We start from the raw sequence: 141,046 nt of genomic DNA, 5'->3' as shown, positions 1-141,046 counted from the left end.
CTACGTGCAAGACAAACTCCCACTCGTAGCCTAGGACCACCGAGCAGACCCCATCCCCTTTCTCCTCCCTCTCCCCCAGGTCCCGAACCTGACAATGTTTTCTGGCCACTTCTCAAGGCTTTTTTCCTTCCTACTTCCTGCCTGGCTTCTAAGGCTGCTTGCTTTTTCCCTTGCTGTGCTTCTCCCAAACTCATCACCTTCACAGCCCCAACTTCTCTCATTGGAATTTTCTGTCCATATTACACCTTCTCTCCTCTTTGCAAAGCGAGATTGGGATGCTGTTCTTGCCCCCAGAACCCGCAGTCCCAGCCCTCTGGTGCCCCTCACTCCAAGCGCCTGGCACTCAGACCCATACTCAACCATGCTAAGGCTTCTCTGACTCCACACAGACTCCTTTAAGCTGTATCCTGAAACGTGAACTCGAAGGCGGTCTGCTGGCGAGTGGCTTTTATGATTTCCTTTCCTCTGTGGTCTGTCGTTCTCCCAGGTTTCTGTATTTGAAGGTTTGCTGGAACTGGGCTTGCAAACCCTGGCCATCAGCTGGGGGGATAGAAAGAGCACCCTGAGCATGAGGACCAGGGACTGCTGTCCTAGCTGTGAGGTTCTGGAACAAGTCAGTCCACCTGTGCAGACTTCCCAACAGTCAGCAAGATAGGGGTGCCCCTCCAGGGCCCCCCACTGTTGGCAATGGACAGTCTGCCTTCTGCAGGGAAGGAAGGGTGGCCAGCTTGGACTTTGCCTTATGCCCAGAGGAGAAGCAAGCCTTCCCCTTGGCTTCCGGCCCCCTGCCTCCACCTGGAACCTTGGGGAAGGAAGCCCCACATCCACGCCCTCCCTTGTGGGTCTCAGGAGAACTCGATGCTTCAGATGGCCTTTGGGGTAGGAGTGTTAGTTCGAAAAGACATCGAGAGGACAGGAAGGCAGGAGAACACATTCGTATCACCATCTTCCCAGGATCCAGTGCTGTCCTTTGGATTCTTCAGGACAAACCATCTAACCTCCCTTCTTCACCACCCAGCTGCCTTTCCCAGACTACACAGCGGGACTGGCCTTCTCTTTATTCTTTGGGACAGGGGAAGCCCAGGTATCTGTTCATACATGGTCTGCTCCCATCCCCCCCGCCCGCCCCCGCCAGTCCTTGCCGTGAACAGGAAATAAAGACGAATTACATACATTCCTAACACCCTCTCTCCTCCCCAAATATTTTAAGGTAGAACCTCACAGACTATGTGAGGTGTTTTGGGCTTTTTTTTTCTTTTTTTCATTTATTTGTTCTCAGGGTGAGGGCTTTCTTTCCATGCCTACTACATTTTTTTCCCTACTTCCTTCTTTTTTTTTTTTTTTTAACTTATAAAAGTAATTTGCACCTGCCCCAAACCATTTGCAGTTTATAGTAATGTTTGAGGCAGACATGAGCCATGGTGTTGGGAGGCTTCTGGAAGTTGCACAGCCTTTCTTCTGGAGAACTGGGGTTTGTGGGCTCCTATCACCCATTCCCCAGCCATGTTGCGGCAGCAAAGCCCAAGGACGGGCATCGAAATAAGACCAGTGGTTCCCCTGAGTTGATGCTCAGCTTGTTCCTACATTGTGGGGAGTCTGCAATTCTCAGATTGACCCCGATGAGGCTGCATCTCCCTGAGCCCCAGCCCAGCCAGGGGCTCTAGATGGCTGGTGTAAGATCCAGATGGAATTGCCCTTCGCCCCATCTTACCATGGGGGGCCCTGGACAAGTGCAGAGAGAGACCCGGGTTCTGGGGTTCTGTGAAGCTGAGCACACCCTCCAGGGTGAACTCTATGAGCTTTAAACACATCCTCCCTACACTGGGACTCTCCCAGCACATCTAACCACCCTCACCTTGCACACGGGAGGAAGGAGCCAGGAATTTTTAACCAGTTACCTTTCACTGGGCGACCCGTCACTTGCTAGCTCTTTACCATCCCTGTAAATTTCACCTTTATGCCTGCATATGGGTACACTTGTTTGATTGTTTTGGTAGGATTGTAAAATTTTGATACAAAGTACCAAAATGTTCTTAAACATGTATTTTTTGAGTTATAAAAGCAGGCCCTCTCAGAGCTTTGCAGTGAGAAGGTAAGTTCCTAGAGCCTTTGTCAGGACAACTGGGCTGGATTGCCTCCAATTTAAGTGGGCTGCCCTTTGATCTTATCCCATTGGAAGAACTGCACGTGTGCATACAGATATGCACATAAGGTGACATAATTCATAAGAGCAAAAGTCGGGAAACAATCTACATGCTTACAAAGAAGGGAACAATTAAACAAAGTATAGTATATCCTATGGGCATGTTCTGCACCTGTTACAAGGAGAGCATAAAGCTGTGTGTACAGACATGCAAAGATCTTAAAGGTAAAGCACACACATATAACATTTCATTTACATATAAAAAGCCACACATTTTAAATCTACATATAAGTTTTACATTCGCCAAAAAAGATGACAAGGAGACATCCCTCTCTCGGGAGAGGCGTTTTGTCAGATCCCCTCGGGGAGGGTCATTTCCTACCCACAACATAGCATAATGGTCGAGAGCTTGGCCTTTAGGCCCCCCGTACCCACTGCATGACCTCGTGCAAATCACTTACCCTCTTTGTGTGCCAGAGCACTGATGTGAGGCCTGGATGTGAGTTATGCACATAGAAGGAAAATAGTACTTGGCCTCGAATGCATGCTCTGTGTCATTGTCACTGTGCCCTTTGCGGATTTAAGGAAGCTGTGCCCTCTATTTGGAAAGAAATGCACATACGAATGTCCACACAAGGCCTTCACAGACCCCCTGAAGCCTGTCCTTAACCCTGGGTTGAGAACTCTCCCTGGAAAAACCACTGTATATTCAAGCTGGACATGACCTTGAAATACTTCACTTCACGGGAGAACAGGAGTTTCCAAGGCCAGGAGATCTGATAGAGGCACAGGCAGGCTTTAACTCTGGACTCTCCCACCTGTCCGTCTGGTCCTCACCCCCACCTGGCCCCGACACAGACCTGGACCGTCCCCTAACACCATGGGAAGCCTCAAGCGATAGGAGAGGGTCAGGTGCCGGGATGCACAGCCTGCAGGCTATGGGCCCGGGTCCCAACCCAACAGTGGGGGCCCTTCCGTCCTATGCCGAACAGCGTGTTGGGTGCCATAGTCCCCGCAGACCACCAGCCGTCCTGCAGACCCAGGGCATCAGGGCGCCGGGCCCTGCACCCGAGTTCTCACCCACTCCCCCGTCTCCCGGAGGACGGAGGACAGAGGCCGAGTTGGAAGGAGTCCCCTCCTGCTGTCACTTCAGCCCTCCCCTCCTCCACAAAGCCAGCCTCAGGACTGGGCCAGAGAGCTGCAGCTGTATCCTTGAAACAGTAAGGACGTGCCTGGCCAGACGTGACTGGGCTCAGCAGCCTTGTTCTTAGTGTCTGTAAAGACCCCAAAAAGTCCTTGCTTAAAATAACCTTCCCCACGGCTCTGCCGGAGAATCTTCCCTGTTCTCATTTTTCTTCGGAGAACAACCGGGAAGGCCGGTGAAAATGCAGGTGTAATCCAGGGCCGCTCGCTAACTGGCAGCCCCTCCCCGTCAAGCAGGAACAGCTTATCCGAAGGTAATGGAACATGGATCAGATTCATAAGGAGTAGAAAATGTCAGGCCAGAGAGACGCAAGCTAGGGCCCTGTCACTTTCGCAACTCTTATCTGTTGCAAAGCACGATTTTAAATGAGGTCTTTGAGGGGCGCCTGGGTGGCTCAGTGGGCTAAGCCTCTGCCTTCGGGTCATGTCATGATCTCAGGGTCCTGGGATCAAGCCCCGCATTGGGCTTTTTGCTCAGCAGGGAGCCCTCTTCCCCGCCCCCCCCCTTCCTACTTGAGATCTCTCTCTCTGTGTCAAATAAATAAATAAAATCTTAAAATTAAAAAAAATAAAATAAATGAGGTCCTTGAAGGTAAACCCCCCACCCTGGGGGACAGGCTTCCAATTCCCTAGAGACTCGTGCATCACAAAACGTCTAGCGCTCCTGGGCATAGGAAGGTTCTCAGAGGGAGGCTTCTGTCGGTTTGCAGAGGACCTGTCTCAGAGAAGTTCCAGTTCCCAGCTCCGTGTCAGTGGGATCTGAGGTGGGCAGGGGTCTTAGGAACCAGAGCCTGTGGGTCAGCAACTCTGTCTGGCAAGCACTGTCCTGCCTTCACCCCGGCTGCGCTGCCCTGGGGGACCTGCTCACTCACACACCTCCTCCTTCTGCATCTGGGGACCTCCCATGCTCAACTTCTGTCTCTTATCATATTTATTGCACTTCTTATCACTTTTCCTTACCCTCGTTGATAACTCATTAGAGCAGATCATGTAGGTGAAAGCACTTTGTAAACTAAATTTGATTTTGAGCTCCGCACGATCACAACCAGGACTCGGGACTCGGGACTTCTCCATCAGTCCCAGAGGAACCTGGAAGAAAGGAGTCAGGGGAGGGAATTGCAGAAAGAAGATGGGGAGATGAAGGATACTCTACACCTTCCTAGTCATCCCCCATGGTCCTGGTGAAGAGATCAGAGAGGGCAGAGTAAGGGGCAACACAGCCTGTGTCCACGACTAACACAGCCTCCAGACTTCCCGGGGTTTGGCCTGGCCACGCGCAGACCTCATTGCAGGTGGTGACCACATTTCACCAATGAACAAAAGAAGGAAGGAAGAAGGAAGGAAGGTAGGTCTTCAAGCAGCGGCATCCTCTGGGGATAACAGGCTGGAATATTTGCTGTCAGGCCTGGCTTCACAATGTCACATGGGAAGGTCCTTATACTTCTGTTGCCCACCTTCCAGCCATCTCTGCTTAGTGGTATGGCCTTTGGTCTGTGCCCTCATGAGGGTTTCTCGTTTCCCATTCAGTCCCTGGCCACATCGTAACCACACGTGACCTGCTTCACAGTGCACAGCGAGTGGAGCTGAGCTCCTGGAATCCTATGCAATAAGCGGGACTCCAGAACCCACCGTTTGAGACTCCAAGCCCTCACTGCCTGTTGCTCCAGCCCCAACAGCCCCATGCTGCTTGATCATGTACTCGGTCATCCGTTGTTGTTGTTTTTTAAGATTTTATTTATTTATTTGGCAGAGAGAGGGAACCCAAGCAGGGGGAGTGGGAGAGGGAGAAGCAGGCTTCCTGCTGAGCAGGGAGCCCAATGCAGGACTTGATCGCAGAATGCTGGGGTCATGACCCGAGCTGAAGGCAGACGCTTAATGACTGAGCCTCCCAGGCGCTCCGCGTCATCTGTTTTTTAACTGACCACGTGGGAGAAAAGAAGAAGAAGTAGAAACGAAGACCACATTGGCCATACTCTTCCTCCCTATTAAAATGAAAACCAGGGGGCGCCTGGGTGGCTCAGTGGGTTAAGCCTCTGCCTTCAGCTCAGGTCATGATCCCAGGGTCCTGGGATCAAGCCCCGCATCGGGCTCTCTGCTCAGCGGGGAGCCTGCTTCCTCCTCTCTCTCCACCTGCCTCTCTGCCTGCTTGTGATCTCTCTGACAAATAAATAAATAAAACCTTTTAAAAAAACAAATAAATAAAATAAAAACCAGGGATATTGACACGCAACGTTAATCACGTGTTATGTGGATATTTACAATTTATATCTTATGCACCTGATATATGGCACAATTTCAACCAGATACAAACGTACCAGCTTCAAGAGCACTCGCCTGCTGTGAGGTCACGCCGACATAACTCTCCCATCATAGATGTGGGGCCCTGTGCTCACCACCCAGCCTCTCAGCCTATTTCCATGTCTATAAGACAGCATGGCAGCCTCACGTGAGGCCGTCTGTGAAGAACCACAACAGAAGGCAAAACGCTCCACAGTATAACATTCATAATATATTTCATCTCCCTCTTCCCCCCTCGCACAAAATCATCTCCTATGTGCACATTAAAACATCCTATCTTTTTACCAACTTCACACTCCCCTGGCTATGAAGTGCTGGGGTGACTAGCATGTCATGGGTGAAGCACCATGAGCTCTTGGAGGGTAGTGGCAGTCCCTAGGGAACCTAAGGAAGAAAGACCATCACACAAAACCAAAGAGCAAGTGAGGCATTCTACAAAACACAGGCCTATCATCTTAAAAAAATGTCAGGGTCACGAGAGACCAAAACCAAAAACAAACAAACAAAAGGTTGAGGAAATATCCTAGATTGACAGAGACCCAAGAGACATGACAAGGGAATACAGTGGGTGATTTGAGACTGGATCCCATGGTGGGGGTAGGGGGTAGGGGGCAGGGGGAAGTTGCTACAAATTGCATTGAGAAAATTTGAAAAGCATTTGTATATTAGATAATAATTGTTAAATTTCCTAATTTTGGCCACTCGCTGGTGATTATGTAAGTGTGTTTATTCTTGGGAAAGACTCATGAAAATACGAAGTAATTAGAAGTAAAAGGGCATTATGTTTGCAACTTACTTTCCGATAGTTCGGAAAGGAGATGATAGTAAGGTAGAGAGATGATGATGATAGATAGAGAGATGATAGATAGATGATAGAGAGATGTGTGATATGCTATAGCAAATGTAACGAAATTAACATTTGGTCAGTCTTGGTGAAGCATAGGGGAGACCTCTGTGCTATTCTATTAAGCCTGAGATTATTGCAAAACAAAAAAGCTTTCGAAAGAAAGCAAGACATGACAAGTGGAAAAAAAGATACTAAGTAAAATATAAGTAAGTAAAATATATGCAAATTTAAATTTTAAAATTTATTGAATTTTTTTTGCAAAAATTAAAAAAAATAGAAGCATGCTGAATTGGGGAAACAATTGTGCCCTGTTGTCCCCAGTCCCCTTCTATGATGTGAGCTTTCTTAAAGACAACTTCAAGTATTTCTTAGCCTATAAAAAGAATAATACTGGTATTAGAGCAGAAAGGACTTGGCCTTAAATAGCGCTCTTTCTTTCCCACATGATCATACACCCTAAAACATAAGAAAAAACGCCAACAACAGGTCAGCAGGTCCAAGTGAGTGACCCTGGTTCCAGATGCACACGTGGCCAGAATCAGCCTCCCCCTTTTCTCACCAAAGACAAGTTTCTTTCTGTCTCTGAAGTCATCTCACACTTCCCAGAGAAAGTCTGTACGTGGCATGGATCCTGGGCACACCCTGCTTTCACTCGAATGAGGAATCTGATTGGGAAGGATTCCCACTAGGAGGAGTTTTCCCTGTTAAATAAACCACAAACACAGAACGAAAGCTTGGAAATTCAGAAGGTTGTCAATTCATAGTTCAGTTGAATTGGGAAAATCACAAATGTCTGTTGTTTGAAGTAAGCAAAGTATAGACACTTCCACATTCCTCACCAGGGTATTAAATCAGTTTTCAGATTGCTGTGAACCCAGCGGTGGGGACAGCAACACTCAGACCCTTACTAAGTTTTCTTCTGAAAGGACATGCTAATGGCTTCAATAAAGTTTGAGGGAACCCAGATAACCAGAAAGACTTTGCCAGCATTCAGCAGTGGAAAACAAAACAAGACAAAAAAATCCTTCAAGGGGCTCCTGGGTAGATCAGTTAAGTGCTTGCCTTCGGCTCAGGTCATGATCCCAGGGTCCTGGGATCCAGCCCCATATCGGGCTCCCTGCTCAGTGGGGAGCCTGCTTCTCCCTCTCCCTCTACTGCTTTGCCTACTTGTGCTCTCTCCATCTCTCTGTCAAATAAATGAATAAAATCTTTTAAAAAAAAAAAATCCTTCAAGATAATCTTTCCACTGTGGATTTTTTTTTTTTTTTTTTTGGCAAAGGGGCTGGAGGATATTTAAAAACGTGCAGTAGAAATATTTCACTAGCTTTGTTACCCTATCCTCTCCGCTTGCATATTACACTTACCAGCAGAAACACACAAAAAGTAAAATGGGGCCTTTTATCTTTTAAATGTTGCTCTTGGTGACATTGTGATGACGTGGTGCTTTGAAGGGTAGCTTCCTGGTCTCCCTCCTTCTCTCTCCCCAACCAGGCATCCATGGGCGGAGAGAAAGTCTTCCTGAAATAGCTCACAGATTCAATGTCAGTGATCCCACCTGCCTTCACTTTGCGAAGATCCACAGCAAAGGGCTGAGTTCTGACACTGCGACTCGGGTTACTGAGTTATAAGCGTGCTTCTTAGTGACCTATCGGAGTTGGGTAATGACCCGACCCTGTTCTCAGGCAGGGACCATTCCAGATGTTTCACGCAAGGACACCACTTGAGATGGCGTGAAGGTCCTTTTCAACGGAGAAGCCCGTCCGGTGTGGTGCCCTTTACCCAGAGGCAGTCACCAGTGGCCAGCTCCTGCTCTCCCTGGGGGGAACCAAACAGACCGTGAAAGGTCATCACCAAGCTCCATCAGCAGATTAGCAGCTCTGAAGGACAACACGCCTCTCTAAGTCATCCTGTAAAGCGACCTCTGAATGTGACTTGTCACACCATCCCAGGTTCTTTTACCCTCGGCAGGGTGGAAGACAGCTTTGCCTGATGCCCGGCAGCTCTGAGCTCCTGGATAATCCAGAACATGTTCTGAACCCTAACTCTGCTTCCAGCCAAGTCATGGTCCCTGCAGGGCCTGCCAGAACAGTATCTCACCTGCCCTGGGGTGGGTAGGGGGAGCAGGGGAGAAGGGCTGTTTTCCACCAGGAAGGAGGCCACCGTGTCCCTGGAATGAGACCTCCGTGACTCTGCTACTAATCTGGAGTATGTAACCTTGAAAGGTTGAGCCCTTTCTGTAACTCCTCCTCTCTGCATATAAAGGGTTGGGACCTGGAGATTTCAGGACCAGGCGGTGGCCTCTGTAACCCCAGAGCTGCAATACTCGCCCTCCTTCTACCTGATCGAGACCACAGCAGATTCATCTCCAAGGTACAGGGTGTTGAACTTGAGTGTGCCTGGGACGGATGTTTATCTTGCCCTTGCCGGGCCGAGTGAAATGGACATAGTCTTTGTAAGAGCCTGTCTTTTTCAGTCCCTGGGATGCATCTTTCCCTCCGAGCCCCCCTACCTCGCATCTGCTTAGGAATGACTTAGAAATCTTAGTGGGGCTTTTCCATATCTGTTGTATGTATATTTAAATGATGTCTTCAAAATGAGCTAACCTCCATGAGAAAGCCAGAAATCGGTGCCAGGGTTCACTTAACATGACTCTGATATGATGAAATACCAGAAAGAAAAACAGTGCCTGTTGAGGAAGAGATGTACAACCCCCAGAACCGATACCCTCTGGTAATGTTTAAGCAGAGATGCTCGGCCACCCGGAGGGCTTCTCAGAGGGCTGATGTTCAAGAGCCAGTACTCCATCTGAGGCTTTGGAATTCTAAAGCAGAGCTTCTTAAACTTTAATATGCATGTGAATCATCTAGGGATTAGGTTAAAATGCAGTTTTTGATTCAGATTTTGGTCTTGATAAATTCTTTTTTTTTTTTTTAAGATTTTATTTATTTATTTGACAGACAGATCACAAGTAGGCAGAGAGGCAGGCAGAGAGAGAAGGGAGGAAGCAGTCTCCCTGCTGAGCAGAGAGCCCGATGCGGGGCGGTCCTGAGCCAAAGGCAGCGGCTTTAACCCACTGAGCCACCCAGGCGCCCCTGGTCTTGATAAATTCTATGCTTGCAATAATCTCTAGGTGATGCCCATGCTGGCTCATGGGACAACTGAGTATCAGGGTTCAGGATTGTTTTGGGGACAGTAAATAATCTTTACTTTTTTTAATAAAGATTTTATTTATTTATTTGACAGAGAGAGAGAGGGAGGGAGAAAGGGAACACAAGCAGGGGGAGTGTGAGAGGGAGAAGCAGGCTTCCTGCTGAGCAGGAAGCCAGATGCAGGGCTCAATCCCAGGATCCTGGGCTCAGGAACTGAGCTGAAGGTAGGCGCTTAACAACGGAGTCACCCAGGTGCCCCAAATAATCTTTAAATAATCAATGACTGAATTTTATCCAATCAGCAAAAAGTCAAGGTATGTTTCACTAAAGACAATTCTGTCCTATTTTAAAATTTTTATTTTTACCTGAACATACAGCAAAAAAGGGACTCTCACGCGCATGCTGGGTTCTATGAAATTTATCAAAAGTACAGTTCTGGGTAGCTTCCATCACAATCAGGATACAGAACAATTCCATCGGTTCCCTTATGCGGAGCCTCTGTGGTTGTCCTCGCTTTCTTTCACTAACCCCAGGCAACTATAGTTTTGTCTTTCCAAGAATGTCCTATAAATGGAATCATAGAGAATATATAGTCTGTTGAGATTGGCTCTTTTCCACTCAGCACGATGCCTTTGAGATTCATCCAAGTTACTGAATGTATCGATAGCTTGTTCCTTTTTATTGCCCCACAGAATTCCATTGTGTGGATGTCTGCCATTTCTTACCCATTCATTCCCTGAAGGGCTATTAGGCTGTTTCCGCTTTTGCACAGTTACAGATAGAACTGGGTGCAGGTGCGCAGGTTTCTGCTGGAACACGAGTTGCCTTTCTCCAGGCAAAATACCTGGGAGGGGGATTGCTATGTATGTTTAACTTCGTAAGAAAGTGCCAAACTGGTTTCTGGGTTAATACCTGTGTTCCGCACCTCCAGCAGCAGAGTGTGAGCCTTCCAGTTGCCCCACACCCAGCCTCTCCAGCACTTGATAAGGCCAGTGATTTTTTTTTTTAAAGATTTTTGTTTATTTATTTGACAGACAGAGATCACAAGTAGGCAGAGAGGCAGGCAGAGAGAGGAGAGGAGGAAGTAGGTTCCTTGCTGAGCAGAGAGCCCGATGTGGGGCTCGATCCCAAGACCCCGGGATCATGACCTGAGCCAAAGGCAGAGGCTTTACCCACTGAGCCACCCATGTGCCCCAAGGCCGGTGATTTTTATCTGGGCCATTCTTAGAGGGGTGTGGTGGTATCACTATCTGGTTTGAATTTGCATTTCCCTAGTGGTTAATGATGTTCAACCTCTTTCAATGTCTTTAGCAGGTATTTGCGCATCCTCTTTGATGAAGTGTCTATTAAAGCGCATTGCCCATCTTTCAATTGGTTGTTTGCTTTCATGTTGAGTTTCTGGAGTTCTTTACATTTTTCTGGATACAAACCCTTTGTCATCTCTGTGGTTTGTAAAAATGGTTTTTTTTTTCAGTTCATATCTTCTGTTTCATTCCCTTCACAGCGTCTTTCGCAGAACCATTTATTTTTATTTTTTTATTTTTTACTTTGATGAAACCCAATTTGTCCATTTTTCTTCTATGGATTGTGCTTTTGATGTCATAACTGAAAACTGCCTGCTCCCAAGCCACAAAAAAGTTCTGTTTTCTGCTAAAAGTTTTACCATTTTAGATTTTTGTATTAGATCTGTGATCTATTTCAAGTTAGTAAGTTCTGGGGTTCAGGTAGAGGTGGTTTCTTTGGGTTTTGACATTTTGGCATCCTGTTTTTCCAAGGACTTTTGCCAGCCGCACATGACAGCTTTGTAGTAAGTCTTAAACAATCAGGTAACTGATTCAACTTCCACTTCAACTTCATTCTTAAAAGTCTTCAGGTACTCTAGACCCATTGTGTGTTCACATACGTTTTAGAATCAGTTTGTTTTTAACGATAAAACATTCAGGTTTTAGAGTTGTGACAAATCTACACCTTACTTTTGAGAGAACTTGTGTCCCTGCCATGTTGTCTTCCAATCCATCAACATGGTACATCTCTCCCTTTACTGAGTTTTTCTTTTATTTCATTCCTCAGCATTTTGCAGTTTTTGGCAGACATATTTTGTATGTTGTGTTACATATGTACCTCGGTATTTCACTTGGGGGAGTTATTGTAAACGGTGTTGTGTTTTTAATCTCAGTTTCCAATTGTTCATTGCTAACTTCCACTGATTTTTATGTATTGCTCTCACGTCCTTCACCCTTGCTAGGAATTAGTTCTAGGAATTTTTTTCGTGATGTGCTTCATGCGCAGTAGAAGGGAATCTGTATTCTGCCATCATTGGGTGGAGAGATTTATAAATTACACTTAGATCTAGCTGGCTGGTGATGCTATTCAATTTTTTCTAGATCTGTGACAATTTTCTCTCCGCTAGTTCCCTGTCTGGGTCAGGTCCCTGCATGTGCATCCCAGAGGCCAGCTTAGGCATTAGCAACTTCTAGCGGTCTCATTCCCAAGGTCCGCCCCTTCTGTGATATCTATCCCTGGTATTTCCGGTTCCCTGGACTCCCCTTTGCAGTCCTTTGGCCGGAAACGAGGGCTTTGGTTTCCTGGTCTGCTGAGTGCTTCTGGTGCTGCATTCACATCTGGGGTCAAGTGCCGGGGGTACCTAGAGAAGGAAAGCAGTGGAGGGAGGAAGACCACAGCCCCTCCTTGTGGAGCAAGTTGTGCTGCCCTGGGGATTTTGTGTCTGTGCAGCTGGGCTGCTGCGGCCCTGAGGTCAATTCCATTGCTGAGCCTCCCTAAAGTCCGAACTTCCTAGAGACCGGAGACAGTAGAAAAAGGAAAAGCAGGTGATTTCCCTTGTTCCCTGAACATTATGACTCTCCTTTCTCCCTTGAGTCAGGGGACATGGCGCTCTCTCTGACTGGGTGCCGCTTCTGGGTCCCCTACTGCTTTGGGTCTGAACTGGGGATCCCAGAGTAAAAATGGGAAACTCAGCACACCACACAGTGGTGATGGGAATTCTGGTCTTCTCCAACCCACCTGTGACTGTTTCCTTTTTTGGAGTCCTCAATCAGCTGCCTTGTGCCTGGGTCCAGTCTTTGGAGCTGCCTTCTTTAGAGAGATGGGGGGTGGAGTGTGCCATATGCTTCTTCCATTTATCTGGAACCGGAACCCTCTGTTCTATTTCAAGCCATGATCTCCATGAAGCTTTTTGGAATGTTGTGAAAAATCATCACAAAATGGCCGCTCTTACGAGGTGTTGGATGTGCAAGACTGGTGGCAGTGGGGTCGGCTAGTGTATAATGAGCCACTCCAGCTGAGAGTCACAGGAATGATCAGTCTAAGCCAAAATTCCTTAAAACAAACAAACAAACAAAAAACCCCTCACACTCCTCAACTTGGGTTTAATCCTCTGAGTAACCTAAGAGCTGGAAAATTAGATGGTTTCCATGACATCAGGGCTCACAGGGGACGAGTGTGCCTCTGGTTTGTGGACTCAATAATGTTAGTTGGCCCTTCGTGCAGCACAGAAACCTCACAGATGGTCAAACTTCAACCCTGTCTGTTTAAGTGACCTGCTGTGAATGTGGTCTGTGCTGCCATGCTCTGTAAGCACTGATAGCTTTTGTGAAGTTGAGTTCCTCGTTGTCACGGAGGTTATGGCTTTTCCTACTTGGTGGCCATGGGCTGGAAGCTGTGCTATTGATTCTCTCGGTGGGAGGACACTAGTGGCTGGTGTTCTTGGTCAGAGAGATGGAGAGAACAGAGCCATTTGTTTATCAAGGACAATCTCCTTGTTTCCAAAGGGCTTTCCAACTATTGACATCTTCTTCGTCACGATTCTGCAAAATAAAGTAATTGTCTTCATTTTAGAAGCCAGGGACCCAAAACACCAGTGTTCACAGAAACAACTGTTACCTGTGGAGGAATGGGCTAACCCCACACCGAGGGGCTGGCAGAGCCTCCTGAGGGCTTAGAACGAGGGAACTTGGATGACTCTCTCTCTAGCCCAAAGACAGAAGACAATCAATTCTTCTCTGCTTTTATGGAGATATCACTTACATGAATAAAATTCACCAGATTTCCATGTACAGTTTAATTCGTTTTGGCAAACTGTCTCTCGAAACAGGATATAAAACATTTCCATGACCCTAGAAAGTCCCTGCACCCCTTTGCAGTCAGTCCCCTCCCCTGGCCCCACCCCAGGTCACCCCCTCTGCTTCTGCAGGCCTCAAATCAGAGGCCCCTGCAGTGTCTCTGCTTCCTTACCCCTGGGGGCACCCACCCACTCATTCTGCAGGTCCCTTCCCCTGAGACAGGTCAGGTGACTCCTCCTGTGCCCCACCCCCCATCCCAGCTCCTGTCACAAGTAGTGCTGTCTGATGAGTCCTCCCAGCTCACTCTCTGTTACACCTGAAGTCACCTGATAGGTAGTCTGTATTAGCCTGGTATCAGCCCTTGGGGATTGGGGGCTTAGAAGTCCCATATATCTTTTTTTAAATTTTATGTATTTTAGGGGCGTCTGGATGTCTCAGATGGTTAAGTGCCCGCCTTCAGCTCAGGTCATGGTCTCAGCATCCTAGCATCAAGTCCTGCATCGGTCTCCCTGCTCAGTGAGGAGTCTGGGTCTCCCTCTCCCTCTGCCTCTCCCCCTGCTCATGCTGTCTCTCACACTCTCTGTCTCTCTTTCTGTCAAATAAATAAATAAAATCTTTAAATATTTTATTTATTTTAGAGAGAGAGAATGTGAGGGGAGGGGCAGAAGGAGAGAGAGAATCTCAGGCAGACTCCTCACTGAGCACAGAGCTTTTTGTGGGGCTCCATTTCACAACCCTGATATGATGACCTGGGCCAAAACCAAGAGTTGGCCGCTTAACCTACTGAACCATCCAGGCGCTCCTAGGAATCCCAGATATCTTTAACACTCCCTCTTTCCTCTTGTACTTCTGTGTTTTCCTAAAAGTTGTCATTAATTTTGTTTCCTTGATGCTACCTCACTGGGGACCGGTAGCAGCTGCTACCGGTTCTGGTCATATTGGGGACGATGACTGGAAGAGGTTGGTAAGAAGATGAGGTAATTTGTTGAACAGTAAAATGCACTTTTTCTTAGAGTAGATCTTGCTTGTTTTTACCATGGTGCCACCTGCATTTTCCAGCAAAACAGCTGGTTAGGTTGTAAACAAACACGGGGGAGATGGGAGTGGAGACAGGCTCCAGTCTTCACCCCACTGGGAACTCTGCACCTCCTTGGGAAAACACACATCTTCCTTCTTACACATGTGGACACCTCCCAATGAATGGGCGTGGTGAGGCTCATCTCAGAGGTGTCAGAGGCCAACGAACAGAAGAAAGTCACCACTCAGGGGCGCCTGGGTGGCTCAGTCTGTTGAGCGTCCCATTCTCAGTCTCAGCTCAGGTCCTGATCTCATGGGTCATGGGATCAAGAGCCAAGCCAGGCTCCGGGCTCAGTGCAACATCTGCTTGAGATTTTCTCTCCCCCTCCCTCTGCCCCTCCCACTTGTGCGCGCTCTCTCTCTCTCTCTCTCTCTGAAATAAAGAAATCTTAAAAAAAAAAAAAAAAAAAGAATGACACCAATCAGAAGCTTTTATCAAAAAGAAGAAGAAGAAGAAGAAGAAGAAGCTTTTATCAATTCTCCACTGAGTATGATGCTGTATAGGACATTGTCCAATCCCCAAACCTGAAAATCTTCGGCCTTGTCATCTAAGTGTTCCTAAATAGTGCCCAGCAGACCAGAGACAAAGCTTAATGAACCTCAGCCACAGACTCAAGAAGCCAAACATTCAATATTATGTACAAATAAGGAAAAGTGACACTTAATTTAGGGTTGGCAATTATAGTCTATTAGCTGTGGCTAGTGATGTCCCTGTGCCAGACCACAGTCTGAGAAAATCGGAGGGGCCAGGACTGGGTTCACCAGCATCCAGCAACAGAGCGTGATGCTTGACACACGTTTGCATTAGGCATTTTCATGAACGTGATCTAATTTAATCTTCATGACAATCCCATTCACAGATGACAAAACTGAGGTGCAGAACACACTAAAGAGAATCCCAGAGATCTGGGTGGCCCCGGCAGGGTGCCCAAGCTCCTCTCTCTTACCCTCCTGCTTGTCGTGACGTGACTCTGGGTCCCCAGAGTGAGCCAGGAGCTCGCCACCTTAAGCCGGCTGGCAGGCGTGTCTGCATAGCTGCTACAGGCAAGATGAGATTTCATGAAATATCCGATTCCAGGAGCTGCCAGGACAGGATGACAGAAGAGCAGCAAACCAGGCACAGGGTGTGGCTTGGCTTGGGGAAGGGAGAGGCCCAAACAGACCCTGAGTCTCTCTGTAGCAAAGAGAGAGAGACAGAGAGAGAGAGCTGGAGAGGGCAGGGCACTCTGAGGAGGGCTGGGAAGCCCAGTGGGCGTTTGCAGCCGGTTTGGGAGGCCAGCCCTGCCCGGGGCACAGGGTGGGTCCGCATCTGTAAGAGGGGTGTAGAGTACATTACATTCATGGCTGCAAATGGGCCCAATTTTCCCCAAACTCTTCTTTCCTCTGGCCAGCAGGGCCCAAGAGAAGGTGTTCTGATGCTCACCGGTGGAGGGGGAATGGGCTCCCTGCTGGGCACAGGTGTCTCACTCCCCTGTGATGTGTGCCTGGCCCTGGGCGCTGGGTCTGTATTCTGCTCTTAGTGACTCTCCTGGCCTGGGGCCCCAGAAGCTCAGCCCAAAAGGGGCCTGAAGCAAATGGAGTGTGAGTGGTTTCCACAGCTTGTTGCCCACATTCCACCAACCAGCCTTGATGCGCTCATGCTCTTGGTGGGAGGTCTCCCTTGTTTTCAACAGTTCTCTTCACCTGCCTCCTACATCCGTAGCTCTGGCACCCCCCAGACCCAAACACAGCTAGGGAGGGTATCCAGGGGAGCGGTTGTGAAGTGCCCAACATTGTACACAGTCCACGTTCAGGCTTAGGGTTCTATTTTCCTAAATAAATGAAAAAAACCTTCAGAGTAAAATGAGCCCTCCAAATTGGGGGGGGACACAAAAAAATCTAAAGAGCATTTACCCCCCACCCCAAAGTGACTCTTTCCTGAATGCCAGAAGCTCCAGGTAAACTCAAAACAATCAGGATCAGAGAATTCTTTCCTTTGCCCTCCCCCACCCCTCCACCTCCCAACCCCCAGAGGAACAGCCCAACAGCATCCTGCCAGGTCCTCCAGGCCCAGTGGGCTGGCAAGGTGACAGGGGACAGCCCCTCCCACTTTCCCTACACAATTTTCCCTCAATGTCTGCAGCATTGCAAAGGATACCCCACCACTCCCAGGCCAGCCCTTCCGGAGAGAGATAATAAATCCCCCCAGCAGAAGGGGGGATTTATTCAATTCAACAGATAATTATTGAACACCGTGACATGCCCAAGACATTGAAATAAAACAGGAAAAAATCCTCATTTCCGAAAAATTCTGCTCTGCGCTGGGGGGCTGGCTGCCGTCAATGAGCTCTCTCCAATTTTGCCAGGAACATATGAGATCACTGAGCCCTTCCAGGAGGTAAGAAAATCACTCACCACCTTCGTGGGGAACAGTTGGGGGCAGGGGATGGAGCCTGGGCTCTGAGTGTGACAGCTGCCCCACTTACCGTCTGAATGACTTGAAAAAGTCAAACTACTACCTCCAAGCCTCAGTTTTCTTACCTGCAGAATGGGAAAACAGCGCCTACTTTGCAAAGATGGCTGTGACATCTCTATGCCTCTATGCCCAGCCCTCATCACCTCATCTCTATGCCTCTATGCCCAGCCCTCACCACCTCAGCTACCTTGGAACCAACACTGGACACAGTTGTGACTACCGCACAATCCAAGGACACAATCCAAGATGGCAGTTCTCACCTTGGCTACACGGGGAACTTTCAAAAACCCGGATGCCCAGGCCACATGGCAGGCTGCTATGAAGCCCGGGTGTCAGGTTTTCACAAAGCTCCCTGAGAGATTCCAGTGGGCAGCCAAGGTCAACAGCCACTGATCCAGCAGGAAAGAGAAGTGGAATTATTTCAACTCTACAGAAAGTTGGGCGAGGTTATTATTACTCACTGTTAATTATAATATTATGCCCTGTACAATTTGAGGTTTACAAATGACACGTTATATTTATTCAGAAATTTATACATTGCTAAATAGTTTTACATTTATGATCAAATTTCATCTTCAGAGAAATTTTTCTAAAGATTTTATTTATTTATTTGAGAGTGAGTGAGAGAGAGCACCAGCCCAGGGAATAGGCAGAGGGAGAGGGAGAAGCAGCCTCCGCTGAGCAGGGAGCCCGATGCGGGGCTCGATCCCAGGACCCCAGGATCAAGACCTGAGCCCAAGGCAGGCGCCTAACTGACTGAGCTGCCCATGCATCCCTTCAGAGAAATGTTAAAGCTGAGAAACTGAGGCCTGGAGAATTTATCGACAAGCAGAAGGTGTCAAGTGAATGGACAAACAAGTCCAGAGTCAACATCTGGCTTGAAGCCCTCTCCATCCACCCTGTCCCAGCATCCCCATTGATCTCTATGGTGAGCTATGGTCTAGACCCGTAGGCTGAGTGCCAGACTCTGGGTCCAAATGTCCCTTCAGTATCCCCCCCACACACACACACAATGTTAGCACCCAGGCAGTTCAAACTGCCCAGCACTGCTCAAGACCCCTCCCCTGTTTCCCATCTGTGCACAGGCATTCAAGTCTCAGGCACCCCCTCACCTGCATTTGGTGGGTGGACTTGGCCACACCCAAGATGCCTCCTGAACCCGTCCACTTTCCATTAACCTGGCCTCCACCGCCTGGTCATGGCTTCTCCCTGGACATTTCCAATAGCCCGCTGCTCCTCCCCCTTCCCTCTTCGCCCTTCCAGTCCCTGCTTCTGGCCTGTCTGCTGGCCCCATTGAGGTCTGGGAGTTGGGCAGGGTTTCTTCGTGTAGAATAGCGAGCATTCTGGAGTGTCTAACAGGTAGACCCCCATACAAAAGCGCGTGCACGCACGCGCACACCCCAAATCTGCCTGCTCCCGGGGCGTCAGACACGGGGACCACTTTGTGTAACAAACCCCTTCTGCGAAGGGCTCAAGAAAACATTCATAAGTGTGTGGCCTGCCTTCTGCATCGCGGGACCACAGGCAGGTCTTGTAACTCTTCTCATGTCTCACCACTAACATGAGGACAGGAACGCCCACTCACGGGAATACTGAGATAACGAAATGGACCGTGCACCCTATGCCTGACGCGCATCGCCTGCTGGTAGGGCGCTGAGAAGGCCCATGCTTCTTAAATGGGAGAAAGGGAGGAGGAAGGAAGGTCAGAGGTATTTCCCGGGAGCGTGGGCATTCGCATCACTGTATCTTGGCAACAGGCGGTGAGACCATGACGTCATCCCCCAGGTGAGGCTCGGCGGCTGGCCAGGGTACCCTTCCAATACGTGGCTAGGGCTGGGTCCACAGACTCTCTGCCCTCCAGAGTCTGCGGGAGCGTGTTCCACGGGGGTTCCACTGACATCTCCTTTTCCAGGGAATGAACAATCAGTACGTCCGCCGGGAGGTCTTCTGCGGGAACACCTGTCACGAGCTCAAGCGTTTCTGGGAGCGGGAGATTGGCAAGCAGACCTACTACCGGGAATACGAGGAGTATCGCCTGGGAAGAAGTGCCCTGAGAAAGTATGTGGCTCCTTTGTTTACTTTTTTTTTCAAATTAGTTTTTAAAAATAGACTTTATTTAGGGGGCGTCTGGATGGCTCAGTCCATTAAGCATAGGCCTCTTGATGTCAGCTCAGGTCATGATCTCAGGGTCGTGGGATGGAGCCCCTGTGGGAGTCTGCTTAAGATTCTCCCTCTCCCTCTGCCCCTACCCCCCATTCAAGCACGTGGGTGCTCTCTAAAATAAATAAATAAATAAATAAAATCTTTTTTTTTTTTTAAGATTTTATTTATTTATTTGTCAGAGAGAGTGAGCACAGGCAGACAGAGAGGCAGGCAGAGGCAGAGGGAGAAGCAGGCTCCCTGCTGAGCAAGGAGCGCGATGTGGGACTCGATCCCAGGACGCCGGGATCATGACCTGAGCCGAAGGCAGCCGCTCAACCATCTGAGCCACCCAGGCGTCCCAAATAAAATCTTTTAAAAAATAAAAATAGACTTTACTTTTTAGGGCAGTTTTAGGTACACAGCAAAATTAAGCAGAAAGTAGAATTCGCGTAGATCCCACCCCCCATGCACAACCTCCCCACCATCAATGTCCCCACCACAAACGCATCACCACCTTTGTTTATTTTCTTTTTTTAGAACAAAACAGATTTCCCTGGAAGAATGCCAGACTGGCGTCTTAGAGGTCATAATTATTTCCATTTTCCTTGCATATGTTCCTGCCACCACCTCTAGTTGTGCGCAGTAATTTTAACCATTCTTGCACATTAACAAATGGACAGTTTGATGCATATCTTTGTAAATGGAAAGATCTCTCCTCTCTGTCCCCGTTTCTAGGGCAAGAGGGTTGCACTAAATTTGGGGAACAGGTTAGCAGATGTGTCCATGAAAAGCAGCCAAGCAGAGAGTGATCCATGCTTAGTGCTCATTTGGGTGAAGACACAGGAGGCCCCACAGGGTTCTCTGAGGGAGGCCCATGGGTGGTCACCCCTCTGCTGCCCATCCCTGCGCCGGCTGCGCGCCAGTCTGCCCCATGTAGAGCAGTAACAAACTTGGCAAACCAGGGTTGCCCACTTCAGGGAGCCAGTGAGGGACCCGCCCTTCTGGGTCCTCTGTGCCTTCATGGAACGGCTCAGCTGCTGTCTGTTTGCAAAGTGCACAGCCAGAGGTGGTGGGACAGCTGTGTGCTGGCCCGACAGTGGGGCCATGACTCCACCTGAGCATGCTTGCTGGGGTGATGATACGCACCAGTTCGCACCACTGAAACTCACAGTTACCTTCCAAGCTCCCTCCTGAGCCCTAGATAGGAACTGGCCTCTTCCACACGTGGAGACCTGCGTGGCCATATTCCTGGCCCCAGGCGAGGAGGAGAAGCAGGCTGTCCTAGCTGCCGGAGGGTCGTGTTAGGGAGTATCCTCCAGGGATTCTCTAAGAAACTGAGGTGGATGGACAGTTAGTCATTTCTGTGGTCCCTGCTATCTCCCTTCCCCAGGCCAGGCCACTCAGCATGCTGCCCACGCTGCGCATAGCTCTGCGCCCCTGGTGTGCCTTGTGCCCCCCCGCCCCCCGGGAACAAGCAGAAGGTCTCAGGTGCAGTAGAGCTGTTTGAAGAAGATGCAGAAAGTGAGGTGCATGCCGAGGGGTGAGCAAATCAGCTCCGAAACAAACTGCAGTTCGTTAAAAATATGAAAATATATGTGCACAGTGTTCCGTCCATGTACTTAACACCAGACTGCAGGAAATAAGCTTTCTGCTGGTGGGATGGCGAGAGTTGAGTTTATCCTCCTCCCTCCTTCCCATTTGAACCATGCACCCCCCTCCGGAGAGTCTCTGCTTTCACCCACTAATCCGTCTTGTCCCTGTACAAAATGGAAAAGTCTGTCCCAGTTCATTGGTTGGTTGCCAGGCAGGGACAGGAAAAAACACCTAAGGTCAGTTCCCCTGCATCCTGAGCTCAGCCACTTAGTCCAGGATTGAAGGCAGCAGAGGCAGGACGCCAGGGGAGAGCGGATGACAGATCTCCCTGTGCCTTGGTTTCTCCCTGTTACTTTCACCACAGACACTAAGAGGAAAGGGCTATTGGAGAGTCCTTGCCCTCCATCAGACGGGAGCAGGCGTTCTATAGTGTTGTTCGTGGGTTCCATGGCCTGACTGATGTCTTACCTGTTCTCTCGACAGCTGGAAGATGGTTATTGAAATCTTCAGCCTTAATTGCAGATTTGTCTGTTTCTCCTTACAGCTCTGTCTCATTTCACTCCGTGTATTTTGGAGCTCTGTTTTATTACAAACACTTAGGATTGTTATATCCTCTTGAAAAATTGACCCCCTTATTGCGAAACAACCCTCTTTCTCTCTGGTAATGTTCTTGCCTTTGAAATCTACCTTGTCTGGCTTGACCACAACTACTTTGATTGAGGTTAAGATGGAATCTATTCCCATCCTTTGCTACAGGATTTCTGTTCCCTTAGTGCTTGCGGTTCTTAGTCATGCCCCCTGGAAGAATGAAGGAGTAGATCAAAGAGTGGTGGGCAGCAAAGCAAAGTTTATTGAGACATAGTATAAAGCTCCCGGAGAGGGAGAGGACCCAGGAGGGTTGCCGTTTGGGCATTCAAATCTCTGGGGTTAAAAAACTCTTTTGAGGAACAATCTTGAGCATCCTGAGTGTGGGTCCCTGTGGACTGGCCGCTAAGCTGTGCCAGTCAGGGCTTTGCTCATGCACCTGTCTACCTATAGGGTCATTGTTCCTGTGTTGCAAGTCTTTGAGGCTGACATCTGGAGATGAACTGCTTCACCTTGCGATAGTGACCAATGTTGTTTTATTTCAGGATGTTTAGCAAGTCACTCCCACAGAGGCTGCTGGACAGGATGCTAGCGTGGTCTTGTCTGAGCTGTCCCAGCTTCTTTTGCTTTCTTGCTGGGGACCCTGGACCCAACTCCTTAAGTGTCCAGTTAACTCCTAACACTTTTAATTTTAACCTATTGCCATCTTCATATCAAAAGTGATTTTCTTGCAGATGACATCTATTTCAACATTGGTTTTTATTCAATTTTATGATCCTGCTTTTTTTTTTTTAAAGAAGTATTTATTTATTTGATTATTTGACAGAGAGAGACACAGCAAGAGAGGGAACACAAGCAGGGGGAGTGGGAGAGGGAGAAGCAGGCTTCCCGCCGAGCTGGGAGCCCAATGTGGGGCTCGATCCCAGGACCCTGGGATCGTGACCTGAGCCAAAGGCAGATGCTTAACGACTGAGCCACCCGGCACTCCTGATGATCCTGCATTTTAATCAAGCGGCTCACATCATTAACGCTAACTGGTGCCATTGGGTTTAAATCTGCCATCTTGTTGTTTGTCTCCTGTTCTCTCATCTGTTCTTCATCCCTTTCTTTTTCTGCCTTCTTTGGGGTTAATTAAATATTTGTTGTGATTTCATGTCATCTCCTCTGTCAACTTTGCCAAAATATCTCCTGGTGTTATTTTAGGGGTTGCTTTAGGGTTTCTGTCACGGTGCGCCTTCTAGTGCCACATGGTCCCCTGTAGGGCGTGAGAGGCTTCTAGTCACACAACCCCCACTGCGCGCCCCCTGGTCTTTGTGCAAAGGAGGGCTCTGCTTCCACATTTGTCATAAACCCCACACAGCATCATTAACAGGTTTGCTCTCAGACACCGATGACCTTTTAGGGAGAGTCAAGTTGTGAGGGAAAATGACTAATATACCCACACAGTCACCTTCTCAGGGACCCTTCCCTCTATCCTTCGGATCCCGATTTCCAACTGGAGTCATTCCCTCTCTGCTTGATGGATTTCCTTTAATTTGTCCTGTAGGAACAGGATGCTGGTGGCGAATTCTTTCCGTTTTGTATGGCTGAGGACATCTTTTTTACCCCCCCCCCTTTTTTTTTGAAAGATAGCTTGGCTGAGTAAACAATTCTAGACGCACAGAGGTTTCCCCCCTGCCCTGTACTTTGTGTGTGTGTGTGTTTTTTTTTCCTTCACTTTTAAGGAATCTCTACACCCAGCATGAGGCTCAAACCCCCAACTCCCGAGATCAAGAGTAAGTTGCGTGTTCTACCCACTGAGCCAGCCAGGCGCCCCTCTCCCTGTACTTGAAAGACATTGCAGTCTCAAAGGAAAAGTTTGAAGGATTAAGACTAAACGAGGCTGGGCAGAAGTGAGAGTTAAAGATATACCTATAAAATATAAAATATGTATATATTTAAATTCCAAGTCCTCTGCATACCTTTTAAAACCAGAATACGCATGCACACATGCACACACACACACACACACACACACACACACACACAGATACACCCTCAGGAGGGGGAAGGCATCCCCAGACCAAGCACCATGGACATGGTTGCTCTGCTTGCTGTTTGGTTTCTATTTTCAGGCTCAGAGAGGAATGGAGGCAGAGACTGGAAGCAAAGCTGAGGTTGCAGAACAATCTAGATGAGACCGAAAAGCGGGCAAACATGGGCCGGGAGCTTCTTGCTTCGCTGACACAAGAGGATTCAAAGCCCTGAGGTGGTTCTACCAGGAAAAGTCAGTGCAAATGCCTGAGTCCCTGAGCTATGCCAGATGGATGTCACACTCCCCCCGACCTGTGACGGATCTACCGGCTCATGGCCCCCACCCCGCCCCAGGCCCCAGGTGGGAATGATCAGCCAAGTCAGCCTGTTCCACATGGGCCCAGGATATTAGCCCAAGTATCCCTAAAGACAAGATTATTTCATACCAGAGCTCCGTGCAGCATTCTTTATTTCCACATAATTAATTACCTCCTAATTTTAAAATCTACATATTTTAAATTCTAAGCACATGCCAGGGGTGACAGTGGCGGGGGGGACGGTTTGGGAGCTGATCTTCATGGTCCCACTTTAAACATTGCCCACCAGTGTCTTTCCACATCTCTCCTAGAAACAGTTTCCCGTGATCCTTTCTCTTATTTTCCTTTTATGAGAAAGGGAAAGCACCCGTCTGCAGAAGTAGCTGTATCGTAAATAGTTGTAAAAATAAGGTTTTGCCAAGAAACTGATCTAATGTTATTGCTCCTTCATGGGTGTTTAATTGGTTCCCTCAAAGCACGGTTGCTGGAACTGTTCGATCAGATCAGGATAATTTTAATAAAGCTTGGTTGCCCAGGAACCACGGATGTGCGCGCTCTGTGTTTCATGGCTTATTTTAAATCCCCACGCGCTTGCACCGGCCAGCTCTCTGTCAGCTCAGCTCACATGTTATCTGGCCATCCCAGCAAAGTGTTTGCCATCTACATTCTAGACTTCGAAATGTCACGGTCACTCCCCAGCCTTCTCCCGGGTCCCCAGTAGAGGACTGCTGCTTCCCAAAGCACGAACTGAAACTGGGTCTTGGCAACAGTTTCCAGCCTAGATAAGGACTCCGAGGACCATGTTGTAAAGTATCTGGAAGCTGTAGGCTGTACACGCACAGACAGCAAAGCAGGGGCGATTCTGGATAGCGGCAAGTGTGGTCATCTCGTGCTCTACGGGCCCCAGTGTGCAGAGCAATGCTTCCATCCACATCCCCAGGGAGACTAGAAGGCTTCATCAAGGCAATGGGAGGCCCCAGAAGACGAGAAGGGTTGGGAGAGCATTTCCCCAGGTCCTGGGGGCACCTGGGTGGCTCAGTGGGTTAAAGCTTCTGCCTTCGGCTCAGGTCATGATCTCAGGGTCCTGGGATCAAGCCCCACATCGGGCTCTCTGCTCAGTGGGGAGCCTGCTTCCCTTCCTCTCTCTCTGCCTGCCTCTCTGCCTACTTGTGATCTCTGTCTGTCAAATAAATAAATAAAATCTTTAAAAAAAAAAAAGCATCTCGTCCTGGACACATCCCATTTATAAAACTGACGAGGATAAACACAGCAAAAGCTTCGGGAGCTCAATGATGGTGTGGAATCCTGCCCAGGTTTGAGGCTGGCCTCCGGGTAGCTCGTGAGCAGCAGACCACAAATGAACAGCCAAAGGCTTTGAAAAGTAATTGACATTTAAAACATAGCCCACAGAAGTGGGCCAGGACATGCGTTCTTAATATAAACAGCTTGACTGTCTGCTAAAATAGATATGTAGAAAGGGGAGAGTCTCATAACCCTGTACTCAAAATGCCCAGGATATAATCCAAAATTACTCATAACAAGAGCCCAGAAAATCTCAAGTCAGATGAGAAAGGATAATCAGCAGATAGCAGTACTGAGACGACGCAGATGTTGGAATTATCTGACAAGGATTTTCAAGCAGTTATATAAATGCTCCAACAAGCAATTACAAGCACTCTTTAAGCAAATGGGAGAAGTAAAAAAAAAAAGAAAAAAAAAATCTCAGCAAAGACATGAAAAAAAAATATATAAAAAGAACCAAATGGAAATTTTATAAATTAAAGATGCAATAACTAAAATCGACAAACAACAAAAATAACATAGGATGAGCTCCACAGTGAGTGGAAAATACAGAGGAAAGGATTAGCAAGCTTGTAGATAGTTAATAAAATTACCTAATTTGGACAACAAGAAGAAAGTAATTTTCTCTTTTTTTTTCTTTTTAAGCAATCTCTAAGCCCAGCATGGGGCTCAAAGTCATGACTCCAAGATCAAGAGTTGCATACTCTACAGACTGAGCCGCCAGATGCCCCAGTAATTTTCTTCTTTCAGAAAGGAACAGAATCTCGGGACGTGTGGGACAATAACAAAAGATCTAAACTTTGTGTCAGTGGGGTCCTGAAAGGAGGGGAGGTCCACTTTCACCACTTCTAGTCAACATAGTGCTGAGTCTAGCTAGAGCAATCAGGAAAGAAAAAGAAACAAAAGTCTTATCCCTATTCACAGATGACATGATCTCACAGACAGAAAACCCAAAAGATCCCACAAACACACACAAAAGAAATGTTAGAACTACTAATAGGACTAATAGTCCCAGGACTCCGGGATTATAATCTCAGCTGAAAGCAGACTCTTAACCGACTGAGCCACCCAGGTGTCCTGCAATCTCACTTCTGCATATACGCCCAAAAGAATCAAAAACAAGATCTTGAAGACATATTTGTATACCCATGTTCCTAGCAGCATTATTCATAAGAGCTAAAAGATGGAGGCAACTCGTGTCCATCAGTGGATGAATGATTAAACAAACTGTGATGCATCCATACAATGAAATATTATCCAGCCTTAAAAAAGGAAGGAATATCAGATGCAAGCTACAACATGAATAAACCTATAGGACATTATGCTGAGTAAGATAAGAAAATCATAAGGGCACTTGGGTGGCACAGTCGGTTGAGCATCCAACTCTTGATCTCAACTCAGGTCTTGATCTCAGAGCGGTGAGTTTGGGCCCCACGTTGGGTTCCATGCTGGGCATGGAGCCTGCCTAAAATAATAATAACAAGCCAACCACAAAGGGACAAATTCTGTATGATTTCTCTCAGGCCTACATGGAATGGAGAAGAAGCAGCTTCTGAAGTAAATAGCAGAAAGTGTACTGAGTATAAACTAATGACAGTCTCCATAGATCCAAAGGGACTATGACCAAACGGCAAGCATCCACAGGACCCAGATCCACGGACCTCCCTGATGGGACCCAGTCATGCTCCTACCCTCACTGTCTGCTCAGGACCAAACTCAGAGAAAAAGTTCTTTCTGGCTCTTCCTCTCCAAATCTGCCCCCCAAGCCATGTTTGAACCACCAAGCCTTGACCTGACTTGGGTTCAGGAGAGAGCACGGTGTTGACGCAGCAGACATTTCCCCAGAGGGTGGGGTGGGACCGAGAAAGAATCCTTTCTCTTCCCCGCATCTCAACTAACACCATGAAAACCTGACCACTCTGGCAGTGGGGGGTTTGGACCCTACTCTGACTGGAAAGCAGAGAAGTCTAACCACTTGGAAATGGTAGGGAAGCAGACGCCTGGAGAATAAGCATAGGAAGTGAAAAAAGTGCCTTCCAAGGTTCTGGGCGACGTTCCAGTCTGGTGCTGGTCCCTTCCAGGAGTCTGGCTGCTTTCTGGCCTCAGGATCCATGAGGGACTGCTGTGTTCATAGAATGAATTCCTTTCTTTTAAGCTGCCTGGAGTTGATTTCTCTTACTTCCAAAGTCACAAATCATACAGATTAAAGGGGATTTCAGGGTCTTGATCAGGAAGTGAAGCTGTTCTTTAAGAGCAAGCCCTCCCACATCCCCTGAAACTTTGGCCAGGACCTGAGGCCCCGGGTTTTGGACAATGTTCTAGAACAGCAAGCTATAGCTCCAGGGGAAAGTGTCAGTCTGAGACATCTGGTATGAGGGGTTATTCCCTGGGAGGAAACCACCCAGAGTTCACTCACTCCAGGGACTAAATCCTTCAAACAGATCCTCCCAGTTCTGTCTCCAGAGAAACTGAATAAGCTGGACTTTCTAGAGCAATCCCTACTGCAAATGGGCTACCAATATCTGATCCTGTGTCAAAATGTTTGGTGAAGAAATAAGGTCACCATAAATATATTCCAAGAGGGTTCCAAGGGTTTTTCAAAGACATCGCTCTCAAACTCGCTTCTCTTAGCTGGTCCACAGGACTGTGCCCTCACTGGAGGAAGGCCCTGGTGGTCAGGAGAAGGTTCTGGGTAGCAGGCATTTCACAAGGACTAGGGAGTTGGTGCTGTTTGTTTGGAAGCTACAAAGCACCTACTGGATTGTGCTGACTTTTCGTACAATATAAATACACAGGAAGAGAACTTACTGTGTGTGTTTGTAGCTGATTGGCCTCAGTCAAGTTGTATTAGGTCTCAGATTTAGCTGCATCATCTTCAAACACAGTTCCTTATAAGCAAAGTATGGTACCTGACCCTTGGTAGGTTAAGGGATGCAAACAGACGGTGACAGTCACGGGTCAACAACTGAATAGATCGCTAGGCTTCTATGAGTGAAAATCTTCAGAGTTACCAAAGGCTATCCAATGAGTTCACTTAAAGCCTGCCTCTACCTTGAGACTTTTAAGAGCAAAGAAATTTTTTTTCTAAGGAGATTTTTCCAGAAAGTTTCTCCATACCCACCCCCAACTTTCACATACCCCCAATCTCATTCTCACTGTACCCAGTGCCCCACCTGCCCAGATACTCACACTAAAACCCAGTCACCCCAACTCCCTCCCTTCCCTTAAAACCTCCCCTCTAGGCCACTTACAAATCCGCTGGGTGCATCTTCAAAATATCGGTTCCACCTCCTGAAGTTTACAAGGTTTAGCATCAGGTCACTACACCCTCGTTTAAGGGTGATGGTAATTTTAAAGCAATAAAATGTTTCTTCTTTAGACTGCTTCATTTTATAAGAGAAGCTCAGAGTCCCCCATCCTCCCTTCCTCTGGACAGTTGTCACCTCGTTTCCATAAGCGATGGCTTACTCAGGAGAGGTGCAAGAGAGCTGGCTTGGTGGGTTGTAGAAGGTCACTCAAGAAACTTGGTGGATGTAGTACTTTTAAAATGGAGTGTAGTGTGTAGAAGGTATTCTATTCCCAAGTCAGGACACTCTTTAGATAGTAAAAATAGTAAGATAGTAAAAATAGACATCTCAGGGCCTGTTTTGATGTCTGTTTAGTCTTCTAAATGGGGGATAGAGACTTGGCAGGAATCTTGGTTGGTTCCATGCTGGTCTCCAGCACAATGCGTCTGATCCACCAGAGACAATAATGAACTCTAGGCTAAGGCTATGATGAGTAGGAAGAAGAGTTTTGGATTTGGAGACCCCACTTCCATGGGGAGGGTTTTACTATGGGTGTGCTGACAGGTGAAACCATTTGTAAACGTCCTGTCTCTGAGTATCAAAAAGAGATGTCTTGGGGCACCTGGGTGGCTCAATGGGTTAAAGCCTCTGCCTTCGGCTCAGGTCATGATCCCAGGGTCCTGGGATCAAGCCCTGCATCGGGCTCTCTGCTCAGCAGGGAGCCTGCTTCCTCCTCTCTCTCTGCCTGCTTGTGATCTCTGTCTGTCAAATAAATAAATAAATAATCTTTAAAAAAGAAAAAGAGATGTCTTTGTTTTTCTTTTCTCTTCTTTACTTTTTAAGATTTATTTGAGAGAGCATGCACGCATAAGTACATGCACTAGTTGGGGAGGGGTGGAGGGAGAGGGGAGAGACTCCTTCAGCAGACTCCCTGCTGAACATGGAGCCGAACATGGGGCTTGATCCCATGACCCTGAGACCAAGACCTGAGCTGAAATCAGGAGTTAACTGACTGATTAAGTTAACTAACTTAACTGACTGAGCCACCCAGACGCCCCAAGATGTCTATCTTTTGAAATACCCAAGCACTGCTAACTTGTTGGGCTCTATCTTATTCCCAGGCTGAATCTGTACCGAAAAGATTTTTATTGCTTGGTATGTTTTGGTTACAAGTGTTTTAGTTATTTTTTAAAATATTTTATTTATTTATTTAATTGACACAGAGAGAGAGAGAGACAGCGAGAGAGGGAACACAAGCAGGGAGAATGGGAGTGGGAGAGGGAGAAGCAGGTTTCCCCCTGAGCAGGGAGCCCAATGCAGGGCTCAATCCCAGGACCCTGGGATCATGACCTGAGCTGAAGACAGATGCCTAACGATTGAGCCACCCAGACACCCCTACAAGTGTTTTAGATGCTTTTTTTGTAATGCACATAAATACAAGCAGTATGAAATTACTCTCATAGGACTGATAAATAAAGTCAAATTTTCATATCCACCTGTGTGAATGTAACTTGTCATTTTTAAAGCTCTACTGGAATTCTCTTCTAGAAAACAACATGTTTCTATGGAACCCGCGTTTGTTCCTGGAAAATAATTGTTGTAACCCATAGGATTCATTTGTTCAAGGTCAAAAAGAGCTTTAGAGGATGACTCAAGCCTTGAAGCCCATTGGCTTCATTCTGCCCCATTGGCATGGTGACCTCTCAGAGATCTGAATAGTCCTAATTGCTGCCCTTTGGAAAACTTGACTCCCTGGAGATGAGCCATCAGGGCCTCCCTCCTCTCTGATGTATGAAAGGATCAACAGGATAAAGCACCCACTGGGCTGGAGGCCAACTTTGGGAGAACTTGAGAACTGAGGTGGGAGAAGACTGTGAAGGATGGTTCTAGCAAAATGGTTTGGCTGTGGGGAAAGGGTAGATAAGTTAGCCCAGGGCCAGGAAGGGCTAGGACCCATCTCCAGGAGTGGGGTTGGTTTCAGAGGCTGAATGTGAAGGCAGAAACTTTGGCTGCCTTGGCATTCAGTATAGCCCCAGGGTCTGGAACAACGCTCACAATCTGTTATGAGACCCAAACTTCTCTTTTGGACGAATGAATGGAGCATTTGCCTATAGCACAAGCATGCTGCTTGAAGACAAAGTCCTCTAAATAACACCCCATTCAAAGCAGGGCGGATGTCACTTGAGGCTTACTTCCTCCCCCTTTTAGCAGACAGCTAGCTCAGCTGGTATTAAGTCCGTCGACATAAAACAGGCCGAGGTCAGTTGCTAAGTTTCAGATGCTTCTCTCTTGTCTACGACCACTTCCTGAACAGGAACTTTTCAGGATTTCATAACTGTCCCAGTGTTTCCCTTTGGCCTATAAAGTGAAGGGCATTATAAGGGTGTGATGCTTCTGGAAACTTCCCACAACCTCTCCACCTGTGGTCTGAAGCTTCTTGGCCCATAGTTAATAATAAACATAACTGTACACTTACACCTTGAGAGGCCTTAGTGATGGGTGGTCCATGCCCCACGGTCACCACGGCGGCCCCATTCAGATCCTACCAGCCCCAGAAGGCTGTATCTCAGGATAGCTCCTGAGTCTACATAGAACTCGAGACAAGAAGAGGGAAGGATATGAAGAAGGCAGAGGACAAAACTAAGGAAAGTAAAACAGAGGAGAAAGATGGTGTCATTTTCTGGAAAGACACTTGCACAGGATTTAGAAGAATTCATTCTTGACCTGATCCATCTGCCTGACATGCTAGCCAGATTCATGTAGTTTGATGAATACAACCACTACGCCAACTATGAGCAGGGCTTCAAGCCACAGGAAGAAGCCAGTCTGCAGTACTGACCAGAGCCAAGTCCACTAGGGTCCTGGATCCAACCAGTGGATCAAATCCCATCAAACCATCTTTCTACCTTAGAAAGCCAAGTGTCTTTCTCCTTAAGTTTCTTTTTTGACAGCTCCTCTTGGCCCAAGGGATGAATCCAGGTTTGGTAGAATGTATCAGTAACTGCAGCCTCCCCCGTAGCATGCAAAGAGAAAGTTAGGGAGACCCCATCATCCAGACCAGCCTGGTTCATGAGCAGAGGCTGCCCTGAGTATCTTCCAGAGCCGAGGTAGGACCACTAATCACTTGAATGAAAATCAGGGACAAATTTCATACCGTATCATCTGTACTCAAGCCCAGATCAAGATCACTGTCTCCCAAAGAAACCAACCTTCCTGACTTATCAAGACCCACTGGGATGAATCCAGCCTGCACAGATCTACGCTTCTCTGTCCCCATGGCTGTGGTTCTTGGGGTCTCTGTGAAGCAACAAGACGTCCCTTTGTCAAGGGCAACAGCCAACTCTCAGCTACATCCTGCTCATCAACCTTTTCCTGGGCTTCCCCTGTTTCTTCTTCTTCATTGCCCCTCCCAACAAAGGCACCTGCATACTTCAACAAATGACGTTTGCATTCGTGTTCGCTGTGGCTACTTTCACTGTTGTGGCTAAAATCATCACTGCGATTCTTGGCTTTCAAGACGACTGTGCTAAGGAAGAGGACAAGGCAGTGTTGTTATTAGGAGCACCTGTCATCCCCATCTGTGCTTTGATCCAAGTCACTGTCTGTGGAATCTGGTTGGGATCTCCTCCTCCTTTCACTGAAATGCACACACACTCTGTGTCTACACACATCATCACTGGATGCAGTGAGGGCTCTGTCACTGACTTCTACTATGTCCAGGGATACCTGGGATCCTTGGCCTTGGGGAGCATCGCTGTGGCTTTCCTGTCCAGAAGACTGTCTGACACGTTCGATGAAGTCAAGTTCAGGCATGCTGGTCTCCTGCAGTGCCTGGGACACCTTCCTCTCTGTCCATCACAGCACCAAGGGGAAGGTCAGCATTACCATGGAAATCCTTTCTATCGTGGCCCCCAGTGCCAAGCTACTAGGCTGCCCCTTTGCCCCCAGGTGCTACATTATTACTCTTCCCAGGCCTGATAAGAACACCCAGCAAGAGAGAAGGAAGGAAACAATTCCTAGAGTCAATAAACACTGCAAAGATTCACCTCCTGTCTTTTAAATAGATGACTAATAGACACATGAAAATAAATCACCTTTTTCCCCCCCTTTTTAAAATAGAGACAGTAGTTCAAAGCTAAATGTATAATTCCTTTCTCAATCCACACAGCTTTTTTTCTATATTGTCTGGCACATCAGGAGCACAGCCACCCCAGTCAATAAATTCCTGAAACTTTCAGGCTATCTTGGATATTCTGCTCACCAACACCAAACCTATTATTTATTTATATACACTGGGACTTCATTTGACCCTCCGCTTCTGAATCAGTTTTGTAGGCTATGCTCTGACAGGTAGTACGGCTGGTCAGGTTGTCCACTGTTTTAACTTTGCCTAAAGAACCTTTAGGCAGCAACAACAGGAGTTGATGCTTGTCCACAGATAACAGTCTTTCACATCCTAATTTGCATATTTACTCTCCTATCTTTTCTTTTAATTTTCTTAGAGTCTTATTTTTACCTTCTAACTATTCATCTGGTATTCATTTTTGTGAAGGTTCTTGGAGGAAGCAACACCACTCCTTTTTAAGAGAGAGAACTGGAGGGGGTCTGGTTTGTCACCTGCCCTGAGTAAGTGGGATCCACATGATCAGAAGGGCCTGGAGCGGGTATAGAGACAAAAGTCCTGGCTTTGAGAAGGTCCTACACAATGACAGAGGAATATATGAGCTGAAGATGTCACAAGCGAGGAGGGGACAGAGTCTTGGCTTCCTGGGACCCTTGAATCCTGGGGACTCTGTGTCATCGGGGGACCCGATGGGAAATAAAAGGTCAGAGACAGCAGAGGGAAGAGCTTGCTGAGAGCCATAGCCCTCCAGCCCCCAGAGGCAGTGGCAGGAGAAGGGGGGTCTGCCCACCATCTGGAGTGACAGGGAGCAGCCCAGACTAGAGGGAGTGAGAGGGAACCTGTGTCCCCAGGGCCAGGGAGGATGACCACGTGTTATGTTGAGAGAATTTCATACATAAGTGTTCACCCGTGTGTGTGTTTTCTATGGCTGTTATCGCAAATTACCACAAATGGAGTGGCTAGAAACAACATAAATTCATTATCTTTCAGTTCTGGAGGTTAGAAATCTAACCTAGTTCTCATTTGGGCGGTGCTCCTTTCTGGAAGCTCTCTGGGGGCAGAGTTCATTTCTTCGCCTCGTGCAGCTTCTAGAGGCATTCTGTCCTGTTCCCTATCTCTCAGGCCATTCCTCCTAGCCACGTCTCCCTCTGATTTGCTTCTGTCTTCCACTTTTAAGGACCCTCCTGATTAGACTGGGCTCACGCAGGTAATCCAGGATAATTTCCCTATTGCAGGATCCTACATCACATCTACAGAGTCCCTTCGGCCATGAAGGTGACACAGGCTCTGAGGATTAGAGCGTGGATGTCTTAGGGTGACAGTGATGTTGCCTTCCACACCCAGCAGCTGAAGAACTAAAATGGCAGAGCAAGAATTCTCAAAGAATTACAGAAAGTGGCCCCTCTCCCTAGGGCTGGAGGAAGAAGGGAAAGAGGCTGGAAATAGTGCAACTTAGAAGCTCGGACGATGGGCCCCGTGGGGCAGGAATCCGGACCTCTGAGAATGGGGTGCATCTCAGCTGGTGGCGGGGCTTAGAAGGGGGCCCGAGAACAGGTTCTGCAAGTGCTGGGAAGCCGCCAGTGGGACACAGCCCCACCCAGGGAAGATGGGGGGGGGGAGGCCACTGTCCCTATGTAGAAACTGATCACGTAGTTCCATTTCCTGTGTTGCTTTATACAATTGTCTTCCATTTATAGCCATCGATGGCGGACTTCCACGTACCATGGGGATATAAAGCTTCCCATCCTAATTCATTTCAGTTTTAAAAAGGAAGCATATAGAAGTGTTTTTGATGAAAGGATAGATAGTGAATAATGGAGAAAAGACGGTTCTATGTACTTGCTGTCGCATCAAAAAGACACCCCCAGACAGTGGCTGGAAACACCAGCAGTTGTGTGGCTTGCTCCTGAATTTGGGGTTGATGGGCGGGCTCGACTACGCAGCTCAGCTTGGGGTAGAGGACATCTCCTAAGGTTCCTAAGGTTCCAGCCAGATGGCAGCCAAGGCAGTAGTCACCCAAAACTGTTTTCGTTCACATGCTCAGGGTCTGGGCTGGGAGACCCAAGCAACCGGATCCCAGAGGAGCTGGGTCTGCTGGGCATCCACCTCTCTCTCCGGTGTCCCCACATGGTCTCCCCACCTGGCTGCTCGGGGCGACGACTTCTCACTCAGTGGTGACATGCTTCCAGCCCACGTGTCCAGGAGAACTGGCAGAGGGCATGGGAGCTACTGGAACCCAGCCTCAGGCCAAGGTTGAAGGGGAGGGACCCCTGCCTCCATGTCTTGCTGGAAAGAGGGAGAAAGAATTGGTGGGTATTTGACAACCACCAACCACCAACCAGGACAGAGGACAACATCAGGGGAGGCTGAAAATCAGGAAATGGAAAAGGCTCCCATCGGTTTTGCAAGCCTTTCTCACTTTGGGTTTACCTGACCTCTCCTTGACTCATTCCCAACCCTCTGCATTCTAGGAAAGCCAAGCCCTTGTCCCTGCCTTTCCATCTTGCTAGGCAGGCCATCCCTCCCTCTGGCAACTACCTCAAGGTCCAGTTCCACAGTGCCATTGGCCAGGACACAGACCTCCTGTCCTGTCCTGACCACACAGAGGGCAAGTGTCTTCTGTGCTCTTTCTCCAGCAGTGAGCAGGACCCCACTCAGGACGGGACCCATGGGACGCAGACAGCGCCCAGTCCCCGAGGTCCCCTTTCCTCGGAAGCATTGGCAACGCTCCCTGTGTAAGTACACAGCTCCTCTCCGCCCATCTGTCACCTCTGCTTGCCCCTGGGGATGCCTGCAGCCTGGTACAGACCCTTGGCCAAATGAAATAAAATTCATGAACTAGTGATGAATAAGGTCCTGCGCTGGTGTCTGGGACAGCTCAGAGGCAACCTGTGACAGCTGGTCTGCACTGTTTAGGCAGGGTGTTCCAGCTGATGGTCTGTACCTGGTTTCTGACACTGAGCCTGATGTGGCCGTATGAACAGCATCCCTCTGTATGAAGCAGTGGCTTCCTGAGACCGAGGTCCCATGTGCATTGGTAGTCCCTTGCTTTCTCTTCTGCTGCCACTCCTTTGAGGAGGTTCCCCCCCACCCACACTTCTCATGAGGACTGCAGCAATTTGGAGGGAAACACTGGCTTCCGAAGGCAGGCCTGGGAGTGACAGTCCAAGGACTGCACAGGGGGTAGCAAGATTGCTAGCCCCTTCTCGAATGTCCTCTCACCTTCCCCACACATAGAACAAGTCCCCCCTGCACTGGGCACAGCTGTCCCAGCTCCAGGCTGCCCCGCCGAGGGATCAGCAGCTGGGGGTGCAGTGCGCCCCGCCCCTCAGGACAGAGGAAGTGCCTTGACGCTGCTCTGGGCTGGCCAGCCCCTGCGCGTCCTTCCCAGCCAGCAGAATGAGGGAAGGTGTCATGGGGTCAGGGAAAAGCCAGGGCAGGACTCCCCTGTCCCCAGCCGCCAGCAGCGTTCACCCAAGGTGTCCCCAGACACTGCCAGAACTTCCCAAACACAGGGGCCAGCAGGTCTTACCCCCCCCCAGTTTTGAGTCCCTGCCACGCTCTCCCCCTAGCCTGCCTCGTGGAATGAACGTTTCTGTTTAAAACCGCAGCAGGATGTGAAGGGGGGCGGCATGTAGCCCCCGGCCTCAGGTGTGTTGTGAATAATGTGCATAGTTGCTTGAGTCCCGTTCTACACTCAAACCGAACCCTTCCCTCTACGGGCATGGAGCACCACACCTGGAAGGGGGTCACGACACGGGGACCTCCCCAGCACCTGGGTCCCAGCTCTACCTCCTGCCTGCTTTTCCTCTCCTTCCCGGGATGGCAGAACAGTGGTCTCGCACAGCGACTGCTCTTGCAGACGCCAAACAGGATGCAGAAGGGGAAGGACTGGGCCACGGTCACAGAGAGACCAAGGCCTTGGCTGCCCGGCCCCCCGCCTTGAGTCCTGCCCATAGCAAGAGTAATAAAAGCCAGAGCTCCCTTCTGCACAACCCTGGACAAGGCCAACCAGGAAAGTCCTGATCTGGACCCAGAACCTGATTTTACCCTCACTCTGACCTTGAGTGAACTCCGACCTTGACCAGCATTCCTTCTAAACTCTCACCCTCACTCCTATCCTAACCCCTAACCTTAACCTGACACTGACCCTGCTTCTGACCTTAACCTTAATCGCTAACATTGACCTTGACCCAAACCCTGAACTTATCCCTTCCCCAGTGCCCAGCCATCCCTCTGGGAGGGCAGACAGCTGAGGCCAGGTGGCTCTCACTCAGGATCCCCACTAAGAGAGCGTTTACTCAACAGCATTGCTGAGACTTCTCCAGCAATCCTCTGCCCACCCAACCCCGGCCCACACTCCCTCCAGCCTTCTTCAAGGCTGCAGTGAGCAAAGGGATTTGTCTGGGCCGTGCCCTGGCTTCCAGCACCCTCGGGGGTGATCTGAATAAGAGGCCTGGTCAGGAGTTGGGGCCCTCTAGTTGTCCCCCAGCTCCCACTCTGGAGTAGCCATGGACTCGGCTTCGCTGGTTTTCTCTTCTCTCTGCCATGGGCGCCTTTCTGGGAGGAGACCTCCTCAGTTCCTCCTCAACTGTTCCATGGTCTAGACAGTACCCCATGCATGGTTACAGGGGTTTCTGGCAAAACCAGAGCCCAAGACTTCATTCACACTGCCATGCTCAGTGGAACCAGCCGGAGAAAGCTTCACCCCCGCCCCAAGGCCCTACATCATCTGAGGATCTGTGGGTCACCCCCTCCCACCACCAGCAGTCCCCCACCCCTGAGCCTCCAGGAAGGGACTCAGCCTTGGGCTCATGGCTGACTAGGCTTTCTCAGAGCCTCCCTCAGCCCCTCCCTCACAGGCCTTGAGGTCAGTGCTCTGGTTACAGAAAGCACAGCCAAGAATGGTGACCTGATCACTCACAACCCAGGGCGCCGTGGCAAGGTGGCCATGGTGGCCACCTTGGGGCCCAGCTTGCCTTCTGGGGCCACGTCCCTGCATAAATCTACCCTCTCCCCACACTTCGCCCCTGGACCCCTTCAGAACACAGTCACCCTGCCTACCGTTGCACATCTCCTGTTAGCACAGGGGGAGCCTGTCTAGGTCACCCAGTCCAAGCCCCTCGCTGTGGGGATGAGGAATGAGGCTGGGCAGGGATGAAGCTGCCCCAAGCCCTTGCTCCTGTGTCTCTTAGTCCCACACGAGAACCAGCAGGGGAGCAAAGTCCTCTGCTCCCAAAGGCACCTGAACTCCCCCTGGGCTCCCCCGACCCCCACAGGGCCCCGAACCTGGACAGGGCACAGATGGCCCCACATCCCTGCTGTCCTCCTGCGAGCAGGCCCGTGGGCCATAGGTGTGCAGTTTGCTGGCACATGGGGCCCGCAGGAGGCGAAGCGAACAAGGCGAGTGCCCCCACCCTGCCCTGCGGCTCGCTCCGGCATCCCCATGTACCCCACAGAGGCACGGCCACGGCGGACACCCCCGAGCCCCTGCTCGATTGCATACCACCAAGGGGAAGGGCCTGGCCAGAGGCCACCCAGCAGGCCAGGGGGCCCGGGAGTCTGTTTGGCCTTGCCTCCCCGAGAGGCCAGCTCCGCCCTGGGACAGAATCAGGAAAGAGGCAGGTCCCCAGGAGGCTGCTCGTGGACAAGAATTCTAATACACAGAGCGGTCACTAGCCACCTGGAGCCTCGGACCGAGAGTGGAGAAACAGGGAACAACACCGACAATGATGGGAGGATATCAGCCCAGCAGACTAATGGCAAACTTCCAGAAGGACTCCAGAATCCAGCAAGATGGGCGGAAGGTCCATCACATACCATCTGGGCCACTGGGCCACAGACAACAACACTGAGGCTGGGGAGGCTCAGGTGGCAAAAAACCTGTGAGCCGAGGCAGGTCAAGGAGGTCATCCTTGAGACTGACCTAGCGGCAGGGCGAGGGGGAGGGGAAGCCCCCCGCTCCAGTGTCATTGCCATCAGTGCTCAGGGGCGGTAGCAGCCGCATCTTCTTGGGAGACACGAACTGCTCGTCTCCTCCGAGAGCCACCTCCAGTCTGCCGTCTGCTCTGAGGGTGATGAGGCCCTGGCCGGGCCGTGCTTGCTCCCCAGGGATGTCCGCAGCGGCCCCGCTCTGCTCTGCAGTGGGCCCGGGCTGGCCCAGCTACCAGGGCTCCCTGGAGTCCCAGCGGCCAGGAAAGCGGTGCAGCCTCATGTCTTCCTTCTGGATGTGCTCGTAACAGGACTGGTGGGAAAGAGGCGAGGCTGAGGGGGAGCTGGCCTGCCCACCCCTGGCCCCGTGCGAAGACGGCCCAATACTGGGATGCACCCATCTCCCCGGCCTGGACCACCCCGACTCCAATTCAGCCTCAGCCATGGTCTGCAAGGAAGGGGGGCCTCCCCTCTCCTGTTATGCTCAGGGAGGCAGCCTGGAACATGCCGGAGGTCCCAGGGACCCAAGGGCTGGGATAAAGTAGGGAGCCCTTTCCCAGCCCCTTTAACAAGGGCAGGACCAGGGACCCTGTGAGGCCCTCCCCACAGAAGCACTTATGAGCAGTGAATCTGGGGTCATCCCCACAACAGTGTCCAGGGCAGGGAAGGCGTCTGCCCCACAGGCCAGAGTATTTTTGCCTCCGTCCAAGAGCTCGGTCCCTCACCTCCAGGGCCGTGAGCAAGAAGTCATACAAGCCTCCTGTGTGGATGGGGTCCATCATGTCACGAATTAGGTGGATCTCGGCTCCCAGGTGCTGGATTCTGGAGAACACCCAGCCCCACAGTGAGAGGGAGAAGGGGGCCCATCAGTGACAGGTGCCAAGCAGCCAGGGAAGGAGCTCTGGCCCGGATGGCTGGCCACCTGGGCTGCAGTCCCCGCACTGCTCCTGGCCCCCATGGGACCCTAGGTGGGGTTTCTCTGCAGGATGGGACAGGGTCCTCCCGTAGCCCACCCCCCAGAACCCCCCCCCCCCCGCACTGGCTGGGGCTCACCGGGCACGTGACACCACATAGATAAGCAGCGGCAACAGGTCGTCCATGGGCAGCTTGTGCTCCTGGCCCAGCACACGTGACACAGTGGCCTCAATCTCCCCATATGTCCTCTCCAGCACCTCCAGCTTCTCCCGGGGATCCACCGTAGTGCTGTGGCAGGGGCCCTCAGGTTCAGCCCCAACCAGGGGCTGTCCCTCCTGTCCCCCCACCCTGCCCAGGGTGTGAACTCACATGATCTTCTGCAGACACTCAGTGGCTGACAGGAAGCACTTGTCCCTGACCAGGGAGAGTCTCTAGAGTGGTGGGGAGCAGGGGGAACAGACGATGAGGTCACGGTCCCCCCAGCCCTGTCACCCCCTCCCTCCCAGAGTCAGAGCTCTCGCCACCCATGGTTCCCCATCACTGGCTCCAGGACAGCCCCGCCCCGAGGGTTGAGTGGCCTAGGGCAAGTCACAGCTCCACTGTGAGCCTCAGTTTACTCAACTGTAAAGTGGGATAATGGTCTCCACAGGGTTGGGAAGGAAGATAACGATCCCAATGGCCACTGGGAGCCACCGGGGTTGGGTCCCTAAGTCCGAGGCTCTCAACCCAAGGACTTGTTGAAACACAGAGTTCAGGTCCGCTCTGAGTTCTCTGAGTTTGACTCAGTATGTCTGGGTCAGGGGTGGGGGCGATCCAAGAATCTGCTGTTCTAACAGCTTCCCAGCTGCTGATGGCCCAGTACGCACACCTGGAGAGCCACCACCTCGTGTGTAGCGACACTCTCATGAGGGAGCACCAACCCCGCAGCAGGGAGTACTCTCACCCATGGGGGAACTGAGGCTCAGAGACAAGTACTCTGCCCACAGCCGCACAGCCAGGAAGAGGGGTGGAGCCTGGGTCTGCACCTGCTCACGGGGGTGCCAGCAGCCGCCCCCTCACCCACACAGGAGATCAGAACAACCCAGAAAGGTGGGTGTCCCCCACACCTGTTGGCCAGCACTGCCTGGGCCCCACTGCAGCAGGGAGGCGGAGGGTGAGAAGACTCTGCGGGCCCTGCTCAACGCTCAGGCCTCCCCCTACCTGGGGCAGGTAACGGACCCACCTTCTCACCTGATTGGTTGTCAGCGTGAGGTCTTTGAGGGGCCACAGGTGCCTGAAATGAAACAAGAGTGACACAGAGCCTTTACGAGGAGGAGGGAGGAGGGTCTGAGGTCAGGGGGCACATTCCCTGTACATCATGTCCCCCAGCAGGGCTGAGCACCGGACAGGGGTCCACGATGGCCTCTCCGAGCGCTTGCATGGAGCCCGGGACAAGGGGAGGATGGGAGGGATTCCTGGAGAAGACAGCGCCCCAAAATTTGGAGAGGGGTGAGGGGCAGCGCTGCAGGCCAAGGGACCCTGTGAGCAAAGTCCCAGGGTTTGGGCCGGAGAATGACAGTGGAAGAGCCTGTTCTGGAGGCTTTGTGAGCCGAGACAGGCTGGTGAATGGGGAGGGACGTGGGTACCACGCGACACAGCACAGGGCAGGGACTCGGGGAGACAGTGGAGCGGAGAGGCAAGTGTGGAGGAAGCAGCAGAGGCGGCAGGAGGAGGTGGGGAGGAGGGGACACTTGGGAAGCCGCTGGCACCAGCGCTCTGGGCTGGTGGCTATTCAGTTGCAGGAGACATTCACGATGGGAGGGGAAATGGGAGTTTCAGCGTGGGTGGGTGGGAAACACCACAGCTGTGTGACAAGGGAAACTGGGTGTGGGGGGAGAGAGAGCACCCAAGCCCTCTGTCGGGCAGGTGGTCACTCGTAGCATCGGGAGATCAGAAGGGGCCCTGAGGAGAAAGGATGTTTTAGCAACTGAGGGTAAAAGGGACTTGCTCCCAGAACAGTCCTCAGTTTCCCCTTGAGGAGCTCCCCTCACCCACTCTCAGTCCAGTTGCTGGGAACAGGACACCTCACTCCAGCCACCGTAGTAGATATGGAAGTAGATTGGCCTATGTGGGCCACAGACAGCATTTAGGGACAGGCTCACACACCAAGACAAGCCAGTGAGGGACTTCGGGGGCCCTGCTGGAGCTGTTAGGAAGGGGACACAGGCTCCCTGGGGCACAGTGGGGGACGGAGCTGGTGGAGTATAAACCTTGAGTGGCTAGTACCATGTTTGGCACCATACATGGGAGCCAGAGATACATCAAGAGAAAAAGAGAAGTTGCTTCCCTTCACTAGGTAGTTAAGCAGCTAGATCCAGCCACACCTGAAGCTAGCCACACTAGCATAAAGCTAGAAGTTCATGGGTATGTGAGCCAGTGAACACCACCCTCTTTTCTGCTAAAGACCATTGAACTCTGTGTGTACCCTCTGTGCACACAGACCCTGGAAAACATGGCAAGGAGGGAAGGCTTACTTCTGCACATCCAGGAACTCGAGCAGCTTGGTGTCAGGGAAGAGGCTCAGGTTGGCAATGCCCTGGCTGTAGAGACTGTCCTCCGTCTCATGGAGAAGCAGGTAGAGAGTGAAGAGCTCTGAGTAGAAGCTGGGCAGCATAAGGGGCAGCACGAGGCCATGCACCTGCAGGTCCCTGAGTGACAGCGGCAGAACAGGTTGGGGCCGGCAGGGTGGGCTCCAGGGGGAGGGATCCCTACTTGGCCTGCCCCTCAAAAAGCCCACAGAGCTCCTTGTCCCACAGCAAACAGTGTCCCTGCCTCCTCCATCCCCTAGAAAACGCTTCCAAAGTCCGTTCTCAGTGAATCACTCCCTTGGTTGAAATCCGTGGCCCCGGATCCTCTCGGTGGATGCTGAGAACCACTATGGCGGCTGGGGCAGGATTTGATCCCCATGTGATCGAAAGCAAAACCCAGGCCAATGCTAGACAAGGGACTTGCAGCAAAATACTCAGCAGCCATGCCATGCTGGTCCAGGGCTGCCTCCTCGTTTTCTGGGCTTCCTAGCACTCCATGGGGGATGTTCTACCTAACCCAATCTCCCATGTCCCTGGCAATGCAGCCATAGGCCTCCCTGATTGGGATCTCTGGGCCTGAAATCGGAAGGCAAACTATAAGGTCTGGTCTTGGGGGACAGAAGGAGACAGATTTAATGACGCACTTGACTCTCGCTCTGTGTGGCCTTGGGCTCAGCCCCTGCCAGGCCTCAGCTTCCCCATCTGCGTGTAGCGGGGAGAGGGCACCTGGGGCGGTGGGCACCATAGAGAGGAGCCTGGGACAGGAACTTTACAACAAAGATGCACCTGATACCTCGCGGCGGGGGCCCTGCCCATGGGACCCAATGATGAGGTCATGGGGCATTCCAATCCTCAGATGCTGAACAAACAACGGTCAGTAGCATGAGCCCCCAACACTTCCCCAGAAGCACCCAATGCCCCAAGGGAGGCTCCAGGAACGAACGTGGGCAGCCTCCCTGGTCCTGAGCCTGGCTACCCCCAGGGTGGGGACCCTGCAGACCCCACGGGAGCGGTCACCTTGCCTCCGGATCCTCGTCCTCCTCTGGAGCCTGGCCCTTGCGCCGTAAGGCCACCTGCAGCAGACCCCTGCAAACGGATGACATGGACTGCAGAGCTGCCACTTCCCACAGAGCCCGAGTCACCAAAGCCCAGGGCGGCAAGCTCCGCCCCCCAGAGCCATGGAGCGTGGGGAGCCCAGCCTCCCAGACCTCTGTAGTTAGGAGGCTGGGAGCACAGGACCTCAGCCCCAGAACTGCAGCATCTGGGGCCCCCATTTGTAATAACGGTTGGGGTCTCGGCTCAGCCCAGACTGGAGATGGGGTGTGAGTCCAGAGGGAGGCTCAGCCCGAGGAGACTGAGAGCTCCCCTGGGGTCAGGGGTCAGCCCAGCGCCTGGTCTAGGCTTGGACTCTGGCTACAGGCAGTCCTTGCTATAATTTCCTACATTCTAACCCCTTTGTTCGCCAACAGAACACTGACCAACGCACTCTCTGGTTCTTTCTTGATCCAGACACATCATTCCCGCCCAGGGAGCTAGGCTGAGCACCTGACCTCGGGGAAGGGCAGAGCTGTATCTGCCTGTGCTCACAGACCGGGCTGCGGTCATCCCCAGGGACCACGCAGCTCACCTGTAGGCGGCCCAGAGCTCCCTCGCGTGCTGCTTCACCTCCTCCTGGGCCAGCGTCTGCAGGTGCTTGTTGGCCCCGATGCCCGCATACGTGGCCTGGAAGGTCAGCATCAGCGTCCGCAGCAGCTTGCCCAAGGGGTGCAGCGAGCTGCTCAGAGCCTGGCAGGTGCAAAGGCAATAAAGAGGTGTTCGCCGCCAGGAGCTGGAGCAAAGCATGCCCCAGCAAGGCTCCCAAGGCTGCTCCCATTTCTTAGATGGGAGCACTGAGATCCTCAGAGGAGAAGGGGTTCGTGGGGCTGGGCCATCCAGACAGCACCAGGGGCAGTGAGATGGCCTCCCTCCCCTCAGGCCCCCTCCCCCAGGGCCCTCACCTTCCCGAGGCACTCCCGCAGGGCCCTGGGCTCCCGGTGCAGCAAGAGCTCGTCCAGGACGTCCTCCATTCTGCCTGCACAGGCCTCGGGCTGGGTCCTGGGGCAGCAGGCACACACGTCTCTCACCCACCCGTGGGCCCCGGCCTGCCCCCTCCAGGAAGCCTTCCTTCCAGCCCACTCGGAGCCCCACGGAGGTCCACCCTGGTCCTCTGGATGCCCCCACAGGAGCCCCCATGTGCATGCATATGCACACACACGTGCGCGTGCAGGTGCCCCCATGCACACACACGCACACACGCAAATGCACCTACCTTTCACAGCACAGGTACTCCTGGGATTTGCGCAGCTCCCTCGAGTTCTGTACATGGAAACCCAGCAGGGCCTCCTGCTCATCCCCAGGGCAGCCGGCACTAACGAAGTCCCGGAAGGGGCCATAGACCCCCTGCCAGCGGCTCTCCACAGGGAAGACACCCACGCCTAGCTGCCTGTGACAGAGGCAGTGGGGGGGGTGGCGGAAGGTAGGGATGGGGCTGTGGTGGGCAGGACCCCGTCCAGGCCCTTGGAGAGGTGGGGACATCCCGCCTGGCCCCAAGCCGGGGCCCAGGAATGATGGGTGGACTGGGGAGTGCTGACCTCCAAGGCTCCAGGAGAAGAAAGGAGAGGCAGAGAAAGGGACAGAGAATCTACTCCACAGTGGAGAAGAAAGGGACATACAGAGCCCTGGAAAGGAGACAGAGAGATCTGGAGAGCTGGAGGCCAAGTCCAGACAGCAGGTTCTTGGCCTAAGAGAGAACACGGCCGGAAGTCCAGGATCCTCCTGCCAGGAGAGCCCACGCTCCCTGCCACCACCCCTGGTTCCTTCCTGAGCTTGATCCTGTCTTGACCAGCAGGCCTGGGGGTCTGGCCATGTGTGTGCCTAATAGAGCCCCACCTTCCCGTGTCAGGTTCACAGATTTTCCTACACCTGCACCCCACCCAGGCTTGGCCATGCTTCTGGGGTTTGCCATCTACTCCCAGCTCCTGCTGTCGGGGAGAAGCATGTAGTAAGGACAGTGGGTCTAGTAATCAACTCTACTCCCTCCCCACACTTGAAATGCTGCCTGGGACCATCAGAAATAGCACCTGCACCTCAACAGACATGGTACAAGTCACCATCTGAACTAGTTTTCCAAGGAAGAACTCTGTCCCCATGGGGAAGAAGTCAATCCCCTTCTCAAAGACCCCATGATAGCGACAATAAGACCACTTGGCAAGTTTCCTTCTTTACCTTGGCTGCCAGGGAACTCAGAGCCAGGCTCACGCTCAGTCATCACTATCATAGGACTTACTTGTCCCTTCCCTTCCTTTAAGTTCAACTCATTCTTTTATTTTCCATTTTATTCTTGCTTATTTGTGCTGTGTTTACAAATGACTGTGTACCCTTCCCAGAAAAAAAAAAAGCAGGGTCTAAGCAAAGTCTCTGCATAATATTTTTCTCTGGTTTTGTGGTGTGTGAAGTTATGCCGTAGCCCTTGATCCCAGGAGTCTCTGACTCGAGGGCTGCATGACCTATGTTCGCTGAACTCTCCAAAGAGCTAAGAGGAAGTACAGAAAAGCTCCTCTGATAAGGCCTGAGTCCCGGGGGTGGAGACATAGACATAGACACAGACACATGCACATGCATGTTGCGCACGCATACACATGCGCGCGTGTGCGCGCGCGCGCACCCACCCACCCACACACACACACTCCAGAATGCACAGGCCAGGGGCCCGGCCAGGCTCTCACCTCTTTCGGGTGTTGCTTGGATCTGGCGGGAAGGCGGCCGTGTCCAGCACCCCCTGGGTATGCAGTCCCTTCCCTGCCCCACTGCCAAAAGAGCCCTCCAGGGTGAAGCCGTTGGGGAAGGTGACCTTGCCCTGCAAACCACGGAAAGGAGGCAGGGACGCTTGTCTATCTGTCCAGCTGCCCTTCCTTCCAATCATGACAGGCCTCATGCCTGTCCATCCCGGGTCACAGAGGCTAGGGATTGACAGGTCGCCTTCCTACCATCCATTCCATCGGCCCCACCATGAGGGGTTCATAATCGTCCACACCTGCAGGAGCCCCTGATCAGGAGTTGTGCCAATGGCCCAGGGTCTCACCTCAAAGGTGGGAGACTGGGAGGGAGAGGGGGAGGGACTCTCAGGTCAGGGCAGGAGAACCACTACTGTGGGACCTGGGGAGGGGTGGGACACGGGGTAAGTCCAGCAGTAGGAAGAGGCCTGGGGAAGGCATGAGCTATGCTGGCCCTGGGAAGGGTAGGTCCTGCTGCCTGGGCTGTCCCATTCCAAGCACGCCTGGCCTCCCCCCTTTAGATGCCACAGTGCCCCCCAGTCATTAGGAGACTGAAACAGCCCCCACATTTCCAAAGGCCCAAGCAGGGCCCAACTGCCTTCTGCTGGGTCCGCTCGGTCAGGACCATGCGGAAGGACAGTTACTCCAGGGGCCCCTGCCCAAGGCACCGATGCCGATGGAAGGGGTGGATGCCGACCCAGGGGCCTCTCCGGAGACACAGCCCAGCTACCAGCACCCTGTACACCTGTCCCCTCTTGCCTCCCATCAGGATCGAATCACAACTCCACAGCAGGAGGGCGTCACGGTGCCCACCGGACGCCATGGAGACGAGAGAGGCCCTCCCCTACCTTCCCCACCCACTGCCTACACCCTCAGCCCTGGGTCCGAGTGGGGAGATTACAGGGTCCACCCAAGACCTTGGTGGGAGCGGAGTGGGTCTCAGTGGTCCTCACCTTCCCCACAAGGGTCAGGTCCCTGGTGAAGGTGCCTTCATACAAGGAGTCGTCTTCAGAAAGGAGGATCCCGGGGCCCTAGGGAGGGAAGCCGGAGTAGGAGCAAGGGAAGGGCCAGGAGACTGGGAGTGGGGAGGGGATGGCAGGAAGACAGGAAGGAGGCATCAACCCCGGGGGCAGAACAGTCCTGAGCCCTGTCACACCTCCCAGCACTGTGCTGAGGTGGGATGCCAGCCCTTGGCCCGTTGAGCACTGAGCACCAGCCCCACAGACCTCATTCCTGCGTTCCTCTGAATGACTGCCTGGGACTTGGCTCCAGCTCTCTCCTGGGGGCCCTTCCTTCCCCACCGATGGCTCAGGAAGTGCTGGGCTTCTCCTCAGCCAACCCCACTCCCCTGTCACTGACTCTCGGCGACAGTGGCGCTGAACAGGTTCCCTTGTTACATTGGCTGCTAGGGCCCAGTGGGGTATAATTTGTGTCCTACTTCAATCTTCAATGTGTCTATTCTTATATTTTCTTCCTCCCCCAATCCTTTCCAGAACAAAGTAGAACCCAAGCCAAAGCACAAGCCATAATAATAAAAATCCCCAGGCCAGAGCCTTCCTATGTGACAATGCACCTGGCCAGGTGTGGGTGAGGCAGGAGGTGGTTGCTGGTGTGCCAGGGCTCAGGAGACCTAGGAGTGAGGCTCAGCCCTGCCACTCAATAGAATGTGACACCAGGTAAGTTCTCTGACCTCTCTGAGCCTCACATGTGTCATTTGTTCGCTGGGGACAGTGACACAATCCACAGGGTTACTGGGAGGGTCCCATGAGATTGTGCCAGGAGCTGAGCCCAGAGCTAGGCCTCCAGGCAGGGGTCTCTACATGTCCGTTGCAGAGGTGGCTGGCATCACCGTCCCCGTGCACTTCATCCTTGCTAATTTCCCTGAGTGTTTACAGTAAGTAGCAAACCTGAGTTGCTGATGGGGAAACTGAGGCTGGGAGGGCCAAGGCCAGTGTCAGGGGCTGGCAGAACTGCATTCCTGCCGAGGCTCTGGCTTCCTCCAGCACCTAGGAACCCAGCTTCCTGCCCCACCCACCCCTGCCCAGCCTCTGCTCAACATCAGAGCCCTGAGAGCAGGGGGGCTCCAGAATGCAGCACCAGTGCAGGAAGAGGGTAGCTCAGGGCACACATGGGTCACCCCACTCACCACCATCTTGTCCGCCTGGAAGGTCCCCTGGTAGCAGACACCAGCCTGTGTGACCATGACCCCCGGGCCATGGCGCTGGTCAGCCTGCCACATGCCGATATAGCGCTCTCCCCTGGAGAGGAGCCAGAGCGGGGTCAGAATCGTTCCCGGGCACTTCTGTGTGCTCTGCCGGCATGGTTGGGTTTGGGATGGGGGTGGAGAGCAGGTAAGGAGCAATGATATCGCCTGAACCCACTCAACTCACGCACGGGACGAGAGAGGTCAGGACCTCCAAGAGGAAAAGAGGGTGGAGGAGGAGGGAGCCTGCCTGGGGGAGGGGTATCCTGGCAGGCTTCTTGGGGGCGGTGACAGGAAGGGCAGATGGAATGCAAAGTCATGGAGGTAGGAGCCTACAACTGATACGGTGTATGAGGGGGCATTTGGTAGTCTAGAAGGCTGGCAGGGTGCACAGGCAGCATGGCAGGGGTGAGGTCAGAGAAACAGGCAAGCCTTGAATGCCAGGCTGAGGGCCCTGGGCTTTGTCTCACAGCCCAGAGAGCAGGGAGCGGCTGTGGTCCTTACATGCACTAGACCAGGGCTCAGAAACTCCTCCTGGACAGTGCAAGGAGGAGCCAGACCAGGGACGCTCCTTGGTCAGTGAGCTCAGGGCCCCCTCATTCTGAGCCTCAGCATCAACCAAGGTTGTAGACAGGAAGTGAGGGGTTTCAGGGGGGCTCTGGGGGGACAAATGGACCGGACCCTTTGACAACAGTGCTGCACCCGAGGCACCCCAGTCTGTGTGGGGGTCTAGCTCCAACCCTGTCCTCACCCTGCAGGGGCGGCAGCGGAGTGCTCACCTGTCGCTGTCCTCCTCGATGCCATACCCGCTCCGCTGGCCCTTCTCCCAGTGGCCCGTGTACCTGCAGGGCTGTGGGGCCTGTGGGGCGCTCTCGAGGACCCCAAATCCGTGCCGCAGGCCTGCCCAGAAGTAGCCTTTGTATACCTCGTCAGTGCCGTACCTGCGGAGGGTCACCAAAGCTGGCCCGGCCTCCCCGAGCTCAGCCCGGGGCACGCAGCCGCCCCTCACACCTGCCCTGCTACCCGGCCGAGGGGCACTTACTCACAGATGCCGTAGCCGTACATGCTGCCTTCCCGCCAGTGGCACTTGTAACAGTCAAACTTGTCCTCGGAGGCCTGAGGCACCAGGCAGATGCCGAAGCTGCCAGTGTGGGTACGTGGGGAGGGCCGTCAGCACCTGGTTGTCACCTTGACCCAGGACACCCCACGGCACCCCTCCATGCCGCCCCGGAGTGTCCCTGCCTCTGAGGGGCCTTCTCAGACGACGGGGAGAATCTAGGTGCTCAGGAATCTTTGCTTCCCAAGGGCCACTCTCGGGACACCCCTGTCCCTGCCCCTCACGCATCCTAGGAGCACCTTCCCACCCCAACCACACCCTCCATGGCCTGCCCCCTCTCTGGGCTTCCCCTTCTGTGCACGAAGGGGAGCTGGACCAAATGGCCTTAAGTTCCTGCCTGAGGTCTGGGAATCGAGGCTGGGGCCAGGCTGGGGACGGTGGCGAGGACGAAAGCCACCTGTCTGCCCACCCCCTGCTCCTGCAGCAGGCCCCGCCTTACCCATGCTCCAGGCCTTGGCAAAAGCTCCCCACATGATTCCGGCCATCTGGCCACCTCAGGGTGCCCCTGCAAGACAGTTGAGGTCCACGCGTATCAGGCCCGCCAGGCCCACCCTTCAACAAACACAGGCCCCCCGGCTGACCTCTATCGTGGGCTCCCTCAGAGGTCTACGTTCCCCCCGGACCGGGCTCTCCGCCCCCACCCAGCCTTCTTCTCTGACCCACAGGGGCTCTCAGCCCTTCTCGACTCCTGACACAACGGCCCCAGCAGCCGCCAGCACACTCGCCACACCCCACAGGGAGGGCTCTGGAAATATCCAGGTTCCCTTTTCCTCTTGACCACCAGGAAGATCCAAGCTAAACTTCAAGCTTAAGTCAAACACTAGTCAGTGGTTTCTAGCATCCTCCTCTCCTCTTCTGATACGGCCTTGTGTTTTCTGGGCTTTTGTTTGTTTGTTTGTTTGTTGTGTTGTGTTCATTTGTTTCCTCAAGCCCTTTCTGGAAGTAGGCAGGGTCTCAGAGACTAACATGCTTGTGAGCATCACCTGGGCAAGTCCCTTCTGGTTTCTGGGCCTTGGCTTTCCCAGCTGTGGCATGGGGAGTGGGAAGGCATGTTCTCCCAAACCCCTCCTGCTTGTGGGGTCACATAGACCTGTGGCTGAAGCTGGACTCACCCTACAACCTGCCCTAAGGCCTTGGGCAAGTCATGCCAGTCTCTGGCCTCAGTTTCTGCACCTACAGAATGGGCAGTTAACACTGCCCCAGCGTGTTCTTGTAAAGACTGGTGAAGACAGGAGGTCTGCAAACCATTTCCATCACCAGCTAGTGTCACGGGGACATGAAAATTACCCCTCCGCCCTCCTGAGAACAGCAACTGCAGACCTACAGTCGGTCCCATGTGCCCTGGGCTCATCACCATCACCAACACTCCACGTGGGACAGACCTACTATGGGCCAGGTCCTGTCCGATGGCGCTCAAGACAGAATGGGAGACAAACAGAGTTGACCGACGGATGTAGGAAGGAAGAGCCTTTGGTTGGTGGCCGGAGGTGATTAGGTCCTGTCCGCCCCTCCGACTCCCAGGAGGAGCCCTGGTCACTCACCTGCCATGGGGCCTGCCCTGACACCACTCGCCCTCGTAGGTGGCCTGACAGAGCCGGCCCTCAGCACGGAAGGTGTATGCCACACAGCGGCAGGCGGGGGGCTCGGAGGGCTCCAGGGCCGCCCCTAGCACAGGGAAGTCCTTCTTCCCACGTAGAGCCTGGCACACAGCCTGAGTCACTTTCCACTGCCAGACCATCTGGTGGGGACAGGGGAGACACAGGAGAGGTCCCTGCTGTGCCAGTGGCCCCTCTAGGAAGCCTTGTGGGGTAGCTCCAGATAGTACCGCCTCCACCACCCCCAACCTATTCAGGCACTTGGGGGAACTCCCACCACCCCGCGCTGCGCCCCAGGGCCCCGCATCCAGACCTGAGATCCTCTTGTGCGGTTTCAGGGTCTGCCCAGAGGGGACACAGAACCACCGGGACCCACACAGGTCCCAATCCCGGCTTCATGGGGGAAAATGCCCTGGGCTCTGTGGCATTCTGATGCCTGACCCCAGGCTGACCACCGCCACCCTCTGACCATGACCCCAGAGGCCTGGCCACTCCCAGGGAGCCTCCAGGGTACCATACCTGTGCCCTCCCCTGCCCCTCCTGGTGTCTCCCCTCACTTCTCTCCCCCCACTGCCCCGATTCACAGCCCACCCACACTCACCAGGTCCTGAGGGTTCTTGGAGCAAAAGGAGAGCTTGTCCTCAGGTGTGAGGAGGTGAAAGACGCACCTAGACAGATGGAGGTGGCGAGTAGGCCCCAGCTCTGTCCGGGAGGGTGTTCCGGGAGGTCCCAGCCCTGGGGTGCGGGCAGTTTCATGAGGGTGGAGGGAGAGAAGGCCCGGGGTGTCATTGGAGGGGGCTGCTCACCCGTCCTGCCCAGGATCCACCCACACCAGCTTCAGATCAAAGGTGTGGACACTGTGACCCTGGAAGAAGATGGGGTACTGGGGTCACCCAGGGCCCAGCCCAGACGCTCCCCTACTGATCTGGCCCAGGCTTGCTCCAGACACTGACCTGCAGCCATACCACTGAGTGTCCCCTGGCTGCTCAGTCCAGCATGCCCAGCACTGAGCCTGGTTCCCATCTCCAGGGCAGCTCTTCCATCTCCCTTCCCATCTGAGGGCTGGCTGGGACCCCGGGAGCAGCCTCCCCCACCCCCCACATCCTGCTCCATCATGGCCACACCTCGGATACCATCAGCCCCCGCTGGAAACCTCTCAGGCTCCTACCATCTAGGGGATGGGGACCTCGCTGCTGAGCCAGACCCCTGAGACCATACAGACCACTCCTGGCTCCCAGGTCCCCACTCCTCGCCCCCTCCACACCAAGGTGCCATGGCCCTGCCACACTCACACCATCTCAAGCCTCCCCTAGACCCCCTCAATCTGACCCTTGGCTTATGCTGCTCCCTCTACCTGGAAAGCCGTCCCTGCTCTGAGTGCTGATGAACATCCCTTCCTCTAAAAGATTTCATGCAGCGACCTTCTGCCTGGCCTAGGCAGGCTGATCACTGCCTCACTGCCCCAGGAGGAAAAGGGGGTCCAGGCCCAGGCCCAAAGGGCAGGAGGAGGGGGCCAGACACAGGCAGGGACAAGGGTGGGCCCGGCACAGGGCATGCAAAGGTCCAGAGGTAGGAAAAGGCACAGAGCATGTAAGTGACATGCCATCAGTGTATCTGGAGCACAGACAGCAAAGTCGGGAGTGGAGGGGAGTTCAAAGTGAATCAGAACCCCAGAACCAGGTTTCAGGAGACATGGGTCTGGGCAGGTGGCCTCCCTGCCAGGCCTCAGCCTCCCTGTGTGCAGGGGAGTCCCAGACTGACATTCAGAGGGGACAGGGAAAACAGTGTTCTGGCTAACACAAGGGCAGTCTGAGTTCAGGGGGAGCTAGGCACAGTCAAGGTTACGGGCCAGGGAGCAATCCCAAACCCCCGGCCTGTGATATCCAGAATCCTAGGCACTGCTCCCACATGGCACTCTTCTCTAGAAGCCTCTTGTGTGCCCTGAGGTTTTATCCAGCCCTCCCAGCCACCAAGAGCCACCCAGGAAGAGAACTAAGAGTTGTCCGGCATCTGCAGAAGGACAAACTCACTCCCAAGTGTCCCATTTTGCAGAGGAGGAAACTGAAGGGACGTTTAGCAGGGATGCCAGTCAGTAAAGGCTGAGGCTGGGACACACCTGGAGCGGCCTTGCCCCACAGCGTCCCCCTCCTGCAGGAATGACTACACTCCGCCCCCACCCTGGCCTGCCAGCCTCTCGGCTCCCCATCCCCTCCCCAGGAGCCCGAGTTCTCACTTGCTGCCAGCTATCTCCCTCCCGCTTCTCGGCCAGACCCCAGGCCCCCGCTGCAGCCCCAGGACCTCTGGTCAGTGCCCCCAAACCTGCAGCAAGACGAGGGCATCGTTGAAGAGCAGCACACGCTCTACCCGCAGCGGGGTGACCGTCACAGCTATGTCCTGGCTGTCCTGCAGGAGTCGGCGCTCAGGGGTGCAGAGCACATCCTGGGGAGCAGAGCAGGGGGGCATGGGGCTCAGGCACCCCCATCCCGGTGGCTGTACCCACTCCTCCGCCTGCCTCTGCCAGGCGCATCAGCCCTCCACAGTCTGAGCATCTCCTGGAGGCCCCCAGCTCAGTGGCGGACACCGGGGCTCCAAGGTCTGGAGGGGCAGCACAGCCTGTCTTGAAGCTTCGCTTTGACGCCCACCGCCCCTCGACCCACTGCCCCCGCCAAGCCCCCAACAACACTCACTGGGGCTCTGCAGTCCCTGCCTCTCACTGGCAAGTCATGTCCCCTCTCCTGTTCACCTAATTGTCTACCCTGTGCCCCAGGCCTGTCATACCCTCCCAGGGCATGGGGGGCTTTCCCCCCCAGCGGGGGCACTACATGCCACAGTGGGCAGTGATGTCACCACGGGATCATTTGGTGGCATTAATTCTGACTCCCCTTTCCCTTCCCCAGCTTGCCAGGTGCCCGATCCCTGACCAGGGAGGTGCTCTGCAAGCGCCTGAGGACCACTGGATGGACAGACATCCCAGCCACCTGGTTCAGCCCCCGCTCCCGCTCCCCGATGGGGAAGTGGAGGCACAGCGAGTCCAACAGGCCCCTTCCCTGGCCACACATCGGGCCCCAAACTCACTCTCAGCCGGCTGCTCAGGGAGTGCCAGAGAGCCTGTGTGGCCAAGGCCTGGTCCAGCGTCTGCCTCATGAAGGACTGCAGGTTCCCAAAGAGGGTGGCCGCGTGCACCACCAGCTCCCGAGCAGGGTGAGGCTGCGGGGACACAGAGCGGCCGGTGAGTGGGGGAGACGGGGGATTCGTCAGAGCCTCTCCCCACCCTGTGATGCTTGCCCCAGCCCCAGCTTGGCCCCAGCTGCTCAGAAGGTCTGGATCGAAGCTGAAGTGTTTCCCTTTCTGCCTGCCAGCCCTTCCTTCGGGGCGAGGCCAGAGCGAAGGGGCTCCAGAGCACCGCTGGGCCTGGGCCAGGGGTCCTCACGTCCGGTAACATGGCTCTCCATCTGCTCCTGGGTCTCTGCCGGCCCCCCTAGGGCACAGTCATGGACCTCAGGCCCTGTCAAACTCCCCCTCCCCCCAGGACACTGCGCAATCCCCAACACGTGGCTGGGTCCTACTCAAACCGAATAAGGTGAGTCCCCAGAGCCAGGGCCCTACTTCCCTCCTCCTTTGGCTCCCCTACAAGCAACAGGTCTGGTGAGTGGTCCCTGGCCCTCTGACACCCCTGCTACTTACCTCTGTGACGCTGTCCCCGAGGCTCAGCAAGAGGAGCACATACTGCTGCACGTGATGCGCCAGCGGCTGGCGGAGGGCCTGGGTCAGTGCGGTGCCCACCGAGGCCTCGGAGCTGACGCCCGACAGAAGCTGCCCCAGGACCTTGCGCTGGCCCCGCCAGAACTCCCTGGGTGGATGGACGGCCACACACACCACCTTCACTCCCCTTCTCCATTCCTGAACCCATGGCCATCCCCACCCCCCAGCTGAGCCCCCAGATCCCAGGGGCAGTCCCAGACCCCAGAAGGCTCTCCCATCAGGTTAATACAGCCTCCCTGTTGGAGAGTCAATGGCAGTCTGTCCGTGTGAAGGGATTGTTGAGTCCAAGCACCCACCCTGAACAGGACGGCCCCTCCTTCCCCTTCCCAGGGTCAAGTCCAGCTACTGGATGTCTGGACTGAGCTCGCAGCCCCCATAGACTTCCCTCTCTCTCTTCCAGCGTGGAGCAGTGAGGAACTGTCAGAACCAGGGTGAGGAACAGGATCCGACCCCCACTGCTCTGGGGACGGGACTTCCCTGACCTTCTGTCCCAGACACCCCCGTCCACCCAGAGGGACCCTGCAGTGTCCCGGGCTCACCTCCTCTTCTTTGCTGCCTTCTGAAAGGCCTGCACTGCCACGCAGCTAGCGTAGGACTCGATGTACCTGCCGGCAGCACAGGAGACAGCCTGCAGGCCCGGCCCACAACTTTGCACCCCAACCCCTGCCCTGCCAGGATCCCCGGATCCCACTCATTGACTGGCTGCAGCCCTGCCCCTGACCAGATAATTCCACCTAGTCTTTCTTCCCTGGGGGGCCCCAAGGCTCAGGTCTGGGGTCTCTGAGCTGGTGCCCAGGGGCGGGGGTGAAGCCCAAGGCCCTGAGGCCAACCCCAGCGGAGCCCGACCCCAGACTGAACCCAGACCTTGGCCTAAGCCTGACCTAAGCCAGGTGAGCCCTCATGCCCCAGCATTCCTTGCTGTCTTACTCCACGTGGACCTGCAGGACACGGTCAGCATCACGTAGCAACAGCAGGGACTCCAGACCCACGGCATCCGGGTGGCCCAGCCGCTCCCGCAGCGAGTACAGGCTCTCCTCCGTCACCTCCCAGAGCCGCTGGGAGCTCTGGTGCAGCTGCTGCACGAGCCGCAGGCACTCCCTGACCTGGGGGTCCGAGGGCTCTGGGGCTGGGGCAAGGGGGGGGGCACAAATGCAATGTGAGGGAGGCGGCGCCCTGTAGCCCAGGAGCTGCAGCTGGGGTCCTTAGGACAGGAGAGGAAGCAGGCGTGGCACCCTGAGCTCAGCAGGGACAGGCAGGCTAGAGTGCGGGGCAGTGCCCGTGAGGAATTGGGGTGGGGGGGACCAATCCATCCCCTCACGAAACAGGGTCAGCACTCATGACCTAGGGGCACCAAGTACACTAAATCCCCCGAGACTCTGGGCTTTCTCAGGTCTGGGATATGGGGTCCGTAAGATCCCGTGGTCCCCTGGTACCCACAGAAGCAAGGACAGAGCCCCCACATTGAAGGCACCTGACCAAGGTCACTTCACAGGTGAGCCCCCAAGTGGGTCATGGCCCAGGTGAGAGCAGGATGAGAATCCAGGCAGAGAATGAGGCCCGCGCCCTGCAAGAGGTGGGATTTTGACTCTATGTATAGCTGGGTCTAGGCTAGGGGTTCACAGTCTGGCCCCTGGGGGTGCCTCGGAGAAGGGAACAGCCAGCAACTGGAGGCAGAGCCCCAGTCCCATCAGAGGATGCCGATACCAAGTGTGATCACTCCTGTTTGAGGCTGAGAAAGCTGTGCCTCGGAAGGTCTCACAGGGTAGGGCTCGGATCCCCAGGATGGTTCCGGTGTCCCCCACCCTTGCCACTGCAGAGCCCAGACTCACTGGTTTCGAGCAGGGGCTGGAGGACAAGGCTGTTGATGCGGGCGAGGGTCGCTGAGAAGACCTCCTCCAGCCGCTGCAGGGCCTCTTCCTCCGGGCTGCACATGGCCAGGGCACTGCCCTCAGGGCCTGTGAATGGGACACAAGCAAGAGTGAGGGCCCCAGCGAGAGCAGGGTCAGTGCCATGCCTTCCGTCCGTGTGCCCAGGACCACCCATGACAGGTGTGAGCAATCGGCCCGGGCGGCCTCAAAGGGGAATTTCTGGACAGGCCACTGACCCCTGCCCTGCTCTGCCCCTGGGCCCAGCTGAGGGACCTGACCAAGCAGGTGCTCCTCAAGCCCAGTTCTGGCCTGGTCATTCCCCTGCTCAAACATCCACTATGGCCCCCGAGGGCTCAGAGTAATACCTAATGGCGCTCTGACCTCACTCCCTCTCTACCGAGTTTCTTGAAACGAGGACACACTGTCAGAAGAACCCAGCCTTTTTCTCAAGACCATGACCGAGGACCCCCTGTCACCCAAAGGGCTGTGTAAGCAAGGAAATGTCTAGGGGAGTAGGGAGGTGCTCTCCTGCCGGAGCCATCACAGATGGGCAAGAGATAAAGAGGCAGAGAGATGGACAAAGCATGCAGGTGGGACACCATGAGAGCAAAGGATCATGGGCCTGAGGGTCCAGGCTCCACGGGTGGCCCACCAAGAGTGGCCTGAGTGGTCATCAGAGGAGCCATGGAGGACCTCAGGGCAAGGAAGCAGTAGGACCCAGAGTCAGACTTGCAGAGATGGGCGTGATGACAGTGCCGAGCAATGGGAGGGTGAGGTCAGTGTGGGTAACAGCTAGACCCTCGTGCCCCTCAACCTGGCTGACCCTGCTGTGCCTAGAAGAAAGAGGGAGGGGCTGCAGGGGTGGGCAGGTGGGCTTGAGCCTATGGACTTCCCACCCTGGAGTGAGGGGCCCACCATGCAGGCAGGGGATCCCCTGGGAATGCAGCTTTCTGATGAGAGGGAGGGGCAGCAAGGGGCCTGGGCTCCAAGACACCCACCCACCCACCCCCAGCCAGGCTGCAGCCTCCCAGAGACACAGCCCTCTCCCACCAAGCAAAGTTCATCTGCCCAAATGACCTGAACAGACGTCTCAGAGGTGAGAGCTGGAGGGTTTCTTAGCCCCAGACCCTCGCACTGCCTCTCCCTGGCTCTGACACTCTGAGGCTCCGCAGTTAGCTGAGCGGGGTGGGGTGGGAGATACAATGGAAGCTTCTGGAATGGGCAGGCAACACAGACAGCCCCAAAACGGCAAAGAGGGAGGGGTCTCATCCCTCCTAACCCGAGCCCTGCGGCACCAGAGGGCATTCAGGCGCCTGGCAAAACCTCCAACTCCCACGGCACAGGCTCTGGGGAAGGGGGGCGGGCGCCTCAGAGCTCTGGCCAAGGGCCCAGGCCCCGGCATTCCTGCCCCACCTTTCCTGCTGCTGCTGCTTCAGGAGGGCGAGGCCTCGGGAGGGACAGGCAGGAAGGGGAAGCAGCTAGACACCCAGCTGTGGCCTGATTTCTCCCCGGGCCCCTGCAGCAGCCCCGTAAACCCCCATGCACTGCCCCCCAACCTGGGGCCAGGGTACAGCAAGTGGGGGCCGCCTGACCCTCCCCCATTATCTCCAGAAACGGATGGAATGGAAGGACCCTTTGGGGGCTGACTTTTCCATCCCCAGTGGGCAGCCAAGTCAGTCGGGGTCTGAACTGAGAGGTGAGGACATGGGCTAAAGGCAGAGGAAGAGGGTGCAGCCAGCACCCTCCGAAGCCAGCGGATAGGAACCGGATGAGGGCGAGCGTGGACCTGCTGTCAACAGCCAGAGGCTGGGAGGTCCTGAGTAGCAAGAAGCCCCACACTCACACTGATCTGGGACTCACCCCAGCCACGCCAGACCCAGGACATGGAGCTCTCTATCCCTCTCCACCTCAGACTAACCCCCTGTCCCCCCTGCAGGGCTGGCAGCTACCCCTCCCTACTTAACTGCCTGCACCCTTGGCCCACACCTCAGCTGCCCCCAAGGGACTTCCTGCTGACCCCCCACCCACCACTACTCAGTGCTGGTCATGGTCCAGCTTCTCCAGAGCCCTGCTCCTCTCTAGGCCTCAGTCACCACCTCTGTGAAATGGGGGTCTGATTAGATCAGAGCTTTCAAATTATGTAAGCCCTCCCTAGAAGGGACAAACAGGTGCGGGGAGCTGCTCTGGTGTGGAGACCTGGTCCTCTGCTTCCCTCCCTGCTCAAAGCTGCCTGGGCCCCTCAGGATGAGTCTTACAGACCCAGACTGGCAGACACGACTCTAGGACCCTTCCAGATCTGTGGCCCCAAAGGGATATCTACCCCTAGGGAACTGAGGCACATCGCCCAGAGGAAAGGCCAGAAGTTAAGCATAACTGGCGAGGTGGTGGGTGGGGGAAAGTCTGTAGGAAGGTCACCACTGGCCTGGTGGTGACCATGGGACCCTACTCCTTGGCTAGGGAGCTTGGGCTTCATCCTGGAGGCAACCAAGGGTGCGAGAGCAGGGAGCAGACCAGGCATGAGTGTGTTTGGGGGTGGGGGGGAGGTGTTAAGCCATAACATGAGAGGGACCCAGCAGGAGTAATCCCTGATCAAATCCCATCATACCCCCAACCCACCCGGCTGTGGTCAAGGGTATGGCCTCATTACCCTTACCCTCTACCCAGGTTTAAGGTTCCTTAGTGGTAGGCTGCACAGGAGGTACATATGGAGAAACTGAGGCTTAGAAAGTAACTGAAGGGCCAAGACACTATCTGTAGAGCACGTGCAAGGCTCAGTCTGACCCAGGCCTCTAGCTCCCTGTCCCACCAGGCTCACCTGAGCTAGGCAGTTCAGAAAGGCTGGGCAACTTGCCTCAGGGCACACAGCAAATTCCCAGCAGGGCCCAGCCTCCTACCTCCTCAGGCAGCCTTGGTGCTCTCTGTGGGGCGGGTGAGGACAGAACTGGCTAGTCTCGGCGTGCCCAGGTGAGTCAGCTGCCCGTCCCGTGTCGATCTAACCAGCAGCCAGACCTGCTCTCTCCCCTACATTCCCGGCCTCTGTCCAAGCCAGGTTGCTCTCAGGCAGGGTCATTGGGACATCCCCTACCCTCTCCAAGGCCCCTTAGGCCCCTGGGCCACACCCTGTCATGGCACCCACTCTGGTATTTCCTGGTCTGGACAGGCAAGGAAGTTTTGCTTGGTGACTTTTTCCTGGGCTGCCCAGGCCCCCTAAAACAACCAGCAAGCACAGTGGTAGAGCAGAAGGGGGCTGCCCCAGGGAGGTGGCACTCAACTGCCACAGCTGACCCCTCAGTCACCACTGGGGCCTCCCCCCCACCCCCGCACCCCTTCTCTGGCCCTCCATGGCTCCCAATTTCTCCTCCTAGACAGCCCACCCCCGCCCCCACCACTCCCAGGCTCTCACAGTTCTCCTGCCCCTCCCTGTCCCGGCACACGCAGTCCCCAGAGTTTCCCAAACATGGGATCCTGTTCCAGCCACCAGGCATTTGCCCATGCCGGTCTCACTGCAGGCGTCACCTCCTCCTGGCAGTCCCCCAGGTTGGGTGAGGTCCAGGGGTGGCCCTCGCACCCCATAGGGGGGTGCGGAGGCTGTCCCTGCGCTGCCCCTAAACTCGAGCCGGGTGACGACGGGGCGGGGAGGACGAGGCTGAAGTCCGCTGGCACGGAGGGGGCCTTGGGACAACCTCGGACCGCCCCGGTGTGAGTGCCGCCTGGGACCGAGGAATCGTGGAGGGACGGCGACGCGCTGGCCAAGGGGGCGCTAGGCGAAGGTCCCACCTGGAGTGAGGGAACGCGGAGCACAGGAGCCAGGCCACAGACGCGCGACCTCCGCCCCGCCCCGCCCTTACCTGTGCGGTGCCGGTACCCCAAGCGGGGAGTGTAGCCGCGTCCGCTCGCAGCCCGCCGCCCGCACGCCGCCCACCCCCCCTGTTCCGGCGCCCGCCACGCCCCCGCCACGCCCCCCGCCCCGCCCCTCGCCCCGCCCCGCCTCCGGGAGTTGCCAGTGGAAGTTGGAGCTGGCGCCGACGGGCCCGCCTGGCAGGAGGTGGGACGCGGCGTCGGTCCGCCCCCGCCAGAGGTCTACTCTTACGGCCTTTACCTGGAGTTCTCCGGGATCCGAAGGCTCCTGGGACCCGGTGGGAGTGAGAGAAGGGGTACTGACTCCTCCGCCCCCTGAAACACACACATACACCCACTCACTCACTTACTTAGGCCCAGGCCATACTGTTTTCCCGGGGGAAGGTCTCCCAGCGTAGCAAGCAGTGTCAGGGAAGCAGCGTGCCTTTCTTGGTCCTGCCGGAGCCTTCTCGGTGCACTTGCCCCTGTTCTGATCCTCTGGGGCCTGGGTGCAGCCCCGTGACCCCCTCCACCCATACCGAATCACAAGAATCACAAGAAACTTGAAACCGAGAGTGGGGGAAACCGAGGCTGCCCTGCTGCCCCTTGAGCCAGGTGTTTATGGCCAGCCTCCACTCCTTTCTGTGTGACCTTAGGGAAGTCCCCCTGCCCCCACTGCTGGGTCTCTACATGGTCCGGTAGAGCGAGAAGCCAGCGCTTGTCTGCGCCAGAGCCTGTGACCTTGGAAAGGGCGGTGGAAGCCTAATCCCAAGAGGGTGTTACAGGTTCAGCCTGTAACAAAGGAGCCTACTGTCTGCTGTCTGGTCCCCCTCCAGGGGCCATGCCAGTCCCCCCAACCCCCATCAATTCCTGTGGAACTCAGCTTCCAGGGGATGACAGGAGTCATTGCCCCTTTCATGGCTGACAACACTGAGGCCAACAGGACCTGTTGCAGGCATCGAAAGGGCAGAAAGGGTAGCCCACCACCCTCCTACTCAAGTCTAAGGGGTTGGGGGTCATGTCTCATCCTATCAAGCTGAAGAGAGATCCCCCCAGTGAAGGGGGCTCATGATGGTTCAAGGGGTTCCTTCCCAAAAGAGCAGGGTCCCAGTGGGTCTGTAGGTCCCCTGGCACATGGGGGTGGTCAGGCAAGGGGTTTCTGGGGCTTGGGAGGAAGGGTCAAGGGCTGGAGAGTGGCCACAGCCACATGCAGAGAGCGAACGGCTGTCCAAGAGTGTGCGTTCTCACCATGCGGGACAAGTAAGGCAGGCAGGACAGAGTCCCGAGTAGGAGGAAGCTGATTTTGTGTTTGGCTTTTCTGGGCCAGCACTTCCCCTCTTTGGGTCTCAGTGTCCTCATCTGCACCTGTAGCTGAGGGAGGAGCCGGGCTGGAGCAGGAAGGCACAGGCCCCCTCCGCTTCCGCCCCCCAGCCCAGACTTCCTGTTCAGCCGCATCTAGGGGAATTGGAAGGCTGGGGCTGGTCTTCCCTTCACCACCGCCCACCCCCAGGCTGGGTGACCTCACCAGCATTGCAAAGCGCGGTATTATTATCTGCCAAATGGGGCAAAACCTGCCAAGCCTCTGTCTCTCTCTCGGATTGGGCCAAGTCATCTGTAATGCCCCCAGTAGTGTACGAAGGACAACCTCCCCGGGTCCGCCTGCCCTTGGTCCCCCGCAACATGGCCAAGGGCCCATGCCCAGTCCTGCCACAGAGCAGCACACACCTGTGCACACCACTCCCGTGTTCCCCTGCACACATGTGTGATTCCACAGTCATAGGGATGTGTGGTGTGCACACTTAAGTGCGCCACACGGACCCATCTACTACTGAACTCACTGGCAGGACTCCCATGTAGCACATCTCAGGAGGCAGCCCTGTGCATGGGCCCATGTGGACCACGTGCCCATCCCCATGGACACAGATTTGCACACTGCACCATGCAATGCACACAAAGATTCACACTCAGACCTGCAGAAAGGCGAGTGCAGAGTGTGCCTGCACTTCTGTGTACATGCGTGCCCTGGGACACAATGTCTCACCAGGTCCAAGCCCAGCCCCAGAGTTATTCTGGGCCAGGCCTGGGGCCAACAAGGTCAGAGATGGCCCGCACCCAGCAGGCCCCAGCCACTGTGTCACAGGCCCAGGCAGCCCCATTCCCCACCCCCACCTGACCTCACCCCCACCACCCCCAGCCCAGGCTAAGTCCAACATATCTCGGATCCCAGCCTGGCTCTGTGGCCGGGAAGATACCCAGTCCCAAGCCTCTGCTTCACCAGAGCTGAGCCTCAAGCCCTGGCATTTCTGGCCCCAAGAAGGAGCTGTCACAGTTCCCCCTGGTCACCATCAATTGACTCTGCCCATGGCTTCCAACCCAGAGGCTCAGGGGACGGGACTGGGTCCCCACCGGAAATCCACAGGAGCTAAAAAAAGCACACAAAGGACCAACAGGGTTCCGCAGGCCAGCCTTCATGCCACCATGCATGGAGTGGGGACACTTGTCTTCCAGGGAAGCCTGGCTGGGGAGCCTGAGGGTCTAGACTTCTGCCAACCCAGACCTGATGGCCCTGCTGGCAGTAGGGTGCAGGGGGATCCCGGGCAGGACTAGAAATAGTACTGGGCAGGGGCAGAGCCCTGGGTCAGGGGCCAAAGACTGAGTCTGAGTCCTCCATTCCTGTGTGATCTGACAAAGGGCACAACCCCTCTCTGGCCTTCAATTCCTCATAAGTACACGGAGGAGAGGAAGAAGAGCCTTTCAAGATAGAAAAGGTGTTTTAGCTTTTGGGGTGTTTCTTTCACCATTGTGTTTCACATTTTGGAGAATTGGGGAAAATGCAAATATTTGACAGGCATTGAATGAGTTGCTGCTGGGTTTTTTCTTTTTCTTTAAAGATTTTGTTTATTTATTTAACAGAGACAGTGAGAGAGGAAACACAAGCAGGGGAGGAGAGAGAGGGAGAAGCAGACTCCCCACTGAGCAGGGAGCCCAATGCCGGGCTCGATCCCAGGACCCTGAGATCATGACCTGAGCCGAAGGCAGACGCTTAACGACTGAGCCACCCAGGACCCCCACTGCTGCTGGGTTTTACTACTGTGTGATATCACAGTGCCTTTCCCCACAATAACCACAACAGAACGACTAGCATGGCCCAAAGGCTTGGGACGTGCAGGGGCCATGATACTGCTGTTGTACCCATTTTACAGTGAGGGATTGAAGCTCAGAGAGGTTAGTTGCCCACTGAGGTCTCACAGCCATCAAGATGACCATACCCCTGGAGTCTTAGTTTTAAGCTTTACTAACTTTAGATGTTATAAAGCTACAAACCTATAAGAAACATAATTTAAAAGTTTCCTCAAATTTTCTTTATGCTACTTTAGTTTTGTGAACTTTGGATAATAACTTCATGTTTTCAGTCCACTTTTGCCATCTCTACTGGCAAAAAAAGGAAATTTGAATAAACTTCTGAACTATGTTTCTTGTAAATTTGTAGCTTCACACTTCTCAGATTATAAAAGCTTAAAACTGTCCTGTTTCAGGACTCCCTGTTTTTTTTAAAGTCAGTTTGACTTCAAAGCCTGTGCGACAGTATTTGACAGTGCCTTTGGGGGACATGTGGGTCTAGGATTGTCGGGCTGGGTAAAAGCTCTGGGTAAATTTAAAAAAAAAAAAAAAAGCCTGCAAAGAAATGGAACCCATGTGGAACAATGGCTATCTCAGGGGACAGTAGGGACACACATGATTGTATTCCCTTTCAGATTTCTTCACTGAGCTTGCCCTACTTCTTAGATGGAAAGACTGAACTTTATGGGAAATACCTCTCCTGGGCTGAGCCATCCTATGCTCAGCACTCCCATCATGCTTAGTTCCATATCATGGTCCCAACAGCCCCTTGATGACAGTCTTATCCTTTCCATTCCACAGATGAGGAATTCAAAGCAGAGAGGAGTAATGGCTTCCCCAATGCCACTGTCAGGCCCACTAACCTCAGCCCAATCCAGCCAAGGCCTCTCTGACCCTATGTCCCAAGGCTGACCTCCCTGGCTGGTAGGTGTGGCTTTCCCTAGCCTGGCCTATGACAGATGGCGTGAGGAAGTAGGAACTTCAGCGAGTGACTTGAGCCTTAGTAGAATTCCTGTTTGCCTGGCTTGGGCGAGCATGGGGAGGATGGGGTGGCCCAGTCCACCCAGCCCTCAGCCTTGGCCACCCACTGGCAAGGATCCCTTGAGCCAGCTGTCCTTTGCCAGCGGCCCTTCTGTTTCTGCCTGCCTTGTGATCGCCCAGACCCGTCCCCTGTGGGTGTCCACAGCTGGCTCTCGGCTCTCTGCTGTCACTAGCCTTGGTCCTTGCCTATCTGCTGCATCTCTAAGCTCTGTCGCTACAAGGTCCCTCGTTCAGAGGACGGACCCGATGCTCGAAGCCCCTCAGCCTTCTCCCCTGTCTGTGGTGATGAAGAATGTAGGGTCCAACAGCTGGCTGCCTTCTCTGAAGGCACGAGATAAATAACAATGGAAGGAAGGAGAGAGGAGGAGTGGACGAAGGGAGGAAGGAAGAGGGGAAGGGAAGAAAGAAGGGAGGGAGGGAGGGAAGGAGGAAAGGGGAAAAGAGGACGGATGGACCAGAGAAGTATCCCCACCCGAGACCTCCCTCCTCCTCCTTCAGAGCCCCTGTGGTCTCTACAGCTCCTCAGACCCACCCTCCCTCCAACCCTGGGTTGTCAAGGCTCATCGTGGGTTGAGGACCAGAGAACACGTGGGCCAGGTTCAGTGTGAGGTCAGGATCATGGCTCAGACTGGAGTGACAATGGGGGGTGCTCAGACTGTGGCAGAGGCTCAGGGTCAGCCAGAGTTAGGAAATGGTCCTCCAGCCCTTCCAGGTGGAGCCTTCCCTGTCTCGTGGGGCAGCAGATGCTGGCTTCTTCAGGAACCTTCCATAGTACCCACAACTAGAGTGCTGACCATACCATCCTCAGGTCCCCATCCCCCTCTCTAGCTCTGGTGTCCAGAGTGACCAGACCCGTTTCTGGGCAGGAAGCCAGCCCAGAAAGCCCAGGACATCCCTGAGGGCACATCCCTATGGCAACCTGCCTGCCAACCCCCCCACCTCCCCACCATTGAGAGCCCCCGCCCCAGGCCAACCTACCATCACCAGCCTGGGTCCAGTAGGGTTTTTCAAATTCAGAACGTCAGACTGGGAAGGGCCTCCTAGATCAGCAGCAGATGCTAGCCCCTCCCCTTGCCCCAGATGGAGAAACTGAGGCCCGACTGGGGCGGGGGTGGGGTGGAGTGGGGTGGGGTGGGGTGGGGGTGGGACCTGTAGTTCAAGGACCCGCCCCCAGCCCATCCTCCTCCTCCCACCCACTCCCACCCCTGGGGCGGGCTGGGTGAGGTTAGGGGAGGGGGATCCAGACTCTGATCCCCCAGGGGATGAGGGGCGGGCCCTGGGCGGGCAGCACGGGAACCAGACACCGACGATGAATAAATGATGCCCACTCGCGGCCTGCGACCAGATCGCCGCCGCGAGCGCCGGCTGGCGGGGCGGTCACCGGGCCAACCGCGCCCGGCCCCGCGCGACCGGCTCCCCCCACCTGCGGCCGCGGGCGCGGAGCTGCGGGCGCGAAGATGGCGAGGCGGCGACGGGGCGCTGGGCCCCTCTGGGCGCTGGGGCTCTGCCTCGCGAGGGTCGCCGGGCAGCTGGTGGAGGTGAGGCGTGGCGACGCGGAAGGGCCAGGGAGGCTGTGGCCCGCCAGGGAGAGGCTTAGGGAAAACCCTTCTGCCTGGGAACTGGCTTTTTCCCTTCCAACTGTCCTCGCAGACCTGGATCATGGGGTGACACGGCCATGCCCCCCGCGCTTCCAGGCTGTGCAGGAGATTCAGGTCCCAAACTTAGGGTACCTGGCCTGATGGGAGGGTACAGCCCCAGATTTTAGTCTGGTGGGGGAGACTCACTCTGATCATATGGATTCCCAGTCCGGGGATACAGCTAAGCTCAGTCAGCCCTTACTCTCTTGCCTTTGGTCTAATGAGGGCGGGGGGGTGGTGGTGGAGGGAGGCAGAGTCCTTGGTGTCAATGACCTCTAGTCTGATAGAGGAGATCTAGTCCCTGATTTTAGTCCCTGAGCTTAGGGTCTGCTTAGATCTAGTCCCTGATCTTAGGGTCTGCTGGAGGAAAAAGCTTCTGCTGATGGGGGTGATGTAGCCTTGGGAAGGTGAGGGCTTTCCAAGCTGGAGGGTGGGGTCAGGGAGACAACGAGGCCGAGACCATTTACAGAGGAGCCCTGTGTTGAGTTCAGCTCCCATGTGGAGCACTTGGCCCCAGAGGGGAGGTACAGGCAGGGCGGGACCCAGGGCTCAGGGGGTCGTACTTGGTCATGGTGATCATGGACAGCCAGCAAAGGTCTCTGAGCAGGGAAGAGTCATGGATGAGTCTTGGTGTGGGAGGAGGAGGATAAACCGGAAGAGGGCATGTAGTTGGGGGAGCTGGGGGCCCTGCTGACATAGCCCAGTAAGGTGAGGAGGATGGCTGGGGTGGATGGTCAGGAGCATGGCTGGGGCCAGGAAGGGCTGGGAGGGGAAGAGTGGGGACCATTGCAGCCTCCCTGTCCCCTCTGTCCCCAATTCCTGCTGAGCCGTGAAGGGGAGCCAAAGAGGCAGACCAGAACCAGAATTCTGAAACGTGAGGCCAGATGGAAAGGCCCAAGAGGCAGGGCCAGGAAGGAGCAGGATTCGGAGCCTGTGCAAGGGGCAGAGAGGAGAGAGCAGAGAGAAAGAAGGGCAAGAAACAGTGAGGCGTCCAGGAGAGCCCTTGGGAGCAGGTGCCAGGGGACAGGATGGGAGAGGGAGAACAGAGTCTTATCCTGAGCACCTAAGAGGACACAGCCCTGAACCTGAGGGTCCGAGGGACAAGAAGACAGAGCCCCGTTCCCCAATACTAAGCCTGTCCATGCTCCTGACCGGGGGTGTGATCAAAAGACTGGGCTGGAGTCAGGTGTCAGCTCCAGTGTCCCTGTAAGGGGAGCCAGGCTGGCCTGAGTCACAAAGAGTGTACCCGGACCCCTCCTTGGCTGCCCCAAGGCCTTGGGTGCAGAAACTGAGCTGGCCTGGGTGCGGGAGAAGGCAGAGGGTGGCGGTCGTGTCAGTTCTGAGCCAAGGACTCTTCCCCTCAGCCCCCGGGAGCTCATCTCCCTGCTCATCAAGGGAAATTGCATTTGCAGTCCATCTGCCTGCCATTTGCCTACAGCCCGAACAAGGGCCTGACTGAGCCCAGGGGATCCAGGCAAACACCAGAAAGATGGGTAGGGCTGGAGTCCACACCACCACCCACGACAGCCCCTCCAGGCATCATTCTCCAGCTGCTGGAGCCTGGGGCTCCTAAGCTTTAGGTTTAGACCTTCCGCAGCACCCACCACAGAGACGCCCGACTCTTGCCTATTACCCTCTACCCAAGATCCCTATCAGGGTGAGATTAGAAGCTCAATTCTGCCTGGAACAAGGCTAGAACGAGAAGGTGTCAGAAGTGGGCTCTCAGCTACCTGGGCTCAGAAGCTGAGATCTCGTCTCTGGACCTCAGAACCTTCCAGCCATACAGCCCAGCAGGACCAAACACACTGAGCCTTAGGATCGGGAAGCCAGCCACTGCCCAGACCCTGGCCCTGACTCTACAGACCTATGACTGACCACAGATGCATACCCCCACAGCACGCATGCCCTGTACCTACACACATGTGCCCTGAACCCACAGAGGTGCCTGACCCCACATACATGTGTCTCTCCCTACAAATGGATCCAGGCCCCTGGGATGACGCCGAGGAGGGGTATCTTCTCATCATCGTTACCACTCTGACTGGGTAGAGAGAGCTTCCCAGAGAGCCCACGAACCACCTGACTCAAGTTACAGATGGAGAAATTGAGGCTTAGAGGTAACAAGTTTACCCTGATTCAGAGAAAAGTGCTGGGGAATCATATACCAATCCCAAGCTCACAGGTTACCTGGGACGTGCTGAAGGGCAGTGTTGTTGAGATGAGGAAGCTCCTGGCTTGTGGTAGGTGCATGGCCCATGCTCATGGACCAGGGGAAAGACCAGATGGATGGTTGAGTTTCGAGCTGCCTTTCCTTCCTAGAGAGCCAGAGGAGACTGCACGTCTGTCCTGATTCAGTCAGTCAGGAGACAGCGAAGTCCACAGATGCCCCAGCGTCCTCTCTCCCTCTGAGCCTTAACCAATCCCACCCGCCCCAATCTCCCCCCTCCCCGCGGCCCACATCCCTCAGCCTAATTCGGTGACAGAGATAGGGTCATAGCCCTCTCAGCCCCTCAGGCCCTGCCTAGACCCACTGGGCAGGGCCTTGTTCCCTCAGTCCCCCAGGGCAAGGCTGTGTCCCCTAGACTCCTAGAGCAAGGTGGCATTCCACTGGGAAGGTGGGATGTTCCAGCCATGCTTACAATGCTTGGCCTCTAGGTGTCGCTGCCGCCTTGCAGACTATTTATCTCATCCGGTCCTGGAAGGGCTCCGGCCTAGCCCATGGTCAGAAGAGGACTCTGGCAGGAGAGGCAAATGTTGAGGTCACCCAGTGGGGGTCCTGGCCAGGAAGCAGAGCCACGGGACCTGAGTCCAGCTCCACACCCCACCCTACACTGAGGATGCTTGGAAGCAAGGTCCCCTAGGACAGACAGTACTGGCCTCGCCTTGTCTCTGGCCTTGGTCCTGAGACCCCATTTGCCTGTGGGGCCCCAGACTGGAGCAGGAGGCGGGACTAGCAGGGGGGACTTGAACCTGATTGGGACAAGCCATCCACCTTTGCCCCTTTAGGCCTTGGTGTCCTCAGGCACCCTGGTACTCCAGGTGGCTGGCTCCATGGTTCTGGGGCTCTGCTTTCTTCTCTCGCTCTAAACCCGGAACCTCCCAAGGTCCAGGGTGTTGGCTGTGACTGTCTAAGACACCTGATTCTAGGAGATTCTGGAACACTCGGGCTGAGTCCTTACTGAAACCTGGGCCTCTCTCCGCCCAGCCCCAGCCCCAGCCTCTGGTCTCTGCCTGGCTTCACTTCCCTCTCTCCCGACCTGCAGCCCAGCACGGCCCCGCCCAAGCCCAAGCCGCCCCCGCTGACCAAGGAGACGGTGGTGTTCTGGGACATGCGCCTCTGGCACGTGGTGGGCATCTTCTCGCTCTTCGTGTTGTCCATCAGTGAGTAGCTGCTCTCCGCCCCCTCCCATGCCACTGCCGAAGCACAGCACCCCCTGTCCCCCCCCTTCCAATCCCTACCGGCACCACCCCCCAGGGGCTCAGAGCAGCAATTCCGGGCAGCGCAAGCAGGCCAGTCGCCCGCAGGAGGCCCACTGTGGTTTCTGGCATCTCCTGTTCTACACAGAGTCCCTGTGGAGGGCTGACAGGCTGGTGGTGACCTGAAGTATTCTGCCCGGCTGGGACACAGCCACACGGCAATTACGGTAATTACAGGGGACTCCACTGAACCAGGATGAGGACGTGTCATTTTTCCCTATCGCTGGCCTCCCGATGCTTTTCCTGCAGTTTGGCCCGCTTAAAGGGCCCACACCCAGAGGCCCCAGCAAGGCCATCCTTGGCCGCAGCTCAGCCTAGAGGCTCCCCAGACGCCCGGCAGATGTGGCTCCCGGGCTGGAAACCGTGCCTTGTCAACTCCCACTCCCCTGGAATGACTCACACTCCCCTCAATTAAAAGCAGGAGACCCCTTCCTCTCCTGGGACTGGGAGTTGTTGGATGCGAACTCACAACAGAAATGGGTTTGGCATGCTCTCTTTGGCCCTTCCAGAGTAGGGGGTCTACCGCTGAGGAAAGACGGGCAGAGAAAGGCCAGTGGAAGGGGGAGGCCACCAGGGTACAACGTAGAGTCTGACGACACTTCCCATACACCATGGATTGGGGGAGACGCAGGCAAGGAAGAGAAAGCACTCCCCCTACACAAGCTTCATGGAGAAGGGTCCTCTTAGCTGCACATCAGTGAGAGAATGCATAGTTTTACCAGCTAGGCAAGTGGAAAAGCATTCCAGGCAGAGAGGACGGTGTAAGCAGAGGTGGGAGGAAATACCCCTGACACAAAGTCTCAGATCTCTGCTATAGGATTTTTTCTGACTGCACCCTGGGTCCGGGCAACAAAAATGTCATTTAAGTTCTAGCTGGAGCTGTCCCAGGATGAAGTCCCCTGGAGGGCAGCGTCCCGGCAGAGGGCCCACCCAGATGTAAGGACTCCAAGGGAGACAAAGACATCTGATTTGCATGTGCTTCTCCTGGCACCAGAAAGGCCCTCCTTGTGGGAAAATAATCCACACCCCACCATCACCATCTCTTCACGGCTGGGGTGGGAGCGGGATCCGAGCAAGAGGCTACATTTCATTCCTGGCCAAGGCAAGAACTACTGAGTCCTCTCCGTGGAGGCCCTGCGGACAGCCAGCTGTGGCTGCGGCCCCAGCCCAGGCGTCCAGGGGGGAAACCATGGCCCCACCCGCCACCCCACACCTGCACCCCGGCACCAAGAGGCAGGATTCCGGGAGGCATCTGCCTGCTGGAGCAGTGTAGGGTGCAGGTCAAGGGAGCCATTCTGGGGTACTCCAGGAAGCAGGAGTGAGGACACCAAAGGGCCTCTAGACACAGGCTAGCCTCTCGGGGCCCTGCTCGGCCCCAGACAGTGGAGGTGCCTAGGGCCACACAAGGAGGTTGCAATGTCAGACCCAAAGAGGAGCTTGGATGTGAAGCATGTAGACCAGCTCCTACGCCCTACCCTATTTCCTAGAAAAGGGTAAGGGAGAGTCCCAAAGGCCTCAGAGCAGCCAGTCTGTATTCGTTGTCACCTTCCGTGCCAGGCTCTATGGAGTAGAGATGGCCTAGCCCCATCTCCTGGGGATGAAGCATCTTTCCTGCCTCCCAGTCAGCTTGGGCCTGGTGGCACAGCTGTTGGTGGCGTGTCACCCCAGAACCTTGAGCAGAGGGGCTGGGTTTGGATGGGGGTGCCCCGGGAAGTCTCTCCAGCCTGGGGAATCACATTGCAAGCCCTTGTCGGGGCGCTGGAACTCCATCCAAGGCACATTGTTTTTTTCCTTCTTTGATGAGAAATGACCAGGCCAGGCTGGGTGGGGCAGGCCTGGAGCGAGGGGCGGCGTCTGAGCCCTGATCCAGGTGCCAATAGCTGAGCTCCCTTTGGAGCCCAGGCTTTGTGGGGCCTGGGACCAGCCCCTGGGGAGAGCCTGAGCAAGCACGTGAGAGGACGTGCCCAGTGGGCGGCTGGAAGTGGTGGCCCAAGCCAGTAGGATCGGGGCCGTGGGCATACACACTGGGGCCTGGAGAAGACTAGAACCCAGCTTCGAAGGGATAAGAAAGGCTTATCCAAGGTGCGAGGAGAAGCACATGTCCCTGGACAGCCCTGTGCAGTTAGACCTACTGCTGGAGTCTCGTGCAGTCCCCCAGAGTTCCCGATTATTGTCAGCTCCCCTGTCCATCCATTCAGGAATCTGGTTGTCCTCAGGAGCAAAGGATTTGAGAGCATCTCACACATTCATTCATTCATTCATTTTTTTTCTCATTCTGTGAATCTGGGTGAGACTTAGTGGGGCCACAAGATTTGGCTGAAGGGGTTGCGTTAAGTTGACCCCAAAGGGTGCTCCAGCCCCAGCTACATCGGTCTAATCCATCTTCCTTAAAATAGGCCTGGCTCGTCCTGCTTGGCCATCCTGCCCCCAGGAGTCTGCCAGGAAGTTATGTCCTGTCATCCGATTTATAATAAGCAGCAGCCCGGTCCCCTCCCCCGAGGCTGGGGCCAGGGTGGTCAGACTGTGGGGCCTTAGAAAAACAAACTCAGTCCAGCCGGGTCCTGGCAGCCGTGCCCAGCCCTGCCTGTCACTAGACAGGCCCGCTCCGTTCCTTGGCCCAGCTCGCGTGGGCACAGCTGCCTTCAGCCGGAAAACCGCTCCTTGGAATAACTATCTGCGTAAACGCCCCAGGGCAGGATCTGTGCCCTCTGGGGGACCCTCGTGGCCAGGAGAAGCCCAGGCTTGTCCTCAGGGAGGTTGAGGAAGACATGGCCCCGTCCTTCAGTGTCTGAGGTCCTCTCAGGAGCCTGGGGAGGAAGCACCAGGAGTTGAGAGGCCTGGGTGGGAACACAGGCCAGCGTCTGGGTGGCTGTCGTTTGAGTCACTGGGCAGGCCTCTGCCCTGCCCTCCAGGGGCCCCGATCTAGTCAGAAATCGAGATCAGCAACAGGGCTTAGAGGCCAGTGCAAAAAGTATGAGACCCCCTTGTTCAGAAATTGTTAAGAACAGCGACAGCAGCCCATTAAGCCCAGCGCCAGGTCCCTTCGGAGAGCCGCTCCCTGTGTGACTCTCTGAAGTCAGCCCCGCTCAGGAGAGAGATCTCAGGAAGAATCCCAGAGCCTACAGGGATCTCGTGCAGACGCAGAGCCTTCTGCCAGCGATTGCTGGGTGACACGCATGTAGGCAGGTGAGGGCAGGTCTGAAATGTGGGGACCGTTCCTGGGATGTCTAAGCTCCAGCCTTGGCCAAGCCTGCTCTGTCCACCCCCCCCCCACCCCCACCCCTGCTACAGTCATCACTCTGTGCTGCGTCTTCAACTGCCGCGTGCCCCGGACCCGGAAGGAGATTGAAGCCCGCTACCTGCAGCGGAAGGCCGCCAAGATGTACACGGACAAACTGGAGACGGTGCCCCCCCTCAACGAGCTCACGGAGATCCCTGGAGGTGAGCAGGCAGGGGTCCCCCAACCCCCTGCCCCCCACCGCCACCTATCCCGGCTGAGCCAGCCCCTTCCTCAGTCCTGCCACCAAGAGTGGCCCTGCTCCTCCCCTCCCCCAGCATTAGGTTCTGGTCCCCGGAGACCAGAGGGCACAAACGGGCCCGAGTGAGGCGGGTAACACAAGGAGCTCTTCTGCAGGTGGGAGAGGTTTGGAAGGAAGAAGTGAAGGGCTGGCTGTGGGGGGCTCTGGTGTGGGCCCTACGACCCCCTGCCTCACCCCTGCCAACTGCCCCTCTTCTACACCACAGAGGATAAGAAGAAGAAGAAGAAGAAGGACAGTGTGGACACCGTGGCCATCAAGGTAGAGGAGGATGAGAAGAATGAAGCCAAGAAGAAGAAAGGGGAGAAGTGAGGAGGGCTTCCTGGAGGTGGCAGCCCAGGCTGGCTAGCCCTGGGGCTCAAGTTCTGGCCAGGGTCCGGGCATCTTGGACTCCCAGCACATCCATGGACTAGAAAGATTGCAGAACACCCTCTTCTTGGCTCCGAGGGCCCTGCTGAGGCCCCATCCTGACAGCCCACTGGGGGGCAGGGGCCAGACTGCACCTGGCATCCTGCCTCCCAGCCTGGACTCCGCTCCTTTCACCTCACTCACGTGGCCGCTCAGCAAAGGTGGTCTTGGGCCACTGTCCCCCTGCAGATCTGGAGTGGGGTGGCCTTGCACCCACCCAGACATACCTCTGTCCCTGCTGCCAGGAACAGCAGTGGCTCTACGGGGCTGACGGGACATGGCTTGCCTCTTAGAAGGAGACAGCAGAACTGGAGGGGCTGGAGTGTGACGCCACAGCCAGGCTGGCCGCAGGAAAAAGAGGGTCACTGGGGGAAGCTGAGCCGAGGCTCTCAGCCTTCTCTAGACAGCAGCCCTGGTAGCCAGGGAGCTTGTCCAGGCCCAGCCGGGGTCCTGGCCGGGGAGGTGACTAAAACGCCCATCTGGAGGCAGGGGAACTCCAGCCCCACATGCCAGGCAGCCGCACTGGAGCTGAGGCTGCTGGGAGGCCGAGTGTGAGGCCTGGGGACTCGGGGCTGGGGGGCTTCAGCTGTGGGTCAGGGGTACAGAAGGCTGAGGCCTGTGGGCTAAAGGGAGAAGGGAAGAAAGCTGGTAGCAGGGCCCCATCTGGGAGAATCCAGGGAGTCCCGGAGAAGCCGAGGGGAGCATTGTGGGGGTCTTCAGGGTCCCCCCCCACGCTGGGGTCACCACAGGGGACAGTCAGGGGCGCCAAGGCAGCAGGCAGCCTTCCACCCGTTGTGCAGAACAGCAACCAGCTCCCTCTTCTACACCTCAATGGTGGCGCCTCAGGGAGTCACTGCTGACCAGAGTGGGGGAGGCCCACACCCCCCACCCCAAGGCTGACTCCTCGGGGAGGGGACATACAGAGGGATTTCCAGATGGTGGCTAACCTCCGAGGAGGTGCACACATCTGGGCCTGGAAACTGAGGAGATGCCATGGTTCCTGAGCTGGGGCAAGCGGCCTTGGTGGCCTGCGACAATGTGTAAATAAAGCTGAGTGCCTTCTTGTACCTGAGTGACCTGAGATGATCCCTCAGGGTGCCCTGTCCCTGGAGCATATACGCAGAGAGTGACGCACTGTGACAGGCTGGCGGGCGGCACTGGCCAAGCAGGAGCTCCCTCCCCTAACTACTCCCCCAGCCTGAACTGGGATGAGCTGGAGGGAGAGGCACTGGCCACCTGGGCATCGAGACCGGGAGGAAGCTGCCCCCTCTCTCCTCCTCTCCCCTCCACTTTGTGGCCTGAGCCCCATGCTGGGGACACAAGAGGGGTCCAGTGTGGATCCTGACCTGGAGCTGGATGATTGTGATGCAAGGAGAGGGACCCGGGCAGACACGGGTCACGGAGCCACGAAAGGACAGAGAAACCCCAGAGGCCCCGCGGTGGGCCTGGAGTCAGAACCCAGACTCTGCCCTCACGGTCCAGCCTACGGGCTTCTCACGCAGGAGGTTAAGGTTGTGGCTAAGGTCCTACGACACATACAGGCCAGAGTCTTCCTGCGTGGCCCAGGCAACAGAAGCCCAGAGGGGCAGGGACCACTGGAAGTCTGAGAAGCTGCTGATAAAACCTGGGGATGTCCAGGCTGGGTCTGCATCTGCCCTGCTCCCTGGTCTCTGACCTAGGGCCTCTATTGGTCTCTCTTGGACAGGCAGGGCTGCCACCGGTAATGTCTGAGCCCCGTGGGCACCTGCCTTAGGCTCCAGGTGGGGCACAAGGCTGGAAGGTCCAAGTTCACTACAGTGCTTCAGGGCAGAGACGGAGTGGGAGGGGGAGTGGCTCCAGCCAAAGTCAAGGAGAGCCTGACTCTCCTTTACCCCAGCCTCACCCTGTGTCCCAGCAGCCCCATTTCAGCCCACAGAGTACATTCTAGACCCCAGTATCATTCCTATACTCTCCCTCCACTTTCTGCGGGAGCCACCCCAAACCTATAGATGGAGACAGACCCAGGGGGCTCTGCGCTTTTCAGGAGAGACAGTCTGGAGTCCCCTCTCCCCCTGCCCCCCACCTCACCCCCCCGGCTCGCTCACCTCCCACTCAAGCAGGCCCAGGAAGGAAGCAGCTTGGGGAAGAGAAGCGTTTAATTGAGCACCTCATATCTGCTCTGCCCTGCCCTGAAGGGCAGGGAGAGCTACACCTGCAGAATGCTGGGCCCAGAGGGTGAGGACGGCACCCCCAGGGGACAGCACGAGGGTGTCAGAGGGCAGCAAGGAGGTTGAGGGACAGCAGGAGCACCAGGAGCAGGGCCCTGGATGGGGCTGGCAGGGCCTGCCCGCTGACCCGTTCCCAGATCCAGTGCTGGTAGGCAGTGACCTGCAGGTAGATGGGCGGGGCCTCGCTCCTCCCGCAGCCTGGGCCCCAGGTCACCAGTCCCACCAGGTACCACGTAGAGTCCACAGAACAGGCCAAGGGCTCACCACTTATCTCCTGCAAGAGGGGTGTGTAACAAAAAGTGTCAGGGGGTCCAGGTGTGGCCAGAGGGAGATGCGATCTGGCTCAAGGACAAAGCAAGGTATCCTCACGCCACTTCTCTTCCACAGTAGCTCCCCCTCTACAACCCAGGGGGTCAACTAGCTGAGAGGTGCCCTCGAGGTCCAGACCCAGGAGACCTCCCTCAGAGAGGTTCACCTCCTCTCTCTCATGCCAGGCTCCCACCCCCCTTCTTCTCACCACCCCCTTCTCTCTCCTCTCCGATCTTCCTCTCCCATCTCTCCCTCCGTCCTCCCCTCCCCTCTGAACGTCCCCCCCCCCATCTCTGCAGGCGCCCTGGAGGTGAGGGAGCGAGGAAGGTGCTCACGTAGCAGAACTGTTCCCTGTCCAAGTCCTCCGCACAGACCATCTGGGAGTCCACGACCCGAACCAGAGAGGGCACTTTGGAGACCTTGTGGTATAACTTGTCACAATCCTTGTTGTTCAGGATGGTGACTCCCTTCTCCTGAATGGTCAGGAACTGGGGCCACACGCCTGCGGGGACAGGTCCCCCATCGTTCAGGCTTGGTGCTCTCACCACTGCCAGCCCGGGGGGCTGTCCTTTCTGCGGCTGGCCTGCTCCCCCAGCCTCTGAGGAGGCCCTCCTGGAGATTTCGGAGCAGGCTGCCCTCCGCCTGGCCTCGCCGGGCCTGGTCTCACCCCTACCAGACTCCAATCCGTGGGGTCTGTTCCCATCTCAGCAGCTTGGCTTCTGCCCTTCCAGCTCGAAGGCCTGCCCAGCCCCTCTCAGGCCCAAATCCCTCCTTTGTTAAGCCTCCCCCAAAGGCCTCTTTCACCCTAGCTAGCCCAGACCCCCCGCTCTGTGGGCCCTAGGCCCTCCCTCCTCCTCTCCCCTCCTCCCTCTCTCCAGTGTGACTCTGTCTCTAGCTGGAGCCCCTGCGGGGCCAGACTTCCAACCATCCTCAGACTTTCCCCAGGCAGGCCACAGCGGGAAAGACAAACAGCCACCCCCAGCCCCAGGCTGGAACCACGGGGCTCAGACTATTTTTAGGCAAGAAGGTTCCATGAAGCCAAAGGGATGAGCGCCTGCCTTGTGGAAAAGAGGGGCTCCCTGAATGGACTGGGCCTTCCTAAAACTCCTAAGAAAATAGCCCCTGGGTGGGCCCGGGAAGACACTCCTACACTTTGGGCCTTGCTCCATCCCCGGGGAAGATAAAGGACTTGAGAGGTTCACTGGCTGCAGACTGCCCTTAGCCAACTCTGGCTGCAGACTGCCCTTAGTCAACCATGCAGGGCCACTGGGGGAACTTTCTACAGTCACCAAACCCTGCTCCTCCCACTGCAAATTTCTGCTTCAAATCTGGGATTGCGTGCCCCAGGCAAGCTGTCACTCTGTGCCCCTCTGCCTTCAAGGAAGTCCTGTTTACAGGCCCTGGCCTGGGGCTGAGGACTCATGGGCTATCTGGGAACCTTCAGGCCTGAATGGTCATGATGCATTCGCTGCCAAGACCCCCCAGGGGGAAGGAGACCAGAGACGGGAAGATGTCTCAGAAACAGCTGTCCACAGAGACCCCGGCCCTCCCCGCCGGGGTCCTCCCCCACACACCACCCCACCCCCACCAGGTCCGGAGAGGCTCTGACTTACCGTCAAACTTGGGGAGTCCCCAGCCCGTTACAGTGCAGAGGGAGCCGTCCTTCACCTCAAAGTCCAAGCCAGGCAGGCAGATGGGCCAGACGTACTTGTTGTACTTGAGCGGCCACGTGAGCTTGAGGAGGGCAATGTCGTGGGCCCGACCCACCCAGGACCAGTACCGATGGGGCCGGTACCGTTTGTTCAAGATGACCTGGTACACCGGGACGTCGGAGGTCGTCGGGGACTTCTGGTCTATTCTCGGGCTCCCCACCCGCACTGAATAGGTAACATTTTGCCTAGGGGACCACGAGGGGAGTCTGTCTTCAGGACCAGGCAACTCACCCGGGCCTCCACCCCGCTGTGGCATTCCGAGTCAGTCCAGGCAGGCCACCCACCTACTTCAAGCCCCCCGAGCCCCTCTCTCCCAACAGCTGTGAACAGGGCCCTCTGCACACCCACTGTGTGGTCCTGCCCTTTACAACAACCCTTTACTTTACAGAGAGGAAAACCAAGGCTCAGAGAAGCCCAGCAAACAGCTCAAGGCTACCCAGCCAGGAAGTGGCAGAGCTGGGACACAGACCCGGTTTTCTCTAGTTCCAAACTCTGGAATCTGTCTGGCACCCAGTGCGGGCCCTGGAAGTGGCAGAGGCCGGGCACAATCAATCAGCCACGGCCTCGCCCTCCAGCCTCCTTTCCCAGCATGCCTCTCAAGTCTCCAGGTCAGCCCTTAGGCTTGGAGCAGGCTTTTCCACGGATGCTGCCCTCGGGCCCTCCCCTGGCCCTGGCACGTGGGCATGCTCTCTCTCTTGTCCCCACGCTGCCCGGACTCCCCGGTGAGGACCTGTCTTCTCATCTATCGGCCCCAGCAAGCCAAGAGGAGTGATGCGTCCCCTCTCTGCCCCTAGGGCCCAGGCCAGGGTTTCAAAGGAGGGTCAAAGGCTATGGGTAGAAGGAAGGCAGGCATGAGTAAGTGAAACAAAGGGTGTGTGGGACGGAGGACTTAGGACCTCCTCTCTGTGGCTAGGAGGAAGGAGGTCTGGGTCGTGGCTTCCAAGCCCCCATCTCATATCTGCAGCAGGAGTGCTGAGGCCTGGGGAGCCAAGGGGAGGGGAGAAAGTGCCCAGCCCTCTGGGAAGGAATCAGGAATCGGCAGGACTCAGCCTGCACATGCTGAGAGCTGAAGAGAGGCTGGGGCTGAGACCAGAGCACGGCTGCCGCCGAAGGCCCAGCTGGCAGCATGACCAGGCCCCGTGGCTCTGGACACCTTTCCACCCACCCACCTAGGCCCCAACTCACAAGATCAGGCAGTGGGCCACGGTCAGCACCCAGCGGGAGGCAATGAGGGTGCCTGCACAGATATGTGTGCCATTGGCCTGCACGCTGACCATCCACGGCCACCGCCGAGCCATGGCCTCTGGGTCCCTGAGGGTGGGGTCCTTCTCCTGGGAGGAGCCGCAGGCTGAGGAGGAAGGTGGGAGCTTGATGGAGGATGGGACCCACCCCGAGGCGCCTTCCCTCCCCTCAGCACCATCTCCTGCCTCTCCAGCTGTGGCCCACACTCAGGCAGTGATTCTCTTTTCCCACAGGAATTTCTCTTTTTTGCACATGAAAATGGAGGTCTGCAGCTTCTAAAGGGCCTCAGCGCTGCCCAGGTACCCCTGTCCCTCCTCCCCCAAACCGGGGGCCCAGAGCATTCTCAGCCCCCATTCTGGTATGGCACTGGGCCTGGAGCTCTGACCAGATCCTTCAGAAACTCATCCGTGTTTCTGTCTGCACCCACCCCCCATACTTCGGCCCAGCCAGACCCCTCTCCCTGTTCTGGGAACCCTCCTGTGATTCAGTGAGACGACCCAAGAGAAAAACGGGCCATGGGCGTGAACAGACACACCCCAAGGATGACACCCCAGCAGCAAGCCAACCCCGAAGCTGCTGAGCCCCAGGAATCCTCCGGGAGCCCTGGAGACCTCAGCACAGGGAGGTTCCCCTCCACACCACCTGCCCGACGAAACTCAGTGGCTCTGGCCCCAAGGATGGGTGAGGATTACCGGCCCAGATCGCTCACTCCCGGTTGCGGGGAGTGTGCAGCCACTTTGGAAAACTTCTCAAACTGAAAATGCACATATCCAACCTCAGAGTAACCCACCCCCAGGGTTTTCCTGGGGGGTGTCCGTGGATGGGGAGATCAGCGTGCATGGGCCAGCACCAGCGCATGTTGGGCCCCACATAGGAGAGGGGGTGTCTGCACGCACTAGACCCTGTGAGGCAGGCTTCTGGTGGCAGCTCAGATGTGGGCACTGAGTTCCAAGATAAGAAATCATTCTGGGGGTTTCTGTTCAACACGATGGAAAGCCACTGCTGGAGAGAAGGTCGCCTGGGGGTGCTCCCGAGACACCCATGGTGTGGCTCCCTGAAAGTTGTGCCGGAGATCCCCTAAGTCCTTGGCTGGGAGCCTGGGTCAGCTCTCAGCGGTGCACCCCGGGCTCCTCCGAGTCTCCCTCCTTCCCACCTCTCCAGGACGGGAGGCCTGGCCCCCAGTAGATGCTCGGTAAACCCTTGTAAAAGGAAGCTCTTTTCTCACTCCTCCCTGCCCCTTCCTCCGACGTCCCCATCGGTCCCCAGGAGTCACAGGTCCTTCAGACGGCTCCTGCACCCTCCTCCCCCAGGGAGTCCACGGTACTCACTGAGGAAGCTGTTGTACCCGGTAGAAACAGACATGGTCTGGGTCTGGAGGGACATGGGCTGCGACAGGTCGGTGGGGGCCTGGCGGGGGAGGCGAGGCTCGTCTGAGGGACAGGTGGCACTGGAGGCGCAGGGGACGCCAGGGTCGGCGGAAGCAGGCTCAGGCAGTGTCCCTGGGGCTTGGCTCGCCAGGCAGCCTGAGGAAGGATGCAGTGAGGGTGAGGCCAGGCCCGGCGAGGGGGTCAGAGGAGGCCCCGTGAGGGCCTGGGGGTGGGGGACGGGACGGGGCTCACCCACGGGCCTTGGTGGCAGCAGCAGCAGCAGCAGTAGCAGCAGCAGAGGAAGAGCAGACGCCTCGGGGCCCTGGGGGCCCTGCCTGCGGGCCGGCGTCCTGCACCGGAGCTCCATTCGGGAGACGCAGCGATGGCGCCGCGGTGCTCCTCTCGCGACGGCGCCCCCCATCGGCCGCCCGCGCCGGCGTCCGCTGTGTGGGCAAGGCCGGTGCCGCTGCCCCGTCCCGCTTGAGCGCCCCCCAGTGGCCGCCCCCAGCGGCGCCCTGGCGGACTCAGGGTTTCTACCCTCTGCCTCCTCCGCCCCTCTGTCTCGCTGACTGCGCCTGGCCAGGCACTTCCTGGAGTCCCTCGGGCTAGTACAGCCAGTCCCTGTACCGCCTTGCTCCTGCAACCCACCGCCCTTGGCTGGGTTTGTGCTTCCCTCCTCCCCCTGGTGAGATGGGATCCAACCTCTGGGGCTGTCCTCCAGGATTTCCAAGTGACCCACCTTCGCCGCACCCCCCAGCCTGATAACTGCAGTCGGGCTTTGCCCCAGGGCACTGAAATTGAGCTGCTGGAAAGGCTTTCAAGAACGATGTTTGAAGATGGCATAATTTTAAGCAGCACCCACCCCCCTCCATTCAGCAAATGCTCTTCTCTGACAGATCCATCTGCTTGGGAAAGACTGTGTGGGCGACGTTCCTGGTCACAGAGGAAGAGTGATGGTAGCCAGCAGACCCTGCTGGGAGCAAAAGGCCACCTTCAGGTATGCTGGAATTGGGAGAACATTTTGATGGCTCCATGACATAGATAACACATTTAATAAGTAGTGTGGGGAAATCCTATGAGCAACTTTGGTTCAAAGCTGTAGGGAAACTCTAGGTGAATGTGAAATCAAGTCAGGACACCTTTTGGCGACACCTGCTGTCTTGGGAGACACTCAGGTTGGGCATTTAGCACTCCAGTCCCTGCGGAGACAACAAATCATACCCGCGACACTTGTGGCACCCGAAGGACAAGGGCTCTGAACCCAAGGCCCACCAGCTCTGAGCTGCCCCCAGGCAATCTCCACTCTGGAGGCAGAGCTCTGACTCCCTTGGGCCAGCCTGGCCTTGACCTCCAGAGTCTGATGGAGGTCACTGAGGCAGCTTGGGAGCTCCAGGTGCCGTCACCTCCTACGATTCATCCCAGCAAGCACTCTGTCTCATCCCCTTTTTCTCCCCCCGACCCCAACACCTCTGCCAGGGAGAGAAGAGGAACTAGTCAGGTTCTGGAGACCCTTAGGGGGATCTGAATGGTTGGTAGAGGCTCACAGATTCTGGAACCAAGTCCATAAATCTAGGTCAGGTCACGGAGTTTCTTGGGATGACGACAAATTCTCTTTGGAAGGCCTGAGGGGACTGCTGGTCAGAGACCCAGAGGAGGGCCATGGGGACTGGGGTTGCTGGGGTGCTGAGATGATTAAATAGGGAGTGGGGCCCACAGAATCCCACCTGGTATTTGGCAGAAGAGGAAACTGCTTCCCAGAGTTGGGGGGTGGGGAACATGGCAAGCAGTGGCACAGGGAAGCCCCTCAGGGAAGTCTCCCTTTGAGACCACAGACAAGCCTCTCGGGGCTGGGGAGGCTCTAAAGGGTTCTGGCCCCGGTCAAGAAGAAAGAGGACTTCCATGGCGTAAAACTCAAGAGCATCTTCATTGAACAACTTAAAAACCAGTGGCTCTGGGACCCTCCTCCATGGGCTCTCTGTCCTGTTGTCCCATGCTCCCTGGGTCTGCATGGCTCCTGAGGGCAGACGGCGGGAGGAAGAAGGGGCCTCTGGGAGTGCCTGCCCCAGAGACACCCCTCACAGGAGCCACAGGGAGCCCAAGGACACCAGCAGAATGTAGCCCATGAGGGCCACTGGGCTCAGGAAGGCAGGGCCAGCCCTGTTGATGAACATCATGTTGGTGATCTGCTTCTTGATCCAGTAGGTGAAGTGGGAGGTGCTGGTGTAGATGCTCAGGAGGCGGGGCTGGTTGCAGCTCGGACTCCAGCTCACCACGCCCATCTGAATCCAGGTGTGGTTCACCTGGCAGACCAGGGAGCTGCCAGAATTATCCTATGGAGCGGAGGAGGGGAGCCATGAGGGAGGCAGTGTGAGGACCTCACTGCGGGCGCTGCGGTTCACACCTTCTTGAACCTGATCCTGAGTGTGAGCTGCCTTGGGCTTGTGTCATCCCTGCTAATGAGGCATGGCTAGGAACCTGCTTTGTGACACGGGAGCTCTGCCCTGGGGCCCCAGCTCAGGGTCACACTGGCCTCCCTCTTCATTCTCCTGCTGACTCTTGACCAGAACCTCTGCCCAACCCCCATCCCCACCTCTGTCCTCCCTTAAATTCTGGTGGACCTCCAAGGTGCCACCCTTGACCACCTTCTTGCCCACGCTCCTGCTTGCAGAGTTACTATTTGAAATGCAAACCAGCCCCCTCTTTTTGTGTAAAGCAGGTGAAAGTATAAGAATAATGTTAATAACAACAAGCATCAAAAACTCATAGCTGTTATGTCTGCTGAGGGCAGGTTTATGATTTTTTTTAAACTTCCTCTATGCTCTTCTGTATTGTTAAAAAGTTTTATAAATCAGAAAAAAAGCTCTCTCTATATATTTATATACATATATATATTTAATGTAACTCATACCAAGATTTAAAGAACATAATCTAATTAAGAATGCACGAGACATTTAAGGAAAAAAAATAATAAAACTATACTTAAGAATTAAAAGAAGACTGACAACCAGGTAAAGATATATTTTGGTTCTTAGGTGAGACGGCTGAAAACAACATAAAAATACCAATGCTCAACGTTTGGCTTTCTGCAGTATGCAAGGCCAGATACCTTGCCTGACCTTGATGTAGATAATTAAATATGTGTGATGTTAAAAAGTTCTCATTTTAAATGCACAGATGAGCTGGCAAGAAAATAAAGACTCCTCAGAGTCCAAAACCCAAGGGAGGGCTAAAACCCAGAGAGGTCAGCAAAGCCCACATGGCTTTGGTCCCAAGGCTATTTGCCAAACCCGGTGAAACTGAGCTTCCGTTTCCACAGTGTTCCTCACTGGTGCCAGAGATAAAAGGCAAAACCCAGGGCCTGTGCAAGGAGCAGAGCCCAAGGCAAAACCTCCTGCAAAAAACTACGCCTCCAAAAAAGGACCACGCCCTCTGAGGACAGAGAAACTAGGAACACCTGCCCCTCGTGTGAACTTGCAATTCGAATTCACACTATGTGGGTGATTCCAAAAACCCAACCAAGGATGTCGTTCAAAGTGGTCCTGGGTTCGTCATGTGCCCAGAGAATTCTCACAGAGGACACCTTAAGGGACATTTCCTCACTCTTTAAAGCATCATCCCACACATGGGGAAGTGGAGACACCATGAGCAAGTGCCAGCAGCAGAAAAAAAAAAAATAAGAGCATAATTAGAGCCTTCTTGGCTTGAGACTCAGGGATTATCACCCAGGGAAGGTTCAGTGTTTCTGGAAATGCAGCACTATTTCATAGGCTTGGGAGGGAGGCTATGGGTGTTGGCTGTGTTATTCTCTATTCTCCATATATGTTCTATAAATATGCTTTTGTCTCTTCAATAGAAAGCAAAAACTATTTTAAAAGATAACAGTGTCACTCCTCCTTACGTCAATCTCTAAAGTTCAAACAATTCCAAATAAAATGTCAGATGGATTTTTTTTTCAAGACCTTGACGATCTGATTCTAAAATTGATATTGAAGGGTAAGAGTCCATGGATTCTATGACAGGTCTGAGAAAGAAGAGCAAATGGGAGAGTCAAGCTGGGGGCAGATTTGACCCACCAGAGTTAGATGTATTTCAAATCTCTAATTACAGAAACTGTGGTACTGGCATAAAAATAGGAAAACAGGCAAGTCGTGCATTGGAGAGCCAACCCAATGCCAGCATGTGAGAAGATGTAGCACATGCTCCAGAAAGCTCTGGGAAAGGAGATCTCTGTGGTAATGGTGGGAAACTGATGAAGAAAAATGAAGTTGGATCCTACCTAAAAAAACTCTAGAGGAATTAAAACTCTCAATGTGAAAAGTTAAAGGCTCATTAAAAACATATAGGCCATGACTTTACCTTGAGATGAAGCCCGTGTTTTAAAATAAGATTCAAAGCCCACAAATTGCAGAGGGGAGATGTGTTGGGCTTAATCACATCGAAATTATGACTATTCAGTGAAGGACACTGAATCTCATTGAGGATAGATGATGAACTAAGATAGGGCATTTACTATGTTTAAAACCAGGGAGAGGTCAATATTTAATATATTGTAAGGATACCCTGAAAGTTAACAAGCAGAGAAAGAGAATTGAGAGACTGGGGAAGCTGGCAGAGTAGGGGAATCCTGGGCTCACCTCATCCCATGGATAAACCTAGATATCACCCACAACAGAGTAAATAAACCAAAAAATGACCCAAAGACTGGCAGAGCAAACTCACCACAGCTAAATATAGAGAAGAAGCCACATTGAAGAGGGTAGGAAGGGTCAGACCCAGTCAGGAGCCAAACTGACCTGTAAGACTGTCTGTGGGAGGGTGGGATGCCACAGGTAGAGGGAGGAGAGAGGAGTCCCTCAGGCACAGGGGATCCCCTCTGTGAAGACAAATGTCCATATCATTTGGCTTTGAAAACCAGAGGGACCTAACTTTGTGAGTTCTTACAATCCATGGAGCTTAACACCTGGAACTTTAAAAAATCAATGGCTCAGCTCTGAGAGCGCCAGGGGGTCATAGGAAGTTGAGCCCCTGCTCTTAAAGAGATAGCATAACAAACAGCCATGGAGATACAACATAGAAGCAACAGTTTAAAAAACACCTAGCATATATGAGAAGGAGATTTATTTACTAATCTCAGAGTGTGTGCTGGAGGGACAGGGATTTTGGGGAGACTTCTCCAGGAACAAAAGACCCAGCAGGTGCATTTCTCACCCCCACCCTTCCAGCCTAGATACATGGACAATGGCAGGAATCAGGCCCTTGAGAACCCTCTCCATCTAGTTTGTTAAGAGTGCATCCTCATCCCACTCCTCCATCCAAGGTGGCCTCAGCAGAGTTTTCCCAGGCAGCTGCAGATCATCTTCCTGCAGTGGGCCAGCACAGACCTTGGTGGCACTGTGCAACCTGCACCACATTCTCTTGCAGACTCACCCCTTCCAACACACCCTTGGTAGGAGACCATCCAAAATAGTGCCACAAACTTGGTAGGGTGCAACGAGGCCCAACAGGGGTTAGCACCACTCCAAAGTGACTCTTGCTCTGGGGAGAGGGGAAGATAACCACACATATCAGTCCAGCTGTAGCCCCCAGCAGTGGCCTGGGGGCAGACATCAGGACTGACTACAGGCCCCACCCACCAGTGAAAGTTTTCAGGGGACAACACCTAAAAAGTGCATCCTACAGTTCAATACTACTACAGTTCTCGCAAATACCTGGTCTGACTCAACTCAAGCCCATGGCAGCCCCAGACTGACCCAGTAACAATATAGGTACCAAATCCTGCCCATAGCAGGTGAAGGGAGCCATTGCAGATGACTGGACTGGAGGCAAACATGGCTCAACCACAATAGTAGGGTGCACATAACACACATAGGATTCACCCCTGAAGTGCCAGGTTCTGGTGAACCGGGAACATTGTACTGAGGGCACTACAAAAGCTCTTCTTCAGAAATCTCCTATTTGCAATAGCAGGAGATGTAGCTGACTTTCCTAACACATAGAAACAGACAGAGAGTTAGACAAAATGAGACAGAGGAATATGTCCCAAACAAAAGAACAGGACAAAAATCACAGCAAGAGAGCTAAACAAAATGGAGACAATATATTTAAAGTAATGGGCATAATAAAGCACCTGGGTGATTCAGTTGGTTGAGCACCAACTCTGGATTTCAGCTCCAGTCATGATCTCAAGGTCATGGGTTTGAGACCGTATCAGTCTCTGTGTTCAACAGGGCAGTAGGGAGTCCATTGGAGATTCTTTCCCTCTGCCTCACTCTTCCCGCCCCCCACCCCACCCCATTCATGTGCTCGCGCTCGCTCTCTCTCTCTCTCAATAAATAAATAAATCTTAAAAAAATAATAATAAAGGAATGGTCATAAAGATACTCACTGGATTTGAGAAAAGAGTGGAGGACCCCAGTGAGTCCCTCAGCAAAGGGATAGAAGAGATAGAAAACATAAAAAATAACCAGAGATAAAGAAGTCAATAAATGAAATGAAAAATACACTAGAGGAATACATTATACATTAGAGGAAGCAGAAAAATGGGTCAGTGGCCTGGAGGACAGAAAAATGGAAAGCAACTAAGCTGAACAAGAGAGAGAAAAATAATAATAATAAAATAGATTAAGGGAACTTAGTGACACCATTAAGTGTAATAACATTCACATTATAGGGATCCGAGAAGGAGAAGAGAAAAAAGGAGGGACAGAAAATACATTTGAAAAAATAATAGCTGAAAACCTCCCTAATCTGGGGAAGGAAACAAAGATCCACATCTAAGAGGCATGAAGAGCTCCTAATAAAATCAACTCAAGGGACGCCTGGGTGGCTCAGTTGGTTAAGCAGCTGCCTTCGGCTCGGGTCATGATCCCAGGGTCCCGGGATCAAGTCCCACATCGGGCTCCTTGCTCAGCAGGGAGCCTGCTTCTCCCTCTGCCTCTGCCTGCCTCTCTGTCTGCCTGCGTTCACTCTCTCTGACAAATAAATAAATAAAATCTTAAAAAAAAAAAATCAACTCAAGGAGGTCCACACCAAGACACATAGTAATTAAAATGGCAAAAAGTAGTGAAAAAAAGAAAATGTTAAAAGCGGCAACAGAAAAGAAAACAGTTATACACAAAGGAAACCCCATAAAGCTATTAGCTGATTTTTCAGTAGAAACCTTGAAGACCTATATATTGATATATTCAAAGTGCTGAAAGGAAAAAAAAAATCTACAGCAATAATATTCTGTCCAGTAAGTCTACCACTCAGAATAAAAGGAGAGAGAAAGAGCTTCCCAAACAAACAAAAGTTAAGGAATTCATGACCACTAAACCTGCTCTACAAGAAATATTAAAGGTGACATTTTGGTGGAAAAGAAAGACCATAAGCAGGAGTAAGAAAAGTAGGAAGCACAAAAGCAGTAAAATAACTATATCTTTAAAATTAATCCAAGGACTCACAAAATAAAAAGATGTAAAGTTTGACACCATGTATCTAAAACATTAGGTAGGGGAGAGAGGAGTAAAGAATGGGTCCAAACTTAAGTGACCACCAACTTAATAGATACTGCTATATGCAGAAGATGTTACATACAAATCTGAAGGTAACCACAAATAAAAAACTGATGGTAAATATGCAAAAAATAAAGAGAAAGGAATCCAAGTGTACCACTAAAGAAAGCCAGCAAGTTGTGAGACAGCAAGAGAAGAAAGGAACAGAACTACAGAAATAACCATAAAACAAGTAACAAAATGGCAATGAGTACATAACTCTCAATAATGACTTTGAATGTAAATGAAGTAAATGCTCCAATCAAAAGACATATGGTGAATAAACAGATAAAAAAGCAAGAATCATCTATATGCTGCCTATGGAAGACTACTTTCAGATTTAAAGACACATGCAGATTGAAAGTGAGGGGATGGAGAAGCACTGATCATGCAAATGGAATTGAAAAGGAAGCTGGGGTAGAAAGAGGGTTAAGGGAGACTCCAGAGTGTCCACCCCAGTCTCCAGATCCCTGACAGTTTGGTGAGGTGGGGACCCCATTCCCAGGAGACCAAAGGAGGGCAAAGTGGTAGGGCTTGGCAAGATTTAAATCAAATCAATTTAAATCTAGACTTCTAATCAGACAGTGCATGTAATAACTAAAAGTGACTGTCCAAAGTGATGTTTGAGGGAGGAAAGAAGCTTTGACATAAGGCATGTTGGATTGAGGGGGTGGACGGAGCTTTGAAAGAATAAAGCCATTTAGTGTGGATTCTCTAACAAATTGAGACTGCTCAACAAACAAATACAGGAGGGAATGAGTAGCACGATGTCATTTATGCACGTGAAAATACACATACAGCAACACTAAGCATTTTTCAAAAATACAGGCATCTTTAAAGATATGTAATAAACAGATTTAAGTAGGTGCCTCTGCAGGAGAGAATATGGATGATGAAGGGGAAAATCAAGACAGTGATAATCCAGCTAATAATGATAATGTGAGGAGCCTTACCTGAGAGAGAAGATTAACTGGACTCCAGGGGCCCAGAGAAAAAGAGAACTCAGAGACAATAGTGTGGAGAGAGAAAGATCTCAAATGTGGACATTTTCTTACCACAGTGAAATAAAACCAGAGCCCATAACAAAATGTGAACTACCCTAACAAAGGAAAATAAATTAACTTTCAAAAATGTTAAAGTAAAAACAGAATTAAAATCTATGATTATTATGTAGAGCGATAAGAAAACCACATGTGGCCAAGCCCGTGGCATATGGGCCTGAATTTCACATTGAGGAGTCTTGGTCTAAATATTTTCCTCAAACAAGAGAGAATGAAAATAATTTATTCATTATTGTTCTCAGTTATGTATTAGCTCACATTCAGCTCAAGACACTTGAAAAGGAATTAATAAAGACAAACAAGGGATAATCCGTGCAGTAGAAAGCAGAAAATCATCACCTTGAGAAATGAAATCAATAGTTTGTTCTTAAAAAAACAACAGAATAGATAAGCACCTTGTAAATCTTGCCAAGAAAAACAGAAAGGGAAGGAAAATGCAAATACTCCATGGTGTGAGTAGAAAAGAGGCAAGAACCGCATCCTGGGAAAATACACTTCTTCAGAATCTGAAGAATGTTTGTAACCTCCTCTTTGTGGATTTAAATTCTGGACGAAATGAGTAATTTCTAAGAAAATGCAAATCACATAAGTCCAATAACCACGGGCAAAACAACTTAAAATTGTGCCCACAACCTACCCCTCAAAGGAAAACAGGCCCACGTGGTTTCATAGGCAACTTCTATCCAGCATTCAAGAAGAAAATCTTTTATGTTGTTTCAAATGTTCCAGAACATGGGCTAACATTTTTCAAGTGAAGCCTAGTCTTGATTCTTTATCTTGATACGGGGGGTGCCCTCCTCAGCATGCCTTAAAAAGGAGCCCAGCCTCATTGGAGGAAGAAAACAAAATGCAAAGGCCAGGTGGGTCATGATGCATGGATGGCTGTCCCAGGACATTTCCTTCCCAGGCCAGTGCCTTTCCTGGGCCCTGCACCCACATGGCCCTGTGTCTGGCCCAGGGCCCAGCACGGGCTGTCTGTTGGATGAATAAACAAATTAAACATGTTCTTAAAAAAGGATATTATAAATCTGAATCTGACAGATGAGTGAAGCAGAAGGACACGGTGAGCAGGGAAAGACATCCTGGCGAGCAGGCTAGGCGGACATGAGGAGTCTGCTCTCGGGGCTGACTCGGCAATTTGATCAGATGAGGAGTCATCTGAGAGCTGCAGAAAATATGTCTTATGAAGCAAGGCATTCAGTCCTGGAATAAAATGCTAGAGCAGATCAGGAAGGAACGTCTCTTTCCCTGATAGATGATATGCCACATTAACATCGTGCTTTGTGATGAAGTGTGGGGAGAACATCCGTGAATGCCAGCAACAAGATAAGGCCAGTTACAAATTCCAGGTTGTATGGGGGAGACATGCCCAAGGGAATGAAAAAAACAAACATCATGAAAACCAAAGAGGTAAAATCATTACTAATTACAGCTCCTGGGATTGTCGGCCTGCACAGCCCAAGAGAGTCAACTAAAAATTCTTGGATGTAACAAAAGAGTTCAGCTCACTCTTTTCAACAAGATATTTTCAACAAGAGGATGAGTCTGGGGGAAGGAAATAAAGAAAGTGAAAATGAAGGAAGGTCTTGTCCTGCTGAGGAAGAAGCTGTAGACGCCAATGGACTCTGTTTTGTTAATTCAAAGCTAAATATGTATGTGGGAAATATAAAGTGACCAGTAGCAGCATGAAATTGAGACACGACAACTTCTAAACTATCACAGCAGAAAAGTAGAGTGGAAAAAAAAAAAAAACATAAGGAGGGGGAACAAAAAGAAACATTCTTCTTGGTAAATGAATTAAAGGATATGCTCCCAGATAAGCTGACAAAAACAGCATCCAACTTTATGACATTTAACAAGAGACACACTCGTGGCGCCTGGGTCGCTCAGTCATTAAGCATCTGCCTTCAGCTCAGGTCATGATCCCAGGGTCCTGGGATCAAGCCCCATGTCGGACTCCCTGCTCAGTGGATAGCCTGCTTCTCCCTCTGCCTCTACCTCTCCTCGTGCCCTCTTGCTCACTTGCTCTCACTCTATCTCAAATAAATAAAATCTTCCAAAAAATGAAAGAGAAACACGCTCAAAACAAAATGGCGCCATATCTCCTGGAAGACAGAGCCGTGGAATATAGTTCTTGCACTGCAGTAGACAAGAAAAATCAGAAGTCTACCCATTGGAAAGGAGTTAAAGTGATCACTGCAGATGATTTGTCTCTGGACCTGTGAAATTAAAGAGAATCAACTAGGTCCAGAAAGAATGCTTGTTACATACACACACACACACACGCATCACACGCACACATGCACAAACCAAATATATAATTTAAGCAGAAAATACAATGAAAGAAAACATACTGCTCACAAGAGATATAAATCATGTAGGCATATTCTTAAGCAGGAGCATGCAGTAACTATGCGGAAATTCCTTGCTCTAGACAGAAAGAAATCAAACAAAATAGTCTATTTTCCTTAAGATAATCGATTAATTTCCACCAAAATCGCCAAAGTTCTTTTCTTTTTGACATGCTACTGAGATTGTTCAGTTGGAATGAACATGGGAGAACAGCCAGGCAAATTCTTTAAAAGGAAAATGATGAAGGAGGACTTGTCTGACCACATACCAAAAAAAAGGAATTAAAAAGCTACAATAATTTAAGGAGAGTGGAGTTGGCAGAGGAGTGAGACTGCAAGAGTCAGAGACAGACCAAAATAAGATGGGAATGCAGAATATAATAAAGGGGGCATTTCTTTTTTTTTTTTAAGATTTTATTTTTAAGTAGGCTCTATGCCCAACATGGGGCTCGAACTCACAACCCCAAGATCAAGAGGCACATGCTCCACTGACTGAGCCAGCCAGGCAGCCCCTAAAGGGGCCATTTCTAATTCATTGCCAAAAAAAATTAAGTATTCCATAAAAGATTATTTACATAGCTGGCTATATTTGGAGGAAAATAATAGATTCCTTCTCTCAAACTTCCAGATGAATCGAAATTAAAATATTTAAAGAAAAGAATTAAGAACATGTATGAGTGAATCATTTTATAATCTTAGAGTGGGAAAGGTACTTCAAGTCACAGCACAAAAACCACTATCATCAAGGGAAGTAATGATAAATCAAATTTTTAAATAACTCTTTGGAAAAAAGTCCACACCAAAAAAAAGGCAAATGATGGACGAATAGGGTAAAATGTTGTAAAGCATTTTATAAAGGGTTAAAACTTCCAGCTCCCAAAGCTTTAAATAACTTTTTATTTTGAAGTAATTTGAGACTCACAAAGAAGTTACAAGTATATTTTTATCCAGATTTACTAATTGTTAATATTTTACCATATTTGTTTTATATACTCTCTCTCTGTGTATGTATGTGTTTATATAAAAAATATACATATTTATGAACCATTTTAAATTACGTTGAAAAAGACATGATGTTCCTTCACCAATAATAAGTACAGCATATAATATTTAGAGTTTTTACAAATCAATAAAAACAAAAGTAGTGTAATAGAAAATCAGGAGCAAAGGGCCAAGAAAAGTGTTACTGGTCCACTGAACAACTCAAGCATCTTAGTCTGGACTCCTTCTGTTCTTTTACCATTTATTTAGAAGTTGAGTTCTTTCCCTGACCCTGGGTAAGTGCTTGGGCAGAACCAGAAGGCTTTGCTCACTGTGATTAATGTAATCATAGTCGCTATGATGACCCAGTCACATAAACATACCTCAATTCAGAAATCAGAATATCCAACGACGTGGATGGAACTAGAGGGTATCATGCTTAGCGAAATAAGTCAATCGGAGAAAGACAACTATCATATGATCTCTTTGATATGAGGAAGTGGAGATGCAAGGCGGGGGGGGGGGGTTGGGGGGAGGTAGGAAAAGAAAAAATGAAAAGATGGGATTGGGAGGGAGACAAACCATAAAAGACTCAATCTCAAGAAACAGACTGAGGGTTGCGGGGGGGAGGGGGGACGGGAGAGGGTGGTGGGGAAATGGACATTGGGGAGGGTATGGGCTATGATGAGTGCTGTGAAATGTGTAAACCTGACGATTCACAGACCTGTACCCCTGGGGATAAAAATACATTATATGTTTATTAAAATAAAAAAATTTATTAAAAAAAAAAAGAAATCAGAATATCCATTCCTACACAACAGTCACGATGCCACACTTAACTGAAAGTAAAACTTCTCCCCCCTGCTATCTAGGGCTTTTGGCAAGCAGGAGGCCTGGGAAGGAGGAAGCCAGGTCTGCTTTCCCCATTCCTTCCCTTCAGCAACCCTTCCAACCCCATCTTGCTAACCAGTGTTCTAAACCTTCCAAGGTTAAAGCAGGAGAGTGAGGAGGCAAGGGAACCAGCTCATCCCCCAGGCACTTCCTGCTCTCTGGATCTTGGGGAGATTGATATCCCTGAGAGAGCTAGCACCATACTCTGAGTGGTCTTGTTGAAACCCCTCCCAGGAGATCTGACTATGGGACAGGAACCCACCCCCACCCCCATCCCTTAGAGGGGGATGAGTGAGTTTGCAGGAGCAGCTCTTTCCTGGGAAATTCTCCTCATAAAATCACCTCCCACTCTACCATCTTGATCCTTTGATACACACACACTGTGGAACGTCAGTCACACAACTACCTTTGAATCCTGATGTATTTTGATGACTTCATTGAAACTTTCTACTTAATAGCCTGTTGCACAAGCAATTTACAAAATTGCCTGATTTCATGAAATTAAAGCAGAAATGAAAGTTTTAGTCTACCAGAGGAACAAAAGTTAAAATAAAAATAATGCCTAATTCTGGTGATGACATAGAGAAAGGGGTACTAATATACGGGTGGTATTGATATAAATCAAATATTTGAGAAAGCTAATTTGTCAATATTTTTTAAAATTTTAAATGTGCATACAACTGATCTTGTAATTACACTTTTAAAAATTTATTTAGAGAAATATTTGAACAAATGTGCAGAGATCTATGAACAAAGATTTTTACTCTGGCATGGTAGAAAAATACTGAAATGAGTTAATATGTCTATCAATAAGAGAATGATTATATAGATTCTGACATAACAATATGAGAGAATTGTTGTTCAGTATTTAGGAAGAAAGGACTGTATTTATATAGATAGTCTGAGATAGCCCAAGATCTATTTCAAGTAAAAGTAAAAAATTTGGAGAATAAAATTAAAATACAGTCTTTCATTAAAGATAAAAACTAGGAAGAAACCCTAAAACTTTTTTAGAGGTTCATATATAAATAGAAAGAAAGTGTCAAGGATAGAAACTAAACAACTTAGAGCAGAAATTTCTAGGTAGTTTGACTATAGGAAACTTTCATTTCCCAATTTTTTCATTTATGTACTACCTTTTGAAGGAAATGCATGCATTTCCTTTCAAATCACACTACATATTTTTTAAAATAAGGTAGTAATAAAGGAATCACAACAGTACAAACTTTAAGAAATGAAACCACATTTAATTAAAAGATGATTTCATGGTTTTAAATACTTCAAACACAAAACTAGAAAGTGTAAATCTTTTTGCTCAAGAAGACAGAAAAAGAAAACCAAATCAAGCCCAAGGGAAAAAGGAGAAAAATTAAGAGAAATGAAAACAATGAAATAAACATTAAAAACTTAACTATGTACCAGGCCACTAGGCAAGTTGCAACATATTCCATGTAACTGGTATTGCTGTATGTATTACCATGTGTATGACCATGTGACGACTGGGTCAGAAATCATTAACAAAACAAACAAGCACAGGTGTATTTGGGAATGGAAAAAAAAACACTTCTAAATAAGTCATGGGTCAAAATAAAATAAGAATGGGAATTATAGAAAATGTTTAGAACTGGATAACAGCAAAAATGCTACATATTAAAATATGTGGCATTAGGCTAAAGCAGTATTTAGAGGGAAATTTTTAGCCTTAAACACTTTTTTTTTTTTAAGATTTTATGTATTTATTTGACAGAGATCACAAGTAGGCAGAGCAGCAGGCGGGAGGAGGGGGGAAGCAGGTGGGAGGAGGGGGGAAGCAGGTGGGAGGAGGGGGGAAGCAGGCTCCCTGCTGAGCAGAGAGCTCCATGATGATGCGGGGTTCGATCCCATGACCCTGGGATTATGACCTGAGCCGAAGGCAGGGGCTTTAACCCACTGAGCCACCCAGGTGCCCTGCCTTAAACACCTTTATTAGAAAAGACAAAAGCTCAAAAATACATTGGAGGTCTTCTTTATCCACTCATTTATTGATGGGCCCGTGGACTGCTTCCGTATCTTGGCTGTTGTAAATAATGCAATCAGTGTAGGGATGCATATATCTTTCCAATTAGTGTTTTTATTTTCTTCAGGTAGATGCCCAGCAGTGGAATTATTGGATTATAGAACGGTTCTACTTTTTAACTTTTTGAGGAAATTCCACACTGTTTTCCACAGTGGCAGCACCGGTTTGCATTCCCACCAACAGTGCAAGAGGGTTCCCCTTTCTCCACAGCCTCACGGATGCTTGCTGTTTCTTGTATTGTTAATTTTAGCCATTCTGACAGGCATGCAGTGATATCTCATTGCGGTTTTGATTTGCATTACCCTGATGATGAGCGATGAGCATCTTTTCATGGCCATCTGTAGGTCTTCTTTGGAAGAAATGTCTTTTCAGGCCCTCTGCTCATGTTAATCAGATTGTTTGGGTTTTTGTTGGTTTGGGGTATTTTTTTATGTTGATGGTTTCTTTACATATCTTGGATAATTAACCCATACCATACCATAACCCATACATATCGGAAATATCATTTGCAAATACCTTCTCCCATTCCATAGGTTGCCTTTTCATTCTGTTGTTGGTTTCCTTTCCTGTGCAGAAATTTTTAGTTTGGTGTAGTCCCAACTGTATTGTTTTTGTTTTGCTCTTGTTGGCCTTGCCTGAGGAGACAGATTCAGAAACATAATGCTAAGACTAATATGCAAGAGTTTATTGCCTATTTTCTTTTAGGAGTTTTATGGTTGGGGGTCTTACATTTAGGTTTTTAATCCATCTTGAGTTTATTTTTGTGTATGGTGTAAGAAAAGGGTCAAGTTTCACTCATTTGCGTGTAGCTGTTTGGTTTTCCCAACACTCCTTATTGATGAGACAGTCTTTTCCTCATTGTATATTCTTGCCATAGATTAATTAACCATGTAAGCCTGGGTTTGTTTGAGGGCTCTCTATTCTGTTCCACTGATCTGTACCTATTTTTGTGCCTGTACCATACTGTTTTGATTACTCTAGTTTTGTAGTATAGCTTGCAATCTGGGACTGTGATACCTCCTGCTTTGTTCTTCTTTCTCAAGTTTGTTTTGTCTATTCTGGGTCTTTAATGGCTTTATACAAATTTTAGGATTTTTTTTCTAGTTCTGTCAAAATTTCTGTTGGTATTAAGATAGGGATTGAACTGAATCTGTAGATTGAGTTGGGTAGTATGGACATTTTAATGATTAATTCTTCCAAACCATGAGCATGGTATATCTTTCCATTTATTTGGGTTGTCTTCAATTTCTTTCATCAATGTCTTATAATTTTCAGAGTACAAGTCTTTCACCTCGTTAGTTAAATCTATTCCTAGGTATTTTACTCTTTCAGATGCAATCATAAATGGAGTTGTTGTCTTTATATCTTTCTGTTACTTCATTATTAGTGTATAGAAATGTAACAGATTTCTATATATTCATTTTGTATCCTGCAACTTTACTGAATTCCTTTATTCTGTTAGTTTTTTGATGGAGTCTGTAGGGTTTTCTATATATAGTATCATATCATCTGCAAATAGAAACAGTTTTACTTCTTCTTTACTAATTTGGATGCCTTTTATTCCTTTTGTTTATCTGATTGTGGTGACTAAAACTTCAGTACTATATTGAGTAAAAGTGGCAAGAGTGAACATCCTTGCCTAGTTCCTGACCTTAGAGAAAAAGCTTTCAGTTTTTCATCATGAGTATTTTGTGCTGGCGGATTGTCATATATGGCCTCTATAACATTGAGGTATCTTGCCTCGATACACATTTTGCTGAGAGTTTTTACTATGAATTGATGTTGAATTTTGCCAAATGCTTTTTCTACATCTAATGAGATGATCATATGATTTTTATCCTTTGGTTAATGTGGTGTATCATGTTGATTGATTTGCAGATATTGAACCATCTTTGCATCCTGGAAAAAATCCCACTTGATCATGGTGAATGATTTTTTTAATGTATTGTTGAATTCAGTTTGTTAATATTCTGTTGAGGATTTTTGCTTCGATGTTCATTAGGGACATTGGTCTATAATTTTCTTTTTGTGTACTGTCTTTGTCTGGTTTTAGAATCAGTGTAGTGCTGGCCTCATGGAATAAATTTGGAGCCATTCTTTCCTCTTCAATTTTTTGGAATAGTTTGAGAAGAACAGGTATTAACTCTTCTTTAAATGTTTGGTAGAGGGGTGCCTGGGTGGCTCAGTAGGTTAAGCCTCTGCCTTCGTCTCAGGTCATGATCTCAGGGTCCTGGGATTGAGCCCCACATCGGGCTCTCTGCTCAGCTGGGAGCCTGCTTCCCCCCCTCTCTCTGCCTGCCTCTCTGCCTACTTGTAATCTCTCTGTGTCAAATAAATAAAATAAAAGAATCCAACCTCTTTTTAAAAAAAAAAAATAAATGTTGATAGAATTCACCTGTGAAGTCATCTGTCCTGGACTTTTGTTTTTTGGGAGTTTTTTTTGATTACTGATTCATTTTTCATTACTAGCAATCAGCCTGTTCCAAATTTTGATTTCTTCCTGATTAATTCTTGGAAAATTATATGTTTCTAGGAATTTATCTATTTCTTCTAGGTTGTCCAATTTTTTAGTGTATTATTTTTCACAGTCGTCTCTTATAATTCTTTGTATTTCTGTGATGTTAGTTGAACTTCTCTTTCATTTCTGATTTTGTTTATTTGAGCCCTCTCTCATTTCCTTGATAAGCCTGCTAAAGGTTTATCAATTTTATCTTTTCAAAGAACCAGCTCCTAATTTCATTGATCTTTTCTATTGCTTTTTTAGTCTCTATTTTATTTATATCACTCCAATATTCATTATTTCCTTCTACTAACTTTGGGATTTGTTCTTCTTTTTCTTGTTCCTTCAGATGTAAGGTTAGATTGTCTGACATTTTGTTTCTCAAGATAGGCCTGTATATTATGAACTTCTTTTTAGTCAAAGCGTTGCCAATTTTGTTTTTTGCCTTGTTTTGTTTTGTTTTGAAAAAACTGGTCATTACTTTCAATGTTATTTTATTGTTTATTTTGGTCTCTATTTTTATTTATTTATGATTTTTCTTTGTTATTTCCTTCCTCTACTAAATTTCAGCTACAACACTTCTTTTTCTAACTCCTTGTGGTATAATGTTGTTTATTTGAAAATTTTCTTAATATAAGCACTTATAACATAAATTTCACTCTAACATCTGCTTTGCTGCATCTCATAGGTTTTAGAATAGTGTTTTCTTTATCTTTTCTTTTGAGACATATTTTGACTTGCCATTTTATGTCTTATTTGACCCATTGCTTGTGCAGTAGTGTGTTGTTTAATATTTATGTATTAAATATTTAATATTTACATTGTAAACTTTCCAGTTTTGTTTTATTGTTGATATTTAGTTTTGTACCATTGTGGTTGGAAAATATCTTTGGTATGATTTCAGTCTTAAATCTGTAATATTTATCATGTTTCTTTCTTATGTTTTGATCAGAGTATTCTTCTATGTATACTTGAGGAAAATATGTATTTTTCTTGGATGGAATATATTCTATACATCTCTTAGAACCACATATTCTAAAATATACTTCAAGTAAAAAACGTTCTTGTTGAAAAAAAATAGTAACTTTAACTGAGGGTACTCATTTAAAATAAAGCATATCAGGGGCACCTGGTGGCTCTGGGTTAAAGCCTCTGCCTTCAGCTTCGGGTCATGATCCCAGGGTCCTGGGATTGAGCCCCGAGTCGGGCTCTCTGCTCCACAGGGAGTCTGCTTCCCCCTCTCTCTCTGCCTGCCTCTCTGCCTACCTCTCTGTCAAATAAATAAATAAAATCTTTCTGTCAAATAAATAAATAAAATCTCTGTCAAATAAATAAATAAATAAAATCTTAAAAAATAATAAAGCATATCAGTGGGGAGGTGGGGGGATGGGTGAAATAGGTGATGGGGAGTAAGAGTCCACTTACAATGATGAGCACTGCATAATGATGCATAGATTTGCTGAATCACTATATTGTACACCTAAAACTAATGTAACACTATATGTTAACTATATTGGAATTAAAATAAAAAACAACAAATATTTATTTATTTATTTATTTATTTATTTTAAGATTTTATTTATTTATTTGTCAGAGAGAGTGAGCACAGGCAGACAGAGAGGCAGGCAGAGGCAGAGGGAGAAGCAGGCTCCCCGCTGAGCAAGGAGCCCAATGTGGGACTCGATCCCAGGACTCTGGGATCGTGACCTGAGCCGAAGGCAGCTGCTTAACCAACTGAGCCACCCAGGCGTCCCAAAAACAACAAATATTTTTAAAGAGGAACTGATTTTGCCTCATCTCAAAGATTTTGGTCCATTGCATTTCCATTCTCATTTGTCTCAAGTTATTTTTTTAATTTCCTCTTTGATTTCTTCATTGACCCATTGCTTATTTGGGAGTGTGTAGTTTAGCTTCCACATTTCCATTTTTTCCAGGGTTTTGGTGTGTGTGTGTGTTTTTTTTTTTTTGTAATTGATTTCTAGTTTCATACTGTTGTGGTCAGGAAAGATGCTTGATAGGATTTCAATCTTCTTAAATTCACTGAAACTTGTTTTGGGAACCTAACATGTGATCTATCCTGGAGAATGATCTATCCTGGAGAACGTGCACTTGTGCACTTGAAAAGAATATGTATTTTGCAGTTTTTGGATGAGATGTTTTTTATATATATATATATATGTATGTATAATATATATAATATATATACACCACATATACACACACACACACACATATATTATATATATAAAACATTCAGCAGCATATATATTATGTTAAAGTCCATCTGACCTAGTGGGTTGTTCGAAGGCACCATTTCCTTGCTAAATTAACCCAAAATTGTTGTACCACTGTTAATTTCTTCTTTTACATCCGTTAATATTTGCTTTACGTATTTAGGTGCTTCTATATTGGGTGCATAGATATTTACAATTGTTATATCCTCTTGTTAGGTTCATTCCTTTATCATTATGCAGTCCCCTTCTTTATTACACTAGGGTTTGTTTTTTTTTTAATCTCTTTTGTCTACTATAAGCATTGCGACCCCAGCTTTTTTTCCTTTTTGCTTCAATTTGCATGGAATATCTTTTTCTATCCCTTCACTTTCAGGTTGTATGTATCTTTAGTTCTGAAGTGAGTCTCTCATAGGCAGCATATAAATGGGTCTTGCTTTTTTTTTTTAATCCATTCAGTTAAGTGGAGCACATTTAGTCCATTTACATTTAAAGTAATTACTGATAGTTATATACTTACTGCCATTTTGTTAATTGTTATCTGGTTGTTTTTATAGTTATTCTCTGTTCCTTTCTTCCTCTCTTGTTCTCTTCTCTTGCGATTTGATGACTTTCTTTGGTGTTATGCTTGGATTCCTTTCTCTTTGTGTGTTGGGGGGGGGTATTTATTATAGGCTTTTGACTTGTGTTTACCACTGAGGTTAATAACATCCTATCTATATAACAATCTGTTTTAAGTTAACATCACTTAAGTTTGAAATATTCTCAACACTACATTTTTATACCCCCATCACCTCCACATTTTATGTATATGATGTCCTTTTTTTTTTTTTTTTTGCAATGGATGCCATTGGGACAAATGCAAGTCCACATGAGGAAATAAATAAAAATAGTTCTCTCTCAATCTTACACCATTCACAAAATGAATGCCTATGGATTTAAGACGTCAATGTGAACACCAAAATTTCCAAACTTTTAAGAAAAAAAAATACGGGAAAATGTCTTTATGACCTCAGGAAAAGGAAAGATTTCTTAAATAAGATGCAGAAAGCATAAACCAGAAAGGAAAACATGGATCTACATTTGACTACCATAAAACCTAAACTTGGGGCACCTGGGTGGCTCAGTGGGTTGAGCCTCTGCCTTTGGCTCGGGTCATGATCTCAGGGTCCTGGGATCGAGCCCCACATCGGGCTCTTTGCTCAGTGGGGAGCCTGCTTCCTCCCCTCCCTTGTCTGCCTGCCTCTCTGCCTACTTGTGATCTCTCTTTCTGTCAAATGAATAAATAAAATCTTAAAAAAAAAAAAAAAAACCTAAACTGCTCTTCAGCAACAGACGGTGGGAACATAATGAAAAACTGGGACAAGATACCTGAAATATATACAATGAAGACAGAACCAGTTTCCAAAATATAAAAATATAATAAAAAGAAAAAGGCAAACAATAGAAAATGTGCAAAGTAGCTGAAATAGTGATTCATAGAAGAATAATCACGAATGGAGAACGAGCACGGGACAAGATGTATAACTCTACTAGTAACTGAGGACATGCCCACGGCAACCACAATGGTGTACTATCGCTCTGTTTCTCACTTAACAGAATGGAAAACGTGTTATAGTCTGCCAGTACCAAAAATGTTGGCAACAATAGGGAACAGCAGAATTCTCAAACACTGCTATAAGAATATGGATTCATACAATCACTTTGGAAAACAATTCGGCAATAACTATTGAAGATGAAGGTATGCACAGCCTATGACCCATGAGTTCCCTGCAGGATACATCCCATCGAGAAATTCTGGAATGTGTAAATGGGGAGATGTGTGTGAGACTGCCTAGCAGTGTGTGATATGAAAAGAACTGAAACCTGGGGCGCCTAGGTGGCTAGGTCGGTTGAGAATCTGACTTGATTTCGGCTCAAGTCATGATCTCAGGGTCATGCGATGGAGCCCTGTGTTGGGCTCCATGCTCAGCAGGGAATCTGCTTGAGATTCTCTCCCTCTGCCCCTCCCCTGTTCCCTGTGCATGCACGTGCTTGCATTCTCCCTCTCTCTCAAAAATAAATAAATACAATCTTTAAAAAAATTTTTTTTAAAAGACCTGAGATGCATTGCCAATTATTACCATTATTGGGGACGAATGCAAAGAATATTTTCTGCCCTATTTTACAGACTTGGAAACTGAAGACCAAGGAAAGGAGATTTTCATAAGGTCATATAGTGCCCTGTGAAAAGGAAGACATGGCCCCTGGAAGCCCTCTCCCTGCCCTGGGCCACACACCCCGCACCTGACAAGAGTCCATGCCCCATTCTGAGCTGACACACAGCATGTCCTTCCCAATGAAGTCCTTCTTGTCCTTCAAGAAGAGGAACTGATACTGCTGATGGCAGGTTTCACTGCTTATGATCTTGACAGCCATCTCATGAAGACTGTAGGGGTTCTTTGGGGTTACTGAAGAGATAGAGAGAGAGAGAGAGATCCTTCCTTGTCATCCCTGCAACTGTCGGGCACACCTACAACTTGAAGTTGCCAAGATTCAATAGGGTGGGAGGCAGGGCCGTTTCCTGGGAAGGTAATTTGTAAAGGCCCCATCCCCATGGCTGACTTTTGGCGGGGGGGGGGGGGGGACAACTAAGCTCGTTTAAAAAGACTGAAGCAAAATCATCCCCAGAGGCTCAGAGCAACACCCAGGCACTGAATGAGGACGAGGAGCGATTCCTGCAGTAATTCAGGTTTCATGAGGGTGGGGGCTAAACTCTAACAGCTCCATGGCTACCCGGCAAGATGTCAAGACCCCAAAGCCCAAAGTGTGCCACCCCCTGGAAGGCAGGATCCCACAAACACTCCTCGATTCTAGGACTCGAGGCTGGCACCCACAAAGGCCAGATTTGCAGGAATTATCGGTGCCTGGCGGTAATGAGTATGCATGAATGCTGCCCAGAGCATTAATGCTTCCCGAGACCATGGCCCATATACCACTGGCAGACAGAGAACCCCATTAATAGCCAAAGATCAATTCCCGGCCATGATGCAAGTTGTGGGCTTGGCACTGGATTTAACCCCACTTTGGCAACAGAGGTTCATGAAGGTTATGTATGTCTTTTACACAAGCTTGTATGTATCTTCCTAGCAACAGAGGTCAGGGTTATGTGCAGTATGTGTGAGTTCTCAGGAATGTTTGCTGATGGAGAGAACAAGTGAATAAAAGAATGAACAAAGAGAGGCGCCTGGGTGGCTCATTCAGTTGGGTATCCAACTCCTGATTTTGGCTCAGGTCATAATCTCAGGGATCGTGGGATCGAGCCCCAGATTAGGCTCCGGGATGGGCATGGAGCTTGCTTGGGATTTTCTCTCTCCCTCTGCCTCACCCCCCGCAACCCCAGCCCCCACTCACTCTCTGTTTCTCTGTCTCAAGTAGATAGGTAGATAGATAGACTGATAAAATGAGCCCATGCTGCAGTTGTGTTCTGAAGAGGCCAGGGTCTTGGCCCCTCTGCCTGCCTTCACTCACCTCGAGTGCCTTTACGTCCCCACCCGATCACCCAGCACAAGGTTCCGACAGATGGCTTGAATCTGTTGTTGGGAAGGCAGACGGGCTGGATGAGGGGGGACCAGGAGATGTGGTCCCTGAGCTTCAGGAGGGCAATGTCCTGAGATATGAGGTTGCGGAAATCCTCATGAATCACAATGCGGGTGAGCAGGAGCTGAGTGCCGTTGTCTGGGGGGTGCTGGACTCCCACACTCACAGAGTACATTTTGGGGTCCTTGGATCTGCAGGGCCAGGGGTAGGAGGCAGGTAGCCAGCAGTGAGGCCAAAAGTGGTTGGAGAGACACAGACTGAGCACAGCATAGCATCACCAGCCCCCTAGTCCCAGATCCCCAGATTTACCGGGGGGCTCCCCCCGGGCCAGAAAGCAAAGCCCCTGGGACCCGCTGGCCACTCTGACAGACCTGTGCAGGCAGTGTGCAGCCGTGAGGACCCACTGGTGGTGGATGAGGGAGCCGCTGCAGATGTACGCTCCCAGAAACAGGATGCTCACGTGCCAAGGCCACTTGCCTACCTCCACCAGCTTCCCCTTCACCATCTTGCAGGCAGTGTTGGTATGACCGCAGGTCTGGAACCAGGGATCTAGGGAAAATGGTAAAAGGGGACTGTATCAGCCCAGAGCAGATTCTCAAGCGGCCCTCCCACTGCTGTGCACAGCAGACCATCGAGGCAGAGAGCACCACATTCTAGCCACCGCACAGGTGGCCAAGGGAATCTCATACAGCCCTAAAAATGACACCCCCCCAAAAAAATGTAAAAAAAGGGGGGCGCCTGGGTGGCTCAGTGGGTTAAAGCCTCTGCCTTCGGCTCAGGTCATGATCCCAGCGTCCTGGGATCGAGTCCCGCATCGGGCTCTGCTCAGCAGGGAGCCTGCTTCCTCCCTTCTCTCTCTGCCTGCCTCTCTGCCTACTTGTCTTCAAATAAATAAATAAAATCTTTTAAAAAAAAAATGACACCCAAAGGCCCAGAGGCAGCAAATGCCCAGCCAGAAAGGACTGGACAGTGATGCTGCATTGTACAACTCCAGGGCCCGCCTTCACAGCCCCACCCCAGGAGGTGTGCTCTGTGTGACCATAGGTAGAAGTGAGTAGTGATGTTTGTCAGTCCCCCTGTTGTCCCTTCCTGTCCCCAACAGGGAGGAGTGGGAGGAGGAGGAGCTGCATGGAACTGGTTCGGAGACTGAGATCTTGAACTGGACCGTCTTGCACTGGGATTTAATAACTGAACATCATAGAGGACAGGAAATGGAGAAATGCTACCGCAAAGGTTGGAGACTAAGAAGAAAGACAAACAAGGTTTTTTATGCATATAGCCTGCTGTCACGTTTGGGCTGGCCAACAAGCTGTTAACACACAATCACGGATCAGAGGCAAAGCTAGACATGTGTTTACAGCCGTCAGAAGCTGGTGTGATTCCAGAAAGTCTGTTTCCCTCCGTGTGCATGCCAAGCAGATCATCAGGGACTCAGAAGCAGTAACCAAGATTTGTCTTTGCCTAGGGAGGGTCCATGATGCTGGTGGAGGGGTCCATTAATAATCAGACAAGCCTAATAGTCTATGGTGGTCCATATACTTTAGCAGAAACATCTAGTGAGCCCTGCCTCATAGAAATCCCCCCAAACCATTCAACCATGTCCCAGGGCTCCTGGTACAATGACATGTAGATGGCCTCTTCCCTTGCCACAGACTTCGATGGCTGGACACCTTTGCCCACAACACGGCCTTCCACAGGGGTCCACAGGCACCCTCACGAGGCCCCACATCGCCATGGACTTTTGTCTTACCTTGTTCTCTCACTGTTCCGTTCTTGCTCGTGTCTCTGCCCAGTGGCTTGCTGTCCTATGTTCCCTCTCCCCCCCAGCAGGGAGCCACATTTACAGCTCCTCTCATGTGCTATGGTGGGGTTCTGGCTACCTTGTTGCAGAGGACAGCCTGCCCAACGGACACTGTCCCACCCCGGCAGGAAAGAGGAGTTCCAGAAGCCTGCTCTTTCCTTTCTCACAAAGCTGTGGGCCCTGAGGAGCCAGGGTTCTGTAGAATGACCTTCAGCACCTAAAAAGTGATGACCTAGGGGCAGGCGTGGGCTTCGCATGCGTTCCCCAGGCTCACATCCATAACAACACCTACTCCAACCTTCTGCCTCAAAACCTCACACAGGAATTGTAGGATTCTGCCTGGAGATGCCAGGCTCCCCCAGATCCGGGGGGGAGCCATGATGGATTGGCAGATCAACCTCGCCAGAGGCCCAGCATCACCAACCCACACACAGGGAACACTCGGGGGCTCAAGCGGACTCCACAGCAGATGACCTCTACCCCTTCTTAGAGCCCAGGAGTCACAGAACACCCACTTACAAGCCGCACCTTGACATCACAGCCCACACTCAACTGTGGCAACAGGAAAACGTGTCTTGGCTCATTGACCTCTGTCTCTGTAAGGTCACACACCCCCACCCCCACTCCCACATCATTGTAGGCACCACGGTCAGCTCTGGGGGGCAGTGCCCACCCTCACTGCCCTAAAACATCCCTGATGTCCAGGGGCAGCCCCAAGTAGGACACTCACTCACTCACTCACTCTACAAGGCACTGGTATGAGAAGGGGAGGCACGCAGTGAGGGAAAAAGAAAGGCAAGATCTCTGAGTTGGGGGACATGTCCCTACCCATAGACGCCACACCAGCATGTTTCCTGACAAGTGGCTGAGCGGCCAGCTGGTGGGTGACCTGAGCCAGGGCTGCCACGGCCAGATCACACGTGGCAGCTGAGAGGACTTCTGTCACATGGCGCCCCAAATGTTTCACCCGGAAGAGTCTCCTGAAAACTGGTGTTGACTCTGGCTCCGCAAGTCGCGTAAGTCCCCTGGGCCTCAGTTTTCTCTCGTGAAATGGGGGCACTGTAAGCCCAGCTCACATGGTTGAGACCATGGGTCGGTAGCATGAAGCTGTCACTTACACCTCACACTGTCCTGGTTCTCCGAGATCGCGCCCCCCAAACAAGCTCATCTGGTCCATGGTTGTTAGCTTGTTCCCCAATTTGTTTTTTAAAGATTTTATTTATTTTATTTATTTATTTGAGAGAGAGCAAGTGAGAACCAAGAGAGCAACAAGCAGGGGGAGCAGCAGGCAGAGGGAGAAGCGGGCTCCCCGCTGAACAGGGACCCTGATGCGGGATTCAATCTCGGGACCCTGAGATCATGACCTGAGCCGTAGGCTGATGCTCAACTGACTGAGCCACCCAGGCACCCCTGTTCCCCAGGTTCCAACAAGGCACTTTCCTCTGGTTGTGGCCACCCTGTGAACCAGAACTTCTGCAACATCCTCTGTGTCCCTAGGCTGGCACACCATGCAGGCTGGTGATGATGTGCCCATCAGGATATGGAGAAGTTGAGGCATGAGAATAGCACCCCCTCCCCTGCCTCTCTCCCATGTCCTTAAAGCCTTACCTTCGAAATACAGGGTGTTACCAACTCTGGCAGAGGCAAGTGGAGATGTGAGGTTCTGAAGATCTCCTGGCACACACTCCATGGCTAGCAGGTGCCCAGCCTGCACTGGTCCCCAGTGGGACATGGGGGGTGGGGGTGGGGCAGGACATCTCCACTGTGTGAGAATTCTAGAACTCATGGTTTGTTTATTCACAGTAGCGGGGAGTGGGCCTCTACCGCAGGGTTGGGGGCTCACCGAGCTGCTTCTGGGATAGAAGCAGGATCCTGAGAAGGAGAGAGTGTGGTCATGTTGAGGGCTAGCCTGGGTGAGAGTGGGATGCTGCCGCCAGGCCGCTCCCTGGAATGACTCGTCTAGTGCCTAGCCCTGAGCCTGTGACAGCAACTGGTATCTGGCTCATGACGGTGCCTCCTGGGCTCAGCCTTAACCTTGATGGTGCTCCTGTGTGCCAAATCCTGAGCCCCGATAAGCACCTGTAGACCCCAGTGCCCAGTCCAGTCTCCATGAAACCCTTCTGAGGGCACCCTGCAGGTGTGGGAACTGAGGCACTGGAAGGGGATGATGGCTAGTTCCTACTGGGGGTGTCTGAGCTGGAACTGGAGGTTTCCTTTTTCCTACAACCTTGGCTCCTGGGTAGAGGGAGGCCAGGTGTTCTGGGCCTGGGAACGTGACTTTTGGAGAGGAAGAAGCTACAGGTGTGGGTCTTCATGAGCCAGCAGAAGAAATGCCTTCTTGGGGAGCCCTCCCCAGCACCTCACTGAGGTCCCCAAGAAGGCATTTCTTCTGCTGGCTCACGAAGACCCAGGCCTGCAAGCTTCTTCCTCTCCAAAAGTCACGTTCCCCCCAGGGACCCCATGTTCTTCACACTATCCATTAGGACAGCTCCCTCCTGCCCCTCCTGGCCAGGGTTGCCGGCACGCTGCTGGGGGTATGGACCAGGCCAGCGTGGTGGGGAACTACAGGATCACTTAGTAAAGCAGAGTGTGTGCCTGTCCCGCAACCTGTACGCACACTCCCGCTTGCGTGCCCTGGACACGGTCATGCGCAGATGCACAGGAAGATTCTAAGGACGGTTCACGCCAGTACTGCTGGTTAGAGCCCTAACTGAAAGCTACCCAAGGCAGGGGGGAGGCTCAGAATGCTTGCCAACAGTGAGTGGCCTGCTCCACGTAGCGACGTGGCCAATGTCATGACATGCCGCAGAGTGAAAGAAGCCGGACACGGAAAGGTACATACTGCGTGAAATTCAAAAACAGGCAAAACAAACTATGTCTGGAGATCCGTGGCAGAAAACCAAGGAAATGATTCTCCCTACAAGCACATTTCCTCTAGGGGGAAACAGGGAGAAAGAGGGAGAGAGAAAAGAGGGGAGGGAAAGGAAGGGGAGGGGAGGAAAAAATCCAGAGAAGAAAAACCCTATCTACTCTCCTGCCTTCGAGGAAAATAATACTCGGGGAGGGGGGTGTTAATCAATGAAACAAAGTAAGAAAATTCAGTAAAAAACCAAGCATATCCACCGTCACCACCGATGTGAATACAAAAACCCTCTACTTTTAAAAGTCAAAGATTCTTATATTGGGTAAAAGAAAAGTCCATTCACATGCTACTTACCAGAGAGCCACCTAAAACAAAGTGACATGAAGCGGTTGAAAAGTAAAAAGACAGGCAAAAATCTGTAGTTATATGCAAGTGAAAATAGACATGGCAGTGTTGCTCTCTAGAGATGTGATTCAGGACAAAAGCTTTACACAGAAAAGGCTATTTCATGTTGGGAAAAGATAAAAATTAGAATGACTACGTAACATCATAAAGTTCTGTTCATCGATCACATAACATCAAGCCCATAGAGCAAAGTCAATCAGTGATCTGCGAGAAACCGAAACACCTCACTTTAGGGGACAGCCGTCTCCGACTATCTTAGGGGGAATGGAACAGGTATAAAAATGAACCACCCACTAGACCACTAACAGGACCACAGTAACTGCCCTAAAACCTGAACAGTTTGGGCCACACTTTTGTACCACGACACGATGACTCAAGGATTTAATAACAAAACAGTGAATGCCTTAGCTGAAATTTTTAAAAATAAACTTTGTTAACTTATTTTGATGAAATAACATTCTATAAACTCTTCAGAAAATATTAATTAGAGCAATGCATTAAAAACTTACTGGGTGTGTTCAAAGCAAATCTACAACCATAGGGATATTCATTATTGAATAACAAAGACAGCAAATGAATTAAAAGCTCAAATCAGGAAACTGTAAAAGATATAAAATAAAGCCAAGTTGGGCACCTGGGCAGCTCAGTCCATTAAGCCTCTGCCTTGGGCTCGGGTCATGATCTTGGGGTCCTGGGATGAGCCCCATCATCGGGCTCCTGGCTCGGAGGGGAGCCTGCTTCTCCCTTTCCCTCTGCCTCTCCCCCAGTTCCTGTTGACCTTCTCTCTCTCTCTCAAATAAATAATTTTTAAATGAAAAATTAAAAAATAAAACCAAGGAAAATCTTTTGGAAACATGTACAAAATATAAAATTATACCCTAATCAATTAGGACAGCAGAATTACGAATGAACTCTATGATCTGGATCTTTGAAAAAGCAAATAATATCAATTGGGACACAGACAAATTTTATACTGCTTAGGGTATAACCCACCAAGATGGTGTAGTAAGCATGTACTTTGCACTCTTACCAAAATAGCTTTGATACATAAAGTAAGAATCGCTAGAACTACAAGAAGTCTTAATTCTCATGGTAAGCCTCTCAGAAATCAATGGGTTATATAGACATAAAATATTTGAAGTGTTGAATGGATTTGAACAATACAGTCAACAAACCTGGTTCAATCAGTTATGGCTAGAACTCTGCTTCAAAACACACATGTTTTCATTTCAAACACGCATGAAACATTCACTAAAACTGAGCAGATACTAGGCCTAAATAAAACATCAATAAACTGCAAAACATAAAAATAATTAAATTCAGACTGTGATATAATTTTTAATGGGAGAAAAAAGAAGTCCCCATCCTCCCCAAATAACACCCATCTATGGAACTCTTGGGTTAAATAAGAAATACACATGAAATTAGAAACAATACAGAAATGAATGATAATGAGGTCAGTACATATCAACCCATGTGCCATATGGACAAAGGAAGACCCAGAGAAAATTTTAAAGAATTAAGTGAAAATATTAGAAACCAAAGAAGTCTGTAATAACTGATTCAGTATACGACTCAAGAAGTTAGAAAAAGGACAGTAGGGGCGCCTGGGTGGCTCAGTGGGTTAAAGCCTCTGCCTTCGGCTCAGATCATGATCCCAGGGTCCTGGGATCGAGCCCCGCATCAGGCTCTCTTCTCAGCAGGGAGCCTGCTTCCTCCTCTCTCTGCCTGCTTCTCTGCGATCTCCGTCTGTCAAATAAATAAATGAAATCTTTAAAAAAAAAAAAAGGACAGTAAAGTTAAGTTCCCCCAAAGTAGGTTAGAATTACTAAAACTGAAAGAGTTTTAGTGACATGAACAAAAAAGATTTAATTACAAAACCAAAAGTTAGTTTGTACCATTTAGGCGTCCCCAAAGAAGAGAACCTGCCACTCAAATAGGCTTAAAATTTGTCCCCTCCCTTCCATGGTGGCGGCTTCCCCCTGAGTTGGTCCCCTTGTTGAGAAATGGATGCCAACTGCATGGGATGATGTACGAAAGTGTTGAATCACTGTATTGTGCACCTGAAACTAATCTCACACTGTATGAGCACTAAGTGGAATTTAAACAAAAACGTTTAAAAAATGGTTGCTGACAGCCCACGTCCTTCGGCTTTCTCACCCACATTCAGAGAAGGAGTGTGCATGTCTTTCCTCTAACTGTACCTTCTGCTGGCTGGTAACCCAGCTGGAGCCAGCTGGCCAGGGCACCGGACTAGGTTAACTCCATCAGACTCCTGGGAGCTGGGAAGGTGACAGCTTCACCCTGAAGAACATGAACAGCATGGCAGAGTGGGAGGGCTGCAGACCAGGACCCAAGGTAATATGTGCGAAGGATGGAAACCATAAAGCCAACCAATAAGGTATACTAGATGGATTTTTTTTTCTAAGATTCATTTATTTATTTGAGAGAGAGAGAGGGTGGCAGGGGGAGAAAGAACCTCAAGCAGACTCCCTACTGAGTGCAGACCCAACACTGGGCTTGATCCCACCACTCTGAGATCATGACCTGAGCTGAAATCACAAGTGAGACACTTAACCGACTGAGCCACCCAGGCGCCCTTACCGGATGGATTGTTCTTTTTTTTTTTTTGAAACACCTATGAAATAGACAAAAATTTGGCAATTCTAGTCTTTAATAATTAAGAAAGGGGAATGAGTACATATATAAATAATATTAGAAATGGGAAAGAGGCCATAGGTTCAAATTTTATACATCAGGTTGAAATGTAAGAATGTAAGCTAACATAAATGATTTTCTATACTAAATTAATGCAAAAACAGTGAGGAACCCACTAGGCCATTAACTATACAAGATTTTTTAAAAATAATCAAAGATTTATCCTTATAAAAAACTATCAGGCCCAGCGAGTTTTCCCATTTTTTTAAATTTTATTAACATATAATGTATTATTTGTTTCAAGGGTACAGGTCTGTGATTCGTCAGTCTTAGACACTTCACAGCACTCACCATAGCACACACCCTCCCCAATGCCCATAACTCAGCCATCCCCTCCCTCCCATCCCCCTCCCCTCCAGGGCCCAGTGAGTTTCATGTGCACAATCTACAAAATCTCAGGAACTGATAATGTTGGTCTTATATAAATTGCTCTAGGGCATAGGAAAAAATACTACAACGCTTCTCAACCTGTTTTAAGAGGCTAGCACAGCAATGACACCAAACTTGAACAATGGTGGAGCAGAGAGGAAAAGTGGAGGCCCATCAAGTTTGGGGCAGAAATTCTAAACAAAATGCCAGCAAATGGAATCCACAGTGTATTAAGGGATTTATCTAAGAAATCTACTGAGATCTAGCAATGAATTTCATTATGTGAACAAATTAAATAAGAAAAACCATATAATCATCTAATAGTTCATTACTGCATCACCAGGGCCCAGATCTGTCTCGCACAGTGAAGGCTCCCTGTGAGTATCTGAGAAGCACATGAAGGCTGAGGTCAGGGTCAACACATGAACCCCCACCATTATGGCCACTATTTCACACTGTGTTAGAGGACACAGGCAATAAGAAAACAAAAATAAATGGTAGGATTTCCAAAAAGGACAAGATGTAGCTCTCACCACTTTAGGGAATTTGACTAGCCAAAAATAAGCCAAAAGAATCCACGGAGAAACTGCTGAATTAAATAAGTCAGTTTTGCAAGATGACCAGGAATCCAGATCACTATGGGGTGGCTTTTTTTAAAGATTTTTTCTTTATTTGACATAGATAGAGAGAGATCACAAGTAGGCAGAGAGGCAGGCAGAGAGAGAGGGGGAAGCAGGCTCCCTGCTGAGCAGAGAGCCTGACTCAGGGCTCTGATCCCAGGACCCTGAGATCATGACCTGAGCTGAAGGCAGAAGCTTAAGCCAGTGAGACACCCAGGCGCCCCATTATCATTATGTTTTTTTAAATCAGCAGCTTTAAAGTACCTAACATATAAAATTAGAAAAAAATACAATGGGAAGAGATATTCATCCACAATGAATATAATCAAAATTTGTAAAATACTTAGAAATACACTCAGTATTTTTCTAGACATCCATGAATAGAAGAGCCAAATGAATGGAGACATATACCACACCCCTTTAGGAATTCAACACTGTAAAATTAATCTGCATATCTAATTTCAATTCAAATACCAATAGTATCTTTAATGAAAATTGACACACTGACTGTAAAGTTTCCATGGAAGATAAACTCTGTAAATTAGGCCATATTTTTTTTAAAGGAGAGCTTTTGCTACCATTTAACAAACCATGACATAAAGCTGTTTGAAACAATACAGCACTAACCCAGGGACAAACAGATCAGTGGGAAAACAGCAGAGGTTTCAAAAACATACACGTGGATATATTAAGATTTCCTTATTATAAATGCAGATATTCAAATCAGCAGGAAAAAGACAGGTGCTACAAGAAATAGTATCAGTGGAATTGGCTCTCCAGTTGGAAATAGAGTTGGATCCCCACCTCACACCACACAGAGTTACACATAAAAAATAAATTTATTGAGATGAAAAGAAATATGGGAAGATAGCTTTTATAACCTGGAGATGGAGAAGAGCACCTCTTACTAGGCACAAAACCCATAAGGAAAGTAAAGATTGACTGATTTGATTCCATAATAATTTTATTTTTTTTAATTTTTATTTATTTAAGAAAGTGTGCCATGCACAAGCAGGGGAAGGTGCAGAGGGAGAGGGAGAAGCAGGTTCCCCCTCAGGAGGAAGCCCCATGCGGGGCTCAATCCCAGGACCCTGGGATCATGACCTGAGCCAAAGGCAGACACTTAACCCACTGAGCCACCCTGGTGCCCCTTGACTCCATGATAATTTTAAAGGTCTTTATGAAAACTTCCATCATTCCATCCATTCCATATATTTCTAAAAGATAAGGAAATAGTTGTAAAATAATTGACAAAGGCTTAGTACTCAGAAAAGATAAAAACTTTTGTAAGAAAAAGAAAAGCAACCCAATCTTAAAAACAGGCAAAGCCTATGAATAGAGGATTCACTCGAGAAAAGGTCTATCCTTTCATCAATAAACACATGAAAAGAAACATTTCCAATCAGGAAAATCAGATGAACACAGCAATGATAGAATGTTCTAGCATTGGATGGACATATTTTTAAAGACTGATAATATCCATCTTTAGCAAAAGGGGAAATGTTTCACTCTCCCGTGCGGTAGGTATGACTGTAAACTGGCTTAGCTTTGGGAAGGAAGACTCTTTGAGTGTAGTCATCCAAAAGTATTAAAATTTGTGTGTCCTTCGATGACTGTCCTGCCCTCAGCCCACTCCTAGGGAGACAGCTGCAGAAATGGTTCAGTGTCCTCTCCCCACCCCACCACCCACATGCAGGACTGCCGCCAGGGGGGTGAGTCCAAAACAGCCCAAAACCTGGTGCTGGTTACAAAACCTAAGTCACAGCTGCCCAGAACATACGCAATGACATCACATGATGACTAGCTTTAGGTATTGACAGAGAAAGCTTGTCAACGTGTGTGATTTTTTTTTTTTAATGTAGACTATTAACAATACATATAAGATCCCAGGGTCACCCACAAAAGAGAACAGAGCCAGCTCACACTTGCACAAATTTAATCCCTGCTCTCCTGGTGCCCCGTTCCAGAGCCCTTCGGGGCCACACTTCCCTTCTCCTGGTCACACAGGGCCTAGTCATCCTCTGCATCTCTCCCCACTGGGATGCCGATGCAGAACCCCATCCCCAGGAGCCACTCTTTCCCCACCTGGACTCTTGTTGAATAGAGACACATGACCTTGGTCTAACCTTGACCCGGACCCACAGGGCAGAGGCAATGCGGGAAGAAGAGAGGGGAGACTAGGGACCCATCTGGGGCTGCAGCAGCCAGAGCAGGAGTAGGAGCCAGGCGGAGGCTGGGGGGCCTGAGAGAGCCCCACTGCCTATTTGCTTCCTGATCCATTTGCTGTATTTGGTGACGCGGGTGTAAACGCCTGGGTTCTCCACTTTGGCACAGGCCTTTTCCCAGGACAACACCCCAGCCAGAATCCATCTGCCCTCGACTTCGCAAGCCAGTGGGCCGCCAGAATCCCCCTAGGTAAAGAGAGAGGAATAATGGAAGCCCTGGGCCCCCACTGGGAGCCAGGACCCCGGAGGACCCAGAATGCCCATCCCTCTGACTCCTCTTGGAAGATTCTTTTGCTCCCTGACGATCTCACTACCTCCTTCAGCTCCCCCTTCAGCTCCTCAGACCCATCCCAGAATATCAGGCAAAATCAAAGTCACAGGGGAAGGAAGAGGGGAGCAGAGCGCTGCCTGGTGGTGGTCGCAAAGCAAAGCCCTCCCTGGGAACGTCCCCCACCCCCACCCCGGGAGTCGCTCTCGACAGAAGGGCTGCGGGGACCTCTCAGCAACTCACAGAACACAAGTTCTCTCCGTAATTGGTGGCACAGATCATGTCCCCCAGGACAAGGGGGACAAGGTGGGGGATGAAGGACTTCTTGCGGTAAATCTGGTCACACTTCTTGTTGTCCATGATGAACACCTCAGCTTCCTGCAGCTCCGAGGTCAGTGTGGAATTAGCTGTGGGGGAGCCCAGCGGGGTGAGAAAGTTCTCCTCACTCCACTCAGCCCTGGCCTCCTCCCAGGGTCCTGTCGCCTCCATTTTTGAGACTCAGCCAAGCCACACCCCTTCATGCCCTCATGCCCTCCTTCACCAGTCTGTCTCCCTGCGGTGGGGACCAAGTCTGGCAAGGCCCTCAGCCTCTCAGGCTCTCTTTCAGGATCCCTTTCTCTGGGAAGCTTTGGCTTCCAAACCAAGCAGGCCACAATCCAAGTTTCAATGCAACCACTGACGAACTGAGACCCCCACCACATCTGGCTTCTCTCTCCAGCCTCTGAGTCTGGCACAGGTTGTGACCTCTGTCACCTGGTTACCCTTGCTCCCCCTTCAGGCATCTCAGATAGATGTCCCCCTGGCCAGACTCATCCCAGATTCCTCCCAGCTCGATCTCAAGATCACCTGACCAAGTCTTAGCCCCTTTCCCCACCGGCCTGGGCCCCCGCCCACACTCAGTGAGGAGCACCTTGCAGGTAAGGCACATGTTCCCCACTCGAAGGGTTTGGTGGGCGGCCCGTCAAATGAATGAGTGAGAGGACGAGTAAGTGTAGGATTCCCGGACTCTGAGCTGCTGTAAGAGGCCAAAAGATCACGCCCAGCCCCGGCGCCACTAGACCAGAGTGAGGTGCCCACGGCAAGCCTGGTGGCCTTGGGCGTGGAGACCTGGAGACATGTTAGGACAAGGAGAGTCCTAACACATCCAAAGAGCCAGGGCCTGGAGGTGACAGCCGCAAGCTTCCTGAGAGGCACCATGAAGGGGTCCGGCAGGGAAGACCCCAGCAGGAAGGCGGTGTCCCCCTCTGTGGTTCCGCACCCCCCGTCCTGACCCACTGTGCTCACCTGAGAAGCGTTGTTTGACCTGGCCCCAGCCAGTCACCCAGCACTGGGTCCCCACCTTCAGGTTGTAGCCGGGCTCCGGGAGGCAGATGGGCTGCACGTACTTGCTGAAGGTGGCGGGGCTGTGAAGCTGGAGAAGGGCCATATCGCCCATGATGAAGGTCCGGCCCCAGAACTTGGGGTGCAGGATGATGTCCTTCACGGGGATCAAGGAAGCCTGCAGGGGCTTCAGCTTGGAGGTGCCAAGGATCACTGAGTACTCTTTGGTGCTACAGAAGACATACTGCCCCGGCTAGCCAGTCAGGTTCACAAACAACGCGACGCTCCTACCTCCACCAAGAACCCCCTCCCTTAGCAGAAGCCCCCCCTGATTTGCTCCAGGCCGTGGGCACGGGGGCCACACTCACCCTTGGATGCAGTGGGCAGCGGTGACCACCCAGTTGAGTTCAATGAGGGCCCCTCCACATACGTGTTCATTCTCTAGCCGGATGCTCACCTCCCAGGGCCAGTGGCGGGTCACGTCCAAATCCTCGGACCACCAGGGTCTGCCGCAAACTTCAGGAACGATGTGCCAGGGAGACACAGGGACCACATATTGGAGGATGAGAACAACGGAGACTAAGATGCCCTCCCCCACCCCGGGACAATGTGCACAAAGCTGTAAACTCGGGGGCTTGTCCTCATTTCAGAGATGGGAAGGCAGGGTGAGAGGACAGAGGCACCATGCTAGACAGAAAATGACAGTGACAGAGATACAAGGCTGTAAGACAGAGACATAAAGACATCACAGGGGAGAGAGAGAGATACCAAGACAACAGGGGATTCGAAGGGAACCCCAAAACAAGGGAAAAGCATAGAAGGAGTCCTGGGACAAGCCCTGCATTCTCTTGTGTCTAGCCTGAATCCCGAGGCCATGTTCCTGAAGGGCCACTGCTCGGAGCTGAGAAAAGCTCCAGGCTTCTGTGTCAGAAAACTTTACCGGGTCGTTCAAGAAAGAGCCCCAGCGTGGAGCCCACGGAGGGTCCCCGCTCACAGCTTACAGTCTTTGTCTGCAGCACGTTCCAACACAGGCAAGTGGTAAGGCAGTATGAATGAGCACAGATGCCAAAGTTTCTAAATAGAGCATTACTCAACATTATATTTTGAAAAAATAACGCACCACGATCGTGTAGAGATTGTCTCAGGAGCGCAAGGGAGGTCCCACAATAGAAAAGCCCTCCCTGTATTTGCCACATAAACAGTCCTTTTTCTCTAAAGAGAAGGATCATGTGCTCTTCTCAAAAAACACAGAAGAAGACATTTGAAAAATTCAACATATATTTATGACTAAAAACAAATCAGAAACAAAAATACCTCTTACTTTGGGAACAGAAAAGAAATCCTTAACTTGATGAAATTTAGAGACCACAAACCTACAGCAAGCACCACATAACATTAAGGAAGAGGCAAAAAGATTCTATAGGGTCAGAAGCCAAGAATAATGGTACTTGGCAGGAGGAGGGCTGGGGAAGTAAGCGAGAGAGCATAAAGGAGCTATCGGGGGCTGGAAGAGTTCTACTTTCTCACCAAGACAGTGACTAACACAGGTGGGTTCACTGTGTGATCATTTCTTAGGCCGGACACTTCAAATCTGTGTACTGTTGTGCATGTATGTAAGACTTCAACAGCTTACTTTTTTTTTTTTTTAAGATTTTATTTATTCATTTGACAGATAGAGATCACAAGTAGGCAGAGAAGCAGGCAGAGAGAGGAGGAAGCAGGCAGAGAGAGAGGAGGAAGGAGGCTCCCTGTTGAGCAGAGAGCCCAATGTGGGGCTCGATCCCAGGACCCTGCGATCATGACCTGAGCCGAAGGGAGACGCTTTTACCCACTGAGCCACCCAGGCGCCCACCCCAATGGCTTACTTTTTAAATCAGTTATACTTCTTGACTCCAGCACAATCAACGAGAAAATATATTCAAAATAAGATATATTTTCAACAACAAAAAAAGCTTAAGTAACAAGAAATCAACATTAGGCCAGTTTCCGTGGTGATACATTTAAAACTCTAATAAAGAAAAAAAATAAACTCAATAAAGGACACGGAAAAGGAACAGCATAAATGGAGAGACGTCCCTTGCTTTTAAATAAACAACTAACCATTTCAGATGTCCTTTTTCCCAAAACTAAACTATAAAGTCATTTTCCAAGTGAGAATTTTAGGGAGCTTTATAAACTTACTCTAGAATTCAAGTAGAAAAACAAAAGTCCACGAATAGCTCAGTCTCCGAAAAAGGAGAACATAAAGGAATGCTTGTCCTAGCAGGTTATCAGGACACACATCAAAGCCGTCACAACAAAAACGGTGTGGTATTGACAAGGACAAACCAATGAAGCCATGGAAAAGAACAGAGAGCCTGAGACTGTTCTGGGGACCCAGGATCTTAATGTAGATAAAGGAGTCACCACCATCAGTGGGTAAAGGATGGATGTTGACTAGATGGTGCTGGGGAAACTGACTCATGACAAAAGAATTAAGAAAAACAAAACCGATTCCTCCCTAGCAGCACTTGGAGACCTAAATAGGAAAGTGAAACTCTAAAGCTAACAGTAGACCATATGGCACGGGGTGAGAAAGGGCTCCCTAAACAAAATCTCAAAACAAACCATAAAACATTAAATGGATTAATTTTATTACATCAAAACTAGGGTCTTGGCTTTTTTTTTTTTTTAAGATTTTATTTATTGATTTGACAGACAGAGATCACAAGTAGGCAGAGAGGCAGGCAGAGAGGGGGAAGGGAAGCAGGCTCTTTGCTGAGCAGAGATTGAGCCTCCCATGCAGGGCTCAATCCCAGGACCCTGGGATCATGACCTGAGCTGAAGGCAGAGGCTTTAACCCACTGAGCCACCCAGGCACCCCTTGGTTTTTGTTTTTACCCTAAGAATAAAGTTAACTGGCAGATGACAGATTGGGTGGCAATATTTATGATATTGAAAATCAATACAAGACTTTTACTAGGAATATACAAGCAACTCTAGGAAATCAATAAAAAAAAAAAAGAACAGATAATATGTGAAGGAGGACAAGCAATTTATTAGAAGAAATCCAAGAGGTCAAAAGCATATTGAGACATGCTGAAACTCATTAGTAATGAGAAAAATGTCAATTAAATCAACAAGCCATTTTTTAATCTATTAGATTTTTTTAAAAATTGGTAAAAAGATATAAAAGCTGCATCGTACCATGGTTGGTAGGTCTGTAACAACATTATACCTTTACAGATGGCTGGTAGGAATACAGAGAGCTGGCCACATTAGATTATGAACAGAAGATAAAAGCACTGTATCAATGTACATTTTTTAAAAGATTTTAATTATTGATTTGACAGAGATCACAAGTAGGCAGAGAGGGAGGAGAAGCAGGCTCCCTGCTTAGGGAGCCTGCTGCGGGGCTCGATCCCAGGACCCTGAGCCAAAGGAAGAGGTTTAACCCACTGAGCCACCCAGGCGCCCCTCAATGTATATTTCTGAAGTTGAGAAGTGGCTGATATGTGATAAGTGAAGTTAATCCATTGATATGGTGGTTATCTAAGGGAATAGTCTTAGAAAAAAAACATGCCTAGGTATTTAGAGATCAGAAGTCAGACTGTAAGTTACCCTCAATTGATTCTGGGAAAATTTATGTATGTGTTTCTTGACCTACCTGTATTTTTGCAGTGTTTGGTAAGTTTAAAATTATTTCCAAATAGGAAAAAATTTTAATGGGACTGGTGAAAAGAGGAGGAAACAGAAAGAGATCTACGGTAGACACCATTTATGTAAGTTAAAAATACGTGCACACAAAACCACAATATGTATTTTGACAAGAACACACATAAGCAGAGACACACACTGAACATATAAGAAAGGTTGAAAGGAGGGAGAGGAGGGGCACGGACATAAGGAGGAATAACTAATTTAATCAGTCGAACAATTCATAACCAATTAGGGAGGACCTATGACAACGGAAGCCCATGAACCAGTGAGCAACCTAACCCACCATCCCTGACGTCTAAGGGAAAAGACTTTTTAGAAAGCAGGTCCTTCAGACTAAATTCCTGCTTCCTACAGACCCAGAAACACTACCTCTCTGACCCTCTTCAGAACACATCCTCCCAGAAGCTGAGGTTTTTCTGAAGCAGCGGCTCAGCCTACCCACCTGGTATGGAAGTGTTTTCTTTATAACCTGAAGGAGAAAAGGGGAACAGAGATGAAGCAAGAGATCATGAATTAGTTCATTCATTCATTCATCAAATATTCCCTAACCTCCCACTCCATTTCCAGCCAAGACCGGGGGTAGGGAACAGAGCCTATCAAACAGATAACACGCTGTCCAGCAGGGGAGATGGGAGTCGACAAAACCACCTGTGTGAAATCAATGCAAGGGCAAGGTCACAGGTTTCAGGGGAGCCCAGAAGAAGTGGGGGACGAGGAGGCTCCTGAGAAGCAGGGTTTGGGGGCCAGGACTTAAAGATGAGAAGACGGTAAAAACAGAAAAGTGACAATGACATTCCTTGCAAAAGATACACCGTGATGTATGCCAGGAGCCTCCAGAGAATAAAGGCCAAGGCCAAGGATGGCCAGAAGTGATGCCACAGAGGGAGAGTCAACCACCAGGGGCCTCATAACCCAGGCGGAGAAGCAAAGAGACCCTCTGGGAGGAGGGAGGCCCGTAGGAGGGTGACATGGTCAGGCTTGGATTGTGCCAAGGAAGTAGGAAGGTGACAAGACTGTAGGTGCTGAGATCCCTCTTCAGGACCCAGGCAAGAAAGGAGGTGGTCCAAATGAGGAAGTAGCCATGAGACTAGACAGGGTGAGCTGGATGTGGGATGCAGGCAGATGGCTCTGGGGGTCTGGGATGACCCCCAGCTTCCGCTTTGAGAGAGGAGTGCCTACAATCCAGCGCAGTAGAGAACGGGCTAAAAGAACCCAGTTTATAGGCAGCCGAGCAGCTCCACTTTGGACCCCGGGGAGCAGAGACGTTTCTAGGCCCTGTGGCAGGCAGGTGCACTCGCAGACCCGCTGCATCGAGGGACTTGCTGCGCACAGCCCGGGGCCGGTGGAGAGAGAACCCAGGCAGCGCTGCAGGGATGAACAGAGCACACTGGCTGGGAAGCAGGTGGGGGGCCGCAGAGCTATCCTGAGGCAGAGGAGAGGCGGGAGGCCTGGCCTGAGAAGCCAGGGGACTAGAAAAAACGAAAACAGAGGAAGAGGTAGAAAGGTCGCGGCTGCGGCCGGGATGGGCCGACGATTATGGGAGAAGCCCTGGAAGGAAGCATGACGGGGAAACCGCTACTCTGAGAAATCTGGCAGCGAGTGGGAAGGGACGGGGAGAAGCAACCATGGCAGAGGGAGAGGGTGAAGATGAGCAAGAAGATGGCGGAGGGAGCACAGCGCGGGGAGAGCCCGCGGTCCGGGGCAGAGCGAGCGGGCTGACCTTGAACAGGAGGGGAGTCTCTGATTGCTAAGGAAATGGGGGAGGCTGGTGTCGAGCAGTGGGGTTCAGAGGGGCCCCTGGGGGCTGGAGGCTGTCAAGGGGGAGAGCGTCTCCAGGGTGAAAAAAGCAGCAGCGAGCCAGACGCCAGGGGGAACAGGGCGCTGGGAAGAAGCGGAAAGGTGGGATCCGGGTTTCAGCGCGGGGAGACTGCGTGGGGCCGCGCCGCAGCGCATGCGCCGTGGCCTGGGGCGGTGGGAGAAGGAGCAGCGGGCGGCCTGAGCCGGCCTGGAAGGGCGCCTCTGGCCTCAGCCGCGATGCCTGCCAGCGCTGAGGCCGGAGGAAGTGGCTGCACGTCGGGAGAAGATACAGGGGTCCTCCGCACTGCTGGTGAAGTCTGAGGGAGGAGGCCGGGGGCGGGGCGGACAGAAGTCTGGCGACAGTGGGGGGGCGTGGGAGAGGATGGCAGTGGGGGACAGGGGAGCATGGAGGGGGTGGGGGACAGAGTCCCAGGCGGCCAAAGAGCTAGACACGTGCAGGGATCTGTGCTCAAGTGCGGGGATGGGGGGCAGAGGGGAGGGTGGGGGGGAGTACGGGGAAGGTGGCCGACTGGCGGACGGAGGGACACAGGGCCATGGAGGAGGCGCTGCCTCACCCGAGGTCAGCAGCGGCAGCAGTAGCAGGACGCAGCGGCTCAGGCCCCAGAGCCCTGAGGCTCCAGGCCCAGCGCTGTGGCTGAACGGCAAGGCGGCCATGAGGCCCGGGAGGTGCCACCTAACGGGACAGACACGGTGCCGCGAGCCCTGGCAGGTGATGGCGACCCTGCCGCGCGCAAGGGCACCTCCAGCACGTGATGGAGTTCTGGGCACACGACGGCCTCGCTAGCCCGTGATGACGCCCCGGACCCCCCCACCCCGTCCCCCGCCCCAATGGGCACGTCTTCTGCATCCGCACCCTCACGTCGTGCCTGTTCCCTGAAGATAACATCGGAGCCCAGGATCCAGGATCGCCGCCAGGGTGGCCAATCTCATGAAAGCACCCCCCCCGACCCCCCACCGTTGCCTTAAGATGGGGACGGAGCTCCCAACCTCTGGACCTCTGAGGGCACCTTTGTTGCCCAGCCTCTGACCACACCCTTGGTCCCCTGGGCTTGGTGCGTTGGAAAGGTTCACAAGTTTTGTTGATCTGAGGATCTGAAAAGCACAAGAAGGGAACAGTAAAACTAGGGAATCCAGGAAGATGTCTTTAGCAAAGTGGCGTCTGAGCTGGATCTAAAACTGGAATATGGAGTCCTGGGGGAGTCCTGAGAAAGGAAAGGCATTCCTCCTCCTCTACAGACCACCAAGGGGGTGGATGCACTTGAAAGAGATGGGGGCGGGGCAGAGGCCAGGCCTTGGGCCTTCGCAGAGCGACTTTGCAGGACCGGGTCTTCGCATCTGGTGGGTGTGGCAGAATTGGGAGAGGACCACCAAGAAGCAGAAGATTCCTGCTTCTTTTGTCTAGTGGGGAGGGAGGGAGTGTCCAGTTCTGGGGACCACATTCCCCGGCCTGGTATCTAAGGGGGTCCACATAAGGAGTCCCCACCGTGGACAGGTGAGTAGAAGTGATGTGTGCCACTTCCATGTCAAGGTGGTCGGGAGGAGGATGCCTTCTCTGCTCGTGTTCAGGCCAAGCACTGGTGCCCAGAGCGGCAGAACTGTCAACTTGGAGCTGGTTAGAGATGCAGTTCTCGGGGCCCACCCCAGACCTACAGGACTGAAAACTCTGGCAGGGCACCAGTGATGTGTGTTTTACCAAGCCAGAAAGAGAGACGCTGGAACACAGAGCCAGAGAATGAGGGTAAAGATCCAGTATCTAAAACAATAAATCTCACTTGCCTTCTCCCAGTAGGAGCGCAGATGTCTGTTAACGAAGTGGAGGGCGCCTGGGTGGCTCAGTGCGTTAAGGGTCTGCCTTTGGCTCAGGTCATGATCCCAGGGTCCTGGCATCTGGCTCCCTGCTTAGTGGGAAGTCTGCTTCTCCCTCTCCCTCTACCCCTCCCCTGGCTTGTGCACGCTCTCTCTCTCTCTCTCTCAAATAAATAAAAATCTTTAAAAAAGAAAAGAAAAAGTGGAAAAGTGGGGGGCAACAGCAGCAAGTGGAAGAAGCAGGAGAGAAGGAATATTTCTCACGCCCTAAGTTCGTTCTTGCTCCCTTTTCTGGTCTGTTGTGATCCTCTTTTCAGAGCTGCAGAGGCTGTGAAATTAAGCCACAAAGCTCCGGGCAGACAGGAGTACAGAGACCAGGACCCAGCTAGCTAAAACCCCACAGAGGACTCCCATCTGAGCTGGTGAGGACAGGGCTTAATTACAACCATGAACAGATCGTTTGCTACGTGGGAAACTAGTTCTCTACAGAGTATGTCGTAGGCAATGCCAGAACCTTCAGGAGACCAGAACTTAGAGTGAACAGGAACACGCTCCAGACATTCATTCAGTTGACATCAGAGATCGCCACACTCCTTAATGCCTCCACATAGCTTGGGCAGAGCCTGGATGGGGCCACTAGGGACTGAGGAAGGGGGGCCCACCACGGGATTGCCCCAGGATGTGGCAGGATCCGCGCTGGGTGCTAGGGAAACGTCTCCCAGCCCCAGACACTCCAGTCCCATGTGGAAACCCCAGGCCTCACACCTCAGCAGGGACATGGTGACACCCCCTCCCTCTCTCTCTCTGCACAATCAGCAAGCTGAGTGCTTCAACACAGGGTCAGCTGACAGCCTGAGACCACACCCAGGTCCCACGCTGTCTCACTGCTCATGAGGGGTCTTCTCTCACAGAGGCTCTCCAAGATGGCAAGGAAGCCCCACACTCCCCCCGGCAGGTCGGCCGGCTCTCAGCCCGGGGGATGTCTGACCCCCTCCTTCCAGGTGGGCAGGGCACAGACAAGGTCTTGCGTGTGGCCTTGGCAGGTGACTGGGGCATCAGGCTGGGACGCTTTCGGGGCTCCAGCCTTGCTGCCAGTTCCTACTGTGTGGCTCTCTACAGGGTCAGGGGATGCCAACCAGAACTGGAGGAAAGGACATCTGAGCAGGAGTGGGAGGTCGGAGGAGAGGCCTGGTGTGAGACTCGGAAATAGGAGGGGGGATGGGCCGGGGTGATCACGGGGCCACCAGGATGCCCAGGGGCAGCACCAGGCACAGAAGTGGGAGGAAGCCTGCTGAGTCCCAAGAGCAAGCCTGACTCAAGCGATCAATGACCCAGTCCTTGTAGAAACTAACTTCTGTATAAATTCCGGGAAAATTTCTGCGACTGCAGCCAATGCCCCAGCTCACAATCCCCACCTGGATCCATGTCTTATTAAGTTCACAGACCAGGGGCCCCCCAGAGTCTCCCTGGAGAAAGAGAAAGAAACAAACACAGGAATGGAATAGAATCAACATCAGAACTGGCTGGTGGGGAGATGGGCACGCGTGGGGCTTCCCCAGGACTCCCCTCCCCCAGGCATCCACCAGCCCTAGCTTCCCGGGAATATTTGAGAGTTGAAAACTAAGTGAAAACTGAACAGCCTCTGAGAAATACTCCTCCTTCCCAGGTGCTCACGGATGCACACAGATATATAGCCAGGGGCCCCAGGGCAGCAGTAGCGCTAATAATGTCTTAAAATCCTCTTTGAAAGTCCCTGTTCCTCCATTGCCCCTGACCTGTCCCCCATGGTCCTCTCCAAGCCTCCCATGACCCAGCAACCAAACAGGTACTCCCAGCACAGTCCACAGCCTCCAGAGCCCTCATCCAGCACTAAGGCTCATATCTATTCTGATTGGCCAGTCCCGGGCCTCCACAGATGTGAAATATTTTGAATATCAACCCTGCATGGGAGGATCCCATAATCCTCTCCTCCAACCTGAAATTCCCCCTGACCTTAAACCCACATATCCAACCCCACACTGTCCCAGACCTCCCATAGACACCCCATCAGACGCGGAACCCGGCATGTCCTCTCCCAGACGTGCTTGGGGGCCACTGCCCCCCACCAACCAGCTCAGACAAAAACATAGAGCCCTCCAAACCTCTCCCTTGCCTCCACCCTCCCAGCAGTCAGTCACCAGGAACTCAGGATTCAACCTCAGACCCACCTCCTTCACCCCCTCACCGCCCCAGGTCCCGCTCGGGACTCCGCATCATCACCTAGATCGCGGACACAAACACCTAGCCTACAGTCCTGCCTGGATGACATCGAGAAACTCGGCCCAGCGCCCCAGGCCACACGTAACCTGACTCCAGCCCTCTTCTCTGGTCCCCTCATTGCTCCAGACCTGGAAGGTGGGTCTTACACGTGACAAGTTCCCTCACACCTCGGAGCCACCGTCCGTGCTGCTCCCTCTCCCTATAGCGCTGTTCTCCTCTTTCCAAGAAATCCCAAGACTCATCCTCTGAGTCCAGGCTCAAACGCCCCTTCCTCCAGAAGGCACTTGATGCGGGAAGAAGAAGACGGACCCAGGTTCTGCCCATGAATGTTCTTCGCTGAGGAGTGAAAGGAGTAGTGGCAAGTCACCCAGGCCCTGGCACCTGGGAATGAGGAAGCTTGGGGGGGGCACCCTCACTGCAGAGGCCACAACAGAGCCATGAACTGACCTTGCAGACCCCCTTCCCTTGCTGACAGCCGCAGATCATCCCTTTCTTCACAAGGTTGCGCCATGATCATAACTGTGTCCGCACTGTGTCGTTACATTTCTTGTAGTGAGGGATGAGTTGCTCTGTCAGCTGAAGATGAATGGACACCGGAACTGGAGTGACAAAGACGAAGTTAGGGTCTGCGTGAGGGGACAGCACAGAAGCCCCTGAAACCCACTCTGTTGTCCCCTCGGAGGTAGTCAGGGCAATGGATGCTGTCCCATTGACAGGAGGGACCCGAGCAGTGGTGGCAAGGAGAGAGGTGGAGGGGAGAAAAGCCATGATAGGAGCAGGAGGGACCCCTCAGGACGGAAATAGTCCAGGCCTTCCCAACCGGAAGTGAAAAACAAGCGTCACTCTAAATACCAAGAGTAAGTGACGGGTGTCCTGTGCTGGCCAGACTCACAGACTCTCAGACAGGGAGTGCCCCCAAAGATTCCGGTCCAGCCTCTTCCCTGAGACAGGAGGCCCTCCAGCCTCACCAGTCAGGTTGCTCTGTGAAGCTCCCTCCCTACAAAGCAGGGACTTCCACGGAGGGACAGCTCTGGATGTCAGCCAACTCATCCCCCCAGAGCTGAAATCCATGCCGGACAGAACCCACCATCCCTGGCACCCAAGCCCCCAGGTGCCAACATTCCAACAATTCTTTTTTTTTTTTTTTTTTTTTTTTTAAGATTTTTTGGCAGGAGGCACCTGGGTAGCTCAGTCGTTAAGTGTCTGCCTTCAGCTCAGGTCATGATCCCAGGGTCCTAGGATCGAGCCCCACATCGGGCTTTCTGTTGGGCGAGAGGCCTGCTTCTCTCTTTCCCACTCCCCCTGCTTGTGTTCCCTCTCACTGTGTCTCTCTCTGCCAAATAAATAAATAAAATCTTTAAAGATTTTTTTTTTTATTTGAGAGAGAGAGAGTGTAAGTGGGGGGAAGGGCAAAGAGAGAAGGAGAAGCAGACATCCCACTGAGTGTGGGGCTCAATCCCAGGACCCCGAGACCATGACCTGAGCCACAGTCAGACGCTGCACGGACTGAGCCACCCAGGCGCCCCTCATTAAGCAATTCTTACTGAGGTTCCGTTACTCTGGGTTGTCCTCCCCCTCCTCCCTTGCCCGCCTGCTAAAGAATCAGCCTCCCTGTCCCTTCTGGGACAGCCTGCAGGCCAACGCCAGCGCACCAGGCTGCCCCCTCGGCTCCCCACCTACCTGTCACACCTTCTGCCACTCGGCTCCAGCCAGTCACCCAGCGCGCTCTGTCCTACTTTCCACGTGGAGCCCCCTTTCAGGGAGACACACAGGCTGGATGTACGAGGAGTAATTCACAGAGAAGGCCAGCAAAACGAGGGCGGTGTCATGTCTCAACTTCTTCTCATTGTAAAAGCGATGGTACACGGTATCTTGCAGCGGAACCACCGGTGTTGTTTCGGAACGAGAATGTAACAACTTGTCTCCCAGCCTCACTGTATACTCCTCCCGGCTGTGGGAAGATGACCTGCCCTTCGCAGAAATCCCCAAGTGTCTGCACTCCCCTTCCACATTTTCCAAGTTCATCCCAGCCTGGTCCTGTCTTCTCGGCTGGCATCTGGCACCTGCCTGCCTGCAAAGCACATCCCGTCCCCAGACCCTAATTACTCCAGCAGGTGCTTCTCCAGGTGAGGCCCCAAGACCACCAAAGCAGTCCCCCGAAACTTGGTGGACATGCACATTTCAGGTCTCACTCCAGACTGAATAAAACCTAGGGGGCTGTGACTCCCTTTCAGAGGAAGAAAAGGAAGCTCGGGGAAGGGGACAGGACTAGCTCCGGGTCACAGAGTCTGCTGGGGGCGGGGGAGGTGGCAAGCCTGGAGCCCCAGACACTCACTCAGTTATGCAGTGGGCAGTGGGCAGTGGTCAGCACCCACTGACTGGCAATGAGGGAGCCTCCACATATGTGTCTATCCCGGGCCTGCAGGCTCACCTGCCAAGGCCACTTCTTGTCTGGCCACCCACTATCTTCAAAGACCTCTGGCCGCACCCTGGTTGGCTTGCTAAAGAGAAAGGATGGGAGGTGAAGCTAGAGGCTCCTTCCCCCGCTCCTCCCACGGCCAGCCCCTGGACACCCACCAGCGAGCAGACGCAGGCTTCCTCTCCAACCCTTCAAGATAGAGTCTGACCCTCCTAGCTCCCGGGCGGAGTAGCTTCCCCTCTGGTCTCCTAGGCGGACCTGTCCAGACCTGCCCAGAAGCAGTACCTTGAAGAGGGAACGTTCCAGATACAGTGGTCTGGCTGGATTCCACTGTGAGCATTAGAGTCCCTGCCCCTGTCGTAGATATTGGGGTGGGCGGTGACTCCAGGGGCCCTGGTGGCGAGGGCGCCTCTGGGCTTGCCAGGGTCATTGCAGAATCCTCGCTGGGGCCGTAACCCTCACCTGGCGAAAATCAGTGAGGCAGGAGCTGGCCCCGAGCGTACCCCCTGGCCTGCCCCTTCCGCCGGCACCACCATCAAACACCCCCCACTCCATTCTTCACCACCCCCCGCCCCCGCGGGCCCCACCGAGCACGGGCTGGAGGAGCAGGAGCCAGAGCCGAGGCCCAGGGGGCCACCCCGGGACGCCATGGACCCACCTGCGCTGCAGCCCTCTCGAGGCGCCCCCTCGCAGCGGCCCGCGGCCCTGCGCTCATGTTGGGCGGACCCAGGGGCAGGGGGCACAATTCCCACCGAGTGGCACCTCCAGGATTCCCGCCTCCTGGTTATTCGACCGAAAACAATCCAGGTGGTGCTCCTCGGGTGCTTGAAGATGTCATTGCTTGTATCAACCTTAAAATAGAGATCTTCTGGATCATACGCTCCAGAGTAACCTAATCACTGGAGCCCTTAAAAGGACGAGGACATGCTTTCTACACAACGGAAGGCGAGAAACAAAAGGGAAATACGATAAATAGAAAATACAAAACCAAAGAGCAGGATCGAGTCCTAATACGATGGTATTTGCAGTTAAGTATGAACAGATTGGATACAGCAGACAAATAAGAACTTTCACGTTGGTAGAAAAGACAAGGTCCGGAAATAGACTCTCCGAAGATACTAGATACTAAAAAAAGAGAGGAAGATACATCGGAAATAAAGGAATAGGAATGAAATACCAGACAAATCTGATGCAAAGGAAAGGTGGGATAGTAATTTTCTATCAGATCATAGGATCAAAGGCAAAGATTATGCAGGGGCGGGGGGCACCTGGGTGGCTCAGTCAGCTAAGTCTGCAGCTCTCAGTTTCAGCTCAGGTCATGACCTCGTGGTTGTGAGAGCCCCATACGGGCTCCACACTCAGCACGGACTCAGCTGAAATTCTCTCTCTCCCTCTCCTTCTGCCTGTTCCCCTGCTGGTGTGCTCTGTCTTAATTAATTAATTGATTAATTAAAAGATTACATAAGGGACAGAGAGATTTATATACAGTAAAAATAAGAAATAATTAAGAAGAAGCAATGAGGAGCCCTTAATGGGTAAAAACACAGTTGACCAACTTCATGGGAAACCAGAGTTTTTGAAACATTCTCTTAAGAAGCCAATAGTTTATGGAGGCAAAATTAAGCAAAAATTATAGGATATTTTGCTATGACCACTGATAGGCTTTCTTTTAAAGATTTATTTATTCATGAGAGAGAGAGGCAGAGGTAGAGAGAGAAGCAGGGTCCCCACTGCACAGGGAGTGGAGAGGGAGTCCCCCACGCAGGGAGTCCCCCAATGTGGGACTCTACCCCAGGACCCCGGAACAATGACCTGAGCCAAAGGCAGACGCTCAACTGACTGGGCCACCCAGGCACCTCACCACTGATAATCTTGATCTGATAGCAGTATGATGAATTTTACAACTACAAACAGAGAACATTCATTCTCATTGAGCACATAAGAAACATTCAGAAAGCAGGTCACAAAGGAAGACCAGTAAACTCTACGAATCAACATCTATAGCTTCTATTCCTGAGCCTCGCAGCTCTAACACCAAAATCAACTTCTGCAAAAAATCCCGTAGTTCTGCAACAAAGACAAAAGCCTAGAAAATGGTCCTCCTATTAAAAAGGAAATCATAGGGGTGCCTGGTTGAGCATCTGACTCTTGATTTTGGCTCAGGTCCTGATCTCAGTGTGGTGGGATCAAGCCCTACATGGGCTCCACGTCTCCGTGCTCAAAGCAGAGTCAGCTGGAGATTCTCTCTGCCTTTGCCCCTCTCCCACTCTCCTACTCCCTAAATAAATAAATAAAATCTTAAAAAAAAAAACAAACGGAGGGGCGCCTGGGTGGCTCAGTGGGTTAAGCCTCTGCCTTCGGCTCAGGTCATGATCTCAGGGTCCTGGGATCAAGCCCCGCATCGGGCTCTCTGCTCAGCGGGGAGCCAGCTTCCCCCCACTTCTCTGCCTGCCTCTCTGCCTACTTGTGATCTCTGTCTGCCAAATAAATAAATAAAATCTTAAAAAAAAAAAAAGGAAATCATGATAGGGGTGCCTGGTTGGCTCAGTCAGTAGAGCATGGAACTCTTGATCTCAGGGCCGTGAGTTCCAGCCCCACGTTGGATGTAGAGCTTACTTAAAAATAAAATAGAATAAAATAAAGTAATTTTAAAAAAGGAAATCATGAGAAACATAAAGCCAATTTAAAGATTACTAACAATGAAAGCATTACGTGAAATATCGCGTGGCAGCTGTTGTAGTCCTAGAAAATAATGTAAAGCTTTGACCATGTCAGAAAATAAAAAAGACTGATAGCAAATGAACTAAATATGCAGCTAAGAAAGTGAAAACAGTCAGTGGAGTAATCCCCACGACAGGGCTTGGGAGAAAGGAAAGAACAGCAATGGGTGGCTCAGTGGGTTAAGCCTCTGCTTTCGGCTCAGGTCACGGTCTCAGGGTCCTGGGATCGAGCCCCACATCCGGCTCTCTGCTCAGCGGGGAGCCAGCTTCCCCCCACTTCTCTGCCTGCCCTTCTGCCTACTTGTGATCTCTGTCTGCCAAATAAATAAATAAATAAAATCTTTAAAAGAAAGAAAGAACAGAGAGAAACAGCAGCAGAAGGCAATAGAGACAAAATTATGAAGAAGGTGAACACAATCAGAATTTTGTTCTCTGAAAAGCTTAATAAGAGACAACATTCTAGGAAGAATGAATAAAAGAAAGAAAAATACAGAATAAATAAAGGGAAGGAACTTAAAGATATTACAGATATTTTATCTTATTATAGAAAAATATGATTAAATGCATGTGCTCACTTGTCCTTCTGGCCAAGATAGATGACCAGGGATTGCCCTTCCCACCTGAACAACAAAAGATGGGAAAAAATACGAAACGACCATTTTCAGGACACTGGACCCCAGGCCCCCAAGGGCAGGACCACTGATAGAAACAATGGGATGAGTTCTATCATGGCTCTGCTTGTGGCCTTCAGAGCGTCTCCAGGTCACAGTTCAGAGAAGGGGAACCTAGACAGAAGCCCAGAGACTCCCTGAAGTGAGCAAGTAAAGCTCTGAGGTTGGGGGGCAAGGCATCTATGCAGAGAACGGGGGGGATGGGGCGGGGCATGGAGAACTCTGGAGATCTGCAGACACTCCCCCTTGAGTACTCCCCAGTGTACTGATCAGTGAGTGGGGGGTTGAGGGGGACTATCTGAAGCTACAGAGATAACCACTTGAAAGGATTAGAAATAGCAATGCCCTGTGTTCACCAGGGCTCAGGAACAGTGCCTGTTCCCATCAGCCAGACTGGGAAATCTCAAGACTCACAGAGCACTGGGTAGCATGTTCAGAAAGGTCTTGTCTCAGGCAGGGCACCTGGGTGGCTCAGTCCATTAAGCGTCTGCCTTAGGCTCAGGTCATGATCCCCGAGTCCTAGGATCAAGTCTCACCAAGTCCAGCTTCCGGCTCCCTGCTCAGCAGGGAGTCTGCTTCACCCTCTGCCCATCCCCCTTGCTCATGCTCTCTCCCTCTCTCTAATAAATAAATAAAATTTAAAGGAAGGAAGGAAGGAAGGTCATTCTTGTCTCAGCAACAGGGAATAATAGTTCCTAGACTTAGAAGTGTTCCAGTCTTGGGGCGCCTGGGTGGCTCAGTGGGTTAAAGCCTCTGCCTTCGGCTCAGGTAATGATCCCAGGGTCCTCGAATCGAGCCCTGCATCGGGCTCTTTCCTCAGCAGAGAGTCTGCTTCCCTTCCTCTCTCTCTGCCTGCCTCTCTGCCTACTTGTGATCTCTCTCTGTCAAATAAATAAACAAAATCTTAAAAAAAAAAAAAAGAAATGTTCCAGTCCTAACAGCTCTTTAAAGCAAGCCCTGAAAATATCCATTTCTAAGTAATTTCGCTGCATCCTAAATAAAGCTTGAGAAAATTTCTAGCAAAATATCAAACATCTAGGTAAAAGTCATAGAGTCTCGTATCCAATCAAAGAATACCCAGCACTCAAGGAGCATGAGGATACAATGCATAATGAGGAGAATAATCAGTCAATCCAAAGCAACCCAGAACTGACACAGGTGTTAAAAATCACTGGCAGGTGGGGCGCCTGGGTGGCTCAGTGGGTTAAAGCCTCTACCTTCGACTCAGGTCATGGTCTCAGGGTCCTGGGATCAAGCCCCGCATTGGGCTTTCTGCTCAACAGGGAGCCTGCTTCCCTCTCTCTCTCTGCCTGCCTCTCTGACTACTTGTGATCTCTGTCTGTCAAATAAATAAATAAAATCTTTAAAAAAAAATCACTGGCAGGACTATTTTAACTGTAAGTTATACATAGAGACTCAAAACTTAAGTGGAGATATTGAAGCTGTAAAAAGACCCAAATCAAACAGCTAGATATAAAAACTACCCTGTGTGAGATGAACAAAAGACAGTGACTGATGGGATTAACACTATGTTAAACATGGCGGAAGGAAGAGACAGATGAACTTAAAGACATGACAATTTAAAAAAAAAAAAATACCAGAATGAAACACAGAGAGAAGAGAGAGTATGAAAACATAGAACACCGTGGGCTCACGGCACTTCCACAAGGGAGAGATGTGGTGTGGGAGAGACAAAAATATTTAAAGAAATAGTGGCCTGGGGTACCTGGGTGGCTCAGTGGGTTAAAGCCTCTGCCTTCGGCTCGGGTCATGATCCTGGGATCCTGGGATCGAGCCCCAAGTCAGGCTCTCTGCTCAGCGGGGAGCCTGCTTCTTCCTCTCTCTCTGCCTGCCTCTCTGCCTACTTGTGATCTCTATCTGTCAAATAAGTAAATAAATAAATCTTTAAAAAAAAAAAAAGAAAGAAAGAAAAGAAATAATGGCCCAACACTTCTCCAAATTTAATAAAAACAATGACCTCGGAGATCCTGGAAGCTCAATGAATGCCAAACAAATGAAACTGGACCAAGCAAAACCTCAGCAAATGGCTCCAAACCAATGATAATGTGAAGGGAAGGTGACAGTAGATGCCTCATCAGAAACAAGGAGAGAGCCGATCTCAGCTGAGGTCAACAGGACAACGCCATGCCTTCTAGCTTCAGCTCCCATAGGGTAACACATGTCCTGCTCCCCGTCTATGGTGTGCCATATCATTCCATTTTTGTGCCTTTTTTTTTTTTTTTGCTGCTGATTTTGCTGTTTAAAACGATCCCCAAGCATATTTCTTAGGGGCTGTCTCGGGTTGCTAAGGACTCCGGGCTGTGATATGCGTCGCAGAGAAAAGACGTGTTAGGTGAGCTTCATACAGGCACGAATGACCCTTCTGTGGGCCCTGAGTTCAATGACAGAGAATTAACAGAGTGTGTTAAATGAGGTGTCTTTAGCCAGAAACCAACAGAAAATAAAGTCACATATTGACCCCCTGATGACAAAGTTGTGCGGCGAGACTCCTGTGAATCTCCTTCTGCATTTCCCTGAGGACCAGTTGTTAGGTATTTGCTAATTCAGTGCTCATGGCTACTTAATAGAACATGAAAACCCAAAAAAAAGGAAGAAAAAAGAAAGCCACGTTATTTTTAGCAACTGGGTTTGGGGTAGTTGGTTAGGCAGCAATAGGGAACTGAAACCCTTATTGAAACTCTTGTCCCATGTTGGTCTGGCCAAGTGTCTCCGATGGGGTTCCCGGGAAGCAGGAACTGTAGTCGAGGGTCTGTGTGGAGGAGGGCTCTCGGGAGATACACGGGGAAGGGAGCAAGGGAAGCAGAACTGGGCAATGGCCGAAGCTGAACTACAGTACATTTGCAACTGAGTCTCAACTGATCCTCCAAGCAGCCCGGCCAAGTTGGCCCCAAGTGAGGCAAGAAAGCCAAGCACCTGCCCTGGGCTGCACCTGTACAAAGCTGGGATCCTGAGTGCGTCCGTTCCCACGGCCAAGTGCAGCTTTTGTGAGGGCTGAAGCTGAGGCGGTATTTTCCGGAGCTGGGAGAATGACATAATTTCTCTGCAATAGAGGTGGGGGGGTGGCAAAACCACCTGCCCCCAGGGGTACCACTTCTGGTTGGCTCCTGAGTCCTTCTGACATGATCCTGGCCATTTGGATGACTTCCTTGCTATCTGGTGTGACACGACATTTCCGTCTCCTCGGACACATTCCCTGCCCCACACCTGGACGTTTTGCAGACCACTTTCCCAAGAGGCACTGATTTCTTTGGGGGATAATTGTATTTCAAGACTGTGATCTGGGCCCTAGGAATGGTCATTGCTAGATGTAGCTTGCTTCTTATGACCAGAAACCCCCAGGGCTATTTGTTTGTTTCTTTTTAAAGTCTAATATTTTCAGGAGAACTCATTGCTTGCCCCTCAACCTCCTTCTTTGCCCATGTCATCTATGTCTTTCAGAGGCTCTGACCCGAGTAAGGGTCATCCTACCGACAGGCTCTCCCCTCCCACCTGCAGTCCCCATCTTCTTCGTGGCCACAGCCCAGTGCCTGCTCACAAAAGGTATTCCAGGAATATTGGTCGGGAAGACAAAAAGTGGCTGACACTTACTTGGCACTTGGCGCCCACTCTCGGGGAGGCTCTGCCTAGTTTTTCTGCCAGCCAGAGGTGGATCCTCAGGAGCTAAGCCACGAGACTAAATTCCTGTCTCCGTCCCCAGCAAGAAGCACAGTCTAATATCAGCATGCCATGGAGCATCCCATCTGGACCATAAATTTCCAGAGCTCTATGTTCCTACAGCCACAGCAGTGACTCCGGGCTAGCCCTTTGTGGGATTCCCTCTTTGCCTTTACTGAGTTCAGCTGCAACTAGCTGGGGTTTGCAAAGCAGAGTGTCCCACCCGGGCCTCCCTCAGACAGCAGGTGGGAGGATCGCAGACTGCCCACTGAGGTCCTGGATAACTGGGAGCTTTAGCACTGAGCATTTGAAAGAATGGGTGGGCAGAAGAGGCTCGGAGAGAATCAGCAGCCAGTACCAGGGGACTGTGGGACGCAAGATCTGGTGATTGGGAAAAAGAAACTGTACACACACACACACACACACACACGAGCCAGGCCCTTCCACCTACCTTTCCCTTGTGGGGAGCTCTTTGGGCTCAAGGCGTCCTGACACCCAGCCCATAGTGTCTCCTCAAGGCATGTCCATCACAGGGCAGCAAGGGGAGGCACGAGGCTGTGTGAGTGGGCCACACCCCCGTCCCTGTCCTCTTGCCCCTGCCACCCCACTCCTGACTGCAGAGGCTGCCACACTCAACTACAATACTTCCAGCCACAGAGATGTTGGTGGCTCTAACAGGAGGACAAGCAGAAGGACCCACTGGCTAAGGCCATCCATCAGATCTGTATCAAGGTAGACAAGTGCCCCGCCTCTGACTCTAGAATTCTAGAGTTTACTGGATGCCAGGAAGTGCGTTCTAAGCAACATACTTCTCTACAGAGTATGTCATAGGCAAGCCCACAACTTTCAGGAGACCAGAACTTAGAGCGAACAGGAACACACTCCAAACATTTATTCAGTTGACATTGGAGATCTCCATACTCCTTAATGCCTCCACATAGCTTGGGCTGAGCCAGGATGGGGCCACTAGGGACTGAGGAAGGGGGGCCCACCACGGGATTGCCCCAGGATGTGGCGGGATCCGCGCTGGGTGCTAGGGAAACGTCTCCCAGCCCCAGACACTCCAGTCCCATGGGGAAACCCCAGGCCTCACACCTCAGCAGGGACATGGTGACACCCCCTCCCTCTCTCTCTCTGCACAATCAGCAAGCTGACTGCTTCAACACAGGGTCAGGTGCCAGCCTGAGACCACACCCAGGTCCCACGCTGTCTCACTGCTCATGAGGGGTCTTCTCTCGCAGAGGCTCTCCGAGATGGCAAGGAAGCCCTACGGTCCCCCCGGCAGGTTGGCCAGCTCTCAGGCTGGTATGCCTGACCCCCTCCTTCCAGGAGGGCAAAGGCACAGCCAAGGTCGTGAGTGTGACTCGGGCAGGTGACTGGGGCATCAGGCTGGGATGCTTTCGGGGCTCCAGCCTTGCTGCCAGTTCCTACTGTGTGGCTCTCTACAGGGTCAGGGGATGCCAACCAGAACTGGAGGAAAGGACATCTGAGCAGGAGTGGGAGGTCGGAGGAGAGGCCTGGTGTGAGACTCGGAAATAGGAGGGGGGATGGGCCGGGGTGATCACGGGGCCACCAGGATGCCCAGGGGCAGCACCAGGCACAGAAGTAGGAGGAAGCCTGCTGAGTCCCAAGAGCAAGCCTGACTCAAGCGATCAATGACCCAGTCCTTGTAGAAACTAACTTCTGTATAAATTCCGGGAAAATTTCTGCGACCGCAGCCAATGCCCCAGCTCACAATCCCCACCTGGATCCATGTCTTATTAAGTTCACAGACCAGGGGCCCCCCAGAGTCTCCCTGGAGAAAGAGAAAGAAACAAACACAGGAATGGAATAGAATCAACATCAGAACTGGCTGGTGGGGAGATGGGCACGCGTGGGGCTTCCCCAGGACTCCCCTCCCCCAGGCATTCACCAGCCCTAGCTTCCTGGGAATACCAGGTTTAAGGGTTGAAAACTTCAACAAACAAAATTCATATACGTATACAAAAAATCATGTACCCAAAAAATGGAATATAACCAAAGAAAACGTCTGTTGAGCTAATCATAATGAATAAAGTCTTTAACTGAGCACACTGCCTGTCACACAGAAGGGGTACAAAACATGTGATTCGCATTTTTGGTAATTTTCTGCCTGAATCTCCCAACCCCCTCTAAGCAGCCCAGCCAGCCGAGCCTTCGGCGTTTTCCCCCTTGAAACCCCTTGACATGAATTAAGGGTGAATGAAGGGGCCGGCGGATCCCACAGACCCCGAAGCCTGCAAATGAGGATATTGTGAGGGGACAACAAAGTGGCAAGACAGCCAAGGGCCCATGAACTGACCTGACAGGCATCCTTTCCTTGGGTGCTGTAACCACAGACCATCCCTTCCTTGACTAGGTCGCTGCTAGTTTCCATCTCTGTTTGGAGCATCGTGTTACATTTCTCATAACGGACAATGTTTAGCTCAGCCTCCCGTAGCTGTTTCACAACTCCTCCGGGTTGATCTGTGGAAATAATTTAGAAGCAGGTGGATCTGCCTAATGGAACAGAATAGGAGCCCCCGGCACCCACTCTTGGTCTCGATGCAGTGGGTCCACCTAGAGACACCCCATTAGGGCAGTGAATATGGTCCCCATTTGACATGGGAAGCAATGAGTCCCGAAGCTGATGTCGGGGAGAGGAGGAGGTAGGAATCAAAATCAAGGCAGGAGAAGGAAGAACAGATCAGGACAGGAAGAGGTGAGGCCTTACCAGCCCTGAGAAATCAAAACCAATTCTCTGTCCCTCTGAGTATCTTTAGGAATCATGACAGTTGTCCCATCCATCCGTGAAGTGGCTTTATTTTTGAGCAGGATCATAAATTCTTGGGCAAGCAGTGTCCCAAAGGTACCAAATCCAACCTCTCCCCAGGGATGGAAAGCCCGACAGCCTCGCCAAGAGGAGATCTCTGGGCTCTTTTCACTCACAGGAAGCTCCCCCGTCCACCAAGGCAAGGACTTCCGGTTGGGACAGCTCCCGTGAGCAGAGAGAGCAACACCAGCACCCCCTGCGCTAAAATCCACCCTAGAGAGAACCCGCTTTGCTCATCACCCGAGACCCCAGGTCCTGAAATTCTAATCGAAATGTGGAACACCAACAAATGACTCCTTACTGGCATCTTCTCTCCGCGCCCCCCCCCCCCCACCGCCAACCACTTGCTAGAAAATGGCCTCCCTGTCTCCCCCTTGAGCTTGTAGGCCAACCGCTGGGCACAAGGCAGCCCCTTGCCTGGCCCGAGCTTCCCGTCTTGCTTCAGTCTTACCTGCTTCGTTGAGCTTCCCCCATCCAGTCACCCAGCACTCAGTACCACCTTGTACCATGAACGCCTTTTTGGGGAGGCACACAGGCTGGATGTGGGAGGAAAAATTCACAGGGAACTCAAGCAGAGCAAGGGCAATGTCATTCTCAATTAATCTGATAGGATTGTAATCTTGATGAATAACGATGTCTTGGACGGGGATCTCGATGGCCATTCTGGAGGTAGGCTCCTCCATGAAGATGTCTCCCAGCTTTGCCGTGTACTCCACATGGCTGCAGAAAGATACTAGGGCTCTACCCTCCCCTTCCTCATCTTCTGGGCCTTCCCAGCCTGGGCCTCTCTCCACCAACCACTGCCCTCCCCACCCCACCACGGCCCATCCCCGGACCCCTGGTCAGTCTACCCAGTGGTGTTCCAAGTCTGGTTCCCTGGTGGGGAGCATCCGCGTTAGAGAGGCAGGTGCTCAGATCCCACTCTGGTCTGTATCAGAGACGGGCTGTTGGGGACCGGCAATCTGTGTTTTCACAAATTCTGCCGGTTTATCCACGCTCGGAATTTTAAGCCCATCGATCTAGCCACATTGGTTTACTGCACTCCCCACTTCTTAAATATTCCCCCTTGCGCACACACTGGCTTGAAGCTAATCAGCACAAGCTTTGAACCCAGTTTGGGGTCTTAATCCTTCAGGCTACCAGGGGCCCTACGGTCACCTACCACCGACCGCAGCCTGAAGGGCAGGATCTATGATCCTTCTTCTTCAGATGAGGGAAAGGAAGCTCAGGGAAGGGGACAGGACTGGCTCCAGATCACAGAGCCCCAGACACTCACCCAAATATGCAGTGGGCGGCGGTCAGCACCCACCGACTCGCAATGAGGGAGCCTCCGCACATGTGTCTGTCATTGATCTGCAGGCTCACCTGCCAAGGCCACTTCCCCTCTGCCGCGGGGAATCCGCCCACTATCCTCATGGACCTCTGGCCGCATCCTGCGCAGGTCAGTGAAGGGAGGGGACCGAGAGTAAAGCCACTGACCGCACCACCCACAGAGCCGGTATAATGCTCAGAAGTCTAGAACCCTCAAAGCAAGGCCATGTCCCCTCAGACTCCCCCACCCCACCCCCAGAGCAGCTCTGTATCCCCTAAGGCTCCTCGGAGAAGGGCCACGCGTCCCCATCCGAGCTCAAGCGCAGGGTTGGGGCCACTCCGACCCCCACCCCCACTCCCCCGGGAAAAGCCATCTCCCCAGAGCAGGGTCCCGTCCCCCTCGGCCCCCTCGGTCCCCTCGGCCCCCTCGGGCCCCGCCAGTTCTCTGCGGCCCAGAAACATCACCTGCAGGAAACAGCGGCTTCGCCGTGGCCACAGCCCTGTATGAGCCAGAGGCACCTGCGGTGACCGCCACCACTTGGGGGGATGCGGCAGCCTCTTGGGGCCCCGGGGTCGCAGACTGTCCCTCAGCCTTCCATACGCTCGCGCCGGGGACCTCGTGGCCGCCCCCCGAGGACGACGGGGAGGTGGGCGCCGAGGAGGGTGGTCGCGACGCAGACCCGCCCTGCGCCCCACCGAGCCAGGGCTGGAGGAGCAGCAGGCAGAGCAGGAGGCCGGGGGAGCCGCCGCCCAGGGACGCCATGGGCCCGCCACGCCGCGCCTCTCGCCGCGCCCCCTCGCGGCGGCCCGCGGCCCTGCACTCGCGCAGGCGGGAAGCCGGGTCCCGCCGCGCCCCCTGGGGGGCCTGACCGTCGGGGAGGCTTTCCGTCCCCGCGCCCCACCGCCCCCCTCCTCCCCTGCCCGCTCGCCGCGGTGATTAGGACTGCTGGGCGGACTTCGGACTGCTGCCCTGGGCGGCACCGACCGCTGCCTTGGAGATGACACTGCCCCTCCGCGGGGACAGAGCCCAGAGCCAAGGGCAAACGCAAAGCACAGTGAGATCTCAGGACGGCGGGAAGAGACTGGCTTTCCCGCCTGGCGAGGAGAAACAATCGCGACGACCCCCCGGACTGACATGGGTGCAGAGGTCCTGCATCACCCAGACGCTGTGGTAGGAAAGGAAAATACTACAGCCTCTCCAGCAGACAGACTGGCAGTTTCTTATAAAACAAAATATGCTATTACGGTACGACCCAGTCATTGCGTTTCTGGACACTGACCCCAGAGAAGTAAAGCTATACACACACACACACACACACACACACACACACACACACCTGTACGAATGATTTTAGTAGCTTTGTTCTGAATAACCAACATCTGGAAGCAACCTTAGAGTAGACAGAATACTGCCATCCCAAAGATGTCCATATTCTAATCCCTGGAACCTGTGAATATGTTACCTTACATGGCAAAAGGAACGTGAATAAATGAAAACTCTTTTTTCTAATGTTTTATTTATTTGACAGACAGAAATCACAAGCAGGCAGAGAGAGAGAGGGGAGGAAGCAGGCTCCCCGCTGAGCAGAGAGCCCGATGTGGGGCTCAATCCCAGGACCCCGAGATCATGACCTGAGCCGAAGGCTGAGGTTTTAACCCACTGAGCCACCCAAGCACCCCAGTAAATGAAAACTCTTGAGCAGGAACATTATCCTGGAGTATGTACATAAATGTGGCCGCCGTGCTTGGCCGTTCCTCCTATCAAGAAGTGAAGTCAGGCTGTGGTATGAG

At 51.7% G+C, this 141,046-nt stretch overlaps 7 protein-coding genes across 8 annotated transcripts; 2 read left to right on the top strand and 5 right to left on the bottom strand.

Moving 5' to 3' along the window:
- Positions 1-19,157: 19,157 nt before the first annotated feature.
- FAM240A (family with sequence similarity 240 member A) lies at positions 19,158-23,818 on the top strand (the record flags this gene model as incomplete). The annotated part of the gene is made up of 2 exons (XM_080814988.1): positions 19,158-19,309; positions 23,686-23,818. Exons 1-2 carry the CDS (start codon positions 19,167-19,169, stop codon positions 23,816-23,818), a joined length of 276 nt encoding a protein of 91 aa, XP_080671114.1. The 5' UTR covers positions 19,158-19,166.
- A 14,434-nt stretch (positions 23,819-38,252) lies between these two features.
- ALS2CL (ALS2 C-terminal like) lies at positions 38,253-60,285 on the bottom strand. 2 transcript variants are annotated; one of them, XR_013966706.1, is made up of 26 exons: positions 60,232-60,285; positions 56,345-56,470; positions 55,443-55,641; positions 55,055-55,120; positions 54,438-54,603; positions 53,829-53,960; positions 53,073-53,192; positions 51,560-51,618; positions 51,355-51,421; positions 50,700-50,896; positions 49,598-49,663; positions 49,084-49,182; positions 48,821-48,982; positions 47,985-48,096; positions 46,792-46,869; positions 45,791-45,921; positions 44,335-44,508; positions 44,024-44,120; positions 43,654-43,811; positions 43,044-43,112; positions 41,973-42,146; positions 40,682-40,732; positions 39,829-39,890; positions 39,598-39,747; positions 39,270-39,366; positions 38,253-38,857 (listed from the first exon to the last, which is right to left on the bottom strand). XR_013966706.1 is itself a non-coding variant. In XM_080801202.1 (26 exons), exons 2-26 carry the CDS (start codon positions 56,445-56,447, stop codon positions 38,777-38,779), a joined length of 2,862 nt encoding a protein of 953 aa, XP_080657328.1. In that variant the 5' UTR covers positions 56,448-56,470; positions 60,232-60,285; the 3' UTR covers positions 38,253-38,776. The 2 variants fall into 2 exon arrangements, 1 of the variants encoding a protein (XP_080657328.1); XM_080801202.1 differs by having other exon boundaries at positions 40,690-40,732.
- Positions 60,286-65,838: 5,553 nt separating this feature from the next.
- Positions 65,839-73,343, top strand: TMIE (transmembrane inner ear; the record flags this gene model as incomplete). Its single annotated transcript, XM_080810591.1, has 4 exons — positions 65,839-65,919; positions 69,282-69,399; positions 72,787-72,936; positions 73,240-73,343. 4 exons carry the CDS (start codon positions 65,839-65,841, stop codon positions 73,341-73,343), a joined length of 453 nt encoding a protein of 150 aa, XP_080666717.1.
- Positions 73,344-75,689: 2,346 nt separating this feature from the next.
- Positions 75,690-80,697, bottom strand: LOC308349923 (putative threonine protease PRSS50; the record flags this gene model as incomplete). Its single annotated transcript, XM_080814861.1, has 6 exons — positions 75,690-75,920; positions 76,291-76,457; positions 77,569-77,852; positions 78,853-79,015; positions 80,238-80,432; positions 80,529-80,697. 6 exons carry the CDS (start codon positions 80,695-80,697, stop codon positions 75,690-75,692), a joined length of 1,209 nt encoding a protein of 402 aa, XP_080670987.1.
- A 1,654-nt stretch (positions 80,698-82,351) lies between these two features.
- Positions 82,352-106,949, bottom strand: LOC308356402 (putative serine protease 46; the record flags this gene model as incomplete). Its single annotated transcript, XM_080825365.1, has 5 exons — positions 82,352-82,606; positions 102,166-102,362; positions 103,405-103,649; positions 103,830-104,007; positions 106,868-106,949. 5 exons carry the CDS (start codon positions 106,947-106,949, stop codon positions 82,352-82,354), a joined length of 957 nt encoding a protein of 318 aa, XP_080681491.1.
- Positions 106,950-114,411: 7,462 nt separating this feature from the next.
- On the bottom strand, positions 114,412-122,218 carry LOC308349874 (putative serine protease 45; the record flags this gene model as incomplete). Its single annotated transcript, XM_080814723.1, has 6 exons — positions 114,412-114,645; positions 114,971-115,134; positions 116,012-116,277; positions 116,416-116,563; positions 120,189-120,215; positions 122,119-122,218. The coding sequence occupies 6 exons, from the start codon at positions 122,216-122,218 to the stop codon at positions 114,412-114,414; spliced, it is 939 nt and encodes a 312-aa protein (XP_080670849.1).
- Positions 122,219-124,602: 2,384 nt separating this feature from the next.
- Positions 124,603-140,018, bottom strand: LOC308342964 (serine protease 44-like; the record flags this gene model as incomplete). The annotated part of the gene is made up of 5 exons (XM_080803729.1): positions 124,603-124,836; positions 137,435-137,598; positions 138,396-138,664; positions 139,221-139,377; positions 139,721-140,018. The coding sequence occupies 5 exons, from the start codon at positions 140,016-140,018 to the stop codon at positions 124,603-124,605; spliced, it is 1,122 nt and encodes a 373-aa protein (XP_080659855.1).
- Between the last annotated feature and the right edge of the window lie 1,028 nt (positions 140,019-141,046).

This window comes from Martes martes (assembly GCF_963455335.1).
Source record: "Martes martes genome assembly, chromosome: 1".
NCBI lineage: Eukaryota > Metazoa > Chordata > Mammalia > Carnivora > Mustelidae > Martes > Martes martes.
Note: the sequence above shows the minus strand (reverse complement) of the source record. Positions and strands in the feature narration are given on the sequence as shown.

Excerpts from the sequence above, each read along its gene's own strand:
- ALS2CL (XM_080801202.1), bottom strand. The coding sequence starts at position 56,447 with ATGTGCAGCCCGGAGGAAGAGGCCCTGCAGCGGCTGGAGGAGGTCTTC. Across the intron at positions 51,619-53,072 it reads ATGCCCTCGTCTTGCTGCAG|GGTCACAGTGTCCACACCTT; the intron begins GTTTGGGGGCAC and ends ATCTTCTTCCAG. Across the intron at positions 45,922-46,791 it reads ACCTGACCCTTGTGGGGAAG|GGCAAGGTCACCTTCCCCAA; the intron begins GTGAGGACCACT and ends CGTGGTTTGCAG.